The sequence below is a fragment of the Melospiza georgiana genome, chromosome 3 (genome assembly GCF_028018845.1).
Source record: "Melospiza georgiana isolate bMelGeo1 chromosome 3, bMelGeo1.pri, whole genome shotgun sequence".
Lineage (NCBI taxonomy): Eukaryota > Metazoa > Chordata > Aves > Passeriformes > Passerellidae > Melospiza > Melospiza georgiana.
This window is the reverse complement of record NC_080432.1, coordinates 92,880,687-93,024,865: the sequence shown is the minus strand read 5'-3', so window position 1 is coordinate 93,024,865 and position 144,179 is coordinate 92,880,687.

Below are 144,179 nucleotides of genomic sequence, written 5' to 3'. Positions count from 1 at the left end.
TGACATTTCTGGACAGGCTGCTGAACCCTCAGCAGGTGACATCTGTGGAGCAGCCTTTCATCTTCCTGTCTCTCAGTGGCTGGGTACCTGCATGGGGCAGGGATCCCAGAGAGGCCCTATGAATGCAGCCTGTCTCTCTCTCCCAGCTGGGCTTCCATAGCCACAGGCTGAGGATCCCTGAATTTGAGCTTCCAGTGTCAACATCTGCTCTCAGAGCCTCTTTTGTCCATTTCTCTCTTTATGTGCTGACAGCTAAAGCCCAGTCCAGCCAATATAAACTGTCTGTAATCGTCAGAATACAATCTACTGACTGTTTACAGCTTACAAGCAATAGGTATATCTTTTCACTTCTGTGGTGTATTTAACTGAGTAGGAGAGTGATTAACCAACAGAAAGGATTGAGCAGTTTAGAAATTTTTCAATTGCTGTAAAAAAAGGAAAGCTTAAAAGCATTATGTGAGTGAAAAACTACTTAGAGATCATATTAGCAGCACTTAAAATTCTAAAGCATTGGTACACAGCTTGTGGTTTTCTTGAAAGTCTTGCAAAAAAATCCCAATTTTCTGAGATGAGAAAAATAAAACAAAATGAAACAAATAAAGAAGTGGTTTCTTTTTTCCTTTTCACAAAGTCCCCAAAAGGCAAACGTTCTTTTCACAAAATTCCAAGTGTTGCTAAATGTAATTTATTCATAACAATTAATGTTATCGCAATGAATACCAAATGAATTGCTAATCATTGGCCACCCTGATTTAAAGTGTTACCTATCCATCTGTCTGTTTTGCTAAAGGTACTTCTCACAACATATGTTTCTTTTGGCTCTTTGAGCGCCACTAGCAAAGGCATAGTCACCCATCAGAAGGACATTCAAATACATAATAAACAGAAAGTTGTTCAGAACATCTCCATGTCTTGCACAGATATTTCTGGTTTACTTTTCTCTATGAAGGAAGAAAGGTTTTACCTCAGTGCTGGATAAATGTAGGTGAGAAGTTTATTTCTTGTGGCCAAAGGATAAGGATGTAATGATAGGACATGGTGGAATGGTGTTAAGCTGAAGGAGAGTGAGTTTAGGTATTGGCTAAATTCTTTGCTGTGAGGGTGCTGAGGCATGGGAACAGTTTGCCCAGAGAGGTTGTGGAATCTTCCTCCATGGAGGTGTTTATGACCAAACTGGATGCAGCTCTAAGTAACCTAGTCTGGTGGGATGCTCCCTACCCGTGGCAGGGGGTTGGAACTAGATAGTCTATAAGGTCCCTTCCAACCCAAACCCTTCTATGGTTCTATGGATTGGAATCATAAGGTCTAGATATTTCTCTTACTTCTGTCACAGGCAACGTGGCCCTCATGATCTTGAACCTTTCAGAATAGAACAAGGACCAAAGTGGATTTTTATGAGTTGAAATGTCATTCAATTGAAAATTTAATTTGGGTCCTTAATCATCTGTAAGTAAATCAACCACTAGTTTTGATTATTTCTTGTTTGGTGTTTGTAAAATGACCATCCCAGCAAGCCTGTAATTGTGATAACTGATTTATAGATATTCGTAATGAATATTGGGAGCCTTACACTAAAGGAGAGCAGTAAGTGTGTGAAATTACCTCCTTTATGAAGTTCTTCTTCTGACACTGGTGAAAGAGTACAATCACAATTTTTGCTACCACTTATTTTCAGTTGACCAGTGCCAAAATTTGCTAAAACATGTATAATAGTTGATATAGACATGATAGTGCTCGATAGGGAGCATTGCCCTATGCACCAAATGTGAGATGTGCATGGCTGAACACCTGCCCTGGCCTGGCCTGGGTCCTCAGCAGGGGCACTACACTTAAACCTTTGCAGCTACAGCCTGTCTCAACAGCCACTGAGAGCAATAAAGATCTGACTTGCAGCCTGAGGGAAGATAGAAGCCTGAAATGTACACCTTAGAAGCCAGCTGTGAGCAGGCAAGGTACCAAGAGATGTTTTCACTACAGGAAAATAGCAAGTTTCTACCTCAATATAGTTTAGAAAACAAGACTAAACCACTGGATGATGTATTCAATATGAATAGGTGTGACATGTGACAAAGCTTGTAAACCTAACAAATAATTTAAATTTATGACCTTGCTGGAACATTCAGAAAGCTTTTTAAAATAACAAAAAAATTATTTAAAAAATATATGTCTGTGTGTGCGTGTGTGTGTGTGTGTGTGTGTGTGTGTATTTAAAAATTAATTAAGATTTGAAGGAACTCTGAGTACCTAGTCGTGGACGTAGATCATGAGCACTTCTGAGTCTGTACCCACCAAGACTTTCTCTGTGGGCACGAGGCACAGGTGGACATGGTGTTGGATAGTGTGTAGCGAATATTACAGCATACAAACACAAATAATAATGAACAGCTCTACACTAAGCTACTTATTTGCAACTCCAGACCATTATAATTATGAAGTAATCTGCCAACTAGAATTTTAATGGAATGTCAATGTTACTGGATCCTGAGAATATTTCCAAAGAACTATCAACAAAGAGCCAAAATAGACCTGATTTTCTTTACTCTAAAAATGTAATTATTGCTCACTATAAAGCAAGACCTCATAACTCAGAAGGAAACACAAGCACTCTCTGGGATATCATCCTGCACTTTGCCAGGAGTGTTTGCAAAAAGACCAAAACAAAAAACCACAAAAAAGCTGTGATGTCTCTTACTCCAGTACTGTGGAGAATATAAGCATTAAAGAATAAAGGTATAATGTCTTCTTTCACAATTATTTCATGTAGGTAGCCAAGAAAAGTATCATAAACCTTTCTAAATTATACTGGGGAATCAGTTATTCAATACTAATAAATAAATGTCATCCTCCAAAAATGTACACAACTCAGTCCTCTTTTGTATCTTTATTTACATTCAACCACATATATTTAATCTCAGATCCCTCTTAAATTTCCAGTTCACAAAATCAATATCCTGGTTCAGCACCTTCTCTGTGAACAGATTCTCTGGAGAGCGCTGACAGTCTTTTGCATCATGTTCACCAGCAGGAAGGCAGGGGAACCACCTGCTTGTGTTTGAAACTCTGCTTTTCAAAAACTGTCATTTTAAAATTATATCATCTCAAATTCTTAGAGATTCTTGGAATGAAAATACTCTAATTTGCTGCAGATTTATTTTCCTAGTGCCAGGTATGCAATTATTTTGTCATTTCAAAGTGCAGAAAATCAATGCAGTACTTAAAAAGATAACAAAAAAAAAAAAAAAAGAAAAGAAAATGAAAACAAAACACCAAAAAAAACCACCAAAAAACCCTCCAAGCACTTAACCAACCTAGAAAGGAGGAAAAATACCTGAAGAACAAAAATATCAGTTGTGGAGAATAATAAATAAACCGCATGCGAAAAGTGCTGGTCAGTGGAGAACATCCTCTGGCTGAGGACAGGAATATAAATTGAGACACATGAGCCCTGAACAAAATTTCCCTAAGAATTTATTGGCCAAAATTTTAAAAAGGTTTGGGTTTAGGTTGTTTGGGGTTTTTCTAAGTTATTGTAAAGAATTTTTTTTCATAATCTTTGTGGAAATAAAGATACCTTCCATCTGATTCTAATTTACTGTCAGAAAAATGTCAAGGAAGGAAGGGCAGAATCTTTTAATGTTTGTTTCTGCTGTTTGAAAACACTCTGAAAAAGGCACTGTGACTCTGGTGGGGGCTCTTTGATGGAAGTTTTTATGAAGTTAATGTTGCAGAGAGATGGTCGGAAGCCCCCAACAAGCGGACTGTGGCGTGTCGAATGGTCAAACGATTCCATCTGTAGTTAAATCTGCTACTGGAAGCATTTATCAACCTCCCAGTTGTTTAATTTGGGATCCTGCTGCTCCCACACTCTATCTGGATTTTGTCATTTACTAGAGCTGCACTCTTGTTAGGTTTGGAAAGAAAAGCAAAACCATACAAATGTTTCAGCTGCTTCAGATACTCTGTTCAGAAATATTGAAAAACCCAGCACTCTTAAAACTTTCTTCATATAATCTATTTTGTAGATAAGTTAGCAGGTTTTGAGTTAGGGATTCTTTGAAAAATTTACTTGCAGTGTTAACTAAACACTAAATTCAATATAAGCCCAACTTTTTTTATTAAAGAGATTCAAAGCTGAACTGCAAATGGGAGCCCTCCTCTCTTGAACTTATAAAAATTTAAATGTTGATTTTATAGCTTCATCCTCTTTCTCCAAACAGCTCAATCTAGCATAACATGCCTTTCCTATCTAGCACTGTTCTTCCCTCCCTCACCTTCATATTCACCATTCTTTCAGTTCTACTGCTGGCCTGTGATATTCTTAATACAAGGGCAACTTGGAGCTTTTGCTCTCTGACCATTTCCTCTGCCTGTCAGATTATTAAAAGACTACAGCCAAGATGCAAAACTTGTTGGCCTGAACAATTAGAATATTCTTATGCATGAGGGAGCGTGGTGCTCCAAAGAACATTCTAGGATCTACTCTGCATTGCAACATTCCCTCTTTTTTAAGATACTGTGAACCTTAAATAGCTCAGCTGGAAATTATCTCTTTGTTATGTTCTACCAGTGCACTGCAGCCATGCTGCAGGATCCCTCCCAAGGGGAGAAAGAGTTTCATTAAAATTTGCATTTCATTCTTTTTCAGGCAGAAAGGGGGCATCACACAGAACTCTTAAGTGAGAAGGGTCAGCACACATCAGGGGGATTTAGAGGTGCAAGAACCCAAATCTTGCTAGCAGTCATGTTAGCCAAGAACTCTAGTTAAACATTACTGCTGAAATCATACTTCTTCTAGTGATGTTGGATTGGCAATGTTTTAGCAGAACTGCAGAGACCAGAAAGAAAAGAACGATAAATCAATGGACACTTAATAAAAGTGAATGTCACCCCAAAAACAGCAGATGAATAAGAAAGAGGGAAACACAAAAAAGCAGTGGGAAAAGGTATAAAATACAAACCCATGTACATGACTTCTGGGTGGCAACCATACCAACTGCAGTTTAGAACAATTACATTTTTTGTTCTAGGGCTGGAAGTGTAGTTAGAATATCCCTTTAAACAATGCATGCCAATATCAAACTGTTGGAAACATCTACAATAGGAGCGGTTCCATACTATTTTTATTAATTGGGATACTGATAGTAGTAAGAATTAAATGCAAGAACATTTAATAACGTCTTACTGTCAACTATGTTTGATACACTTCTCCCATTTAAACTGTTATAAAGGGAAAGAAAATAAGACCAAAGAGTAAAAGCTGAAAAGGAAAAAAAAAAAAATAAAGTGAAGCAAGGAAGGAAGGAGAGAGAAAAATTACTATAGAATGCTCACCTCAACTACCATCCAAGAACCAACCAGGAACTTGCTCACTCCCCCCTTTCTCTCCCCTAGAGCTGGATGTGGGAGAAGAGAGAAGAGCAAGATTGAGAGATTCCATGGCTCAAGGTATATGACACAAACACCCAGTGTGTGAGCCTCACACAGAACAGGAGAGGCGGAGAGATTTGGCTACAGAGAACTGCTGCCAGTGAAGAGAGTGTAAGCAGGCAGCTGTTGGCCAGTGGCTGGGGGTAACAAAGTCGTAGCCAGTCAGGTTTGAGTGCAGAGTCTTCTGGATAGCCTCTGTAAGAGCTGTGCACACCATTAAAGCTCTCTCTGCTGCAGTAATTCCAATCTTGTGTTGTGTCTCCATCTCCACCAACACCACAAACGTGAAGGTGAGAAAAGCAGTTAAGTACTTTCATGGGCAAAACAAACTCAACTTGAGGTATTTAATTTATTGCAAATTGCATAACTGTTTAAATACTGATTAGAGCATTGCAAAATAAAATGAGAGGAGCATTCTTAGGGGAAAATCATCTTTTCTTCCACTTTCCTGGGAAAGGAGGACTCCTGTCCTTCCTCCTTCCTTACTTCCACTTATTCGCTACAGACCGCTCCCCACACTCATTACTGACACAGGTTACGCTCAGTCCCTGCAACAAGGTACCAAGCAGCACCAAAGATGGAGGTCAATTACACAGCAGTTTCTCTGTTTATCACCCTTTGCCTACACTCCACTGTGGGTTTTCCTCAGGCCACAGCTCCCTCAGTCATATACCTGCTCCCCCTTCTCTGACTTTGCTGTTCCCTCTTGTTTCTCATTCTTCTTTTGCCTTTGGTGTTTTCTGCTCTTTCTTATACATGGGTTCTCAAAGGTGCCAACAATTCAGCTGATAGGATCAGCTGCACCCTGTGGTAGGTCCGCTTTGGAGCTACTGGTTGTATCTGGCAAAAGTCAGTCAGTCTCATTTTTCTTCCCCCAAAGAGCAGCCCCACAGCCCTCTCCACTGCCAAAACTTTGCCATTCATACCAAATGTGTTTATGAGACATTTAGATCCATACTTTCACTGATACTTTTGATGGGAGTGTCAATCAGTGAGTGTCACAAGTGAGAGAACACTCAAGCCAGTCTATATGTATGTGTGGAAGGATGCAAAAAAGGTGCAGGACCTTCCAGAAATCTCAATGGACAATTCCCTTTGTTCCAAATCAGAGTCTCTATCCCCAAAGATGCAAGGATTACTACAGATTAATTTAGGACATGATGGCAACTTGTGCTATTTGCAGTTCATAAAATCATAGAATATGGGAAGTTGGAAAGCGCCCACAAGGATCACCAAAGTTCAACTCCTGCCTCTGCACAGGACAGCCCCAAGAGGCACACCATGTGCCCAAGAGTATTGTCCAAATACTTCTTGAGCTCTGTCAGGCTTAGAGCTGTAACCACTTCCCTGGGGAGCCTGTCCTAGTGTCCAAACACCTTCTGGGTGAAAAGCCTTTTTTTAATATCCAACCTAAATCTCCCATGGCTCAACTTTAGGCCATTCCCTCGGGTCTTGTCACTGGTCACCATGCAGAGGAGATCAGCGTCTGCCCCCCACTTCCCCTCGTAAGGATGCTTTAACTGCAGTGAGGTCTCCTCTCAGTCTCCTCCAGGCTGAACAGACCAAGTGACCTCAGCTACCCCTCATACAACTTCCTCTCAAGGCCCCTCACCATCTTTGTTGCCCTCTTTTGGTTGCTTTATAATAGTTTTATATCCTTCTTGTCCCAAAACTGTCCCCACCACTCAAGGTGAGGCTGCTCCAGTGCAAAGCAGAGCAGGACTATCCTCTCCCTTGTCCAGCTGCCTGATGTTATATTCTGCCTGATGTTATATGACCCCAGGACAGTGATGGCCCTCCTGGCTACCAGGGTGCTGACATCAGCCAGGACCCCCAGCTCCCTTTCCTAAGCACTTCTCTCATTGCAGCATCTCATTGCACAGTCTGTATGTACATCCAGGATTGCCCCATCAAGGGAGCAGAATCCAGCTCAGAGCTGACCATGTGTAAAAAAGAACTGCCTGCCTTACAGAGCCTGATATTTCAGTCTCATAAGTACAGTGAAGTTACACTCAAAATTAAATTGACACAAGTCATCAGTGCTAGAAAAATGTTTGCATTTTCTTCAGCTGCCAGATCGTGTTATTTTCCCAAATCAACTTCCATGAAGCAACCACTATATTAGAAAAGTGTCCCTCCTTCACTTTTTTCTTCCATATCTCTACTTTATCCTCTTTCAGCTGCTAGTCCAGGGATTTCATGTGTGTTCTATTGGAACTGATTTGACTCCCTATGAATCCAGCATGTCTGCCAATCTCAGTCTATTTTGGAGTAGGCTGTGAATTTGCTTGCTTAATTTTCAAAAATAAAAATGGCTAGAGGGTCAGTTACCAATGAAAACTGAAACAATTTGAATTTTCTAACATTATATTCATAATACCCTTTTTAACTAATGCATAGCCTAATACTATGAGCCTGGTTTACAGTGCAGTATCATCCTTAGCTCAAACTCTGGTTAAGTAAAGGAGTGAAAATGAAGACCCATTCCCAGCTCCTTTTCAAAATTAAAGCATTAACACTGTTGCAAGCAGAGCTTATAGCTGCTTTGTAGCTGTGGAAACAGCAATATAGAGTAAAAGCCAGAGAGCCCATATATTAGGTGCCCCAAGACAGAACCAATAAGTGGTATAAATGCATTCTCTATGGCCTTTTGTAATTAGTAATGAAATGCCTGAAATAAATCCAAAGCCTTGCAGAAGTCAGCTTTCCTTAGAAAACCTGTTTTCAAATGGCATCATACTTCAGCATTCTTCAACTTTGTGAGTTCACAGCATCTGCTGCTTAAATATAACAGCACATATGGCAGCATCATTTTAGAAAGCAAAGTAAAAAAAGACTGAAGAAACTATTATGAGGACTGCTGTCATGCTCTTGGGGCACAATTGCAATCTTGTGTTCCCATACGGCACCACTGGAGAAAGAATGTGAAATTTTAATAGGGTAGATAGGGTCAAATACCATATAATAAACTGACTCAAATGTTCCCTTTTTGTACGTACATTTTATTAACTCCGAATTAAATACACAAAATAATTTAGGTCCTGAGTTCTTTTTCTTGGACTAAAGGATGTGCTTTAAGCTTAGCCTGAGCCTAAGTGCTGTTTTCAAGCCTAGATCAGCATTCATGCAAATCCTAGCAAATGTTGACACTCTCTCTGGCAATCAAAGTGTGTAATTAATTTGCAGATCATCAGAAACTACTTTTGTGAACTGGTATCACCATCTAACTATTCTTCCACTGGGCAAACATGTGACTTTTATAAAAGATATTTTTTATGTCTGACTCATAACAGAGAGGACTTGTGTCTCACAGGGACTAACACATGCATCTGGAATTCTACTGATGTTTCATTACTGACAGACTTTTATAACATGAAAACAATGAGGGTGCAATTATGCCCATTAGGGCACAGCCTCAACCCAAAAGAAGAAGCTTGCCCAAAAGGTTTATGAAGATATAATTCTTTAATGAATTCCTGGAAATACTATTTCCATTTAATGATAATAAAGAATGGCATTATCCCCATTGAGAAGCTGTATATCTTTAGGACAATGTGAAGGAAGCTTATCCATCTCTTCTGTAAATAAAAATACATAAATGGTCACTATGCAGGGATGATCCTTCCTTTCTGTTACTAACCACACATAATAATTTTCAAGGTTGTGGGGAAATTTTAAAAGAGAACAATTGGAAGTTCAAGGTCCTAAATGAGCTTAGCACTGGGAATTTTTACCAGAACCAAGCAGAAATAAGTCATCCCTCCTCTTGGCCCATGGAATCCCACCTGATTTGTGCTGTGATGGCTGATATCACTTGTGTTCTCCCACAGCAAATGAGTGCATAAAAAACATAATTACTGGCAAGCAAACAGCACAAGGAAAGTCACTAGGAGACATAGTCATGTACCTTCTCTTATGTTACTCACTTCTTGGATGTAAATTCAGTAGTGGGCAGTGGAATTTCTTGTCAAAAAACATTAGTGAACTGAGCAAGAATTTCAAAAAGAAAAATGAAATTTAGTGGCAACTACTTCTCTTTGTTTCTTTTTTCTCTCATAAGCAACTTAAAACTGTACTTTTTCACTCAGTATTAGGTTATTTTTAGGTTATTCTCAAGTAATTTTATAGTAGAAAATAAAATCCCAGAGCAGAAGAACAGCACTTCATGCAATTACTGGCATGTTCCTCTTCAAACAAGACTTGCATTTCCTTCTCTTTCTGTGATAGAATTGCATTATAAAAATTGATCTCCCTGCAGCTGTCTAAAAAAAACTTCAATGTTTACTACTACAAATGCCACACTAGAAGTATGATTTCTTTAAGAACTATTTCTCATTTACTGGCTCTCCTCAGAAGTGTCAAACTGACATTTTTAGCTCAATCAATCACGTGTAGGTTCACTTAGAAAACAAGGGTTTATCCCATAGTCTGCTAAGTTCAAAAAGCATTTGGACAATGTTTTCAGAAACGTGGTGTGATTCCTGGGCTATCCTGGGCCAGAAGTTGGACTTGATGATTCCTGTGACTCCCTTCCAACTCAGCAAACTCCACGATTCTTCAGTGTGACGTTGAACCTGGTAGTCATCATTAACTTGTAAACTAAATTCATTCCATCAGTCCACTCTGGAGATTCAGCTTGCAATGTAATTGGTCCACAATTTGGTCTGTAGTGCAGGAGACATACATATTACCTGTTTGTTTAAAAGGGGGGTGTACCTCTGATTTCTTTCCTCAGGCATGTACATGAGACACTGTACACCTCAAGGGTTTATTCTCAGGGTAATGTTATGATTCCAAAAAGGATTTGTTTGCATACCATCATCTCTGCAACTCTTGACCAAATATTGGTAGAGAAGGAGATATTCGGTGCCTGTGTACTGTTTTTCTATATAAATTGGTACCCACCTGAGCATTTTTCAAGACCACAGAGCCTAGGACCATATTTTGATAGCAAAATGCACTAGAAACTGAAAATATTTCATTAATTCTCTGGAAGAAAAATTTAGAGCAGTTATTAGCAAAAGAAAGTAACATTTTTCATCTCAATAATGGTCTGAGGAAATCATATAACATCTTAAAAGAACTCAGTATGTTTTTGAGAAATATCGAGAGCTGAGAATATTTTAGACTGCTTTTCTCCTTTTCTTTTTTACTACTTCACACCTCCTTCCTTTGATATATAGAGTTTGTTTTTTATGAATACAAAAACAGGAATTTCATGCTGTGACCCAGATTTCTATCCCTTCACATACGTTCCCCTGTGCATCAAGTTTAAAAGCTAAAAAGACCCAGAGTTTTGCATTAAATTTACAACTTGGATTTTTTTTTCTTTTCAACTTCCAGATTTTTTTGAAAATGAGTCATTTTGTAGCAAAGGGAAAAATCACATTTTACAAATAAGGCCTCTATGGGAAAACGTTAGGAGAAATTCTGTGTTATAGACATGGAAAATCAGTTACCTACATATTTTATGTGAGAAAGATCTTTATTTTAGTGTCAAGATCCTTAGTTTCTCTAGGTTTTATTATGATGAAATTAAAAGCCCATTACACTCCTGCTGCACTGTTCCAGAATAGACAGAGATTTTGAGACTGGGTTCAGCAAAGTAAAAAAGATTTAAAGAAAATTCAAGCTACAGTAGCAGATGAGGCAATAAGTTAGCACAAAAAACCAATATTTATAAAGTGATTGTACAGAAAGCCTTTTTAAACTGTCCTTCACCTATGATTTTCCAACAGCAATCTTTCCTCTAGGTGTTTGTTTTGATTTCTTTCCTTCTGCTTTACATGGGACTGTACTTGTCATCTATCTTCTGAAACAGAAGATGCCAACCCACCTTGTTGGCAATCAGTTGTTGATGACAGTTAAATAACTTTCCCCCTAAAGGATGAGCTCTGATTCTTAACAGATTTTTTAGAAATAGGTAAACTAAAAAGCAATCTTAACCCCATAGATGAAGTTCCATGTGGTCTTTTTAAAAGGCACCAAATGCCTAAACACAGAATCAAAGTTTACTTGAGGGGTCTCACAGCAGCAGTCTTGTGTCTATCTCTATGTTTGTCTCAGAATGGGAACAGTGATGATTGAATTAAAAATCCCAAGCATTCCTTCAAGAACTAGGGGTTGTATCTCCCACCAAGAAACAGAACAAATGAGATTCTGTTTCCATCAAATCATAATGACACACTATCTCCTTATTTTTAAGAACGGGGATTCTTCCATGCTTAAACAAAAAATAGTTTCCTTCTCTCAACACTTCCCTTTGGTATTCTTTTGGAAAACAAACACCTTGTAGCTTTCTTTACAAAGTACATTTATAGAGAATAAATGACTGTCATTATATGTCAGTTCTCTAAATTTCACTTGGACTATTTATTATTTTTTGAATTTACAGAAAAGAAATCAGGGTTTGAATCTGAGTCAAATGAGTCACATTGCCTCCAAGACAACTAATAAAGATGCTCTGCTGTTTATGAAGAACATTAGAATTGGTATAAAAACTGCTCCTGATCTATAACTTTATTTTAGTGATTTTAGGTTGCTATACAAATCAGATTCTCACTGTTCAGGCTTAATCTCTGTTTCCCACAAATGTCCAATGTCAATAACCTTGTTTTTTGTACTACACCCACATACTAAAGTGATAAGCACATTGTAAGAATTTATACAAATAAATTTGTTTCTAAACTAGTTAGACTGGATTTTTCCCTTGGACAAAAGAATAAGTATAAAATAATTGTTTGTCAGAACTGGAAACCATACATTGCCAGGTTCTGAATGCTGCAGAGCCATTAGTGAGAGAATGCCATAGCAGTATTCTGCTAGGAAAGAAATCTACATCCTGCTTGTTTGGGTAATAGTTCTTCCATTAGAGGCAATATTAGAATTTCAGCTTTTGATATCTCCTTGTGGACCTCTTAAAATCCAAGCTGTGAAACAGCAGCTGATGCTTTACATACTATCACAACAGCCAGCAATATATGAAACCTGGAAACGGCATGCAAGGGAAATTAATGATGGGCTGTTAAGGGATATACAGTAACTCACGTTTGCATTACACAACATACAGCAAATTAAAGCTGCCTTTCCTTTGTTGTGCTGGTGACAGAACAAATAAACAAGCAGCAATGCAGAATGGCAACATCTGAGATCAGCTTTAATTTCTAGAGAGCCCAGGAAAAGGAATATTTTTTATCCGTAGTGCAGAACAAGCTCAGAAAGTTACACTGATTAGTAGACAGAAAATGAGCTTCATGTCACCATCACTAGCCTGAATAAGAGCATATGGTATAGCAGATCCATAGCAGCAAAAGCCAGAGATAGATCCTGAAACAATTATTTGTCAAATTAACAATTGCTAAGACCACATCAATAAGTGCATTTGTTTCTTTTCTGTGTGTGTGATTTTTTTATATTTTTGCATTTGATTACAAATAAGAAGCAACAAATTACTTTTTGTTTTTGCTTTCACAAGGACTGTCTTGCCTTTATTTTGTCTCAATACAAATAAATCCATGTTGCTAAAGAGCCAGAACATTGTAAGTACAATGCAAAATAGGTAGATTTGAGGGCTGGCTGAGTATTTCTTTTCTTAATATACCATAGGTTATAGTGTTTGTGATAAGGGTGGTATTTCAAGTTATCTTTGAGAGTAAACATCTAATGACTTCTGCTTCATATTTTTGTTCTTAGGTGCTTTCAGACTAAAAAAGTTAGGAAATTTTCTAGGGATTCTTTAAAAAATGTGAGCACATTTAAATGATTTTGTCTTAGTGTACTGTCAATTTGTATTGCATGATCATGTCTTTAATTAAATCAAGTTTGACTTAATCATAAGTTTAATTAACAAGAAATCAGATGCATCTCCACCTATATCCCAAATACAATTTGTAGCCCTTCTTCAAAGTGAATTAGTGTTTCCTGTTGGAGCCTTTCAAAGTCTTCCACGCTGACTTCCATTAGCATGCATTCCCCTCAATGGATGCATAGCTAGAGACAGGTGAATGCTCTCACAAAGCAATCTCAGCCTCACTGAGGGATATAAATCAAGGAGCCTCAAACAGAAGGACTTGTTATTAGAGTTTTCTTAATACTATTATTATTACTATTTTTGCAAGTGTTCAGTAAAAAGTGATGACAAGGTAAAACTCTTTATAAAGATTGCGCTGCAGCAGCCATGAGACAGAAAATGCTACAATTCTTTTTCTGAACAATGACACAGCATGACCATGAATGAAAAGTGTTCAAAGTCTGCCAAATGAGGTTTAGAAAATGTTACTATGCCTCATCAGGATTTCTGTAAACAATTTTGAAGCCTAAATTAATAGTAGGAGGAAGAGGATGGTGTGAGAGACTGATGTTCATGATTAATGGCTCAGACAGTCAGCCATGTGCAAAAGCAGCAGTGTTTGCTGACGATGTGAATGGCATCAGCACAGGTGCAGGGCGTGTGAGCACCAGAGGGTGACTACAAAAAATCAACATTTACTTAGCAAGAAACTGGGTTTTGAGCCAGCTATGGGAAGAGGCCAATAAGAAGCAGATCCTGCGTGCTGGGATAGTGCATTTTATCATGCCAATGCCCTCTTTTGTGTGACTGGCTCAGGTGTGACAACCACTCCAGGGAAGGTATGGGGACATTCAAACATGGGCCCAAACATGTTCATCCCTTCTGATGGGGCAAGACTGGCTCAGCCATGTTGACATGAGAAGCAGCTGTCATGTCTTAGAAGGGGTCATAAACCATCACAGACCCCTGAAGAGCCCTCAGACTCACTTCTGAAGCTTTCCACTAAAGGACTGCACCTGATCCACAGTGTTACATCCTATAATGTAAAATTCTCCTCACCAGGGGAGGTAGATGGGTGTTCCTACATAAACCTAAGCATGTATTAAACCACTGAACTTTATGTTTTATGAGCTTCTCCTCATCCCCAACAGATCAAGACTATGACCATCACTTTGATCAGTGGACATTAAAATTGCAGCAATCAAGTGTTGTTTCTGGATCAGCGGGTGGCAACAACACAGAATGAGAGAATATGCTGAATTGGAAGGGACCCACAAGGATCATCATGTCCAGCTCCTGGCCCTGCACTGGACCATCCCCAAGTGTCACACCATGTACCCAAGAGTATTGTCCAAATGCTCCTTGAGCTCTGTCAGGCTGGTGCTGTGACCACTCCCCTGAGGAGCCTGTTCCAGGGCCCAAACACCCCCTGGGTAAAGAACCTTGTTTTAATATTCAACCTAAACGTCCCCCAACAAAAATAACTTTCTACTCTTATCCTTGCTTTCTCTTCCTTACTCTCTTTCTTCTCCCAACTTCTCAACATATATTGTAACCCAGACTAAAGAATTCCAGTCAATGCCTTACAAAGTGCCTTGCTGTGTCTGGATAAGTTAAAGTTGGCCAAGTTCAAGTTCATTAAGTGCCTTACTTTGCCTGGATGTTGTTTCAAAATTTGCCAAGTACTTTATTCTACCTTAATGTTCTAAAGTTTTCAAGTAAATGTTTGTTATAGAACCTCCTGAGAAGGTTGTTGTTTTTCCCATGCACCACCCAAAGTGAATCAAAGAAACTTCCCCCAAAACTGCCAAGTGGACGGGGGCATAACAGATGGGACACAGTCTTGTATCCATGTACATACACAAAATTCATCTGTCTGTCTGAATTCCTGTCTCATCACTTCACCTTGCTGCACAACACTGTTGATGGTAACACCTCACCCTCCAGCCATGTAAGCAGGACATTTAGGTTTGTAGCACCATGGAAGAGTGCTCACACCAGTCAGCCCATAACTGGCGCTCTAAGGTGCAGAGCATTATGGAGGAGCCTGACTTGCCATGGGCTGTCCCCTGCACTCATCCCCTAATTCCTCTATTTGGTCTCTCACCTGGTTGTTGGACACTGAGAGTTCCATATACCTCTTCCTGGTGGAGCTCCTGACAGAGCTACCCAAGGCAGCTGTAACCTAGCCAACTCTCAGAAAAGAAACAGTAAGGTCAGTTGGTGAGGTTCCCTGTTTAAAGTTGATGGCCCTGTTTAAGAGGCAGCTCTTATTACCTCAGATTGTCTCATTAATAAAATTACCCTACTTTCAGGTACAAGGAAGTACTGTCACTTCGCTATCTCCCATATGTCCACTGTCTATGCCCCATTTGTCCACAGACACATGTTCAAGTTAAGGTTATTTAAAGCCATAAGAACTGTCAATATTTTATTCTCTCTGCAGCAGAAATGAATGCATCAAAGAAATTTTACTGACTTAAACACTATGTCTCAAAAGATGGGCAATAGCTGCAACAGAGGAAAGATGAAAGTCAGGGTCTGAGAACATGAGGTTTGACTTCTGTGACAAAACTGGCAAATGAATACCATCTTTCTGCTGATCTATGCCTTCATGTGTGATCTCCCCCATCCTTGTTCTTAACCCCAGTCATAGTTGTGCTGGATAAAATACCCTGAGAAAGTTTTGTTGTCATTTACTTTATATTACATTTATAATCTACATATCATACGGTATTTTCATAACTTAAATTTCATAGAAAGATTGAACATGTATTTAAACTGTGTCTAAAGCTGTATGTTTAACGTGCAAGCATCAATTCAATAAATCTGTCAGAATCCACATTTGACACTACTGCTGCATCAAAAAAATAAAGCTATCCTACTCTAAATGATATTCAAACAGACTAAATGATCCTTTTCCTGTTTCAGAGGAGGAATTCAAACCTTATTTGTTCAGGATGTCAAATTGCTGGCAACGAGTACTTGGCTTGGCACAGTGTAAATCCTGTACTTAAATTGAATGTGATACCTTTTGACTGAAAACATTCTGACAATTTTTAAGGCACACACAACTGGGATTAAGCGGCACTAATGGTGCATTACTTAAAGGTGTCACAAAAGAAAAGCAAGAAGACAAAAGAAAAGCAAAACTAGACGCACTATTTTAAAGCACTACAGACTGGTGCAAGACATTAGGACATTGCGACTGGTTTGTAGTTGAGGATCCCAGAGTATGACCGCTGTGCCTTATCTAGACATTTATCATGTAATATAAATGTCTCCAAGCCACACCTTCATCTCCCTCTTCATATAGTTTGGTCTGGTTAAATGCAGTTTTCTCCAGGAGCAGAACTAAACTCCCTACTCTTACTAACTCCCCATTTAGACAGTAACATAAGAAAAAATACCCAAACATCCTGAGCATGCACACATCCACATACATATTGTTACCCCAAGAGTATTTACACCTGTATCCCAAATTGCTCAAAAATGTGAGCTAAGATTACTCTTAAGCAAAACACAGACAAAAATGCTTAACTTTGACTTCTATACTGCCAATAGTCTATATAAAAACTAATCCTCTTAAAATCCATCCATTTGAGTTTCCTACATAGCCAATGGAAATAAGAAGGCATTTTTATGGAATTTTACAGTTTATCCAATCTCTTCTAGATATCTGTGTGAGGATGAGACGAACTGCACTCTAGAAGTATCTAATAATGTTCATTGCTTACCAAAGAGCTAGCATATGTGCAGATGATGGATAAGGTAAATGAATCCACCTTTGATATCTTAGTCCTACCTGCAAAGCTTACAGGTGATACTCCTACCTGCATCTCTAGAAATGTCTTCTATTGCACAAATACTTGCCCAAAGATCAGATTCCTATATTGAATTATACCAAATGTTATAAAGCTCATGTACTTCCATCCCAGCTCCCTCCCTGCTTCAAGGGCCTCCTCCATCCTCTTTCACAAGGGCTTTTAGTTCTGTACCCCAGTGTGTTGAACTTTCTAAATCCTTGATAATAGGCAGTTTTATAAAGAATTTTTTTCCTTGTGAACATTAAACTATCTCAGCTACAATAACTTCTGCAGCTTCTTTTAATGTAGCATGAAGTAAATTTAAGCAAAGAGAGACACAGCCAGGTCTATGCATCACTTCAGATGCTGAATAGGCCTTATGCTAGGTCTGAGAAGTGAAGTTTCACCCTTTGGGAGGAATTTCTCTCAAGTCAGAAGAGAACAGAAGGAAACTCTGTTCTCTCTCTCCGTATAACTATATTCCCCTTATAAACAAACTTTGAATGTGAGACGCTCTGTAATGCCAAGACTTCCAATTTTATCACAAGCCCAAACACAGTGGATTTCCCCCCCACACCCCCATTAAATCCCAGCTCTTGGAGTCATGTGAATACCCAAGGAATTTCAGTTGTCTTATAAAAAGGTTGCATTTCTGGCCCACACAGAGGCAGAGGAAACCCTGCAAATGTGACCCCATTGCACCCTAAACACTCAAAACCAGAAGGCAAATAAAAGAAGCCAAGTACATTCAGTTGTATGATTTTCAGGCCAATCTCATGATTATTTCAAGCCTGATTCAAGATTTTTGGATGGTTTGGGTTGGCAGCACCGAAGACTTCATTATAGTTTCAAAGACTATAAAAAGAAAAAAGTTTCCAAGCTGTATAATTATCAAAATGATGGAGAGTCTGAAATACAGCAGGAATGACAAGCGCACTTGGGCCAGCACTTTCAAATGGGGCCTGATAGAGCATGCTTCAGCTATTTCATTGCCACATCCCGACACAGTGAACCTGATTAACCTAAATATAGCTCTCACTGGAAATCAATTGGCTTAGGCAGGAGTTCAGCGACACAGGTCGTTTTCTTGACAACTGCCAAGGGTGAATTTCACCCTGAGAAAGTCACACAGGAGGAGGGAAGGATTGCTGACCTTACTCAGACTGTGTCTTGAGAAAGCAATTTGTACAATGCAGGACAGAGGTTTATTCAAAAACATGTGGAAGTGATTTATGGATTCTATTGAAGCTTTCTGGTATTAAAGCATTGAAATAAGTGCTACTCCCATATTTTGGTTGTAATAAGGGATATATTATAATGTTTCATCTTTAAACAGGATAGGCTTTAAACTAGCTTCCTAAATTCCATCGTCCTTTTATTCTCATTTTCTGTTCTGCATTTCCTTGATTTTTCTTCTTTTTTTCCTTGGCTACAAGGAAGGCTTCAGAGAATAAGGAAGTACATGCTTTATATATTCTTATTTGGCAAAAATTTTCTGTCCCTCTCCATGTTGAGTTTATTGCTCCCCAAGCAGTCCCGCTGACATTAACAGGCATCTCCTAATGCCAGTGTGACTGTAATGTAGAAGAAGAAAAGGAGGGTGAAACAGGGGAAGAGAGCCAGGAGGTAATTTAAAGGATGTAATGAGACAAACAAAAGCTTGTAATCTTTCCATGGGTTTTTCCATGGTGACTTATTCCTTCTTTCATTTAAGTCAGTGGGAAAATTCCGAGTGATTTCAACAGCAATAGACAATAACCATTATTATGATATTGCATTGCCGTATTGAAATTCCTATCTATAACAGAATTGTTTCCCTTTTAAATTTAACTCTTAATTCAGTACAAACAATTCCCCACTAATGACAAATTTCACTGTGGTGTTCATGCACTTCTTCAACTTTAGTCACACAAGTAGGTCTACTGTTTCATTTTAAGGAAACTCACCCTGTTTCATTTTAAGGAAACTCACCCTCAAATTAGAACCCTTTCTGTTGTTTATTTTAAATAAATATATGTGCACAAACTACTCCCTCATCCCCATCAGCCCTGCTGCCATGCAATACCAGAAAGCACAACCCAGAGCAAAATTGTTTTTGATGGCAACACCAAGTAAGCAGTTTGCACATCACCAGTGAGAGAGAAAAAATGGAAAGATGCAGGAGTTCATGACTTTTCAGGGCCAGAGATCCAACATCAGTTACTTAATACCATGTACAGAGGAAAGTCTCTTCACTTATTTATTTACTTTGGGGGAAGGAGGAGGGGGCGAGGGGCTCCTTCAGAAAACCTGCAGGCAGGAGGCCCCAGATGGTGGGGAGAGAGGGGGTGATTTCACTTACAGGCGTCCTGGTAGCTATTCTACCTTCTTGAAACATTTTCCTGACAATCTTCAAAAGCAAAGTCCCAATTTGCATTTTTAATACTGTAATGTAATACGCTGTTACCGGGAGACACCCCTGAGTGTTATTACTTATCACTGGGCCATTATAAACAATCATGAAAGATTACAGTTGATCTGCCTGGCCAGATGCATTCTTGAAAACCCAGAAAGAGGGTTAAATGAGAAACAACATATGTAAAAGATTCACAATGCTATATTTCAAATAAGAAACATGTCGGGAGTGGAAAAAAAAAAAAAGCCAAAGAGCATAGTGGTTAAAGAAAAACTGAAAGAAAAACACATAATTGCTTTTAGTCTGTCATTTCCCCCCACAGAGTAGTAAATAAGCGCTTTGATACATAAAAGCCGTTATCAAACAGTAACAAATTAGTTCTTCACCATCTGTGATCCACGCGAGGGGGGTGACAGTTATAGGCAAGATTTTAAAATATGAAATCAACTATTTATGAACTGGTTTCAGAGTCTTGCTGTCTACTTTGCCTCTTAAAACTTGGCCACAAGAAAGAGATGGGTTTTCGAAGCTAACAAAAAACAGCCGTTGTGGTTCCACTCTTTAAATGATGCTAATTGCTGGCTGACATTTGTAAACAAGATGTTTCCTTTCCTACCATTGCCTACTATAGCTCAGCCTCACATTCAAGAACAATATCTCACATGAAAAAAAAATAAATCATTACTCTGACCTTACCAAACCCTATTACTTTGAACTTTTTTATGTTACAGTTGGTTGGCCCGTTATTTCATGCTAGACCCACTGCTTCAGAAATATTGCAACTTAGATCTTATTTCTTTCTTGGTTCTTTGCCTTCCTGCTTTCCTTCTTGCCCTCCTTCTCACTTTCTCTCACGCAGGCACAGTTTCTCACTTTCTTGCTTTCTGCCTGGCTTCTTTTCCATCTTTTTCTTTCTCTCCCTCTCTCCTCTCTTCTCTCTCCCTTTCTCTTTTTTCTGTTTCTTTTTCTATATTTTCTCTTTTTTTTTTTTTTTTTTCCCTGCAGATGCACCTTCCTTTGGAGCTGAATAGATTAACAGATATTTCAGCTACTAATTTTAATAAGGGAAGTGCCAAATTTTTCACAATGTGTGCCTATATATTAATGGACAAGTAATCCTAACTTAATTTAGGAGAAGGATAAAACAACTAAAACCTACTCATTCTTTACTTGTGCATCTAGCATTTCTCTTTTTCTTCATTCCTCTGTGCAGAAAGGGTGTTTTACTGGAGCGAAAGCAATTAAATTTCAGAGAGATGGTGGTAATTTGTTTCTGCTTGGGAAGTGAGTGCTTTTGAAAAATTAGTTTGAATTGATCTAGGGTTTTTTCCATCTCCTCAATGGAAGAAACAAAACAGAATTAAAAGCCTGAAATGTAAGGAGAGCCCATTACTTAGAAACTGCTGAGAATGGTTAGTATTATTTTTTTGAAAACAATGTTTTTTCTTCCAGTTTGGGGCAATATGAAAAGGAAAAAAAAAAGCATTAACATGTTGTGGATTGCTGCATTTCATGGGACAATCCACTGCCTTTACAGTGTACATTTTTACTTTCCATGAAATACAATGGACATTTCAGCAAGAATACAAAAGTGAAAAAGGATTGACCCTATTCCCACAATCCCACATCCACTGACTACAGTGCCAAGAGCTCTTTCATTTAGACTAAGAGGCTTTGACTGACAACAATGTATTTCTCTGCTGTCATCATTTTCTTCCAATACAATAAATTATGTACATGTGGTAAATAAAAAAGAATATACAAAGAGAAAAATTTAGATGCATCTGCTTAGGTCCTTGAACAGAGGAAGAAATACACACTGACTTGGGTGCCCTAGGGTAACTGATAATTGAATTATGTGAATTATATTAAATAAGCTGAATTTTTCACTAATATTTCGGCATCTGTAGTGGCATCTATCCAACCAAATGTAAGCATCTATAATGTACAATAAGCATAAGAGCCACCTGTCTAAACCCAGTGGATGCAGATTTATCACATGATAACACATCAATATCACTGAATCTGTGACTGAGATAGGCAAGCAAACAGAAAATTAGTAGAAAAAGAAAAATGTTTCTACAAGTATTCAACCCAAATAAAAACAGGTACTAAACACAATATACAAACTGGTTTTCCTTCATTAGAAGAGGAGTGTGTATCAAATGCAACTGTGGATGCCCAGCATTCAGTGAAATTAATTCTCTCTCTCCCTACAGTCTTCAAGTGGTGTTAGGTAGAGTCTAACTGACCTCAATCTATAGCAGTAGTGGCCAACGATTTTTAATTCCAGCATTTTTAAAAGTAAAATGGAAAGATTTCCTTTCATTAAATGCACAATCACTTTGCTGGGTTATGAAGAATGTTCAGTCTACATTCCTATGATCAAAGTCTTGGTAGCATCAGTAGTATGGCAACATCAGCCTTTAAATGTAACCCTTTCAATTCCATTCAGATAAATTATTTTAGATACCAATATTTTGCTTTTATGAAAAAATTCATCTAAAGGATTAATATATTTCTGAGATGGCAACATATTGTCATCAAGGTGCAATTTAAATTCACTGCGTACCTTGTTAGAATAGTCACGACTCAGAAATGAAAGGGCTGGTAGGCTGCAATCTCAGCTGGAAGCAATTTGTACTGGCAATTTCAGTGCTCCTGGTACTTATAATGATGCTTCTGAACAGGATATAGCATTCTTTATACTTGCATCATTAAAAAAAATAATATTTTCAACTTTTTCTCCATTTTCAAGAGTTATCTGAGATTTCTCCAGTACTTCAAGTATATCTCACTGATTCCTCCAGTAGTGTTCATTCTGCATTTCTGCAATACATGAGTGGGACTCTACTGAGGCAGTAATGATTTTTGCTGGCTTCCAGCTGTTCCTGTTTGGTCTCAGGTGGCCTGGCTACCAGCCTGGACAGCAGTTTTCTATGTCTGTCATAACATTTCTGTTTCTTTTGCCTTTCAGCTGGATTTGGAAATTTGGTATTTGCTCAAGTTTAACTCTTGTGAAAAGAACAGCCAATTAACATCTGTTAAGGGGCAGGCACTCTTAGTTCTTTTCTTATATTAAACAAAGTAAAGGACATTTTTTCATCTCTGCTTTCAGTTTCTTTGAATATATAACTGAATAATAGTGTTCAATAGGATAAAGCCAGTAAAACACTTACATAAATGCCTAATTTCAGTATGAGAATAGCTGCAGCAGCTTCAACAATTTCAGTTATTTTGCTGCTTTAAAAACTCTTTGCTTTTTAAAAAACCTAATATCTGTGGTTTCCCATGCAGAGCAGATTTCATTGTTTCATTTTACTAAGAACTAAAGCTTCCTTAGAAAAAGGTGTATAGCCCAGTTAGGCACTTTGCACAATATTACTGTTCTTAATGTCTCAATAGAGACATTTGAAAGAATTTGAGGAATAAAACCAGAACAGAGTTACTATATCAGGCAACATAGCCCATTTTCTATACATTGATCTTAAGTCTGTTTCTTTGGGCAGATAATGTATAGTGCACATCTAGTACATATATGTATAATGTATAGATATATACAAGCAGTTCTAGAAGCCCCTTCACTTACACAGGCTGTTCTATACAGAGGAAAAGAACAGAAAACCACTTTTCAGAAGCACAAATGGATGCTTCATCAAGTGCTTTAAGATTTAATCAGGGTGCCAGGCTGAAGCAGGATCATCACTGATGAGAACATATTGAAACTCCTTAATTAATCTGTTTTCTGAACCACATGCAGATTGTTATCTGTGAATACGTGATCTGATACAATAATTAAATATATCTTCAGAGAAGCAAGTAATGTCCTAAAAGTTTTGAAGTTAGCAATCACAATAAGTAATAAATAATGACAATATATTTATGTCAGTGCTAGTGATGGATTATCAAATTATTGCTGATACATACCAGACTAGATTTAGTTTTTGTCATTGCAAGATTATAGCACTGAACTGGTTTAATCTGGACCCACAAGGATTCTCAGGTACTGTTTTTGTAGTGCTGATGAACAGTCAGTCTCCAGCTTGTACTGGTGCACAGTATAGGCATTTTCCCAAGTGCAGGCTTAATGTTTGCTTCTGTTGAACTTCATGAAGTTCTGTTGAACTTCATGAGGCTCCTGTTCTTGGAGCCTGCTGAGGTTTTTCTGCACAGGCAGTTTCAGTCTTGTTTTCCAGTCATCAGTCTCACTGTCCCTGCCTGGCGTTGCCCTCACACATGCTATCTGTACAAAGACTTTACCAGCCCTTCTATCAAACACAAAGTGACACTGGACTTTAAGCTCTCTCAATACTCTCATATGTATCCTGTCAGGTCCTGTGAGCTGGTGCATGTGTGTGATCAGCTCACCTAAGTATCCCTAAGGTGACCCTCTCCAAAGCTTCAATGTGTTTCTATCTTACACAAATTTTACTTGGCATGCATATTCAAGAAACCTGAGGAAAGACCTTTTCTGTGAAGGCTCTGAGCATCTCATTCATTTCCCTGCCCTCAGAAGCAGCTCTACACCTGCCCCAGTGTTTTCTTCACTGATAACAAGTCCTGTAGAGGCCATTCATGTTGATCTTTGTCACATCCTTCACCAATTTCCACTTAGCCAAGGTCTGGCTTTCCTAACTCTCCCAAAGTGTTAGAGTATATTCCTTCTTGGTTACACCTCTCCAGTTTTCGCCTCTTCAGGTCTGCTTTTGAATTCAGTTTTGGTTCCCCATTCAATCAAGCTGGTTTATTTTACAGCACGGTGGATTGTTGTTGTGTTTCAAGGAAATTATATATAGATCATCAAGCTTTTAATGGTTCCTTTGCTCTTCAAGGCATCCTCATAGGATCCCACTCATCTTCAAATATCAGTTATTTCATTTTATAAATTAATCTCTTCAAAATGTGAGGCTTAGCAGCTCAGTAGCCAAAATTTCTTCAGCTAGTTAACTTACAGCCTGTTCTGAGATATCTGGCATGTTTTCAGGGTAAATAAATGAGCTGCATAGACATATCAGTGGGGAACTCTCTTTTTCCTCAGTCTTCTCCATCATGTAGAGTAACTTCTCAGTGCCTCATAATTGCTTTAAAATTCTGACAATTTTGAAGCTCTGCTATGTGAATTTTGTATTTAACATTCTTGCACCAAAAAAAAGCAGGGAATTGTTTTCTATACTGCTAACAGAATCTGGATGTGTTTATTAATTCCTTTCCATTTAGCATGTAATGTGGCACTTGCAGATTTTCTGCTTCAGCATTAGAAGTTGAATTCCACATGAAGATAAAGGCAAAATACTATAAACAAACTTCAGCTGCCTTATGATCTGTTTGGGCACAAGAGTTTTACTCCTTCCATACATACAGATAGAAATTAACCACTTGAAAGCATCAAGACATTCTTTCCAGCCTTTCTTAATCATCTTTCCAGGTAGTTAAGTGCTGGCCTTATCTAAATGTCTCTAAAATCTCTTCCAAAGCTTTGACCCAGTCAGCTGGTGAATTCTGGCTTCAAGCCACATTACACAATCACCAATTAGTCCCTTTCTCCTCCAGATACAATTTTTTCTGTCTAGGGAACTATCTTGGTTCTAAAAACAATATTATTTTATGTGTTTTCCAAAACACCTGTTTAGCCAGATACACCTTATTTCAGCGACTACCTGAAACACAAACTCTAACCATTTAAAATCAAAATACTAAAACTGCAGTAAGAGTTAGACTGATTTGAGTGGCACCTAAAGCTGCATAAAAAATAACAAGCCATGCAAGTCATATTCAGATAAGTATTTAAACAAGGTGCTTATGTTTATTTCATTGTACTTCTTGCAATGCTTGCCATTCTTTGCTTAGGAAATGATGCAAATGCCATAAGGAAAACAAATACCACGGTGTGATAAACAGCCAATGTTTATGATAATTTTCTTTCTTTGAAAAAGTTACTTTTTTTCTTAGAAAAAAAATGTGCAGTAATGATCCAAAACAGTGTAATCTTGTTCTACCACAAATGTTGAATGATGAGTGTGTTTTAAGGGTCCAATCTAATCATAGATGTTTGAGTATACATCTGACAAGTCTTTTTCCAATATTCTCAGAAATATATTTCTTAAATGGCTTCAGTATGCAGTCTGTATTTTCTGTAAGTAAATACAAAGTGTGTTACACACAAGCAACGCTTAGAAATTATGCAATCCAGCAGTTCATTACATGATACCAGTATAGAATTGTCCCATAAATAGATCTTATCGGCTTTAAGGAGGTAAATTTTAAAGTTTGAGTATTTGTGCTCAGTTCAGATGAGCACCAGTCAACTTGGTTGCTTATCTGAATACTCTTGTATTTGAAAATTTAACTGGAAACCTTAAAAGAATCTAAATACTCCCTGCTCTAAATCAAGCCTGAAATATCTTGAGCACTGTCTTTGTTGTGGTATTTGGGTACTTGCTTTTCTAGCTCAGACAGGAACCAGAAGAGCAAAAAGCTTGTAAAAACTAGAAGAATGGAAAATTTGTTAACAATACACTCAAAAATGTATGACTCTTTGGAGGTCTGAGGCACATAGTTTAGGACATTTGCCATTTATCTATAAAAGAAATGTTCAGTATTCTATTTCTAAGATTTATGATCCTCTGTGAAGTGCACTACATAATATACTTTAAAACAAAGATATTTGTATATAATTATAAGCTATTTGTAAGAGCAGAGGTCCATTACATCTGCATTATATTTATTTTTATTATATTTTCAATTGTGAAATTATGTGAGTCAACAGAAGATTCATTCACTGATAACAATGACAATTACTCTTTAGAAAGGGGGAAGACAGAAGAAGCATTGTGAGAGAATAATCTGCTTCTAGAAAGGTTTTTAGCTGCCCAGATTTTAACAATTAAAAACAGTGACAAGCTGCTGTAGACCTTGAAGTCTGATCCTTGTCTATATTTGGTGGACAAGTCAGAGTGCCTGGTTCTACCAGATTATCCAAGCAGCACTTGATATGAATGGGAGAAGTTGTTGACCTAATAGGTGAAGAAAAAAGCAAGTCTAAGACATACTGAAGCACGGTTGTTTGTTCATAATGAGTTTAAAGAAAAGCTTACCCAGAAGCACACATATTGAAGAATGCCAGGGCTCCAGACAAAATATTTCCCTGGTTTCCCAGTACCATATACCCATATGTAGATGAACAAATGCATTCACCTTTCTAGTATTAGAGGGTAAAAAAAGGCCAAATCAAAATTTTCAAAGCAAAAAGTTATACTTATGAAATGCTTTTACTAAAGAATATAGGGGAAAAGAAAATAACCGTAGTTAAAATATATATTAACCAACTCAGCAAGCTCAGTGTTTGTGTCCTCTGATGTTCCATAAAGATTAAGACTGCTCTTTCTACACAGTTATGTTGTCATTTGCCACTTTATCATTGGGAAACAGGACTTTTGACATACTAGTGTACAAAAGAATTTCTTTTAAAACTACTGGCTTAATTAACAGAAATATTCATAATATTTATATTGTAATGGTATAAATCATGAAAAATTATTACTCCTTCATACTGCCAAATGAACCTGGGTAGAAGTCCAATGATAAAAGCTTTAAAGTATCAATTTTTAGAACTACTCAATTCTCATTAAAAATGTTTATATGTCTAACATTCATCAGTAAATTCAATACTTAGGTCATTGCAAAGACTTTTGGAGTTTTTGCCACATTAAGGCCCCCTTGAGTCAAATTCAATTTTTTTGAATATTTCACTTATTAGTTTGTCTTTCAAATCTAAATGCTCAATTCTTCACCTATGCTGTGTGTATTGCAGTCTATCACAGGTCCACTGCTACCCTCTACTTCTGAGAAAATCCCATCCCTTGACACCAACTGGAGAAGTATTATGGAAGCTTAGTAGGAGCCCTCTGTGGAGGAGACATCAAGAAGATCAATGATGTACTTTAACATCTCAAAACTAAATTTTGGAAGCAAAGGAAGGAATGTGGTCCTATAGATAGCACAGAGGAATGAGGAATAGGAAAAGAAAGAGAGAAAGCAAGAAAAGGAAGGAAGGAGAAGGGGAAGGGGAAGGGGAAGGGGAAGGGGAAGGGGAAGGGGAAGGAAAAGGCAAAGGAAAAGGCAAAGGAAAAGGAAAAGGAAAAGGAAAAGGAAAAGGAAAAGGAAAAGGAAAAGGAAAAGGAAAAGGAAAAGTTTTTCCAAGGAAATTCTTTTTCTGAAAAGCTACTGACCAGTCAAGGCCACGTTGGCCCTTCCCAGTCTATTGCTCAGCTGAGAAAGCACATGAGCATATGAAAGCAATGCATTGCCAGTACACTGACAGCACTGCTGTCCTCTGTGCCTTCACAGAGTCTCTGTCTGTGCAATAATAAAACAGTTCAGGATCCATTGCTATAGATTAGGATGACCAAGTGTTCCATCACAAGCAGGGATATGGCTCCCCATGCTTGGTGGCCATGCTCACCAAGGCTTGATTTGCAGCCCTACCTGCCAGTTCTTCATGTGGGTTCTCTGGTCAGAAACCTCTTCCCTGGTTTTCAGCCACACTCCAGTCCCAGTGATAAGAGGAAACAGGCATAAACTGAAACACAGGTGCACTGTCTGAGCACAAAGAAACATCTTTTTATTGGGAAGGTGACTGAGCACTGGAACAGGTTGTCCAGAGACGTCATGGAATGTCCATCCCTGGAGATATTCAGAAGCTGCATGGACATGTTTATGGGAAGCAGGCTGTACCAGGTCACCAGAGGGCATCCAGAAGTTTCTTCCGACCTCAGCCATTCAGAGGTTCTATGCTTCTGTGTGCAACATGATCCTTCCTTGTGCCTCCTTCCAGCACAGAGTGATAATATGTGCTTGACGTACACCTGATACAAGAGTCCTGTGAAGTCATTTTCAGCTGAAGCCCATTTCTGTCACTAACTAAACTCTACTGACTAGGCTTTTACCCTCCACCTTCTTTTAAGCAAGGTCAGGTTTTAGGGTGTTTGGTGTTATGAGAATCAAACAACTATGAAGGTATTCTTTAGCCTTGAGGTTAATATTGCATTCAACCTAATGAGCGTTGCACTTAAGATTTGACATATCCTTTTTAACCTAACAGGAATAAGAACACTCTTGAAAAACACAACTTCATTGTCCCTCAGCTGGCCAAATTTTTATCATCAAAAGAGTTCTTACATACACAAAAGATAGAAGCTACATAATATTGATTCTCACATGCTGTTGCATGAATACTTTCCAAACTAGGAAATTTTCTCAGTATTCAGCCTTTCCACCTCTTTCCCTTCTATACTTTAATGGCCTTCTGTGAGGTATGACATTTCCCTGTTTTTAAAGATGAAACTAAAGATTTCATCCCTTGCCCATTTTAAGTTCCTCTAATTCCCGTAAATCTGCTGTATTTCAAGTGTCAGTATTATCTTTCTCTGTAAGAGTCGAACAGACATTAATAGTTAATTCATTTCTGGACAAATTCTAGAAACCATGAAGAGCTCACTGTGTCCCATAAGTAAAAAATTAAGAGATATGGTAAAAATTCATATGTATAATTCCATTAAAGGTTCAGTGTCAATATTGCTGTAACATGTCCTCTATTACTTGCTTTTGTTTTACATCTATTTCAGGGTTTAGATCTTTTTTTGTTACAATTTTGTATAAATGAAGCAAACCCTGTGGATTGCGTAAATTGAGATGTTTGTATTTAGTTAGTGAGGAAAGTTAAAATTGAACTAGGTAATTATGTCCAGATATTTCTTTCTTTATTTTCACTATCCTTCTTCATGCAGCATATTTACTACCTTTTTCAACTCAGAGACTTGAGTGAACATATGTTCAACAGTAATTCATTTCTAAAGCATTTATAACTTTGTAATAATTGACATGCTATTTCAACAAAGAATTTCTACCACATGTATTTTTCTTCTACCAGAATATACAGTTAAAGGAGTCACATATTGGTAAAGAAATGCAATGTAAATGTCTCTCTTATCAGTTAAACTAAAAATGCTGTGGGTTCATTTTGGCCTTCAAATTACAAAAGTACATTGTCAGTTCCTACAGCAGCATCAACATGCATGTAAATACTAAAATAAAGCCTCTCTGAATATTTGAATCATCATTGAATTTCATTGATTTTTTTTAACAATTTTGTGGTAGAAACACTTTATCACCTTTTAATTCGTAATAAACAAATATTTTTCTAGTCTGAATTAAATTAAAATTGGTGACTTTTTAGTTAGAGAGTAAGAGCTCTGAACCAGGACCCTTTACCATGTAAAGGAAAGAAAATCCTAAGGGAAATCCTTTACTGTGCACAGTAAAGCATTGGGCTGGATGGAAAATACTGAATTTCAAATGGTTTTAATGGAAATTAAGACTTTTCAGTTGATATGCTGGCCAAAAAAAAATCCTTTTTACACAGAACTATCAGCTGGTCTGCAGGCTAGAGCAAATCCAGCAGTATGTGCATCATACTGCAGATACTAAATCTTGGCGACAGAAATCTTTGTGATAGGATTTATTGTTCTTGAGCAATACATCCCACGATACTCTTTGACACTGGAGTTTATTTAATAGGATCAGTCCCAGATTCTTTCTTCCAGACTCTCCTATTTCATTGCTCACAGTGGGTTCTTAGAAGTTCATTTTCTTACATGTGACTTCTTCATAAATATGAGACAGAAAGGTCTTATTTTATTTGCCATCTGTTTATACTCCTTCAACGTTCCTTTTCTACATTAACTTCCACATCTGGTTCCACACTTTCCATAGCAGGCCAAAATTATGGCCACATCCACTACCTTCACGACCCTCTCTCAAATTCATGAATTTATCCACAGTAAAAATTGCCACAGTAACAGTGTAATTTGAAGTCTTTGGGGAAGTTCATTCCTTTTGGGTGCTTTGACTTCAAGTGTCTTTCCATTTTTGCCAGACTGAGGAAAAATTTGGAATATATGATTACTTCTAGAAGTTACCATACCAGTACTGTCCTTGTATCCCACTTTAAGTGTGGGGTGTGTGCCAAGTGCCATGTGCTGCCCACTGTGAGGGTATGTTTAAATGCAGAGGGGTTTTCCCACAGAAATGCAACTGAGATCTATGACTCACTTCATGTAATTTCTGAGAATAAAGGGTTTTTACATGGCTATGATTTCCCACCCTTGTTAGCTGAGCCAGATTTTCAAGGGTGGCCTAGAAATAAGCATGCCTACTATGCTGAGACCATCAAGTTAGAAAGTCCCTGTTCCCTTCTCCCACCATTCATTATAATTGTTTTGGATTCTTTTGACTTTGATTAAATGAGACCACTAAAAGTTTTGAAATCTGACTGCTCACGGCTATTCTTTTCAAAGCCCTCAGTTTCGTCAAACTTTTTATTCTAATCCTCTTTTCCTGAAAGCTAAATAATGACAGGTCCCTCCCACTGACCTCGGCCTTGTGGGCCTCACCCCAGTGCTGTTCACACATGCTGCTCATATGAAAAAAATACACAGAGATTTGAAGCAGAGGTTAGCATGTCAGGAAAAATGTTTAACAGAATAACTTGACTGAAGGTGGTCAGATGCATCAGGAAAACACCTGAAACTCTGAGCATATTCTTTGCCTACTCCTTTTGTGTCCCCTAAATGCCTTTCAAGCATTTGAGAGCTGCAGTCATATTACCTGAGCTCACTTTTCAGAGACACACTACAGAGGTTCCAATGCTGTAACTGAGCAGCTCCTCCACCACCAAGGGGTTATCCTGATGAAATGTTGCTATTTCCTGGTTTAGGCTTATAGTTTTAGTAGTTTCATGCCACCTCTATTTCTATAGGATAATTTTAACTCCATAGCCAGCCTTTTTCTGGAAAGTATCAAGGCAATCAAGGTAACTTCTCATTGCTACTCAAAATAAACAGTCTATACTTTCTAGCAGTTTCTCAGTGTTTCTTTCATTCCTTAGTGATTTCTAAACTTCTCAGTTTTCTTTATAATGCCAAAACAGATTGCTAGACTCTGGGGCATTAATTGCACCCTAGGTACTAATCATTTTAAAAAAACCTGCCCACAGATGTTGCAATGAGCATTGCAAAGTTCCATGAGTACTTTAGAAATGTTGGCCTTTTTTCAGAATCAAGCAAAAAAAATCTGACCATGGGATCTGTCGAAATATTTACCTTCACACATTGCAAAGTATATTTTCACCTCCCTGGGAAGATTTTGAGACATGCTGCATATATATGTGTATGGATATATATATATATATATGATCTTCTAACGCCTCCATTCAATGTGTGTTGAAAAAGTACAGCCTGTTTCTTACTTCTCTGAGTTTATCATAGGAAAAGGGGGAGAAAAATAAAGACTCAAAATGTTTTGCTTTCAAGAGAAAAGAACATTTGTGACATTGTTGAAACAGGAAGGAAGGAAGTTCTCCTTCATTCATTCAGAGGTAAAAGAGCTGGTTTTGATCCTGAGAGCTTCTAATATTTAGAATTATAGAATCATAATTTCTATGCTAGATGAGGAGTTAATTCGGTGATTCCTCAATAAAATTATTTTGATTGAGAAAGATCCTTAAGGTGACCATGTCCAATTGTTTACCACAATGTACCCAAAAGCCATATCCACATGTTTTTCAAAAAACTTCCAAGGATTCTACCACTTCCCTGGGTACCTTGTTCCAACAACTAACCACCTCTTCAGCAAAGAAATTTTCCTAATACCCAATCTAAACCTCCTCTGTGGAACTTAAGGACATTTCCTTTTGTCCTGTCACTTATTAGGAGATCTGGCTAAACCCTCCTTTCAGGAAGTTGTAGACAGTGATAAGGTCCTCCCTGAGCCTCCTTTTCTCCAGGCTAGACAATTCCAGCTCCTTCAGCTTCTTCTCACAGGGCTTGCACCTCATTGCCACCACTAGCAAAAGCAATAGACAGAAAAAGACAATGAGAATGAGCAGATTGATAGCTCTACATCCATAGAGCCCTGGTAGCCAAGCCCCAGTTAATCACGTTACCTGTGAGGTTATTAACACCATCTGCAGTGACCAGATGAATACAGATGACTGAGTGAAAAGATCAATTTCAAATACATCCTGCTTTGTTTTCTGTTGGCAGCCAATTATTTTCTACCCTAGTCTGGCAGTGTTTTCAGCAATAATAAAACTATCTTAGGGAATGAGTGTTTCTCAGCATTTCACAATAATGGGAGATCTTTATCACAATTAAGCTTTGTGAACTGAATCATATTCCTTCAGCTAGCTCTACATGATATTATGTCAATTACAGTAATACAGGTATAATTTTTTTAAAATACTTTGTAACTATTTTTCTTTTACTTTCTGTAATTTTTTGAGTGCTTTCTTAACACACACTAGTGGAAATATTGTAGAAATCCATGGAAATATTGTGATGATATGATGTATGCTAAAAACATGCTCAAGTAATTTCTGGGTATTATATTTTCATAAACTAATCTCTTGTATTGTAAAGGGAGCAATCTTTACCATTTTATACAGGAAATATTACATCCAAGATTTGTGGTATAAGATCTGAATTAAGTTTTCTTTTATGGAGGATCCAACTAGCTTTGTTTTGTCAGTTTGTCCAAACCAATGAGTTCGAAAGGGAAATTCAAACCTAATATACCATTCTTTTGTAGACTTGACAACATTTGGCCCTCAGCTTTGAAAACAACACTGTTTTGTTGAAAAAAAAATGTTTTCAGAAGTGATACTTTTAAAGTGATGTTGAGACATCTCAAAAATACTTGGCATTAGCTAAGCTCTGCTCCAATTAAAGTCAAAAAATGTGTTAACACCGCCTCCAGCATGCACTGAATAGAGTCAGAAAGTCTCACTTTACAAAATTTTATTCAGAGTTTATGAGATAAAAAAGTACTTTTAAAAAAAGAGAAACAAATATTGCCTGGTCTGCCAGCCGCTCTGCAGGCTGAGTCAAGGTGGATTATTTCTGACTTTTGCCACATCACCAATACCAAAATACTTTGCAAGCACTTTTTCAACTCATTAACTTTATGCAGGCCCGTAACACGGAAGAAGACTGTACAACTCTCAGTGATGATGACAGAATCTATCCCAGCAACTAAAGCAAATCTTTAGCATCATTATGCTGATGCAAAAAACAGTAGAGTATCTCACACATCTCTTTAACAAAACTCTGTGTGTTCCCATTCAAGCAGAATGGCTTAGCTCTAAGTATTCAGAGAAGAGATAATGTTTACTGATAGAACTGTGATTGTAGAAATTTGTCTGTTCATACTCTCTGTGAACAGAATACCTCTTAACAATAGGAGGACCTGCTTACACATCATGACTGAAACAGAGGCACACGTGTCTTATAAATGTTTGCTCACTGTTTTCAGAGCAACAGTAGTGTACTCAAGAGGGGCCATACTGTGCCAATCCACATGAGATTTAAAGTGTTACCTTTCTCTCACCAGTCTGAGGATTGAGCTCAAGCTATGCATACCTCCTGGTGACAAAGCCCCAAAGGTGTGTTGTGCAACTTCCCTACCAGACTCTAGAACTGGGCATGACATTAATATGTGATTGTCTTTGTATGGGTTATGTCTTTTTCATAAACAATTCTCTGAACAGAGGCAATACCCACCAGCTCTGATGTGGATCCACCAAGGCCAAGCTCATCAGTGATGGTGGTGGCACCTCTGGGATGATGCAGTTAATTCCAGCCAGAGAGAGGATGAGAAGACACGAGATGAACAGCTCTGCTAACATCAGGGTTGGTGAAGGAGGAGGAGGAGGAGCAGTTGCTCCAGGCACCAGAGCAGAGATTCTTATACACCTCTTGGTGAGGCAGCTGTGCCCTTGGTGTCCCCATAGAGGTTCATGGAGGAGCTGACATCCACTTGCAGCCTGTGGAGGGCCCCACACCAGAGCAGGGGATCCCCAAAAGAGGCTGTGACTGTGTGGGAAGCCCACACTAGAGCAGGGTCTGGCAGGAGCTGTGTCTCTTTGGAGAGAGAAGCCCACACTGCAGCAAGTTTGCAATCAGGAACCCATGGGGGATTCACACTGGAGCAGTCTGTTCCTAAATGACTGCACTCCATGAAAGGAACTCACACTGGAGCAGTTAATGAAGAACTGTAGCCCCTGGGAAGCACTCATGTTGGAGAAGTTTGTAGAGAACTGTTTCCTGTGGGAGGGACTCCATGCTGGAGCAGGAGAGGAGTGTGAGTACTCCTCACCCTGAGGAGGAAGGAGTGTCAGAGACAAAGTGTGACCAAGTGACCACTGTCCCCATTCCCCTTCCTCCTGTGGGATGGAGGAGGTAGAGAAAAATCATGAGTTAAGCCTGGGAAGAAAGGAGGGCATGAAGTATTCACATTTGTCTTCCAAAGGAAGAAACCCTACTTCTCAGGAAGTAAAAGTGAACACAGGAGTACAGAACAAATCTTTACTTTTCCTCAGCTTCCATGCTTGCCCTTTGCTTTTGGTTTATTAAACAGCCTTTATCTTGACCCACAAGTTTTGTTTGTCTTATTTTCTCACCCCCACCCTCATGCTGCTGAGGAGGGAAGTGATAAAGCAGCTTGGTGTACACCTGACATCCAGCCAAGGTCAATCAACCACAACATTCTAATATTTTGATGAGATAGTTCCTACTCTTTGGGACTGACTCATTTTTCAATGAGTGATGAAAAGAAAATTCTATCATCTAGTTTTAAAGAAGCATTAATGAAGTATTGCATAACTCTTATCCTCAAACACACACAAGCTACCTCACACATTACATAAATTTAAGTGTCTCGGTGTTATGAGACATAATTCTTGTCGCAGCAATCTCTTTTGACTATATTTTTTGCCATGACACATTTTCTAAGCTTATTTTAGACCCTTTCTTCAGGTAAAGAGTAGTACTCAGTAAATATTACAACACTTTCTAGTTTTGAAGTCCAAGCAGTTGAAGAACACACTTTCAATTAGGAGAAGAAAAAAAATCAAACCAAAAGAGCTTTTAAAGACTTTAGAGCATACTCCCTCATCTACCAAGAGATTATTCTGTCCCTTGCATATTTGATGCAGCCTCCTGCCATATCAGACAAAGGTACTGCTCTCAACGGAATCCCGTGGAGCTGAACTGTATCTTAGGTACACAGACAATGCTGGATTTTATAAGATCCAGGGATTTTCTTTCCCCTCTTCTCCCGTTGTGTGTGCCAGTGGTCCCCTGCTTCCTGTCTCCAGCTGATAGTGGTGGGATGGTGGAGGGTCAGGGAGAAGGGGAGGGGGTGGCTGGGGGCTGGCAGTGTCTGACAAGTGAAACAGATGATGCTGCACACCACCTATGTAAACAGAAATAGGCGCTGGGGCTGATGGAGCGCAGAGATATGACCCTGCCCATAGAGCCGCTGAGTCTAGACTCCAGATGTGCTCTCACTGTTACCAGGCCAATTCAGATCCAACTGGTAAATATTTCTACCAGATGACAGTGGGCTCAGTTACAGAAATGAGGACAAAGGACAAAAATAGGCAGAAAAGTACTGGGCATTATTGCTGCTTAGAAAAATATTCTGCATAGTTTTGGAGATGTTAAGGGGCAATTATTTAAACAGATCATATACATTCTTTTATTTTCTTACCATGTTCAGCTGAAAAAGTTCCAAGTCAAACTGAAGGCTATTTAGGCAAATTAGTCACTTAAAATGAACTGAAACAGAGGTCTGTAAAGGATAAAATAAAATTTATACTAGGATTTTACCATATGGTCATAAAGAAATGAGAAAAAAAACATAGTGTTGATAACCTTGGGCTGGTAAATACTTTATTGGGGAGTGAGCATTGTGTGATTTATTTACAGAAATGAGTGATTATGGAACAAGGACATTCTACAGTAACAAAATTCAGGACAGAAGCCCCTGTCTGCTGTTGTTTCATAACCCCATACGTAAGATTGTGACTCCTGCTCCATGTGGTGTTCAGAATGTCGTAAAGTGTGTTAATTAAGCAGCAACCAAGCACCACTGATGAAATCAAGACTCTGACAGGATTTAATATGTTACTGCTTTACATCTGCTTCAGAAAACTAGAGCAAAAAACAGAGTTCTGCAGTGATCTGTGCTCTTTTCTCTGCCTTCTTCTTCATATATGGTATTGTGCCACATAACCACAGGCTAAAGATGTGTCTTTGCAGAGAGCTGCAGTTCTACACAGGGGACTGGAAGCACAGGAGAACTTGCAAAAATATTAAAAGTCCTCTGTTTGCATCCCATGTTTGCAAGATGACTGCCAGTAAGTGATTTCAGCAGGAGATGTGGACAGAAGAAGACACATGGCTTTAAATGCTCTCTTTCACTAACTGACAAAAGTAGGAGTCCTGCTTTTCACACTTTGGTTGAGCCTTCCTGAGATTGTCTGGCAGATGAGTAAGACAAAAATCACTGTACATCAATGGAGGTAAGATACAGAGTTTCAAATAGAAATGGAAATTAATAAACAAAGTTGATTTTCAAATTTTCTTTCATATAATCAGAAGTTTTTATGAATGCTGCTATATTGTTTTGTAAGCCATTTACTAATGGTTGCATCTTTATTACATTAAAGATGTCTCTTGGCAAGTCTCATACTGAATATGTTGGTGAGAAATATATAACCTCAGCCTTGCAAGAGTATTTCAGGGGTGTTTTCTCCTCACCCCAGTAATTGGTAGTAAAATACTTTTATGACACATATATATGGGCCTGCAAAAAAGCAGCCATATCAGCAGAGATTGGAGCCATGATATCTAGAAAAGCAAAGTTAGAAATGGGTGAGCTATTAAAATGATCACATTAAACAAGGAGTAGCTTGGTTCCTTACTTTGGACTCATAAAACAGCAGCAGGAGCTTTGAACTGAAGAAGAAAGGCTCCTTAATCTAAATGTTCTTTGAGAAGACCTTTTAAATAGTTAACCTTCTAGTTATGTTATAACTGCAACTTCTTCTGTGCACACCTGTGAAGTGATTACTTTGTGTTCAAGAGACAGAGTGGATTTACTTACTAATTGGCTCTCCTTGCACTATGTTCCTTTGCTTTTTCTCTTCCCTCTCATCTTCCCTTTGTGTTTGAGGAGCTCTAGCCAAATGTTAAATATTCCTGAGGAGAAGTTTGCAAGCAGTGATACAAAATGGTTTGGCTGAATACTCAGAGAATATCGGTATATACTCTCTGGTGAGCAGTAGTGTACTGTGAAATTGCTACATTTAATTGGGTTACAGCTGCTGATCATTTTGTGCTGCTATACTGAGGATTTACTAAAAGATTATCTCACTTAACACAGTTTCTTTTCTCACACCTTTTCACCCATATACAAAGGAAAAGTAGGTACAAGACTGAGAATATGTGAATCTAGACAGGTGAGACACTGAAACTCTATCTTTGTACAAAAAACACAGCGCTCCATCCTTCCAGAGGGAACACACTCTTAGCATTTGTAGGCCTAATGGATTGACACCAAGCTTCACAGTACCAAAAATAAACAATTAAAAAATGAAATAAATTCGACATGTAAGGCCTGAGGGCAAAGAAGACACAATATAAACTTTCTATTTTGGCAGAGAATGAAGAACATTGAGCAGACCCTACAAGAAAAAAAAAAAAAAAAAAGCCTTTTGGTTTCTTTCACCAGAGGATGCCTTCTCTTCCATCACTGTCTGTTCTCAACAGGAGTGACATCTAAGAATTGACCCCATTTTCCACTCCCTTCTCTCCTGAGAAGAGCTTTTTAAACAATAGAGAGCTCTTTGATCTCCTGGCATCCCGTAGTTATTCACACCATGGTCATCCAGCAGCTCCACCTCTCTGACCAGGTCAATGAACATACTTGAAGAAATACCACATAGTACTGCCTACAGAATATTAAAATACAGTGAATATTCACCTTCCACCTGTCTCAGAAAATCTGCTGACTACTCAGCCTTCCTCCCCATGAATGATTCATCTATTTTTGGCTAACTGGGATGAGGTGAGGACCTAGAGTATCAAACTCTAAGAATGGAATGACACATCCCATGTATGATTTATTAAGGGAAAGAAATGTTAAATGTTTTCAGCATCAAGATTAATTATCCCAAAGTTGTACACAAACATTTTTAATCTAGAACAAAATGCCTGCAAATTAAAGGATGAGAGAAAAAGAGATAGAAACCTTTGAGATAATACAAAGCTGAGAATAGGAAACAGATGACATCTTCATGTACCATTAATACCTTGCCAAAATATCCAAATTGTCACAAAGGTTTCTAATATAATTATATCAAAAAGTAGCTATAATGTAAGAAGATAAACATTTATTTCAAGACAATTCAAATCTAGTATCTGAAGGAAGTTGCTTTTGTTGGAAGATACTCTTGATAACAGTGATGAAACAGATTTTTGAAAAACTGCCTGAAATAAAAGAATCCATTTTTTCAGTTTTGCACATAAATATTTGTTTGCCAATACAAATGCATTTTTTATATACACACATACTGTCTAAAGATACTGTCTACACTGTATGAAAGAACTATTATGTATTATGATCTCTCCCATCTCTCCCCTTTCCCCTCCCCTTTCTCTGTTTTATTTATTTTAATCGGTCTCATAGGTCTTTATTTGTACTTTTAGACTCAAAAATCTCTTTGGACATTCAGTTGTGTACTCGTGTACAACATTTAGCTCAATGTTCCTAGCATGTGTATTTCTTCTTTTTTATTTAAAAGTTTTCTCCCAGTGGTTGATCCCTATTGCCATAGAGTATTAGAAGGCAATTCACAAAGTAATAGTGTGTTTAAGTCTGGGGAGGGGAGAAATATATGCATATATGATTTTATCCAGACAAAAAAATAAAGTTGAATAGACATTTATTTGCAAATAAAACCTGTCACAGCAGTACTGCACTTTTTCTAGTTTTTTAAATTTTTTTAAATGGCTAAGGCACCTTTTGATTCTTTTCAGAATAGATGAGTTTGTCATGGATTACAAAAGGTTGAGAATTGCTGCTCCAGAAAATCCCCACCAGAATGATGGGTTGGTACAATATAAGGTAATTAATGGCTATATTCATTAGATGGTTAGTATGCAAGGGAGAAAGCCTAAATCAGAAAGTCAGTTAATTTGCAAGGGAAAAAAAGACCTCAGAAAGTGCAGAATTTCCAGAGGCAAAACAAAGAAGCCAAAGCACCAGCAGGAATATTTAGAATGGGCCCATACAGGAAGTTTCTGAACAGAAGACAGGAAGAGATGGGAATTCAGTCATTCCTAGTGAGAGTCAGGAGAGAGTGTGGGTTCACTGAGGAACCAGCCAAATTCACAATGACTTATCCTGGTTCAGAGATAAATCTCCTTAATTCTGGAGAAAATTCATGCAGGAAAAGGATCCTGATCTTCAAAAAGCCTCCAGGAAGACTTGAGCACAAACCTGAGGGATGATCCGGACCATGAAACTGTTATCTTATAGCACGGAAATGAGGATAGGGACTGCAATTTTTTGCTTCTATTTTCTGAGCTCATTTTACAGTTTTATCTTTTATTTTTTAATTAATACAACAATGTTTAAAAAACAGAACATAGATCTGAATGAATGGCTCTACGCTTACAAATTATGCAAAGCTTTCCAAAGGCTGGCAACGGGTAACTTGCACTGCTAAATAGCTGAAATGATCCCAGTACATTACTAGTCCCATCCAAGAGAATGCCTGGGTATGGTGCAAGAGCAGGAATGGGCCAAGCACTCCAGTGGGCAGCTGGGATGGGGCCATCCTGTTTGGAAGGTAGGACAGCTGAACGGTGTGAATACCAATCAATTCATTCCAGTTTGCCTCAGTGCCAGTCAATCACACAACTGATTTGCTCACACAGATATAGACTCTGTGTATTCATGTGCTGTGTTTAGCATGGAGTCCCAAAAACGCAAATCATACACTGGCAATATCAGCCCATTTAGTGGGATAATTGAAACTATATGAGATTTTTGTTTCAGGGCAAAAGTATCAGTATCACAACACAAAAGAGATCCTTGACTGTTGGAATTCTCATTCAAATCAATTTTACAGAATCAGAGAGTAGATAAGGTCAGAAGACCTCTTTGGATATTGACTACTCTAATACAGGAGAATCAAGGGGAGTGGGCTGCCCAGGACCATGTCCAGTCAATTTTTAATAACTCCAAGGAGAAAGACTGTGCAAATTCTTTGGCTCACCTGTTTTACTGCTCAGAAACAATAATAGTAAAAGAGTTTTTCTTAATGTTTAAATTGAATTTCCTTTACTTTGGTTTTTGCCTACAGCTTCTCATCCTTTTACTGGATATCACTGAGAAGTGCATGGCCCCAGCTACCTTGGTCTCTCTTCATATATCAGATGCTCCAGCTACTTCATTCTGTTCATGCCCTTTACTCAACTCACACCAGTATTCCCATATCTTTGCTGGAGAGTCCAGAAATGGACCCAGCACTTCAGCTGTGTTTCATCAGGGCTGAGGAGAGGGAAAGGACCACCTCCCTCAAACTTCTGGCAAAACATCAAAGGAGGGAAAAAATCTTTCAGAATAATTATCTAGTGATTTCTAGATTCTCCACAAAATTATATCAAAGTGGAAAAAGGTATTAACTAAGTTTAAAATGTGCTTCTAAATCGACTTTATGGCCTCTTGTGATTTTTTTAAGTGTTTTTTATTCTGCTTTTGCACCTGAGACTCCTCATTAGATATCCTACATTCTCATTATGAGAAAATAATATATAGATATAAAATTATGCATATTAAGGAATAATTAATAAATTTGTAGTATAGATAAAATTATGCTAGTAAAGAAGGAGGATGGATACTGATTAAGAGCTTCTCCAAGGGAGAACTATTGTAACTTGAAATCACATTCCCACTTTTCTACCACAATAGTCTATGCAAATCATGGAAACAAATTATTAATATTTACTACGACACTGCCTATAACAGTCTTAAGCTTGATTAGGACTTTCAAGCTTAAAGCATAGTTTAGATTGAATTAAGCAGTGTTTTGGCATGATTTTGGTTCATCTTTTCTTTTACTGTTGACAGAGACACAGCAGGATGATCAGTATTTTTGAAGTGTAAATATTTTTAAGCAAGTGCATGGATTGCCTCTAGCAGTGTCTGGAGTCATTTAGAAAAAAATCTGAGGACTAAAAATTTGGTGCACTGATAACACCCATTTCCTCTCAACATTTAATTTGCCACATTTTGCTAATAATATCAGACCAATGCATTACCACTAGCACAGGGTAAGTGGAAGATAATTACCCTTGGATGCCATGCTTGTAAGTCTCTGCTGTTACTACAGGGATCCCATGGTGTTTCCTGCAGCCCTCATAACCACACAGACCAGATTATAACATCTGCGTAGAGGCCACCATGATGTTTTCCATCAGATTTCATCGTTCCTAGACTCCAGGTGTGGATAGCACGGGAATACAGTGTGCTCACAGGTCTCACCTGGTAGGAAGTCACAATACAAAGGGAACATGACTCCAGCCCTCGGTGCTGAGAACTGCAAAGGTAACTCAACATGTGCAACACAAACAACGGCAGACCAATAAACCCTCGTGCTCATTCTTATTTGGCTGTGCTGGAATACCCAGGGTTTCACTGGCAGAGATATAATTCCTTCCTGAATCTACCACCAGTACTTTTCCATCACAAGCAGGTTTCCTGAAAGGAGGACAGGGAAGAAGATAAGGTGCATAGGACTGCAAACACCACAGTGTCTCTCCCACATAGCACTGGAGTGCACTCAGACCAGGGCAATGCTTCAGATACTTTGCTACATCTCCAGCAGTAAATGAAACAGGGCCAAAGACATCATGCATCATTTTAAGTGCTGGCACATCCCTGGAATGAGCTTGATCCATGCCTAGCTGGCAACTCCTTTAGGAAATCCCCAGCCATGGCTTAGTGCCAGAGATCATTGTCAGGAGACAGTCCAGCCAAGACTAGAGAGTTCAGCGCTGGTCATGCTTTGTGCCCTAGTACAGACACAGAAATTGTAGCAACATCCAGTCTTGTTCCAGAATATCTGACATTTACATAAAATAAAGTTTATATAAAATAGCCCCTTCCACAAGCCACTGCTGATAAAATAGAAAATGGTGGGAAAGGATTGCCAGATACTTGTACTTGATACTTTTTTTTTCCCCTTAGTCCACTGTTTCTGTGGCTCTGTGCAGTATTTAGCCCAAGCTGAACATGGTGCTAATTTGGGGATGTTGGAGGCTCTGGTAAAAATCATGCACATAGATTAAGCCACAGTCTTTATTTTGTCCTCTAATTTAATTGCAGTGTACTCCAGGCGGCTAAGAGTTTGCAGCTTTGAAGATTTTTTCCTTCTGGAAGCCAAACTGATATAAGGGTGACTAAAGGCACTATAGTAGATTATTGATTTTTCTGAAGCAACTCTCCCTACTTGTCATGCAAATTAAGACAAAAATTGAGCAGCCTGGTCTACTAGAAGGTGTCCTTGCCAGTGGCTGAGGGGTTGGAACTTGATGATTTTTAAGGTCCCTTTGAATCCAAAGTATTTTATGATTCTATGAAAAATGAAGCTTTATTGTGTGTTACATTGTGATTAACTGACATCTCAGAGTAAAATAAGAAACCTCTGCAATTTCCATCTCTAAAGTCTCGCATAACATAACAGGTATAGTCTTTAGTAACTCAGTTTTAAGTCATACTGATGGATTTGTCTCTTTCAAGAGAGCATTTTTTCACAGGACTGTTCTACAAAATAGCTGAAATTCTTCCAGGTAATGCCCTTCTCTCTCTCACTTCCCCATCAAATTTCCTTTTGTTTTGCTTCAAAGTGTTCATGTCACCTGTCCTCAGGAACAACTTCATTACATAGCAATTGAAACTCTATGTTCTAACTCATCTTTATCAAAAGAAAAATATAATTCATTTGCACAAGGAATGTCATGGAATCTTGCTTAAAGATTAGCAGAGAAAATGACAAGGAAATTGCAAGCCCAGCCATTTAGCAACTGACTAACCTGACCAGGCTTGACACCCAAAAGTGATCTGGGGGTAATCTGTGAATATGTTATGCACAATGCTCCTTCTGCCTTTGGTAATAATTTCTGAATTGTGATCAAGAAACTTTGATTGAAGCTGGACACCCTTGTGCTAGGCCTGTGCGCAAATCATCCAGACTCCTAAACTGCTACAGAGATGCAGAAAAGAGAATAAAATATTAGACCAACGTAAGTTTTGGTTCCAAAGGGATGTATTCCAAAGTGTGATCATTTGTCAAGCTGAGGAGTGGTCTCTAGCTTGCCTTTTTCTGCAGCAGTGCTACATCCAGCATAGAGACTGCCTTCTAAATGCAATTTGAAAGTGCTTTAAACAGATTTCAATGAGGCGAGGACGACTCTAGCTCACTGAATTGTCACTTCCATTGCAGTAGTATCTGGAGAATTTGTTCATATACATAAACACAGTAAAAACACCTATCACTTCCTGTTCCACGAGTTTATGGTTAGCAGTGAATAACTGATATGAATTACTAAGCATTCAAAATCATGGTTAGAAGAAGTGGAACTTCCTATTTGGAAGTTCCTATTTGGGGAAAAAAGAAAAATCTACCACGTGTTCAAGGCTGTTTCACAAAAAATAGACTAATTTCCAGTCAAGCATGATTAAAAGCCCTAAAATGTTACATCCATTTTGTAAAGGCAAGTTTCTTCAGTCACATAAAGCTTCTGGTAGTAAATGTAACTTCAGACTAATATAAAATTGAATCTGCAAAATAATTCTCAAACCAAAGAGAACTTCCCTGTCAGTCTTTTTCCATTAAACCATTTATAATAGAGATCAGATAAAGTGTAGTCTGATGGAGGACAACTCTTTATTCTTTTTTATTGAAAATAACACTGAAGCACTAAAGTACTATCTTCCACATGATGTGCATTCATTGGAATAATTTGATACAGATTCATTGATCAAAAACACATGTAAACTCATTTCACATCCAGTATGCTGCTGCATACAACCCACCAACAGACCTAACATCTGTTTTTGCAACCTGCATTTTGATCTAGTTTTGTGCATGTGCATCATTAACAAATCTACGATATCAGTTTCCTGATCTGTGTACTGTTAAACACTTAAGAAGAGCTTTTGCTTTGAAATTTGCAATTGCAAAACCTATTATTTCCAGAAGCCCATAGGCAAAAACTCTGTTCCTCTATGGCTTTACAGACTGAACATTTCCTGTTACATTCAAGAAACACCAAGTCCAGTAGGGTGTGGTACACAGGAACAGTGTTTTGTAAAAATAATTGTCTGGTGTCTATCAAATAAAGCATAAAACTAAAATCATGCCTTGGGACATAATGTAACCAGTGGCTTTTATAATAATAAATACACTTACCAAAAAAAAAATCACATCCAAAACTGATTTTCAGAGGTTTTTTTTTTACTTTGTTGATTTTTTTGTTTTTCTTTGGTGGAGTTTTGGGGTTGGGAGGGTTTTGTTTCTGTTGTTGGTTTGGTTTGAAGTTTCTTTTGACAATCCTTCCTTTCCCAATCTATTGCAGAGAATGGAAGCACTGATTACTACATAAAAGTATCTGCTAAAAATCAGAGCTCTCAAAAAACAGGCAATCTCTAAATCTTTAAGGTCTGTCTCACTTTCTTCAATAATTTCCTGCTTTGTTTTCATTTAACAGACTTGGAACAACTTCTTTGGAGTGGAGAACAAGTCAATTCATGTAAACCTGTGCAGGACCTCCTACTTTTCTGTGCAGAGTACTAGCTTAGAGTAAAATCCATGTGCATTACTTTTTCCTCTGTAAACAGAGTTTTCACAGTAATGCAGTCACAGTACATCAACTCAAATTTCTACATAGACATCAAGAAAAACTGGAGTTACACCACTCAGGGAACCTGTATAACCCACACACTCACTTTTCCCATTATGCAAATTTCCAAATTATTCAATGAGGTATAAATTTTGAAGTCACAGTGATCAAAGAAAGACAAAATATCAAAGGCATCTAGAAGACAAAAACTTAGCATCATGGTCTTCAGCTCTGTCTCCAAAAAGGTCGGTGAGATATCAGTTTCCTCAAGGTGCCTAAGAGGTGGGCATGAAGGTGGGTAAAATCTATTTCTACTTTTATTGACTAATGGGAACACATAGACAATATCTAAGGGGACACTGTCAATGTTTTAGGTGCAGATTAGGTGCATTGGTCCAGCCTGGAGCTATCTCCTCCTTATTATTATTCCATTAACCCTTGTATTTCCAACATTAATTTAATGGCATTTCATTAATCTACTTTCCTCAACATTCACTGTAATTTCCTGGAATAATAATATTTTATAATAGTATGAAAAGAAAGGGAGCCAAGATTTAATGCCAGTGCAAACCAACAATATTCCACTGCACTGTCAAAGGATCTGATGTCTCCTTGTTCTAAGGCATGCTTTCAGTGGAATGGGAAGATTGCAAATGAAAAATAAATGGATTAAGGTAGATCATCACAGGAAAAGGAAATAAATAGAAGTAACTAAAAAAAGGAAGATGTAAGTCACCCTCCACACAAAGCTGATGGAGAAAAACAGGGGAGAGAAAAATCCCAAGAGGGATAAATTTTTATCCAGACAAATTTTTAATTCTCTGTGTACAACTATATAAGTGTCTATATACTATATAGATCTAAATACTCTTGTTCCCTTTGCTTAATATTCATTATTAAAATTAAAATTTTTAGGACCCTTTAAAACAAAAATCATCATACTAAGTACTAACCTTTTCCTCCTGAGCATCTTCACTTGGGGATCAATTTAAAATTATTCTCTGTATAGATTATGTCCCTGCAAGGCACCTCTGGATTTCTCCATGCAGTGAAGATGCAATTCTTCAGCAGTTTTTCAGCACTTTGCACCTCCCAAATGTGCCTGGAGCAGAGGAGAGAGAAACAGTATTTAACTGAACACTACCCAAAAAAAGAAGGCTAAAAGTCAAAGTGGAAAGACAGGATAGTTTTCTTGCGGACACACCTTTTTTTCCTTTGAGGAAGTCTTTCCCACATTAGTATTATTTGCAATGCTGACCATGCTGCTACAGATACTGCTAAGACAGATCATTATGAAAGGTCTCCAGCCCTAACATATCTTATATTTTAACATTAGCTGTGACAGTCACTCTGCGACTAGTTGTTATCACAGGTGCACTTCTGTCTGTAGCAAGAAAACTGCAATTCAGCTTGCAATAAATATAACCCTATAATAGGTTAATTTTGAAATTTTCACTTTAGATGTAATTTATAAGGATTAGAGGCTATACATCATGGTTCACAGAAACAATATAGAAAAGGCAATTATTAGACCTAATTAAAAATTCACACATCTGGGACTATGGAAAAACACTTCAAAATAACTATTTATCTACCCAAATTGATATCAGACACAGTGAGAAAGCAAGAAAGACAGATGGATGTTACGTTTCTGGGAACATATACACTGCTAGTGGGTAAAATTATTTTGCTCATATCTCTGTTTATAGTTGCAAAAAAGCAGCCCTCAGGTTCCAATAGAGAATGACACAAAATGCAACTTGTGCAAATGTAACATGTTGGTGCAATTGAGAAGACCTCACATATGTTGAATTGACTACAACATGCCATAAGCCACTGGGGGCATTTGGTTAACGCACTTAATTTAGCACAGTAATTGCTGTATGAGAGCAAACAAATTGCCAAGCTATTTCTTACACTGTGCTTAAGACTAGTTATTTTCCTTTCTTTTACCATGTCTTATTTACTTTTTTTTTTCTCTCTTTATTTTAAGGAAGTTTTCTGTAGGGTCTGTGCTACACTCAGACATAGGAAAATGTTCTTTTCTGACTGTAGTTTCTCAGGTTGATGAAATTGACTGTATTGTAGTTTGAGAAATCCAGCAGCTTACCTGAGCAATTTTTTTCTGACATAACTTGTTTATTTGTTAGAATTAAATCAGCGGCTACAATCTCCTACCACATTAGTCAAGCCAAAAGACATGCTCTGAAGTAACAACAATTTGTTTCATTAATATTTATCCCATGAAAACATTTGTTTAACAGCTGAAAGTACTAAGTAGTTCTGCAAGTGCTTCATAAGAAGGATGAATGTGTCAAGTCACCTATTTGAGCTCTCTGGCTGCTTTGTATATTATCACTGAGAAAACTATGAAAATAAGCCATGAGATATTATGGGTTTAAGCATGATGGGAAAATAGAAAGTTCCTACTCTAGAGTTGACAACCAAGGAAGAATAATACTAATACCTGAACTGAAATAACAGAAAATAGGAGGATAAATAGAATTAGCATAGTAAATTAATCCTATGTATACTTAATGGGTTTTGTATATCTGTGATGTCTGCACAGGAACCATCTGCTTACTTCTCTTTACCATCAGGGTAGAGAGATGCATGTGAACTTTAGGATGAGATAAATCCATGATTCCCATCTGACTTGACTACTAAGTGTGCTGGGACTAGCTCAGACATAGCTTCTATGTGAGAAACACTTACATTTGAGCAGGTGTAGCCCACTCAGGCTGCCAAATTATTCTTAAGGTTTTTGTAGGTTTCTCGGCAGAGGAAGGTGGTTTCTTTTTAGAGAGAAGTTTTGGAGGAGGACAAGGAAATTGTACTGATGAAGATTATGGTTTTTTCTTCCGTGTACAACACCTTTAGGAAAAAAAGCACACAAAAAAATTAAACAAGGACAGGACAAAGACGGACATCAACTGCTAAGGCCAGAAATCAACTTCTCTCCAGCAAATATTAATCAAGCAAGGAAAGCCTGGGAAGGGCTTTAAAGCTCAAGAAAGTGATTTAAAAGAAAAAGGGAAACCACTGAATTGATATAATTTCCTTGGCACAGTTAAATTGAAACCAAGAATCTGTGTACCTTTACAACAGAAGAGAGAGGGTAGAAACAAAAGGGCAAAACTGTAACTCTGAAGTAAAAGATATTAATTGAGATTAAACATGCTGGTATTAATTAGGAATGAAGATGTAAGGGAAAGTGCTTGTAAAAGGTTTTCACAGTGAGGAACAAGGAGAGAGAATATAGCTTACACACCTTCCAGATGTTCCAGGAAAGTATCCTGGTGATACTCAAGATCGTAGAACATGGAGAGAGGGGCAAGCGAAGAAACACTGAATTACATCAGAGACAAGCAGTATGATGTTACATTGATGAAGAAAAGAAATATTGTGGACAGTTAAGGAATTAGAACTCATTTTTTCACTCAGATTGGCCTTTAAAAAATATAGCATAATAATTGAGTATTTTCTTCTGTCTATAGAACAGGAGAGATCTGAAGGAGAGCTCAGTCTGTGAGTCATCTGAAAAGAAACAGTAGTTGATTTTGCAGATGTTCTTCAGAGATACAACATACGAGGAAAGTAGAATAAGAAAAAAATCTTATTAATAGATAATCAGTAACAAGAAACTATCAAAGAAAATACTTGAGGAATTATCAGAAATGGAAGAGGGAAAACCAACATTTGTTGATACCTCAAAAGCCAGTGGAGGATAAAATTTTAAGATGAGCCTACTTGATATATCCATGACATCTGATGAAAATTGACGGCATAGAGTATTGAGAATGAGATTTGGCTAACAAGAAGGCATTTGAAATTTTGCAAGAGTAATTTCAGCTGAATGAGACTGGTCTGTGCTGCGCTTGCATGCAGCAGCATGGGGGTTTAGATGGTGGTTGCTGCTACCTATTTCCAAATAAGCATATCCTGTGGAAAAGCCACTTGGGTAAACATTCAGGCAAGGCAGTCATCACACCACACCTAGCTCAGTGAAGAGAGGCAGAAGGGCCTTTTGTATGTGGTCAGTTCCAGTGAGGTTTATTTCAACACACCACAGGGGAACCAGAGACAAAAGACAAACCATGCACTCTGCGTGAGGTTTAATATGGGGGCAGTACCAAGGGGCAGGGCAAAGGGCATTGGCTTTTGGGGAAAGGGCCAGCCACCAGGGCTACCACAAACAATGAGGAGACAGGGGAAGGAAAAACCAGGGAAAGTTGGGGTATATGGGGAAAGGAACTCGGATGGATCAGTGTTGTGCAGGGCTCCATGGGGAAGTCTTTTCTGTACGCCCAGGTAGGGGGAACTCTATGGTAAGTCTCTCCAAGGGAGGGCTCCGGGGAATTCCCTGAGTGGGAAAGATCCTAAGGATTCCACAACTGGGGAACAAAAATGGAGTGACAGGTCCCAGCATACACAGGAGTGAAGTATAAAACAGTGCAGTAACTGGAAAAGGAAATGGGGACACTACTTTGTTTTTTTTTAATTAGGAAATATTAGCACAAGGTTCACAAGAAGAATAGGAGAGGAACCATCCCTACCTTTGTTTCTTCAAGAGAAGGGAGAAATTTCTGTTCCTCTATTCCTGCTGGTCACTTGGTACCAGATTTTTTTTAGTAAAATCCTATTTTTTTAGCCAAGCTACTTTATTACACTAACAGCAAAGGGACATCCCAGTACTTTGCTGTTGATTTGTAGCCCCTTCCTCCCAGAGGAAGTTCAGGGCAGTAATGTGCTTTTGCACACAGATTGCTCACTAGCACTTGCTGATAGTTCAATGTGCCCCTCTTTTGGTGGTTCTGCGAATATAACCTGTCCCTGTCCTCCTTTGAGCCAGCAGTGTCTGTCCTGGTCAGCAAGCTTCTGGCTCTAGCCACAGATGGTCTCTCTGGTAGCATAGCTACTGACTCTGATTTTTATTGATCAGCAGCAAACAAACCTCGCTGTGCACACAAGCTCAACAGCTGCTATTTCTTGAGCAGTTCATAATTCATGCTTCCTAACTTACTTTACCTATAGCAAGCTAACAGATCTGCACTTAGATTTTGTTGAAAGCAGAAGGGAGGGCAGCAATACTGATGGCACTGGAAATGATGACAGGCACGGTTACATTATCCAAGTGGAAAGCTGGCAAAGTCATGCTGAGGTAAGACCAGGAGAGGGTCAAAGTCAATGAATGTTGAAATAGCCCCTTGTACATGACCAGAAGCCAAAAAGGGAACATCACTTGAAGACTGAGTTATGCAAACAGCCCTTTGACATGCGGGAGAGTTGTACCAAAGCTGGGGGTGGAACAAAGAGCTGAAAGAAGCAGCAAATATTTGAGGCCTTAGGTTTGTCACAGTATGAAAGTTAATGTCAGTGATGGTGCAGAGAAAAAGACTACAAAGGAAGAAAGAACAAAATTAAGTTGGCATGTAGATTAATAGAATGAGGTAGAGAAGGCATCAGCCTGTTACAGGAGTGTACAGAAAAGAGTACAAGGGAGGGAACTTGGTGATATAAACCATTTATAATGCATATCCTTCAGTGCTGTGCTTGAGCTCTGGGGTTTGTATCATACTATTAAAACATAGCACTTTGTATGATGGTAGTTTATGCTATCTGCATGATCTCAGTCCCCCTTCCAGGATATCAGGAAATAACATAACTTCTTGTTCTCTGCCCTTCCAACATGACTGCAAGTTCACTCCCCCTTTTTTGTTAGGCTCTTTGTGGGTCAAGCTTCTCTTTTTCTTTTCTCTTTCTCTTTCTTTATTTTAAATAAAGATTATAGATTTGTTGTTTTTCTGTCCCTGTATTTGTTTCCATGTTACCTCTCTGATGTCATTCTCTGCCCAGTGTTAACCCTCACTACTCTTTAGAGTGTCTGTTCTGTTAAATTAAGTCTGAATCTGTCCCAGTTCAGGAATGGTTGAAAATTATTAACATTCTGAAGACTGCTCAGTGTCCTTTTTGAAATGAACTGTGATCATGGTCCAACTCCTGGTGGATGGTCCACATCTCCCATGCACTGTTACAGCTGGCACTAATTGGCACCTTCGTTCTCTGTCTTAGTAGGCAGGTTAAGCACCAGATTGTGCAATGAATTATTTTTCACTCCTGTGTGTGATCTACCTGTGTCCAAGTTGAAGCAGAATACAGAAGCAGCAAAGGAAAGCCCAAGTAATTAGTGCTTTTGTTGTGCCATCTCTGTGACTCAGATCAACGGGGCTTTTCTCATTTTTCAATCTTGGAATCAAATGTGAAACAAAGTCACTTATGAGATGCCCTTGAAAACCTATTTCTATTTTTATAATTCTTCAGTGAAGGATAGAAATCTGAATGCCAACACAATAACAGGTTGGCAGAAATATTTTATTACCTTGATTGTGGATGAGAAGTAATTCTCCAAAAAAGAAAGCGGGAACTTATCATCCCACGCTTCAGTGGGATTCTCAGACATATTCCGTTAGAAGCCGAGTGCTATAATGTCAGATGGTGGGTCCCCCAGGCTCCCTGGCAACCTGCATGCGACTAAGAAAGAGGCAACAGCTTGCTTCAAGTATCCTTCCTAGAGATGACATAGTTAGATAAACCCAACAGGGAGTATAGCACGTGGAGGGAGCAGTCTGGTAAGAGGAAACCATTCCCTGTGGGACTGGCTCCATATTGCCACATGAAATGTTCAAAACACTGCTAGCCAGGAAAGTTGAATTTATTGCTTAATGAGCAGAGGACCCGGAAAAGATCATTGACAACTGCAGTGTAAACACAGCCACTTAATAGGGTGTTACTGAATGCCAAGAGGAAATTAAAAAAATCTGTCCTACAAGCAGCACTTTCTACCATATAGAATACGATTGGAATAAATAGAGAACACAGAAAGCAGCTGTAGAGAACAGATGAGATATTGGATATGGTGGAAAGAAGAGAAGAACATATATCCAGAGGGCATTTTTTAGACTGCATTGAGTGTAAGAGTTGTGTAAAAGAAAAGATGAAGGAAGACAAGTTAGCATAACAGCAGCAGAGTGACAGAAGTAACGCAAAATGACACTGTGACATTATTAAGAAGCTCAGCAACACACTCAACCTCCATCACAATGTCATCAGGACAGATGGCAACAATTGGCAAAGACAAGGCACAGCATGTCTGGAAAGCAGTAAGAGCCTATAGAAGAAAAGAAATCATATGAGCAGCTATGGAAAACACAAGAGAATACTACGGATTTTTGTAGAGGTAAAACAACAATTTACCATCCACCCTATGCGTTTTTATCTCAACTGCCTAGTACATATGACATAATTTCCCAATTTGTCAAAGATTTACAAAGAATCAGGGCTTTCAAAGACCTTATTATTATAATTTATTATTCTTTTTAGTACCTGCTAGACCGACTGTGAAGGACTGCATCATGCTAGGTACTTATCTAAATATGAATTAAAAAACAATCTCTGCAAAATGAGCTTACAATCAAAATGCAGCATGAAACAAAATATTTGGGTGCAGGTGCAAGGAGGTGCAGATGCACGGAGATAATGAAAAAGGCTGGTCTTCTAGGAGTGTCAGCAAAGGTCAGAGAGAAATGATAAAAAGAGGAAAGGAAACCTATGAAGAATGTGGCAGAATTGTGACGTAAAGATCTCACTTTTAATATTAATTAAAACAAAACAAAACAAAACAAAATAGGACAGCAACAACATACATGAAGGACAGAAATAATAAACTTCAGATAGGAAGTAGAAACTTTAGGATAAAAAATGTCAAATGTACAATTATACATGTATTATCTAATAGTGCAACATCTGAGACCAGGAAAGCACTAAATAAACAAATTTTTGAGAAACAGACCATTTCAGCCAGAGTGGTGTATGCCAAGCAAGACACATGAAGCTTGTTCTTCCTGGACCAGGGTCATCTGTCATGAAGTTCCCTCAGTATAGCTGGGCAGTATCACAAAAAATTGAGCCTCCATATGTTGAGCTCCAACTGGAGGAGAAAGTTAAACTCCTCTGGCTAATTGAGCTCCTGGAAGAAAATGTTTAAAAAAATCTTCACATGTAGGGCTGTGGATGCAAGAGGGTTAAGGAAAAAATATTTTACTAGCCAATAATTAGAATTACAGGGGCTTTGGCTGGACACCTTTTGTCTGAGAAGGGCCATCCACATTTTTTTCCTTAGTAGGATTTCATAATATTTATTTTTTCCTCTTTGTTTTTCCTCAAAGATACATTTTGAACATGAATTAAGAGAAATTTACAGAAAGGTAGAGAGCGGCAATACATAAAAAAGGAATGTGAGAAGCTGTATGTGGCACCAGGCCCTGCTGTTCAATTCCATGTGTGTTGGGTATTTGTTTGACCCTTCCCAGCTGTTGTGTACTTCCTGATCCTCTGGATAATATGAGCCCCTTGCCTGATCAGCTTCCAGATGCTATACAGTTCCCAGTTCCTCCTGATCGTAAGTCTCCACACCAGCTCAGTTCCAGCTGCCACAACTCTCATCCTTCCTCAGCGAAGAGCTCCCTACCCAACAGTTCCCCCAAATGTCATAACCTGCCTGACCCTCCCCAGCTGTTGCAATCCTCCTGATCCCACTCTGTAAAACCTCTTTGATTTGTCCCTTTCCAGCTGCTCTGCCCATTACCACTGAAGGCTGTGGTCCAGATCCTATCTCCTTGAAGTGTCCTACAAGTGCAGAAATTTACTATTATAGCTCACAGATTCTTTACAGGATATAACTTTTTGGGCAGATTTCAGAAAAAAATTCCTGCTGCAGTAGATTTACAGTGGTAAAAAATCCTGACTTAATGTAGATTTATCAGCATCTGGAATACTATAAAATTACATGCTATAATACATACGATTTTGAATACACAATATCAATATTATATTAATTGTATGCTATATAGCCAATATAAAATGTTGTTATTAGAAGATTATGTAGACTACACACATAAATAAATGAAATCTAATAATGAGCATAGTATAATACAATCAATATCCTTAAAATTTACTTTTAATTAAAATTTACTTTTAATAAATATCTTTAAAATTTTACTTTATGGTAACTGAAATGAAACTGCACAGAAAACTGAAGCTCTCTTTATTTCACTTAAGAGTTCACCACCAAACCTAGGCCTCAGACATCTTTATCCCATTCTAACAGCAGAGTCAAAATCTTAACTTGTTTCAACTTCACATTGTAAAACTGATCCAAAGAAATGCCAGCATAAAGGGAATTCAGACATCCTCACAACTTAATATTGGGGTACAGAATTTTATTTGTATACAGATTGTTATAAGTCAAGAAAAATATCATTGATTTTTCAAACAAAACTTTTAAACACATTAGGGGAATGAGCTCATTGTTTACATGATCTGGTATCTCTTGAATATACATTAAAGGTATCACAAGTCACAGTTTGATACTATTTCACTTGAATAGTTTTCTCCAGAATTGCTAAAGAATTCTCTATATACCAATTTTTATGGTCTTCCTCTAAAAGATTCAATTATTTATTTAGAAGGAGAGGAAAAAAACAAAACAAGACAAAATGTGTAACTCTGATCATCACTCCTCTAACTCAAATAATCTATATTGAGTATATGGAGAAAGCATCTATTGTGCTTCAATATCTGTCAAAGTCAGCCATACCAAGGTAAACAGCAGTCAATATAATAATATCTTCAGCTTTTCTGTAGTGGGCTATTCCACCTCTACCCACAATTTCCCTGTTGCCCCACATACACCGTTAAAGGTGCTTTGGTAGTTCTATTGGCTCTCCTACCACGTTTCCTCTTATTTCACATCCATTTCATGACCCTAACCACATGTTGGTTCAATAAACACCAGTACGAGCTGTGATATTCCCAGCTGGGGGTGTGATGATTCCTTGCAATGGATGAGCCACAACAGCAGGTACAGGTATCGGGAACACCAGTTTAGATGAAGGAATAATGGATCAATGCATAGTCTTACAAGCATGTCTGTGCTATCCTCTAGACTTTATCGAGATCATAGATTTGGCTACATGGAGTCAACTGAGAAACTGATGCCTGAAATAATCATCACTTTAAGTAGTTCTAGACATGAGGAACTTATAGATCTGAAAAAGTGATTTTCTGTCATACAGAGGATATACAATGTAACCTTTCAGCATTTTGAAGAGATTCTGTTTTTATTCTTTTTTATTTTTTATTTATTTTTTATTTTCAAAAATATATTTTTTTAATTTATTCTTAAAAGCACGGATTTGCTAATGACACTGCACAGCTGTCCCTATAAGTGGCAAAAGACCATTTATGTCTTCTTTTAAGTAAGAATGTAATCTAGAATCCATGTCTTCATGCCCCTCTGTACCTACTGGAAAGAAATAAGAATACATTTATCTCTAAGAATCACTAAGAGTAATTGTATCTTGTGATTCCACACATTTGCAAAACTGTGCTGTTAATCTCATGACAGATATTTCTGAAATGCTTCCATTTCTGTACAGTCATCAGTATGACAAAGGCAAAAAAACAAAGCAGGAAACTGGAAAACAAAAAATGACAGCAAGATATTTTAAGTCAGACACACTTATGTTTTCTTCAAAATTGACAAATTAATTTGTTGCCCTATAATTCTGAATTTATAGCAAAGTACAAAATAACTTTAACAAGGTTTTTTGTATTTGCATTTTTTTTAAACTAACAAGATATTCTAAAAAAAATTATATTAATGATATAGCAAAGTGAACAAGCTAATAAAGATAGAATGCCTCAGCCTCAATTTAGAGAGGCAACTATGGGGAAATGTGAAAAACAGGTAACGTTTCTTTTTCAGGGAAGGATACTTACAGATAATTTTCCTCTATGCCAAATTCAAATGGAATGCTTTCTGTTTTATTCCCTAATAAGAACAAGGGTTAGTCATTAAATGGTTTCTTTCAGTTAGTAGTCAGAGTAGCATTTTAACATCTTCATTGTATAAGGACAATTTCCAGTAGAAGTTCTCAGAAGAAAATGTCTGACAAGGACAATGAAGAGAATGCAAAAGGTGAGGGTGGAGATGCAAAGGAGATGCACACTCACAGCTTGTAGGTTAAATGTCTGCCTCAGACTTGAAAGTTTCTATTAGCAGCAGTTCCATGGATGGCAGTTTTTTATATATAGGAGTCTGAAGACAAGAGCAGTTCACAAATTTGGAACAAATACAGAAAAATTAATATTTGCACAAGACTCAAAAAACCCCACTCATTTTCCTTTGTGTGTGAAAGAGAGAAAAAGAGAGATCTCTAGTAAATCATCTCTATGCCTCAGTTTCCCATTCATAAAAGAAACAATTGAGTCATTTTCTTCCTATCACAGCATGTATAACTCCTGCTGCACAAATATTCATCATCGCCTTTCTTAATGCATTTGTTCTGCATAAAATTGAAAATAATTGTTCATTTCATTAATAGAATGTGGTTTGTAGCATCAGGTACTCCATTAATTTTAATCTCAATTCCTGCATTTGAGTTACTGCTGAATACTTCTTTTCTAGACAAATGCAACACCTTTCATTTCTGTCTTTTTCTATCCCATATGTGTAACTAGTTACACAGAATCCCTTGGGGTCAGAAGAGACCAGAAAGCCAGCCTGTTTTGTTGGGCCCCAAGGCCTGGCCTCAGGCATAAGTATGTACAGTCTGAGAGGTTCATTCTCATCCTGAGCACATACATAATGTTTTTTACTGTTAATGGAAGTGATGCACTTACACTGATATCGCACTTACCTGATATTTTGTTTCTCCATTAAGAATATCAGAGACAGAGAGCAGAATTATCCAAGCAGGCAAGGAAATCTCTCCCCAGGGTTTGCTCCTCCTTTGCAGAGGAGTGACCTGGGGTCCAACTTTTGAAATGACAACTGTGATGTGTTCTTAAACTGAAATATGCTTGATATATATTATTAGTGAAAGCTTCTCCCAAAATCTGGAGCGGTGCCAATGGGCCATTGAAAGAGAACCACACCAGCCAGGTTCTGGCATGGTAGGTGTAGTTGACATTGACACAGTAAAGTTGTTCACAAATGAGACCAGGAAGTATAGATATTTCATTTCAAAAGGAGTTGCTCTGCAATGGATTCTGCTCTATTATGCTTAAGGATATATTTCCTGCGAAGGAGATATATTCTCCAATTCTGTTCGTCCGGGTGAGGCTGCCTTAGTTTGCCACCCAAGTGAGGGAGTAAAAGGAATTACTGCAGGCTACCCAAAATTACAATCAAAATTTGATACACAACCCTTTAAAATCACCCTGTTCCTTTTAAATCAAATCCCTGATGTCTCATGGTACAAACACTCATGTTCTACTCTGTAAACTTTAGTCAGAGGCCCATATCTATGTTTGAAAAATATCCACAACAGAGATATCAGGATGCTACTGGCTCAGTTCAAATCATCCTTAAATGTTTTCTGTTTCACACTCGTGTGTCTTATTTTAAGAGGCAGCCCAGTTCCATACTTCATTGTTCAGTCGTGCAGTTTGAGATGAGGAAGAGGAAGATGAGCAGAGCAGCAGCGCTAACCAGTGACTCCCATGTGCATACATGCTGTGAGCACAGCACGCCTGTCCTGGGCTGGAAGGTGCTATTCCACAGCATAGCTGGGTTTGTAGCAGTTCATCATGGGCTAAACTGGCTGTTCCCAACCCACAAGCCTGCCAGATGGCTGTAGCTGCCTGGGCACCCTGATCATAAGATGACTGGGACAGTGACTGGCCCTGCTGGTGAGTCACTGAAGATGGGACAAACGGGAGCTGCTCAGGATGGCAGCTCCACTGAAGTGAGGACTGCAGGCTTGGATCAACAGCTCTCAGCCAGCTGTCATAGCACAAGCATTTACTGTTAGTGAAGGAAGGGAGGGAGGGAGGGAGGGGGAAGGAAGATTGTGGTTTGACTGAAAGGTGACATTTTTTAAAGATCTGGAAATAGAATTTCCATGGGAAATAAGATTCAGTAGTTTTATAAGTCCTTGGATGTCAAAATAATAATTTTTAAAAATTGTCTCATTATTTCATTGACAGGATTTAAACAATTCAAGAGCACATGCAGAGACAGCAAGGCAGACAGAAGTGCTATATTTGTATACAAATGACCCTAAACTTTGTAGCTCCATGAGAGTTTCATCAATCTAACAAAGTATTGTAGTATAGAAGTCCAGCATTTTCTGGCAACTAGTCCACAGAGAATAAATTGCATAAGTTATTTCTTTGCCCCTTCAGGATTCAGGAAAAAAGATGTTTACCAAGGGACAGGGCAGCTGTATATAGGTTTGGAAATATTATTAATATTGTTGTTAGCAGTGTTGGTGTTACTGCTGTTGTCATTATTATTCAGATTTTTCCCTCAAAATGAACATCTCCTCACATTTGGATGATTAAACCACATTTGGCCAACACTCCACCAGATAGAAGAGCCTTCCTCCTTTGTATATTCAGAACAAGTTTCATGAGAAGTATCTCAGAAACATCTGCCTTCATTATAATTATATTTCTATTTCAGCTGCACCAAGCTATTTACAGATGAGCCTGTTCATAAAGAGCTTTATAATTAAGCAAACAGAAATATCTTTTTATAGGATGCAGATCTAGGGGTGATAATCACACACAAAATACACAGCAACAGTTGCAAATAGAGTGTTTAATGCTAGTTATATAGTTAGTGATGTGCTCAATAAAGCCTGACATGTCTTTGTTCCTAAATGTAAGAAAATATGGTCTTTACTACATAACTGTGTAAACTGCCTTTTTCATATACAAAAGGCCATACATTTCAAGGGGTATGGCTTGAAAAACCTCCATGAAAACAAGCCCTCATGTCTCCAATGCAATATGATTCTCAAGCTCTTGGTCGAAAAGGGAGCTGACAGCGCTCATATGAATTCCAGATATGTGACATCTTCCTTATGCATGAACTGTGACCTGTAATTTCCACTGATGGACACCAAAAGACAGAAACGTGAAATGAGAAAGTATTAGCAGAAGGAAAATACATAATCTATTATTTACCAAAACTACTGTCTAAGATATTTTCACAGTGCATGTGCTCCAGAAATTCAACTTTATCTCTTCTGAAGAACATATTTGTCACTTACTTCTCTCAAGATTGCAAACTTGCTCTTTTGCAGCATTTTCTTGGAATTTTTATAACCATTTGTAGAGCAACAAGTGGGTTTGTAAACTGAACTGCTGTGATACACCATATGAATCCCAAGTGTGAGCAACATGCCAAAGAAAACCACACAAAGATTAAATTAAACTATACATGACACCTCATTTTTCAAAAAAAGACTTTATTTGTAGGAATTTTTATAGTGGGTTTTTTTTTTCCATCCTCACATTTAAATCAGCCAAAATAGATGTCTGAAAGTAGACAGCAGAAAGCAGGCCCCTAGATACGACCTAAAAAATAGCTATGAACAGAAGTGATGAATAGAATAACATACTTGCTAAGATGTTTGCTAAATCATGTGCTAAATCACTTCAATATATATATATTCCAGGTAAACTAAATAGTCTTATTTGGTTTAGAAATGGCTTTATTTTCAAATCCTTGAACATATTATATATTCTAGTGGGATATTCCTAGAAGGATTTGAAAGTGAAATGTGTGGAAAATTTCAGTATTATATTAATAATAATCAATATATAATATTGATATTATATCAATATCAATATCCTTTAGCATGAGTTTTTAAAAGGGTTATTCATGCTTTCTACTTCAAGTTGGTTTTACACATTCAACATGGGTACTGTGCCTCCCTGGAGCACTCTTCCTTTGTTGACTACACAGAGTGAGGTGCACAGCTACAGGTGTGCAGTGAAAATACTCTCTTGCATTCAGCTGCACCACCTCTAAACTGGTTTCTTCATTGCTATACTATGGATTTCAGAAAGCATTAAGGGGTTCTTATAATCATGTTAGACAAACAATCTGAATCTCAGTGATGGAATTACAAAAGTGTTCTGATGCCTGATATGTACTTCAGTTTAACTTCTGTTTAAAGGATCTCCCAGTAATCACCCAAAAATTACTTCATTAAATTCCTTGAAACCAAAATCTAAACAGTAGTTAAGCTCTGGGTAAGTTGCAACATTCCCTTGTTTCTCCAATGAGCATTTTATTCTGATTTCTCCAGGCTCAACCAAGCTCTTAGAGAAGGAGATGTTGCCATTCTCTCCATGCAATGAAGCATAAAGGAGTCAAGAGAAACCACTCTTAGGTGCCACAACAATACAAATAAAAAAAGAGTACAATATTTCTTCAGAACTGTACAGAGCAAGGGACTCAAATGCAAAAAGGTATTGTGTAAACAAGAATACTATTTCTCTATTATGTTTTCATGCACTAGAAGCAAGCTTGTTTGTTCATTATCAAAGGGTTTCTGGTTTAAATTACAGAGGGGCGAAAGAAATGTGTCTAAGTGAGGTTACAATATGTTTCTCGCATACAATGTGGACAGCAAAATCTCAGAGAAAATAGTGTCCCAAGGGATTGATGCTATTAAAAATATGACAGAAACCATATCTCAAATAAAATTGGGCAAGAACCAGGCAATCTCCTGATGATCAACATGATCAATCCCTGAAGCCTGGCTCAATGTGTGACTGTTAAAGCTGTGGGAATGCGTGAAATTTGGCAGCCCTGAAATCTCAAGTCACACACACAGAAAACTGAAAGCATCATTGCTGTCTGTTTCAGGTTTGTTCCAGTTGTAGCTGCCTAGCATCATTGTCCCTGTCAAACAGATTCCAAATGAACTGATATTTCTAAAATTAGAGCTACATTTCATTAACTTCTTAGTCTGCAGCTTGTAAGGCTAATAACACAGTCCTAGATTTTAGTTTAAATTCCCAACTGGATAAAGTGTGGAAAGAGAAATGTTAAAGAAGAAATTAAAATTGATCTTATTGATGGTTTCCATCATCTCTCTCCATACTCCAATATGAAGTTGGAAGGAATGCAAATGCAAAACATCTGATTCTTGAAGTCTTTGCTCCCAGAGGTGCTGGTTCTGGGTTAAGCATTCACTTTCTGGCTCACTCCCAGCTTGCTATCAACTCACATTACTGCACTGTTCCAGACCAAAATCCAACTCCACATAAGAATGTTTGATGGAAATGGAGGAATTATAATGAAGCAGCTTTCTATCAATTGCTTTTGATTGTGTCTGACAGCTGAATTTAAATGACTGCTGGCAAGCACCAATTACTGGTGACTACTGGATAGCCTTTCTAGCTGAACAAGTAATGCAGATAACTGTGTGCACATCAGGTGGGCTAAAGATTTCCTGATAACCTCAAAGCTTCAAATGAAGACCTGTCACTATTAAGCCTGAAATGTTGGTGGAGTCTGTGTGAAATTCAAGTGTCAGTCTAAGTACTCTAAGTGCTGTCTTGGGGCCAGCAACATGGCAGGAGGTTTTAGGTGTTGTCATATTCTCACGAGTCAAATAATCTCCTCCATGTTGCCCTTGTGATATGGTCAGAACCTTATAATAGAACTCTTTGATGCAATTCAGTGCGGGCTGGATGAAAGAATAACTTGTAGTAGACAAATACAAAGCCTCTTAACAAGGGCTGTGATGTGTTCTGTGTGGGTTATGTTTCATCAGCATATTCATAGCATGCGCCTCTGACAGATCTGACTTTGAGTCTTAAGGTGTGAAAGTGTCAAGCTATCATCAAGTCCCATTTTCCCATGCATCAAATTTCTCATGTTTATCAGGAGAGGAGAGCCATAAAGCTGGGTATCTTCTACTGTGACTGTAAAAAGGAAGAATAAGGATGAGCCTTTATCCATCTTCTCAGCCAAACAACAGGTTTTCACTTAGTTCCTCTGCAAGAACCTGGTAATGGAGCTCGCAACTTCTTGTCAGTATCAGAAGGAAAGGGATCCCATGTCCTTTAAAATAACAGAAAATTCTTATGACAGGAAAAAAGGCATAGAAGGAATTATCTTGGACAATATATGTTGTTAACCGTCCATAATCCAATTGTTAATGTGATGCATGTGGTCTCCAATATCTGAACTGTGGAAATAAAAGCACTATAGCAAAAATAAAAACTTTTATAATATCTAATTCTTGGATTTCATTTAGATAGTTTTTTAAACTATCCTCACAAGAAAAAAAAAATAGTTAATTAAGGCTTCAGCTGAAGACTTGGAGAAGGTGAATAAGGATAGTCAGAATCTGAGACTGAAAGAAAGCCAAGTCAAAATAACTCTTAAAATCAAGCTTGGCTTATAAGCTGTCAAAATTATTATGCCATTGGCTAAGGGGAAAAAAAAAGGTGAATTACCAAAGTACATTGTTCTCTGTCTAAGGAAGTTTAATTTTAAAAGCAAGAGAGAAGGAGTAAGAAAAGGACAGATAGACTATCATCTTGAAAGCGAAGGATGAACTCAAAAGGGAAGCCCATCAGTCTTCTGTAGTACCTTTAAACCTAGATCCTGAAAAAGCCCAGCATTCAAATCACAAGGCGAACAGTGGTCTGTTGAGACATAGCTCAAGATGAGGGAGATTTAACAAATAAAAACGTCTTATTGTTCTACAATAGAAAATGGTGTTTTATTTACCTTTTCTAAATATCTCTACAATTTTTTTTCTGGAGAGCTTAATCCATTGCTAGGCTAATTGTGCTTGTTTCTAGGAAAGTCCACGTTAAACTGAAAAATGGGACACAGAATAATAAATGATCACTGCAGGCAATAAATATTCAGTTAAACTGAGATGCCCATAGAATAGTTGAGTACAGTGTGAGGCACAGGAGCGATGCCTTGTTGTCTGAAATGTCACTTTTCCTCTGACATTTGGAGCTCCAGGTTTTTGGGAGCCACAGATCCAAGTGCAGGAAGGCAATACATCTGCTCCTGCTCCTTCGCTCCACCGCCCCAGCTCCCTGCTCTGGCACTACCATGGCGTGACAGCAGTCAGTCCCCCACAACACTTCTCTACACCATGGTCAGAAACTGGGAGAGACAGATCCTTTTCCTCATGGTCAGACAGACTCAGCCCCTGGTGAACCCTGAACATGAGCAACTCATGAGTCAGGGCCAGAGGGACACCCAATGAGTTCATTAGGGCAGGGGAAGATATAAGCTTAGCGAACAAGAAAGAAGTTGTGGCAAGATGGTCAAAAGAACTTTTCTGGGCTGCATTAGCCAAAATCCTTTGTGAATGAAATTATTTATAACAGATGCATCTGTACAGCAGAAAATAAAATCCTATTTTATCTATATATATTTGTTTTAAAAGAGCAGAAGGCTATTCAAAGCTGAATCAATAGTGGTACTACTGGAACTCATTTGGAATGGACAATGTTTGGCCTATTGTGTTAAATTCCTGAGGGTTTGCCTATTTTTGTATCAGATTACAGCTTTATTAGGTACAACTGTTTTTACATTGCATTTTTGTGATTAATGATGCTAAAAGGATTTTGGCATTTCAAATGTTGTACACAAACCTAATGGGCAAAATCTTCTGTAAACTTCTTCTAAGCTCTTGGCAAACTTTCCTCAGGAGCAAATATTAACTCCAGATAGTGTTTATTAGCTTTTATAAAATAATCACTGTAATAGTGGCATGTAATTGCTAGAGGTAAGGGAACATCCAGGCCAAGAATTAATCAAGTTTGAGCTCCTTAATAGAAAAAGGTCAGGAACAATTTATTTCTTGCTCAGTTTGTATTTAAAATAATGTAATTTTCCTCTGATTTTTGTTTCATATACCAAGACTGATTTCATGCATAACATTCCCTGAATAAATTGTGTTCTTAACTAGAGATATGTCTGAACAGCAGGGTTCAGGACCCACTTCTTACTCTGACAAAGTATAGAGGCATTTGAACTTTAGATTTTAATTTGCATATTATATGGGGTAGAACCAACAAAACATTCAGATCTGACTCTAGCTCCATTGCCTTTTTTACCCTCTGCCCGAATTTTGCATGTTTCTGTAGGCAGATTTTTATTCAAGGGTGTCCTAACAGTATCAGGCAAATGAGAACTTGCTCTTCAAAGAGATCAGAGTAAATTTCCAGACTCATTAAGGTTTTACTTGCAATAAATTATAGGATACAGTTGATTTTTAAAAAGTCACATCAGGAGGAATAATACCATGGCTTCTTGTATGTGGTGCTATTCATGTAAAAGGCATAAAAGTCTTGCAATTGCACTCTAGAAAGTAAGAGATGCCTTCCTATTGAACAAGTGTGTACCAGTAACTCCTTGATCAGAAACAGTCTTTTGACAAGAGACAAAAGGGAGGGTTAAAACATGAATATAGACATATTTAAGATGATACCAGGTAGAAAAAACCCTGGGATTGCCCCCAAAATTGGACTTCTGAGTTCAGTCCAGTATAAACACCACAATATAACCTCACGGTTTGGGATTCTAAGTAAGGTAGATTTATCATTTAGGGTTGATGTTACTTCAGACACCTCTAGTTCCCACTCTGTGTGCAGTGAAGCTGTTAGTCATGCTTTTCTTTGAAGTTAAAGCCATAGTATAAGTTGCAAATCAGGAAATGTGATCTCTCAGGCGTATCAAGCTGCATTAAGACATCCAAGTTCAGCTTCAACACAGACAAGTTCTTCTTGTTATCTCAGCTGACATCTCTGCAAAATCAAACATGCTTGGAACCTTTGAGCACTGAGGATGACAAACTTGGAATGGTCTGTGTCCATATCTGGCTCTCTTACCCTCCAAAGCAAGGTGGTTGCATCTAAAATGCTTTCTGGGTCAAGTCAACTCTGCATGCCTATCTGGAAGTTATCTGGGAGAATGCCAGTTTGCTCAGGCAAAGTCCATGCCTGTGATCAGCCTAAGGATTTAACAGCATATATGGATAACTGAGTCCTGGTAACTAGTTTTGTACGCTGAAGCTGCTAATTCACTAGGAAACTGAAGCTTTGTATATAATTATTCATAGGGGATTTTTTTGTCAGTTTGTTCTGGAAACAAAGACATCCTTAGTCACAGGCCAGACCTGGAATCTGCCATTTTTCTGTTTGAAAAAACAGTGAGAGACGTGCCATGGAAGTTTTAAGGCGAGGGTCTTACCAACAGGATGAAGTGCTCTGCAGGAATAAGCAGGAATCAAAAGCATGACACCTGCAGTGTGGAAATCCATCCATTCTCTAGTGCTAAATTTCATATTTTTATTTAAAAGAGCTCACAGAAACTAGTCCGTTCTCCTTTTATAATCTGTTGAACATCAGCCATCAATCATATTTAATGTATATAAACACCTCTGCACAAAATCATAGGGGATTCTAATTCAAATAAAGCTATTAACTATAAGCTTTGAAACTCCTTTTTTATAATCATAAGATTTGCCTTTAGATTTGTTCTGACCAAATCAAAGTTATTTCAATGTTATTATTTTCCTAACCCTAGCTTTCTAGCATATACTGTGAAATCACAGTACTGTACAGAGAAACATTGTAAATGGATAATGACTTGCAGTTGTTATGCATTACATCATGGAAAGCAGCATTTCCCACTTCTTGATTCTGGAGCTTCACTTAGAAAACCTGCTATTTCAGTGCCCCACGGGGCTCCCCAGCTCCACAGGTGTCAGAGCCTTCTATTTATCTAAATCACTTCTGCTATCAGCTGTGGAAAAGGTAGTATTAAATCCAAATATATAAGCCTTTCCAGACCTGGACTTCATCCAGCTCCATGCAGACCCACACAGGTGTCTCTGAACGCTGATCTCCAGGGCTCCAAGGGAATACAGATCAGAAAACCCCACGCTGACCCTCTCCAAAACCAGCACAGGCTAAAGATCAGTTGATTTACACAGGCTGTATATCTAATGATTGCCCTGCAAGGTACACTTGACTGGATAAAATACAGTGATAATTTTCATAAGCTTTCATGTTGGATGGTCTTTTTGGAGAACAAAATGTGAGCATGTAACTTCTTTGCAAAAATACAATCACTTAGGTACCACAACGTACCACTTACATAGAAAGAGGGAGAGAGTGGAGCACTTCACAGGAGTACTATTAAGTACCATTTACAAAAGTCCAGAGTAACACAATTGTTTTCAGGGTTCCTCAGAAAAATCTTTAACAGGCCTTGAAGAAACAAAAGGAGTTTTCTTGCTTCTCTTCATAAATTGACTAACCACCATAGCAGCCTAAGTAAAGGACTTTCCTACAGGTACGAATCTCTGCAAGAGAAATTAAAAATGTAAGAGAGAAAAAGACCCTCCCCTCCCACTGCAGCTGGCCAATAAGCCAGCATTTTCAACATCAGGACCACAGCAAATTGCAGCATGCAACAGACAGCCTGAGTTCTCACTCAACCATATATAGCAGTATTCAAAAAAGTTCATATTCGTACCAAATTATGGCCCTAGTGAGAACAAATGCCATAGAATTGTTATCATAATGCAATTTTATATTGCGTATATAAGAATACAGTGCTTGCTGTACAGTTGAGTAAAGCTAAACTTCATCTCTAGAAAATCTGTGTAATCTTGTGTTTAACAGTACAGCACAAATGTAATTTATGAATAGAAAAAGACAGAAGAAATGCAGAGAAAGGGCAAAAGAGAAAATTGTAACATGACATATTCACCTGAAAAGGCATTAATGAAAAACTATACGTTTCCTCCATTTCTGGTCACTTAATATAGCTGCATGAAAAAAATACCTTTTAAAATGAAAATACATATCTCGGAAGTAAACACAGTTTTCTGACAGGAACACACAACCCAGAAGAAGCACAGAGACAGAACCAGGAACACATGTAGGACAAGACAAAGTTTGCTTCAGTGTAGACATGATCTGTGGGGAAGGACAAGGCCTCTTTTCTCTAACCATCCTGGAGACCATTTTTGTGGGATCCTAGAAAAGACGATGGCATTTGTACCTCTGCATCTTCACCACTGGCAGTAAATTACGAGAAGGAAAAAAAACTAACTTGATTTCCAGTCCCTAAGGAATCTGCTCTGATTCAGTAGGTCTAAAGTGTGATGTCCAAAGTATCATGGGGAGCAGGCTTGCACAGTGAGGCACAGACACACAGCAAAGCCACACTTCTGGGCTTGTGCCTGTTCACTTTCACCAGTCAGGCAGCGCTTTCATGCATTGCCTTTGCAGTGATGGTGTTAGATATGTGTGTTTCAGACATAAAGTGAACCATAGGATGAAAGTCTAGCTGTAATTTTATCATCACTCATCCTGAAGCCTGTTGTTATGTCAGTGTGACCCTTACTCCAGTAAGCAAATACTGCTTACAAAATCTTCTTCTAAATGGTAATATCTACAGGGCAGTGAACAATTTGCTAATGATTAAAAACCAAAGTCTTTGTTTTAAAGGTTCATAATCTAAATGAAAAGCACTGGCTTAAGTGAGATTGTGTGATGCAAGAAGAAAGCTAGTAGACAAACAATTCTAGACAGAGCTCTCTGGATTTGGCACTTTTTAGAGAAAAATAAAAATCAAGATTTCCTAGAAAAAGTAGAGAACAATCCCACCTATTAAAGCCATAACAAGAAAGCATTTTGGAATGTTCCACATTTCTCAGTTATGTTCTTTTGGCGTCTATTTTCATCCACTTTTTTGCAGAGCTTTCAGCCTATGACTGAATTGAAACCAGCCAATCTTCCTTTCTGGTTCATGTATATTAGCTCGGTGCTGTTAGGTTTGTTTCTCCAAAACAGCAGGGTGCTGGGATTTTTTAAGGTCTCCACAGAAATTAAGAGGAGAGGCATATAATACCTTCAACTCAAATTTATTTCTTTTAATTCATTTTATATGCACTTGGGGCCTGAATAACTCAAGAGTAATTACTGAAAAGTAGCCTATTGTGTGACTTGCACCCCTTTGTGAGCAGCTATTGCCTTAACTCCAGATGCAGAGTGTTTTGTAACATGACTACGCTCCACATTCCCTTTGTGGAGCATACAGACAAGCAGTGGATCCATTTTTCACTTACATGCCAGAATAGCTAAGCACGTGTGTACAGTTACCAATTTATATAAAGGCCAGCAATCAATTATTGCTACTAGAAGGAGCACAGATACAACTCCTCACAACTGTCTCTCCAAATAGTAGTACCTCCCAAGCCTACCCCAATAACAGATTAAAGTTGCTCCTGATAAGACAATGAGTCCTTAATATTTTGACTAATAAATGCCAACCTCTGGAAATGTGGTCTTGCATAACAATAGCAATAACAGGCAAGAAATTTTAAGCATTCATTCAAGTTGCTGGTCTCTGTCCAAATCTTTCCACTAACAGTGTGGCTTGAAAACTTTAAAACATACATTTGTTTAAACAGAGTCCACTTTGTGCAAGATGAAAAAGGCATCTCACACAAAAAAAATCAGGCAGCTGCACAATGTACATATCATTATTACAGGTCTACAAGGGCTGTGTGAAATACAAATCAATGTGCAAGGGTTATCAGAGTAAAAGGGCAGAAATGAGAAAAATCTGGAACCAGCTAGCCACATTTCTCTGAGCTAGATAACTACATCTTTCCTCTCTTCATTTTTCCTCTCCAATACAAGCATCTGGAAAAAAAATTAATAAGGTGTGTTGGGAGGGGAGTCATGTCTGAAACCTTTTTCTTTTGCTTCAATAAGCTGGAAATGTCAGGATCTCTAACAGCTGAGATTTTTTTCCTTCTCCATTCAAAGAAAGGGGGATGGATTTTTCCTTCTTTAGAACAATTATTTTCATTTTTTTTAATACAGAAACTGACACCTTTTTCTCTTTGATCAGACAAAATTTGTTAGGAAATTAGATTTTAGATAAAAGAATTAAACCAGTACTCTTCTTGGGATGTTTTTTGTTTAGATTTTCCATGTAATTCTGAATCCACATTGCATTATATAACATAGATGGACACACATCTGGCTGAACACACACATCCACTGTAACATAGTCTTAGAACTAAATTTCTTTAATGTATATATTCAAATACATAAAAAAGATACAAAGACACAACCTACAATTCAAAAAATGGCAAATGGCAGAATTAGCATTGTTCATGAGAGCTTAACTCATCCACCTTTTGGGAATACAAGATTTTATAACTGCGCCACCTTCTATTTTTGCATGGGACCTTGACTCATTCTCCTTGCCTTCCTCACTCAGTATGTGGCAGCATGGACTCTTTTAATACATGACTATTAAAAAAAAAAGAAAAAATAACAATATTAATACTACTATATAACTTAGGAACTAATGAGATATTAAAGCTAAAATTTTCTATTTAGAAAAGTTTGTAAGCTTAAGAGTCTAGTTTAAGACATATAGAACCAGAGGTCTCAGAATAACAAAAGTTTTACAGATCTTCATGTATTCAAATGCAGCAACAATCACTTGTGTCTTTAGGCAGTCAACATTCCTGCAAACCTATAACAGCATCCTATGTTAAGCTCCCTATACATAAGGAGGGCCAAGAATGGTCTGTACAAGATGGACAAGACTAAAACTGTAGTTTTAAGCAATGCTTGCTAAGGCACAAAAGAACTCAGTGGAGAACTGTAATCACAGAGCAAAATTGCATTACTTGGCACCTCTTGGGTCAGTTCATCTTTGCTGCAACTCCTTGGGTCTTTGTCCACACCCATGGAAAGATTAGGTTGTTTAGAGAATGCTCTTTAACAAATATGTTTCAAGCAAGTGCGTAACCTTTCTGATGTATGAATTAAAAGTGATTCTGAAGAAAATTTTTTTTAAAGTTATATACTTGTTCAAATAAACAGCAATATTTTTAAAATAGAAGATACAAATACCCTGTAATTAAACATGGTTATAGAATCATAGAACCATATAAATGCTTGGGTTGGAAAAATCTTCTAATTCCATCCCCCCTTCGATAGGCAGGGGCACCTTTCACTAGACCAACTTGCTCAGGGCCAAATCCAACCTGACCCTGAACACTTGCAGAGAGGGGCAGCCACAACTCTGGCCAGCTTCTTCCAGTGTGGACTCATGTCTAGGATGGCCCCAAACCAGGTGCAGTACCTTACACTTGGTCTTGTTAAAGTTCATTATGTTCTCAAGCTTTTCTATGGTACTGTTATACCATATCAGTTTGGAAAAACAATTTCCTGATAAAGACGCATGTTTCAATGATAAACATATTTTCTGCAGTATTCTGTAATTGGGGCATCTTTGAACACCAGATTCAAAACTTATGTTTGAAAATATGCAGCTTTATAAGATATAGGTAATTAGTTTCAAGTCAACTGTCTTAATTAACATACAGAAAACAAGTGAATTAAAATCATGTAAATACATTTGAAATAGTATTTTATTACTTTTCAGACCTTCTACTCACGAAATTAAAATTCTTCCACATCCCACAGATAGGATTACAACCAATAATACTATCATATGGAACTAAATTTCTCCAATATGGTCTTTGATAAGTCCACAATACGAGCTTTGCTCATTTGGGCCAAACAGGTAACCAAGCATTACAGTAAATAATCTATTTTTATGTAAATGTGATATATGTTTTACATATATATGTGATATATGTTTTACAAGGCCATTGCAGAGCAAACAAACATGCAGTTTCAGGAAGACTGAACTACGATGAAATTTTCACAGAATCATAGAATCATTTATGTCGGAAAAAAAAAAAACTTTAAGTTCATCAAGTTCCCATAAACCTAACACTGACAAGTCCTCCACTAACCATGTTCCTAAGCACCACTACCCTCAATCAGTCCAACCATTCAGCCCTGAATGCCTGCCATGTCCTATATGCTGAATTTGATGTCCTTTTAGAGAAAAGACATATATGCCTTGTAAATGTGTATTGTCCACGTTCACTTGGAGTGTGTGTGTTTACAATAGAGCAGCCAATTTAAGAAAGGCCTCCAGTGTCTCAATGAGATACAGATGTTTCCCATTTCTAAGCCATAGTGTCTTAGGGCTTTATAGGTCAGCTTCCTACTGAAGAAGAAGTAAGAAATCAGGGACAACCTGGAAATACGAGAGTTTACACATTTACTTCCATACATGCACAAACACCAAATGAGTAGTGGCTGAATTGGATATTGGTACTGTACATCTCTACTTCAGAGTTCTTTGTATGATGGCAAAGCATGGTTGGCTGAAAGCAACTTTGTCTGAAAACTTTAGGATATTGCAGCAGCATAAAGCAAACAGCTCTTTCATCCCTGTCATTCCCTCCCATGAGGTATAGTGGGTTTTGCATTTCTTCCCAAGACTGAACATTTGCTCAAACACAGAAAAATAACTTGGCAGACGTGTACAACAGCACCACCTGGTGATTCCCTGCAAGAGCCACCTGCTACCCCAGCACTGGTGTTAAAAAACTAAAATTATCTGAGAAGCACTTCAAATACTTAAACACTGATGCTAATCTATATAAACTATGCTACATCTTAAATTGTTTACATACTGTTTTGAAATGAATTATTCTTAGAGAAATGTTTTCTTTCAATGATTCATGAGTAGGCTCAAGGGAGAAACAAATTTTTGAAACAGAATAGAACGTATTGAAAAAAAGGGTTTTGCACTATTAAGAGATTCACTGACATTTTTAAAATAAAGACGATATTTTTAAATGACTTAACTGAAAAGGTATCATTGTTGTTTAAATTACTCTCTTGCAGCAAAAATATTCTGATTTCATTGAAAAAAAAATGTTTTAAGATAAATTTGGCCTGAGTCAAAGAAGCCTGTGCAATGACATGTATTACATGAATGTAAAAAAATGGTAGGATTGTAATTAGCACAAAGTTCCCAGGTTGGCAAAAATTGCCAGGAATGAACTTCCCACGAGAATAAAAAACACACATTTTTTAAATATGTCACACCCCAAGTAGTGAAATATTTTAGCTATTCCTTGAGCATTGTTTTTGTTCTTTTTTTTTTTTTTGTCTGTACCAGAATATTTTACACAATACATGTCTAAATTTGAATGTGGCCTTAGGGACATAAATGCTTCAGATGCCAAAACTTGGGCTTACATAGAACACACAGAATTTCACTTTTAAAAGGAAAGTTAACATCAATGAACACAAAGATTAGATAGGTTCTAAGTCCTTGACCTCCCTTGCTGAAGATAATGGAAACCTCCATTAATCAAACTAAGGCCAAAAAATGCACATATGCAAGCAGACACATATGTCTGTGTGGGTCTACATCTCCCTACATATTCATATGTACATTTACTTCCATGGGTATATGGAAGTGAGTGACCTTAGAAGAAATCAGGCTTTCTGAAAATAAGATGAGGATGCATGATGGTTGTACAATGTGCTCCTTTGCTTCTCCAAAATTTGTGTGTCACAATGTACTAAAAAACATGAAAAATAATTAAGATTAACCTTTTAAAAAATGAAAATGTCTAAGCCCTACTTCTTGACAGCAGCCCTAACCCTCACCAGAGAGACAGATCAATCTGCAGCAGCAGCAGGCAGCTATTTAGTGCCAGCGGATGGGGCCAGAGCCATGGGAAGTGCAGGGCTGTAGCTCTCACAACCACAGCTGCTGCAATCCTGTGCTCAGGACTGAGCCACACACACTACCTCTTGTGAGCAAGGCTACCATCAGTTGGCCTTTTGTCTCTTTGTCTTTGTTTGGCATCTTAATTTACATAGATCCCAATTATCCCCTCTGCATTTGTGCATTATTTTAAATGTCTGGGGTTTGTTTTGTTTTAACGAAAATTTTTGATACCAAAGATTCACTGGAAATGCCTTGAGTAAGGGGTAAGAACCAGAACCTGAGCAAGACAAATGGTGTTCTAAAGTGTGCGTGATGGTTTTTCTTTCCTGAGTGGATAACCCCTCCTTAGTATGACCTAAGACATGGTTACTTCATGACATCCAGCCAGGACAAAGGGGCCTGAAATAATATTGCTCTAAGATGAAGATTCCTTCAGTGCAGCACAACACTATGAAGGGATCCATGCTTCATCTGGGAGAAGCAAAACAGAATCAGCACCACAACAGCTGGCACACCACTAATCCCAGACCCACACTACACTGACTGCTGCACTACATGAGATTGTGAAGCTATCCTGAATCCTGCAGCGCTTCAAACTGACCTGCACCATGCTGGTGAGCTTAAAGTACTATATCATGAAATCATCTCCACTCAGATATACCCCAGCTGCTTTATTTTCTTTGAGAAAAGAAGTATCCTCATGTCTACTGCAATTCCCAGCTCTTTCTGTGACATTTACAGGATCAGATTCAAGCTGGCTGCCAGATAGAGGGGCCTGTATGAAATCAGTGTTGCTCTTCACCCTACAGCTGAGCTCCACAAGGACAGCAGGTGCTCCCAGGGCAGTGACTGCTCATGCTGGGCTACCCACAGTGGGCTACAAGAGCTGTGTGGCAATAAGAAAACTAAAAATGTAAAAGATTTCATTTTCCTCTGTGGCCATGGGACTTAGACACTGGAGACAAAATGAGAGCTCTATGGAAAAGGTGGGGCCTCCTGACCTGTGTGGACAGACAGATTTTTGACTGTTCTCCTTAGGTAACTCATCTCCCCTTGTTAATTTAGAAACATTAAAATAGCTGAATCAAGAATATAGGCTGTACCAGCTTCATTTTAGTAGTCTAGAGTATACAGGAATCTTAAATGTGGATCTGCATTTTTCTAATATTTTTTTGTGTCACCTCTCTCACTCACATTCTGTTGTCATCTACGTTTTCTATGCTCTGTTTTCACAACTCATTTTCACCTTCCCACATGCAGGATATCTCTAGCAAGGGACATTTATATTGTAAGCAACCTGAAAGTTTGAGTTTGCACTTAGTGCACTAAAATTGTCAGAAGTCTTATAGCAATAGGGAAATGCATGACCCTCGATGGCCTTGAAAACACAATGTATTGTACATGGGACCTACAGTCTGTTAAACCCCCCAAGTACAAAATTCTGCTATTCTCTACATTCATGTTTGGCTATAAAACTTAAATTTTTATTTTGCTCTACAAAACAAATTTGAAACGCAAGTGAAGGCCTAGAATAGAGCAGAGGTCTGTTTGCACGTGATTCAATGGTGACTTCAAGGAAGTGAACTGCCTTATTTTAAGATAGGAAAGAAAAAGTGTCACTGAGAGTCACCCCCTAATTTGATCAGGGAACCAGCTTTAATACTAATGTGGCACTACTTTGCATGTTTCACTTTAAAAAAATAAAATTTAAAATACAAGTAGGTAAACACAAAAGAGGCTTGGGTTTGGCAATAAGACCTTCTGGGGAAATCCAAAAGTTTAGAGTGTATGCTTCATAAAAATGTTTCTTCTTAAGAAAAAGAGGAGTTGCTGTACTCTGGTTGGGCACTTCCCCTGAAGATCTTCAAAGAAACCCTGGCAGATGAAATGCTATCTCTCAAAGGAGCCTCAGTAGATGGCACTCCTCCCCCTGGGTCAACACAGGTGCTCAGATATGGATTAGAAACTGTTATTCTAAGGGAAAGGGGTCAAATTGTCTTCTATAAGATTTGGGATTGAATGTACACATATACACAAAACCACTTATATTGAAGCTCTAATAATGCATAATACTTAAACAGTCTTGGACCCAACTTGCCTGGAGATACCTTTCTCCATATGTCTCAGTGTGACCCATTTCCTTCTAACTCCAGCTGTGGTGGTTGGAGTAACAGATGCTGTGGGGCCTGGAAGGGACCAGAGGAGCAGACCACAGGCTACTGCAGTACAAAATTGCTTTTGAATATGAGGGGAATCTGTTCAATCTTGTTCAAAACTGTTTGCACAGGACATGACAAATGCAGCTCTTCAGTTGCCCTATTTGGATAACTTCTCTACGAAAACATAAAATCACCCTCCTTTTCTACACAAGAGATGATTGCAAGGTTTAGATAGGTAATTGTGCATAGGTAATAGGTGGTTGTGCAGATTTTTAAATTATTTTTTTATGTTTAGAACAAAAAGTCCACAACAAGGAGTTACTATTAATATATACAGGAGAAATTAATATATTTACATCTAGCAAATTCAGTTCTCATGACAGAAATACTAATTTACACTGCAGTTCCTTCAGGATGAATTTTCCATATATTTTACTCAGCTGAACAACATTTTCTTAATTCTTGCTGAAGGACTTACCAATCCATAAATGTAGTTCACACACCTCTATGTTATCTTCCAAATCAGAGTTTGGAAGAAAATTGTAAAGTCTAATGACAAATAATCTCAAGAGGGAAAAGTAAGAAGATCTAGAAAATAAAGAATTGTTGGAAGAGATATTAGAATTTTCCATTGCAAATTATCGCCACGAACCGGCTGTCTGGGAAGCACTCCAACCTGATGTTGGGTTCTCTTTGATAACGTGGTGTTTCTAAGCAACATTTCTAGTCAGTCCGTATGTATGAGTGGTCAGCCACCACTTGGAAACTTCAAAACATGAATTTCTTTTGTTAGATGCAGATCCAATTTGCTGTTTGGTTTTCATATGAAAAATACAGCCGGCTTTTTAAGATACAGTTTTTAAAAAGAGAAAAAAAGGAAGCAGTGCTAAATATTGTAACACGTTTCAACACATATAGCAGCACGTTTAATTTATTCAATACTACATTAATGAACCCCTTTTTAGTTCTTAATCTAAGCAGATGGGTATTCAGGTAGCATGTGTTAAAGTTGTCAAGAATTTATGTTCTAATTCCTTTCACATAGCAGCCGAAGGCACTTCTTACATAAGAATGACAGTGATAACAATTAGCTGGTCTCTTCAGTCAATATGTTTCCACTACAATCCTAGATTAAATATTTTTCAGAATTTGGACCTCCTGAACCAGAATATCTGAAGTTCATTCCTTTCAAACCTTGTATACAAAAAAATATGTGAATTCCAATCTACAGAGTCCACAGACTGTCTGTCCAGCTTGCATCTATGCTTTGCACACATTCAAGTGTAAGGCATATATAATGATTAGGTAATACATAATTTAATTTGGAAACTGTTCTATCTCACCCAAAAATAATTATAGTTTGATATGTAGGGTTCATCTCGCCGTTAAATAAAGAACAGGCACGTTCCTGTGAAGCAAGCAATAATCAATTCTGCAACAGACAGGCTCTCTCACTGTGGCAGTAGAAGGGACCCAGACCGGTTCCTGGCTCATGGACCTAGACAGAGACCTGCTGGCAAGGATGGAAATACAGTAGAGCCACAGGAGATCACAGTGTTTTGTGAAGTTAGGCACCATTTCCTGTGGCTGTGCTTGCACCTCAAAGACTGACTGCAGATCTCTGGCAAGGACAGTTGCATTCCACACTCATTGCACTCCACATTCAGGCAGAAAATATTTTAGATTTCTATAAAATCATCCTATCAAAATGAATATATTTTATCAACTCAGATCTGGAATACATGCATCCTACTAGCGCTAATTATAACAAGACATATGGTGAAACAGCATTTCAGATTGAGAGAGTTTGGGGAATTTCTCTACTATGATTTCTTCTTGACACTGGAATCTTATGGACATCTGTCAGGATATAAGTTCCAGCAGGAATGTGGCACGCTCCGCTCCTTCTGATCCTTTTCTTCCATATTGACATAAAACCCACAGTAGGTGACAGAAAAGTTGCTTGCACCTGGTTCATGGCTAAAAATACTGAGCCATTAAAGTTTGATGATCCTCCATTTAAATGGAGCACACTTGGATAAGAGATGGCAGCTATCCAGAGCAAATGGTTATTTCAAATCTGATTCCCAGGAAAGATAGTAATTGAACTACAGATTAGTTACCAAGAAGCAGATCATCTGATACACCTTATCTAAAGATACCTGAGGTATAGCAAGGGACTTAAAGAAGTTGTTTCCTCTGAGATTACTTCAGAAGAAAGACAGAGGAAGCAGACAGGACAGAGAAAAACTAAGTGGTTCAGACCTGGAACTGGAGAAATGCCATGGACAAGCCAGAAAATCCTGACCAAAGGACAGAACCATCCAAGGTAAAAAGGAAACTTAAGCAGAAGGCTGGATGTGGAAATGTTTTGTCCACATATGTATGCTTCTAATGCTAGCTGATGGAAAATGACACAATCTTTATCACACATTTGTTCACCTCAGCTATTTCATATCTTTGAGAAAATAAACTGTGAGTTTATGTCAACCATAATGGGGAGTTCTGGGAAATTATATTCATGGAGAAGTAGGGGAGGAGGCAATGGGCTCTAGGAGTCTTCCTTTTCTGAAACAATAATAGATAAAGAACATATCAAAGAAGTCTGCCAGAAAGAGAGGCTAAATCATACTGAGGCTAAATCATAAGAAAGCTTAAAACATTTAGATATCTTGTAATATTACCCAAACACAGCAGCTTGGAATGTACAAAGAGAACTGAGCTTTATCAAGGCTATGACACACACAGTCCTAGCAAAATTAATTCATCTAGCCTGCAGCTATGTGTTCCTTTCTTAGCACACTGGCTCCCCTTGTTATAAGTCACAAGAGTATTTCTGTCACAGGCTCTCCCTTTCACAACAGCCAGTCTTCACAGAGGCCTGAATTTTGACTGCTCTTGGGAAGCATCCCAAGGTGCAATAGATGGAGAGAGGGGCCTTTTTGACCTTCTCTAAAGCATCCATCAGAGATCCAAGCAGTCCATGGACTCCCTGAGTGCAGGAGGAATCCCACTTAATGCAACTTTCGCATTTCATGGCCATGTGAAAACATGACCAGATGGATCACAGGTGCAGGCAGATTCCCTCCCTTGGTCTGGCTGCAGGCACTGGGAACACCCATTGCTACAGCACCAGTGGAACAGCATTTAATGCCTCCTCCACTGGTGCTGGGTGTTTTTCTCAATGTGCCTGGAGTGCCCTGTATCTTCATGGAGAAAGACACAGTTCTCCTCTGGAAACTTACATGAAATTACGGAAGATCTGTATCATGCAATCAACTTGTCATCTTTTAACATTCAGCATGAGCAGAACTTAGGTGGCATAGAATTTAAAATCCTGAAGTAAAAAAAATAAATAAACCAAAAAAACAAAAGGATGTTGATTGAAGACTACAAACATTTAAGATCACAACCACTGGAAAATACAGGTGGAGCTTCAACAGAAAAAGTCATAGAAGAAATTAATCTGTAGAAAATTCATCATGAAGACACTGAATGAATTCTCAAAATAAGGAAGCATTCCCAGCTATTAATTAATCTATGTAAATTATTCTTCCAGATTTTTTTAAGATGGTGCTGAGTTTCATGAGCTGTGGGCAATTGCCCACAAATATGTTTGTCACCAAATGCTGTGAAAAGATCTGTGTGACAGGGACTCCCAGGACAGACCTCGAGAACAGCACAGAAATCAAACGCAAGGTCCATCTAGGAGTTTCCTTAAAGAGCAGTGAAAAGTAGATGGTTAAAGAAAGTACAAGTGCTAGGAAAACAATATGATATTTTGTCTATTACATCATTCCACCTTCCAGTGCCGTGTAGATAAGTGACTTCATAAGCCAGATGTTCTAACTTTGTGGTTAACACTGCTTGATTGATTTTCTGCTCAGGATTTTAACTGGTCACTACATCTGTGGTTCAGACCATGGGCTCATTTCATTTCCTTCTCTCATGAGCGTTTCCATACTTTCTACCATGCAGGCCACTACACTTGAAGTAAATTTTGCCTATTACTTCATTTGATTCTTCCCATCTTAAAACTCAAGATTGCTGCAGAAAGCCTCTGGGAAAGTAGCAATGAAAAGATTTATGAATGTAACTTTCAAATTATGTGTATGCTCAAAAGCCTGATCCAAAATCCCTTTGCTGTCTAAGCAAAAACCAACATAGATTTGAGTCAGATATACACTACCTCCAATGTGATTTTGTTGTGAGAGATGCCAAAAAATCTCATGGCACTTGAAAACTCAAAAGTGATATAAATTAGGCTTGAACTTGAGATCCTGTATTACCAGGGTTTGTTCCCTGATTTAATTAAAGCAATAGTGTTTTCATTGCAAATACAAACAGTTGTTAACTTGACAATGACATTTGGAATTATATTTACACAATGTGCATCAAATATTTTTGCCAGTTAACATGCTTGGTGCATTTTCACAAAAATCCAGTATATAGCCAGATCAGAGTTTAATATTATAGTACCAATAAACATTACAGTCCCTTTCGATAATCTTCATCCATCTCACCAGTCCATGATTATACCATTCAAGCTGTAAAAAGAATAGCAGAATCATCAATTGCTCACAAAGTCATTTAAACATCTTTGGATGTTTGATAGGTTTGTCTCTTGCTGTTGAATCTGTAAATACGAAATCAAGAGATCAGCTTTCTATACCATAAACGACACCCAAACTTTAGGTTCACAAGATGGATCAGAGTCTTAAAAGACTCTTTTACATCTTTGAAAATGGGGTCAAAATTATCTGTGTTACAACTGATCAATCCGACAGGACTGCCATTTGTCATTCCCGATCTTCATTTCCTCCAAAATGTCTTGATCAGATAGCATAGGATGAAGCCATCCTTACTGGGAGCTTTTCATTTCCTTTACCTGACAACTGTTGCAGTTTCAGAACAAAGCCATTTTCTTGGTCTGCACCCCTGGATGCCCCAGGATGTGCATCAACACACTATCCCAAGTATCAGCTCTTCCTGCTTGGTTCCTCCAGCTCCTTTTAAGCTCCTATTTTAAGACAGCCTGAAGACCTTGATTATCTTTCCTTGCTCACCTTAGTATTCACCATGACATTTTCCTTCCTCTCTCCAGGACCCTGAAACCCTTCAGTGACTCTTCATAACTTGCAATGGGAAGCTTCTTGAGGATGCCAACATGGCAGCTGGCCTATCTTCTTGTTTATCCAATTATTCTTCCAGAGAGAAGCCTGTATACACACTGTGCTCTTGCTTTCCCACTTCAAGCCTTTTCCTGCACTCAACTGTCCTGATCTGTTATTCTCCCTTGTCAGATTCATTACTCCTCCTATCTTTCTTATCCTACTCTCCCACCTCTCCGATTCTGACAAAATATCTTCTGATGTCTCCAGAGAGACTAGTCAACTGAGAGTTGATGGAGTTGCTGAGACTGGCAACTGAGTTTTCAAAAAAAAATTTTACAGGCCTGTGTCCAGCCTGCCCCTCTTTTTCTAGTTATTGAATTCAACATTCTTAATCAGTTCCAGTTGAGGTGCAAATGTTCAACCACAGGAAATTACACTTTGGTTTATTTGCCATCTCTCTGACAAACACTTCTCTACTTCACAGGATTGTGTAGGGTGAGTCCTTCTATGATCAGAACACTTTCCAAAGTCTTGGTTTGATTACCCAAAGTATTTAAGGGTGCAGAATCAAATTTTATTCTTAAAATGTTCCTAATCTTTTGAAAGTCAGGACATACTTTCCTTGAACCTTCCACCTCAGTGATCAAGAGTTGTGTCCTACACATGTTGTGAGAGATCCTTGGAGCTCCTTTCTTGCATGGAGTCAATTGTAGCATGGGAAAGTGGGGCCCAGCACCTTCAGGTTCCCTTTGCTGTGGTGAGGTGGTACAAGTCCTGACAGTAGCTTTGCAAACTGCATTGCTTTTGTTGCATGGCTTTCATTTAAATTAATCCCATTGCAGGCTTGGCCCTTCAATGTGCTTAAGGTTAGGCATGTAAATATTTTAAGTGATGTGAAAGAAATGGCCTACATGCCTGCACATGTGATTAAATGCTTTGGTGGCTCAGGCCAGAATGCTGAACACATTGTTGAATCAAGCAATGAGTATGTATATAAACAAGATCTTGGAAACTGACACAAACCTAGCACTTGCATTTCTTTAAGAATCTCATAATTGAGTTCAGCCCTGGCCTAAATGTACTGGTTTTAGTAGAAAAAGGCTAGCAATTAATTTAGCCTTACTTCTTTTCTGATGTGAAGACAAATTCCTGAAGTGAAAGTTTGTGGTGTTAACTTTATTTGTTACAGACATATTTTCATTAGTTGTTATACAACATTATATGATGATTTACAGTATTGACAATATGCAAAAACTTTAAAAATATTTGGATTTCTATCTTTACCAAGCTTCAGTTGCTTTTATGAAGGATGGTGTTTGTGTTTTTGGTTACTGGAGCCCAGCTAAGAACATCAGAACATTATCCTGCCCTGCCCCTCTAAATAATGAACTCTTTTCCAGTCTGTAAAATATTGGTGTTTTGTGGTTTCCTGAAAGGGAGATAGCAGCTAGCTGCTCCTGCTCCCACTGAACATGGTGCCAGGGTTGTCCGCTTGTATCAGAAATTTCAGGCCTCTGCAAGCATCACAGCAGAATTAGAGAAGGAGCATCCCTTTATTTTATTTTTCTATCATGACTACACCACTACAAGTAATCTCCAGCCTGATAGCTGCATTAATAGTTAGCCTGTTTGCCACAACTTCATGCTGCAGGACAAGTAGCAGTGATGCTTTTATAATATCAAAAGTAAACAGGGATTTACACATACTATTTTTATCTTGAATTTGTTTCTTCCAGTAGTGAAATTACTTTTAGTAGTTGCTATGAATTTCCTTAAAACTTATAACACTTCCTTTTTTGCTCCCACTTCTATACTAAAACATATCACACACCATTTTAAAAGGCATTAAACTTGTCCCTCCAGAAGCCTCCCAACAGAATTCCTACTTTATTCTGTCATTTATTCTGCACTTTGAGAAGACAGAGCTTCCATTGATTGCTACACATTCATATAACTGGGATTATTTGTGTGGGGTAAGAAAACTGATAAAAAATTAGAAGCGACTATTTTTGTAAATGGATGTGGAAATATTCCAGCCTCTCCAGTGCTGATCTCCTGTCTAGAAGTGGGGGTTCCATGCACCTCAAACATGCTAGCAGCAATGGGAATGATCCCTGCAAATGTGCTGCATGCAGCTGGAAAAGGAAAGGACTCCAATGCTCTTGCTTATTAACATTCTTCTTTGTTTCTGCCCTCTCCAACTCAAATGTTTTCTAGATATTTTTCTGGCAGCTTTAGCACTATTAATGCATTCCAAACTAGAAAAGTTTCTACTTCAATATCTTACAACTAACTCAATATGTACTGACCTCAAACCCAGGATAGTAGTAATTTGATATTGCAGCTCATTATTGTTACTCCCAGCAAGTTTCCCCTTGGAAGTGCCTGATGCTTCCCCCTCCCTCTCACACACCCTCCCACCCTCCATTCAGAATTTGTTTTTAATTGTTCGGGAGAAAAAATTCAGACTACAAGCCAACGATGTGTTTCCAGGGGGTACAAGATATTAATAGAGCTACATTGTGGCCCCATATATTGTAATAAACTGTGCTGTAATTTGTTTACCCACCGTAGACAGTAACTAACATTCAGATAAATGGAGTTGGCGCCTGCGAGATTTATGATATACTTCTGTGCTTAGCAATGTTTAATCAGGGAGTTAAAATATTACAGTGTAAAATCCTTTACAAGCATGCACAAACAGAGAACTACCATTAGAGGCTTGGCAGACATACTCAGTGTCAAATAGTACCTCCAGACACTCTCAAAACACAAAGAGGAATATTCAAAGCAGCTACTAACTGACTAGCATTATTTGAGAACCACGTCAGAGCTCATTTTTTTAGGGGGGCTTGCTTTTGAAGTGACAGAATGATAGGCAGGGACAAGTGGGCTTGTCTGCAGAGCCCATCAAGCTGAAAGAAGTTGGGGTGGGTGGAAAGCATTGAGGTTGAGGGGGGGAAGGGAGGTGAATTTTGGTCAAAAAGGTGGTAGATGCCTGTCACAGAGCTTAGACTGTTTGGATAAGACAGGCTAGCATGTGGGGGGATCAGCATGAAGCATCACACCTGGAGGAAAAGACAACTAGCTCCAGCCTCAGTGCCATAAGCCTGGCTCCACAAAGTCTAGCCAACATCTGGAATGGATATCAAGAGACACAGTGCAGCCCTGACTGGCGCTCTACTCTACCTTTGTACTTTTCACTGCAAATTGAAAAGCAAAACAGACATCAAGGATATATTTATATAACTGTCTTCAAGCTGCATTTTCTACTCCCATCTGCTGCACATGATAAGTTTCAAGTGTTTTCTAATAAAAAAAAGGGATTTTTTTTAACTCCTTGTTCAGTATACAAACTGACCTTTTTTATTCACAGTTTTAAAGGAACAGTAAATATTTTACAGCCAGAGGAAGTGTCAGCACTGTAAGGCTTTCTGCTATTGACATTATTTAACCACGCTGGCTATTGAGCCAAATGTGACAGGGTGTGAGTCTGTGCGTGAGCAGACGCCTGCATTTGCCCCAGTGTGCAAACGAGCTCGTTTGTGTGCATTTGTATGAGCACGTTTTCTTTGAAGAGGAATGTTCCTGAGAGTTTTTCACTTTATTTTCACATCATGCTGCTGTTATGTCACTCAAAGGGGGAGGTGAGCCCTGTGTGTTCAAACAAGAGACCCTGTGTAAACTGCTCTTCACGAGGGACATGCTGAAGGAATGCAGCCTCCATATCAAAAAGGCTCTGGTTTTGCTCTCTGCTTCCCAGCTATGTAGCAGATGAGACCAGATCAGCCTTCTAGTCAGGTTGATTAATTATGAGGGAAATAACCAGGATGAGAAATGGTTACATTTGACTGTGAAAATTTGCCTTCTGACCATAAGACACCAAGCTAGGCCCGGCCATACATGGGTTTTGGCAGAGACATAGACACCATGGATTTATGCCCTCCTCAATAGAACCAGAAAGACCAAAATATTACAAAATATATTCTGGATCCCATGGGCAGTAGTATGTATGAGTAGCCATGACAAAGTACAGTTATCTGAAGCAGTGAAGTTCAACCTATGAGAGACAGTAGGAACCAGAGATACACATGCAGCCCAAAGAAATATCTCCTCTTTAGTACAGAGCCTGATGCCTATCTACCTCATCCATTGGTATAAATTAGAGACAGCTGCATTAGTTGGAGTTATACTCCATGTAAAGTATTCAGAAAAAAAAGCTTTTTAAGTTCAAAGGTGAGACGTTTCAGCAATACCAGTAACAGAAATAATAATCCTAGAGAAATTGGCTGGAACATCAAAACTATTATTTGCTATTACTTGTTGCTCTCATTAGAAAGGAGAATCATACTGGGAAAAGCTCCAGTTTCTCTCCATATTGAAAAACTCCAATTTTCAGCTGCTTTAGTACTGTGAACAGGAGATAGGGATGTAAAACATGCTGTTCTGTTTTGACTGCACAATTCACCTTATAAGCCTGGAGAACCAGTAATATCTCTATCCACTCCTTTGTAAAATGCATATTACAGGGAGAAGATGAGGCTTAAACAGTGTTCCTAATTAAAATAATCCTGAATTTTGTGTTGGAAATTTACTGCTGTGTTAGGTGCATCTACTGAAGGAAAACTATTTTTTCTTTTCCTCAGTGGGAAACAGTACCATATTTTCCATAAAATAGCATTCAAGGAAAAATATGTTGTCTTTAAAAGAAATTTTATTTTTTGTAAGATATTTTTTAAAGTGAAAAATATTGTTTTCATCAACATTTCTTATATGAAAAAGTCATCATTTCTAATCCACTTTTCTTGTAATATGCTTCAGAATTTTAAGTTAAAAAGTGCTGCATAAAATAATATATTAATAGCATGGTAAGAAGATATACATTGTGAGACCCCATGAATTTCAAAAGAGATAGGGGATGTTTTTAGCTGAACTCTTCTAAAGTAATATTTCAATCAGTGCAATCTGAAAAGTGGATCATTCCATAATATCTATTGATAATCATTCTGTATTAGCTAATGAAACATTTGCTCTCTTCTATATTATGGAAGAAAATACCAATATCTGCTTTTTGTTTGCTACTCTGTGATCACCAGCAATTATTTTGTTACACAGCTTACATATTTTTGGTTTTGGGGGATTTTTTTTTACCATTTAAAAGCCTATAACTTCCCACCATTTGGAAAATGGGGTAACATAGGATCTGTGAAGTGAAACTCACAACAAAAAGTCAAGCTGGTGAGAAATCACAAAAAGGAGAAGCCTATTCTTTAACTGAAACCAGTCACTCTGAATGAATCAGGCAAATTTCACAGACAAAAAAAAATTAATAATGCTTGCTCTCTTAATTTTGAAAATATGTTTTTCCTTTGAAATCTCACTGGCAAAATTCAGGCATCTTCCCAATATAATTTTAGAATTTACTACTTCTGAAGCTATGGTCACAAGAGAATTAATCACAACAAAAGTAGCATATGACAAAAGAATTGCATGTGCTTTTAGTATAGAAACTCTGTGGAAAGAAACTCCAGGCCAGTGTTTGGACATGAAGAAGGAAGCATTATTTCACAGCAGTATTTGAGATCTGTTTTTCTGTGCATATCCATTCAAAACCAAAGCTCCATGAGTTTGCTTTCTGGATAGTAGGACATTCATTTCTCTTTTAACAGAAGGGATCACAGATCAAAGGAAAGCAGCCAGGTGGGTCAGAGGGAAACACCAGCATTCCCTGACCCCATTACTTGTTTACAGATAAACACCAGACAGCTGTAAAAGTGGCAATATGTTTTCACAAGAGCAAGAAGGAAATAGAATTGAATAAATTGAAAGAAACAAAAGTATATGTCTAAATTTGAAAGTCTTGAGTTTCTTCAATAATGTTGCTATAGTGATTTAGAATACGTTCAATATTACATCTCTATCATTTATTTGTATTGTCTCATTTATTAAATTCTGATTAAAGAAGTTTTACTCTACAGAAGGTCTAAAGAAACCAGAAAGTCATCTCTATGTAGTTTGTAGTGACTTTTCAGTGAGGGTCTGCAGCAGGTCAACTCATACAACATGGAGAGTAATAACGTTTGCACACTGTGGAGTTAGATATCCCACACTGAAAGGCCCTGGCTGCAAATTCCACATCAAAATTACATTAAACTCCTAAAATATGCTGAGTGAGGTTCAGTTTCTTAATTTGTTCCTCCTTCATGTTTCATGTGGTATATTTCTCAAACAGGGAACCTGCTCATTCTTTCTGTTTACCAGTATCTGCCTGATAAAGTAGAACTGAAAATACTGTGTTGTGCTGGAACATGAAGAAGTTCAGAGTTCAAAACAATTGCTTGCTACAAAAATAAAGGAAGGCCTCTCCTATGAAATCTATGAACTCAAAGCAGGGATACAGAACTAGTCGTTGCCAATAACTTTAACTTCATTTATCTATATTTGGCAAAAATTGTGCTGCAGCTGGAGATGAAATGCTGAGCTAAATAACTGCAGCGATGTGAGTTCCAAAACAGCAATTACTAAGCTGTGCTGCCTTGTGTAAGATTTTACTTTTATTTATTGTATTTAAAGAAACTCTGTATCTATGTACAGTACAACAAGAACTGCCTGATCAAATAATGCCTGATTGCAAGGCATCTCAGCTCCACTGTCAATATAACTCAGTGTTTAGCAAGACCATGTTTTACATGAAGCCAGACTACAATGCTGTGCATGGCAGTTTTATAGTTCTACATACCTTTATATTGTCTCTAATTACAAGGAGTAACTCATATTAAACCTAAATTTGGCTTATCACAAATGATGAATGCATTTTTTTTCTTAGTGTTAGAAAAGCTAGTAGTTTTAAAAGGCTGAAAGAAAGGTGCACACAATCTCTTTCTTCATGGAAAAAAGAACAAACCCACATTAATAATGTAGTTGGAGGAACTGCTCGCCAACACTATTTCTATCATCTTTTTTTAAAAGAGAAAAAGAAAGCTGGGGGCATATTCTAGGCAGATGTTTTTGTTCTCAAAAGAGAAGCCCAAGTAGCTGTAATAATGGGTGTTCTGTGGTACTAACTCCACATATGTGTCTACTATCACAGCGCAGCCTCACAGTGGCCTCCCTCTAAAGCACTTCATCTAGGGACATGTTGACATTTCAGAGAAAGAAAAGGAGAAAATGAAGTGACATATGAGTATTCTTCTAGTTGTCCAAGAAAATGGATGCTGACACCATAAATCTAGCTCCTTCCCAAAAAGTAATGTGACTGAAATAATATCACAATGCCAGAAAAGCTGACTAATTGTCTGGATTCCAAAACTGACATAATTTTTCCAAGATGACATAGTATTATTAGTAGTATCCAGTCCCTCAAACAGTGAGTTTTGTCCTCGTTGACCACATTTTTAACTCCCTTTCTCTTTACACCCACAGACAGAAATTCTGATACAGAGTCCTCCCTGCTTTCAATTTCTTGGTCATTCATGAGATTTTTAACCCTAAACAATACAAACTCTTTCACTATCAGTCATATTCTAGATTCAGTCAGCAGCATTTCTTTGGGACAAACTGCCTTTCAGCAGATGGTTCCCAAACATTTAGGGCCAATGGATAATTGCTGCCCTTCAAATTAATCAAAATTACCCTGCACTCTTATAATTTACTTGAAGGTAATAGAAAAATTCTTAATATATTTGCAGATTTCATTTGCAGATTATCTCCCATGTTTCCGTTGACTGACCATAAGTCACCGGTGAATACAAATCAACTGATCTCTTAGAACTGGTGACATTTTTTCCTCATCATCTGCATCCTAGAAGCATCTAAGCCAGAGAAGGTAGCCACATGGGTTATAGTAGGTCATATTGCTTAATTTGTTGCTAACTTCATCAATGTTAGATTTTTCTGTGTTTAGGGAGAACCAAGCTGGATGTTTATATGTCCTGAAATTCTTCTATATTTATTTCAACATACTGGTAAAGGCAAGAGACAGAGATTAGCCTCTTGCCACCTCCTCTGAAATTTCGGGCCCGCCTTGTTTCATTGAATAAATGAAACCTTAGTCCAGCACTATACAGAGAGATACATCTTTTGCTCTGATTTTGTTAACTCCAGTAGATCTTGGAGTAGATCTCTGTTAAATTGCTTCATTTCTGAATAGAAAGGAAATCAAAGCAAGTTGAAACAAGCCAAGGAAAGGGGTGGGAGTCCAGTATGGATCTTCAGAATTTTTAATGGAATTCATTTACCTTTCATTAGTGGGTATAGTTTGTCAAAGCTTAACTTCTCTCTTTGTTTATCCATACAACATGTTACTCTAGCAGTTCCATGGACGTAATGTAAAAATATTTCAGTGTTAACCTACAACTGCATGACCACCAAAGTCATCTATAGCTGTTTTCAAAGTACTTGTCAGTATAGGAGACTTTTCAGAATGGAAATGAGGCATTGCTGAGCACATGCATCTAGCAGCCATTTGCATCTCTAGATCAGCTCTGCTGAACTGACTGAGAAACTAATTCCAAATCTCTCTAACCTGATATTCCAGCTTGAGCAGGTCAGTGATTAGCTGCTCTTCACAGCCAGGTCCTTGTACCTTGAAGGACATGAAAACCACATTGTAGTTTACTTTTCCTTTGCAGAGTCACTAAGAGATGGCAGAGTTAAACATTTCAACAGCTATTTTAAATTCAGTAAACCAAATGAGCCAAAGCATTCCAACATCAGTGCTAATGCTTTTAAAATGCAGTTTGTTTTTTGTTTTTACATCAGAAAGCTCATACTTACATGGACATCCTGCTAAAAGAGAGAGACTGCACACATATTTCCAGGGTAATCTAACTTGTACCAGAGGCTGCTAGGGATTAAGTGACTGGATTTTAAGGATGTTGACACTCTGATATATGGCTCTCTGCTCCTACTTTAACATCTTACAGCCATCACACATGTTCAGTGTTGTTTGGGCTGTGGTGTTTCAACATAACACGAAGCAGGAACTACAGCAACATATAATTTACAATGGAGAGTCTACATTTTACTTTCACATATAAAACACATAGAGAATTCTTCCTTTTAAAGTAAAGTTTCCTTGCTCATTCATCACACACCACTAATCACCACCACTTAGGCATCTTAAAGAAAATGATGTACCATGTATCAGAAAAACTGACAGGGCAAACGACTGAAATTGAACACATCTGTACAAATTGTGAAGAAACTGCAGGACTCTTAAACAAACAATAATAATGGCAGTCACATTTCTTTTCTAAAAATGGAATCATTCCCCTGCCATATACAACAGTTTATGCACGTCCACAATTCTTCAAACTATGCTTCTTGAGTTGTTCAAGACCTAGATTGTGGTTCAAGACCTAGATTCTTGTGATCTGTCTCTTTGGAAAGATCAACAACTAGACAAAAACATAACAAAATAATGTCCTGGCTAACTCTTTGTCTTCAGCAGGATAATAGCACTAAGGAATCTACTCTTTGTGAACAAGGTTACATCATACTGCAGAAAGGTCTCCATGCACATGGATGTCTGATTGCACTTACTCTTTGCACTGAGCTTACCCTCCATTATCTAATTCACTGCCCTGAAGCAAATTAGATAATTATCTTCTGTTCTATTTTTAGCTATTAAATAGGAAAGACTATAGTGCTGAAACTTGTGTTAATGTATATATCACCTTGATAATGGGATCATTTGGTATCTTCTTCAAGCTGATGATATGCATAGGCTGTTCTGTGTCCTCTACAGAGTTTTCCTCCTCTGGGCTACAGTGTCCTGAGTTCTCTGCAGCAGACCAGACATAAAGTTTATGTCACCTCCACAACAACTCAGATAGAGACACAAGAAAATAATGTCTTCTAAAACAAGGAGCTTCTTCTGGAACAGAAAGCCTTTCAGCTGAAATTCACATGGTAAGATATAGGCTGCTCACAGATTTTCCCACTCCTGCCTCAAGTAGACATTGTGGTTTGCCCTTCTAGAGACATGCATTCTCATTCACATGAGGTGCTGACATTTTCATAAGATAGCTGCAGTGCAGGTAAATTACTGTCAAAGCCGTAAGGCAATTCCCATTTCCACACTCTTCTAATCTTCCTCTGCCTCACTTCAGCTCCTTATGCTGATTTGAGACAGTAATTCTTTCATTTTTAATGCCAGCTGAGGGCCAGGCTCTCCAGCCTCTTAGCTTATGGTGTATCACCTATGTGAAGCTCATGGGGTTTTTGTTTATACCACAGAACTCACTTTTACCTGTTAAAAGAATAACTTAGCTCCATCCGTGGGAACATCCTGCATATTTCAACCAAGCACAGCATTGCTGTCATTCTAGCCTGACTGTTGCCAGTGAGCATTCAGATACCAAGCAGTGATAAACCTCATATTGAAGCTAAAGTATCTTTTACAAGGAAGTGCACCATTGTTAGCTTGTAACCTGCAATCATCTAAAAGGACCAGCAAAATCATATTGCACATCGTGGCTTGTGGTTTCAGCAAGGAAATACCTGAGTAGTTCATATTACTTGATAGCAAACATTTTCTGAAGAGAAACTATTATCCTAAATTTTCTAAATAAGAAAAATTAAAATACATGAAAAACAATTTATGAGGGTCACTAGACTCAAGACTCTCCAGTTCTTTTGTTGGTTCGCCTGTTGGGATTTTTTGCTTGTTATGGAGATATTTTCTTTCATTATAGAGAGTGCAATATTGTTAATAACAAAGGATATACTGTTGATCATAGATCTGTCCTGAATATCATTCAACTAACTTTCGCTATAAGGTCAGAAATAACAGTTACGCTGTTATTAAATCCATATTCTAGCACAAATACTTTGCTAGCACTTTTCTTCATATGGCAGGCAGGAGTTGAGGGGCGGCAGTAGTGAGGGACAATAACAGTGGAGTCTCATTCATCCTAAAACATTGCATAAAACTTAGTTTGTAATTTTCATCTGCCATGCTGAACTGTTTCCTCCTAAATTCCCAAGAGCAGCCAGGTGAATCAGGAATGTATAAGAGTGAAGATTAAACAGATTTCCTTTCCAATGCTTGCACTCAGATGAGGGGGAAGGGCTCCAAAAAACAGTTATTTTAACTGCATTTTTTTTTTTGAGAAAAAAATTTAAAAATTGAGGTGGTGCCTTTTAATTTGCTAATTAACAACTTTTACTGTGGAGAATACTGCCAAAATGGCTGAGATTATTTGATAAAGATTCATTAGAGAAGAAGAAAAACAGAAATTAAAGGAAAGAAGATCTTAGATAATTCAGAATGTTCCAATGAAGCCAACAGAGCCAAGGATGCAATTTAGGGTACATAGTTTCCAAATTTTTGTTTCCTGTATTTTCACATATTGCCTACTAAAGCAGCCATTACGAGCAATTCGATAGGTGCTATGGGCTGATTATGTGACAAATCAAGATCAGGTGAAATAACACACAGCATTTGCCAAGAAGTATAATTTCAGGAATCCTGAAATTATTTCTGGATTTACACTGAACAAGTGCAATTAGGGTTTGAGAGCTAGATGCTGATAATGTTGTTAACTATCACTCTCTTTACTTACTCTATTCCAATTATTACAGCCCGACCCAGACACATGAGACTGGTTCCGTTCTGTCCTTCATTAAACACAATTTTAACTCAAACCACTTTTCTCCAAAAAGAGTGCCCAAAGACATTGAACTAGGCATTTAGATTATTCAGACTATCTCTACTGTTATTTCAATATTCCTTGAGTTGACAAGAAAATAGCCCAGTAGCCTAGTGGCTACTGAGCCTGTAGACTACCTTAGCCTCAGGCACTGTTCTGAACAACTCATAACATGATCTGAATATTATGTTAAAATCTTCCCTTTTTCAAGTGAGTGCCTTAACAAGAGAATGCAAATCAATCTAAACATTAACCTCCTTAATCTGTTTCTGTTGATGTCTCACATTTATTGGTTATTTACGAATCCAGTGAGTAAATCACAGTTTAGCTCAGTGGTCAGGGCATTCTCTAAGAAACATGAAAGTGGCTTTTCATCCTCTTCCATTGATAGTCATTAATGCAATTAAAACAGTAATGACTTAAGAACATTTTTACCAGGACATCTTAACCAGATGGCTCACATTTTCTCCTATTAGTAAGACACCAGGGTTCAATCTTCACTAGGAGAAAAGAGGGAATGTCTTCCACTCTGAATAAATAAATGATCAGTACTTAAACAGACTAAGCATGGAGGAAGAAGAGGGGTAAAAAGGAGATAATAATGGAAAATGACCCTGTCTCAAATAGACAGTAAGTTAAAAGTGGAATTAAAATTCAACCTCCTGTCAGCCGAAGACAGGCTCAGTTACTACAAAGCCTTGCCTGCCCTCACTTCTTTTGCTGCTAGTTTTTCTATTTTGTCAGATCCATTCATCAAACCACTTCATATCACCTGGCTTTAGAGCCCAAACATGCATTGACAAATTGTCCCTAAGCTCTATTTCTGGAGACATTTCTTTCTCTTTATCTGGAATAAGTTCTAAGATAGCTGAGGTGAGACATCCCTCCAGATTGCAGTGCTTGACTAAAAGAGTGGCCTATAGTGGTGAAACTAAATGAGGATGACTTCTTTTCAGATGCCTGAACTACACAAGAGAAACCTCTATAATCCAGCTGCCCTGTCCAAGTACAACACCGGTTTAGCCTACAGAGATACCATGATAGTTACTGTATGTTTCAAAATCTTCAGAAAAGGCATCAAGTATGCACTATTTTCACCACTTTGCATTCAGATTCAAATTTATTTATAGGTTGCTATTACTCTTCAGTTCTTAAGAAACCCATCCTAAATTTTTACACAAGTGTCAGTTAGCAAACACTAAGTTTCAACAACACAGTAACCATCCTTAATAGCTGGCTTTTTAATGGCATCCAAGACAAAGAATAGAAAATGTTTCAGGGATGCTGACCAGAGAGATGTGCCATCTCTTCATGAATAAAAGAAAGTGAAAAGCACTCCACAACTGAGCATACTCACCAGCTGGAAGAGATGAAGAGGCAGCAGGCAGATGCAAAAAAAGCCATTTTGGGGCTTTAGCTGGTTTTCTCTGTATTCCAAAGGACAAAGAGCAGAAGAGCTTTCTGTGAAAATAAATTAATTCAGATTTAGTCCAGAACTGACTAGTCAATTTAAAGGGACCAGAGTCCAAACTCACTCATTTTTAAGGATTAGGCCCATCACACACACACTGTTTTTCAATATTGTTCTCTGCAATAAAAATTGAGATTGTTTTCTGAACAGGATGCCAGCTGCTTCCTGTTCATGCTACTAATACATAACACTGCCATTGTATCACATCAAGGGATCCTCACTGATCACCAGCCAGCAGAACAAATGCACTATATTGAGTAAATCCTCATAAAAGGCTACATAATCAATTGGTGTAATTCAGCCTAGTCACACTGACTTCAGCAACATTTTACTCCTGCTTAGGACCTAATCTGATATGTAATTTATCTTTCATGTGATTAACTAATTGCTGTACACTTATAAATAGGAAATCCAATTCTATAGGTTATGCAGGGATCACATAGTTAGTCACACTTACATATTATGAACTCAGGTGCACTTGCAATGAAAAGGTACAAAAACAGAAGAAACCTTCCTATGGCATCAGTTGTCTTGCTCTCCCTTGCCATAAAGAAGCAATCTCTGAACTTCTGCAGCTCTTACTGTGAACCTTCCCTTCCCTCCCAAGAGGCGATCTTCCCCAAGAAGCCACGGCCTCATTCCATGTAACTCAAAACTGCTGTTACCATGGTTAATATTTCTGACTTGATTGGCACCACTAGTAATTGAACTGCAGTCTCTTGAGCACAGCAAGCTCTATTCATTAGCCCCTATTGTGTTAGGACACTGCATCAACCCACATTATTTTTCTGTGTAAAGGGGAAAAATCAGCCATGAATACAAAGTTGTGTTGCCATACAAAATTTTGCAGTTTTGCTGTTGGATTAATTTTATGAGATTAAATAAAATATTTAAATTTTATTTATGGCTATAATGGTACAATATGGGAAAAGGCACCTTCATTTTGACTGCATAATATTATGTACATCTAAAACCCAAAATAGTTTAGTATCAGCTTTATGAGAAGACTTTTGGTTTCATCACAAATTAACAAAATCTTTGCAGTCTTCTGTCTCTTTTTTTCTCCCACTTAATATAGAGTTACACTTTATATGAATTTTCTGATTTGAGTCAATATGTGATGGAATGCTATATAAGTAATGAAAAGAACAGCATACCTTCCGGTAAGAAAACAAGACAGATAAGCTTTAAAGTGCAACTTTCAACTGCCTATTCAGACAAAGACATTGTGTATTTTATATATTTTAGTAGTTTTTATAGATGACACTATTGTATATGTATAGGAATCAGACCAATTAGAAATTACTTAATAAACCCTGTCAAATTGGAGCTCACATTTTAATAGAAGCAGACAAAATATGAGAAATATTTCATATTCTGATCCCATAAACACTTCAGTAAATTAATAGCCTCCAACATCAAGGAGATAGCCATACTAGCAAGTTGTTCCAGAGTTATCCTTCTGTTCATACTGCTGCATTTTTAGTGTAATAACTATCCTTTGGTTTCATCTTTGCAAAAGTTTTCATATTTTTTCTGTTTTATCTCTTCTTCCTTTTTCCCTTAGACAGGACCATGAGAGTTGTCTGAGAAATATTCATAACATAGATTTTTTTTCCCATGGGGAAAAGGGAAAAAAAGAACACAGTAAGAGAAATAGAGGTGCTAAAGGAAAAATTTTGCTTTACTCCATCAGCCTGTTTTGGCATTGTGAGATGGATCTTGGAAGACTAAACAGCTTGCAGGGCTTCAGAAATGTGAGCTAGGGAGAGGTGGATGCAAGAGAGAGCAAGAAACAATGTCAGATATTGACAGTGGGAAAACTGCTTCTCATCATAGCTTGTCGTAAGTGGAGTAAGATATTCTTCACACTCTCAATGCCAAGGTTCTCACCTTTCTAAAATTTACACTCTGTGTTGAAATACCAGTAATTTATTCCCAATTCCTTCAGTTTCCAGCCTCACCTGAGTCCACTGTATTATGTAGAGGCAAAAAAGTTTACAAGAACAAGTCACACAAAATCACACATGTTCTAGCAGAGACTCACTCACACAACAAAATAGTGCAAAAGGTCAGCACTGAGAGTTGCCTCCCCAGGGATAGATGTTCCTGTCAGTGGCTCTGACTTGTTTCAGCTCTCTCTGAGAGTGTTCAGTGCTTGGAACACCAGAAAAATCTAGTTGTGTCCCATTTTACACAAATGACTATACAAGCACACAAAATTGGTGGCACTGTATATTTAGATCCTTTTCCATAGCGAAGAGATAATAACACTTATCTCTCCCTTCATCATTGTGAAGCTTACTTTATATTTGCAAGGTACTTGGTTGATAAGACCAGCAGTTGCCAAAAGAAAATTCATGGCACTGTGAAAATTCCTTATCTGGTGCATGCCTGCTGCTGGGACTGCATATGAGGAGCACTAAGAGTGACAAATAGACTGTGAAATGCAGTATTAACTGAACCTGCTTCATTCTGAGTGAGTGATTCTCTGATACCTAATATGCTGGTTGAGCCAACCTAGCAAGGTTCTGAGGACACACACTATTTCCCCCTTTCCCACAACAAGTGTAGATTAGATGGTCCAACAGATTTAAAGTCATTAGAGAGAGTACTGGCCAACAGAAAATAACAAAATACTCATTTCTCAAGGAAAAGGGGTTAAAACTAATTATTGATCATCTGTCTCATTTATCAGTCTCTTCCATACCATTCAATAACCAATGTAGGCACCCTTTGGAAAACCATTATGTGATCAAGTAATAGTTTTCACATCACACATGCCAATGGATATGTCTGCAGGAACAGTATTGTATTTATTGTATTATAAATTAGTGTTGTGCGATCCACAGATGAAGGCCTGTGGATCTCACAATACTTATGCATTCACACTTCTGATTACCTCATTTCCCAACTGTAAGTTGTTTTAAATGCAATCTTCCATTAATTTATCTTTGGGTGTGCATAATCTATACAGCTACATGTCTTCTTATATTTATTCTGCATTTTGAGGTTAAACTGGTGGCTTGATGCACCAGCCCATGCTCAGTACCAACAGCCATGTGCTCCCAGAGCATGGGCATACATGCTCCTGTAGCTTTCTGAGTTCTTTCTTTATTTCTCCAGGGCTCTATTAGGAAGAGCATTGCCAGCAGATAGAAGGGGGTGATCCTCCCCTCTGCTCAGCCCGGGTGAGGCCACACCTGGAGTGCTGTGTCCAGTTCTGGGCCTCTCAGTACAGGTGAGACACGGAGCTCTGAAGCAGATCCAGCAGAGGCTACAAAGATGATTACTAGACTGGAGCATCTCTCTTATGAGGAAGGGCTGAGGGATCTGGGCCTGTGGACTCGAGAAGAGGTCCACAGTGGACCAGTGGACCTCTTCTTCACAGTGAAGAAGAGGCAAATATCTTCTTCTCATCAATATCTATATACCTTAGATATTGATGAGATGCACTTCTTCACAGTGGATCTCATCAATATCTATAGGTATATGAAGAGAGGGTGACAAAAGGATGAAGTCAGGCTTTGCTCAGTGGTGCTGGGCTATAGGACAAGATGCAATGGGCAGAAACAGATGCACAGGAGGTTCCATTTCAACATGAGGAAGAACTCTGTTGTCTAAGTGACTATGCATTAGAACAGGTTTCCTGGAGGGGTTGTGGAGTCTTCCTCACTGGACATATTCAAGAACTATCCAGACACAATCCTATGCAATGTGGTCCAGGATGACCCTGCTAAGCAGGGAGGTTGGACCAGATGCCCCACTGTGGTCCCTTCCAACATTACCCAGTCTGTGATTTCTGCTCTTCTTTTCACAGCCTCATCACCATGTGAGATTTGTAGTGCTAAGTAGCCCCACAAATGGTCATTTCTAGCATGGATTAACTATACATCCTTGTGTTTCACAATTTACACAGTCCTTTTCAAGCTCCTGCTGGGACCACTGCAAGCAAATCTCATGTATGAGCAGACTGGTTATTTTCATGCCAGTCAGCTTTCTTTTTTTTGTTGGCCAACACGCCTGCTACATAAATAATCATGGTTAAGAATAGAGCTAAATTCTATTTCTCTGTTTGACATGCTGAACTAACTGTGAATATTCTCAGCTCAGCTTTTTAGAGCAGTTTGTAAACAGCACAAAAACCAGATGTGACTCAAAGGACACTCATGTAAATATAAAAAGTCATAATTCAAAGTACAATGTTAAGTCTCAGTAATTCACACCAATTTGAGCTTTCCACTTTAATGACAGCAACCCTGATCTGAAAAATACTACTGTGTAAATTTGTATAAAATTGAGTGCATTACAGGGTCTCAAAATCATTGTCACATTATAATAATAGCACTGGACTTTTCCCTGAAGCCCAGTACACACACACAGATTTTCTAGAGCTCCTGAGGAATGTAGGTGCATAGGTACTACTGAAGATCAGTGAGATTTCCATGGCTAAATCCCTAAGATATGTTGGATTCAATCCCTTGCAATTAATAATTCAAGTACCATATTAAGCTATTCACTTCTATATTTTCATATAGATAAAACAATAGGCTTCATTTGGACTGATCCTGAATTACACCTGCTTACATACCTTTACAGAGAGGTAATACATGTTGGTAAAGTCACCTCAAATGGCAGAGAGAAAATCTGAGTCTGGCTATGGCTGTTTGTTATCTTTGCTTCTATTCTCTTGGGTTTTTTCTCTTTATCTTCAACATTTCCCATTCTCGAGATAATTTTTTCATGTGTGTTTTGTTGTACACAGTTGTTTTCTTCTTGGCCACACACTTTTCTTTCTGGATCACCAGATGGGATTCAGAAGGTTTTAGTGACTGCTAAGTTTCCTTCTCCTGTTTCCTTCTCCAAGTTGTATTTACGATCATGACAATAGCATTTGGGTTAACTCCTTCTTGTTTTCTGATAGAACTGAAGCAAAATTAAATGTGCTTGTTAGTCAGACACTAGGGAAGTTTTTGAAGTTAGAGGTATGTCTGTGTTACCAGAACAATCTCAGGGACAAAGGAGACAGTCACACTACCCCTGTATACCTTCACCCATACCCCTCCAGATTTACTCTCCGTCACTTTCACATACATGTAAGTGGAATTCTATCCCAGACAGTCTTGCAGAGCCCACTGATCAGCAGCATTCATTACATTAGAACAGTTCTATCCATTACAGCACAAAATCCATCAGTGAAGAAGCAAATCATTGATGTAACACATGAAGAAATATTGTGCCTGCATTAGGAAAGGGAGTGCTCCTTGAGCAAACATCAGGTGCTGGGGAGAAACCCCCAGCAGGAGACTGCACATGAGGTCTTCTCCCTGTGAGCCCCTGAGAGATGACAGACATGGATACAGAACAGTGCTGCAGAAGGGCTCCACAAAGAGATGTGCATTGGAGAGCAGCTGCTTGAACCCACTGCTCACTGCTACATATTGGATTCCAGTGAATAAAATGGTCACTGTTTCACTCCACAAATGTGAGGAACAAGTGCAGCAGAGTCCAGGTGTACGAATGCTGTTCACTGCACTGATATTGAATCAAAACACTTGAAATTGTTTTGTTTGCATATTCAAACTAACAACAAAAATAAAAGTCATTTTAGTAAAATATTATCCTAATGTTTGACCCAGAGTCCCAAAGATACAGGACTGAATCCTCAGTGTTCAGCTCCTCCACAACTGGAAAGCAGTAAGATTTAATTATTTTATGGCTAGAAGATAAATAACAATCCCTGTAGGAAACTGCAAGTAGTATTGCAAAAGATTTGCCTTATTTGGGTTTGTTTTCTTTTACACAGGGTGATATAGTTGCTGAATCATTATTAATAATTGTTTATGTCACAGTAATGCCTTAAGCAACCCTCCAGGACAAATACTAAAAAGGATAAACCCTAAGCAATAACTCCAGCAGAGAAAGGGAGATGTTGTTTTCCCTGAAGCTAGAGCCTCTTGCACCTGCAGTTGAGCTGCTCCCCAAACTGCCAATGCCACCCATGTGTGAGCAGGTGGTACTACTTTCCCTTCTTCTGCTGTGGAAATTCAATCACCTCTCAGATCCTCAACTTCCCAAGAGATCTGTCAAGGAAAATAAAACAAGCCTGGCATGCACTCAGCTATGATAGTCAATCTGAATAATTCCCTAGCTTTGGTATCAGGCACCATGCAGCTCCCACTCACCTCAGTAGGAGGGAACTGGCCCTGTGCATTGCCCAATTTATCAACATGATACATGAAGTCTGTCTGGAAGATAAACAAGGGGACATATTGCAGTGACATACAAACTCTTCTCAAGTTGTGCATCCTAGGAGATAGATTACATGATGAACATGTGCAGTATGCCTTTTCCAGCTTGTGCTTCTGAGCTGAACTGTGATGTCCTTCCTGAAGAGAAGCTGCATTTTATCTCACAGATAAAGCTGGCTATCCTTTCAGGAGAAGCTCTCAAAATTCACTTCTCAGGTGCCTAATGAGAAGAGATTCATAACCCCTTGCCTGATGACATTTTATGTTGTCTTTCTCTTTGAGGAGAGGTGAAGCTGTAGATTTCCATTCAGATGAAGACAAAGGAAAAGGAGCAAGCCTTATGATGTAAAACCATCACAGACCCTGCCTTCCTCCTACGAAAGCTGTTTGCAAAGGCAAAGCTACCTCAGTTCCATGCTTCCCCTCTAATTCACCATCACTTGAGAGAGAAGACAACACACAGTAATTTTTAAAAGGCATTAGGAGTAATATTGTGACAAACAAGTCAGCAGCATTTCAACACCTCCAAACACAGAATGGCAGAAATGCGCCTGTCAAAGCACAGCTACAGAACAATTTCTGGACCTGCCATCCCCAGTGTAAACTACGAAGGTGGGAAATCTCCAGGAACCTGAAAGACACATAAAGACAGCTTCCCATCTCCCAGCAAAATTGATCTGGGCATCTTTTCATTTCTTATGCCTTTGAAAACTTACCCTCCAAATGCAGTGGATGTTAGAGCTATTTTGAAATCTGCTACACCTGGACTGCACTATTGCTGAAAACAGATTATCTGTAGATAGTAATCTTTTAATAACATATTTTCAAATTATCTGTTCTCCTTTTGTCATTGATATGTTCTCATATGCTCCAAATTCATTATAAGTATTGATGCTAATCTTGTGTTATCTGGCTGAAGAAAACAGGTTAGCATGGGAGTTTTTAAGAAATCAGTCACAAAAATAACCCTCTTAAAAATAAATATATTCATATATGAGGAATATACATTCCAGATAGCTAGACAAACAAAAAGGTTGGCACTGGATATACATTTAGACTGTGTTGAAGTACTATTTAAAATGCTAGGTGCCTTAATCCAGCTTTTTACATTCACACCAATTACCCCAAGGCTACATGAATTTGTATCTTATCTGTTCAGTCCCAGGAACAAGTAAAAGTCAGTGTCCTGAGACCTTCAACTCACATCAATTCTTTCATCAGGTTGCCTACTGCTCTTTTGCAAACTTGCTCTCCTAACACTGGAGTCTCTCTCGGTAGCACATTTCGCCTGGTGGCTCAGAGTTGCTCAGACACTGGGCCAGCTGGATGCTATCAGACCTGTCTGTGTGGAGTATCCTTTTGCCCTAAAGCACACAATTCAGCCCTAGAGATCTTAGGTCCTCAGTGGTAGCCACTGGGTTACTCCAGGGCTACAAGGCTGGTACCTAAGTTTAGCTCTACAGGGCTCCAAGGAAAAAGTAAAATGTACTGGTAATGACCCATCTCTGCTCCAGCTACATCTGTGTTTTGTTACAGCTATGCAAATATGAGCAAACTAGAGATCTTTTTCTCACTAGAGGTCTTTCCTTAAGCATGGCCCAGCCCTTATTCAAACACAGTCAAGACTGGGACAGGATGGCCATACCCTAACTGCTTTTTAGGGATAGTTCTTGTTATGTGTTCTGTCACCATCCATCTCCAGATATGTACTGGTTAAATCCACTACAGGGGCCTTGCTTGGCAGTTTATGTATGGACAATCCAGTGATTGAGCATACACTGCTAACACAGGTTGGATGTAGCTTCTGTGTCCTCAACTGCCAAGGGAGAGATGAACCCAAGGGAGAGATGAATCCACTCTTGTCCTGGGCTGCCAGCACAAAGTGTCACTGGGGCCCACTCCACTCAACATTCCAAAAAATTTGGGTGCATTTTTTGCCCAAACACACTCACACATGGTGGTCAGAAAAGCCTGTGTGGCATTTAACACTGTGGTTGGTAAAATGAGACTTGGAAAGTGGTTAGAACTAGGACCAGCTAAGGTGGTGTACTTTAAAGTGTGTATCAAGACACTCCAAAAGAAACAAAAGTAATGGGGTCTCCACATAATATCAGTACATGTCAGAGCAGCCCAAAGGATTAATGCAACAGAAGGCACAGTTTTGTCACTTTGATACTCAGCTTCTATGCAGCCTTTTAAATTAACCTCCTCAAAATCAAACACACTCTCCTCTGCACAGAACCACAACACACACAAACAGGAATATGCAATGCAATTTGGAGAGACAATATTGGGCTGTAAAATTTTGGACTCTTTCTCTCACAGACACAATCAGTGCCAGTGTTGTGTATCTGTCTACCTGCACAAACGAAATAATTACCAGACTACAGCATTCTGCAGTAATGATCATTAACTGCAGTAGCAATATTGCAGACTCTAGGGCCTTATTGTAATCCTCCTCATTTCAGTGTTAAACTACTCTAACTTCATTAGCTTCACTGGAGATACTCCACTTTACACCTACATAATTGAGAGCAGAATCAAGCCTCCACTGCTGTGGAAAATACCGGGTAGTGCAGCACTTTTCAAATAAAATGTAATTAACATGAAATTCTAGATCCATATTGCAATTTGCAGAATGATCACTGTGGGTGCAACATGACTTCCAACTCCCTCTCTCATCTTAATTTAGTTAGAAATAGGGCTGCTTGTGTAATATTTTCTCCATAGCAGGAAACAGAGGCATATTTCTTTTTCTTTTCCTATTGTTATTTTTTTCTCTTTATAAATCTTTGTCAGCAAAGGATTACTAGCTCACCTGAGAGAGGCAGTTAAAGTCAGATACTTGCCCATAATTAGGGAAACTTGGAATCCTTGACAGTGAACACCTGGCTTCTCATTACTACCTGAATTTTATACTTCCAAGTGTTAATCTCTCCTCAGGGTTTGCCTTGGAGTTTCATTCTGGTATTCAATGAAACCATCAGGTTTTCCAGGCACTGACACCTTTGAAATGTTTTCCACATGGGAACCAATATGAAACATGTGTGATTATTACTGATTTTGCTGTGTTGATTTCTATTATGGTAGCACCCTGGAAAAATAGTACAGACAGCAGTAATAAAATCTTTCATTGAATAACTTCATACAGCAGGAAGAGTTGTGTTTAAAGGGGCTGGTTTAATGTGAGGAAGGGCTGGGCATTGCTATGATGAATGGTGTTATCATGATTATAACTTGGTTTAAAGGACTCTAAGAACTTGCACGTTTTTTAGCCTTGAGAGTAAGTTCTTTCCTCTTCCAGCACTTCTTTCCTCTTAAAAGCCATCACTGCTGCCATTCCTCATAGCTCTAGATGAAATACATGGGCTAGCTGGGAGCATGCTGATTGTGAAATCCCAGCTAACAGGGCTACAGTTCAGGCAGATTACTGCAATTTCCTTTACTTTCCTGAGTGCAGAGTTTTCTTCCCAACCTTTACCAGCCTTATGGGAAGGAAAATTTTCTCATTCCCACAAGACCAAATGCGCTGGTAACTTCGTACTTTTTACTCCAGACATTGGAAAACCCGAGCGTCTGAATTAGTAGTATTTAACTGATAAAAGAACAGTTGTCATGGAATCCCAGAAGAAAAACATTGAAAAAACTGAGAAACCCCAAGTTAACCTATGGTGAGTTTTATATGTGAAATTAAGTAAGAATGCAAAATGTAATCAAAACATCAAAAACTCAAAGGTCCTGATCAAAGTAGTCTTTGTCTTGAAGTTCAGTAACAAAAAATGGAAAACACCTTTGAACTACAAGGCTCAACTCAGATTCCAATGTCTAATGTGTCAAAGATGCTAAAGATGAGCATCAAATATAGTCCAGCAGAACAAGAGAGCTTGTTCTTCACAGGAGATACAGGAAATTTCTGGTCCCTATTTCCCAGAACTCAGTTTCATTTAAAAGCAGCTTGAGTCCAGTTCTTACTACTGACAAAGGACATCTGAAATTTTTTCCCTGGGAAATAACATTTTCTTTCTTTAGTTGCTCAATTATTATTGGAGATCTGAGTACAGGCCTGGGACACACTTCTGCATATACTTTGAAGGAGACTACATAAGCTTGTTGTCAGAACTGGAATGCAAACATGTTTCCCCAGACCTTTTGTGAGGTCCAAGATGTATGGCATTTCCCAAATTCCTTGGGGATTTCAAATAATCTTCCCAGTCTCCTGGTTGGAGTAGCTACTGACTCCTATTCAGCTGAGCTCAGGTTAAAAATATAAAGATCTTCATAACTATATGCTTCAGATTATTCAGAAAATAAAAATAAAATAAACAAAAAACAAACAAAAAAGGCACATATACTATAGGAAAAGTGTGCATTATCTCCTTTATTTGTATGTCATGCAAGGTAAAGTTTAACTTAGATGCTTCTTTCCTCAACACTTTTTCAATCTCCATTGACTGTTTCATTCCCTGCATTAACCCCCTTCTCCTCAACTCCCTACAGTCTCTTTCCCCTCTCTGTTGTAATACCCTGCCTGTCTCTGCCTTTGATTTTATGCAAATTTGGGTTGTCTGAGGTGATGATTAGAGAACTGAAAATAGAGTAATACAATGGCCCTGTGCTAGAGATTTAGACTCAAACAAACCACAGAGGATCACTACCTGCTCTGCTGGGAGCATTTCTGAGCACTCAGTGCCCCTTGTGCAATTCTTCAGATCTTACTACTTGTCTTACAGTTCTGTGTGTCAGGAATTAATTGCCTCACAAGGCTACAGGGCAGATTTGTGCCACAGTCCAGGTCTCTGGGACTGCTGTCATGCATCACAGACATGTGCCCTGTCACAGGAATGACACGATGCCGGCTTTCCCACACTCAACCATCATTGATCTAATTGTATCTGCATATAGATGGTGGTATGTGTCACTTGATATTTCTGCAAGTCTCACTTCCTTTGACATCAGCTTCTCTCATTATAGAGACTATAGTTCTCAGGTTTTTTGTTAAGGTCATAATTTCATGACGTCATGAAATATGTTGTGGTGATGCCTCCTGTGAAGAGTTGGTGGCTCTGCCCCAGTAAAGCTGACAAACTCAATTCACTCATGAAGTTACAAGGCAAATTGTTGGGCTCTGAAATGTTTCTATTAATTCAACTCGTGGGTTCTCACAAGATGAGGAACTTTGAGGAAATGCTAATCTTAACAGCCATGATTTTATCAATTTTGGCTGAAGAGACTGATGAACCACCTTTTACTGCCTGTCAAGAGAAATGAGGAATAAAAAAAATCTCAGAAGATTTTAAAGACATGCACAAAAGCAATGAAGGAGAAGGGTCAAAAAACTCATAGGACAAAGAAACGTATACATTCATGTGATGGGGAGCATCTGACTTAGCTGAGGGATCAGCTCAAGAGGTGGAAATGCTGTCTTGTACAGAAAACAAGAGAAATATCTAAACAGAAGCAAGAGTACCAGCTTCCAAACAAATGCTGTACCAGGTGAATAAGGAAAGGGCAAAAAATGCATATAGGATTTATCATATTTATCTTATGCTAGTAAATAAGGAGTAAAAGAAAATCTCAACACAGACCTCTGAGACATTATTAATAAATATACCCATACCACCCTGTATACTTGAAATATAAAATAGTGTGCTCACATACTTGTCACTGGTGATTTCTAGGAAAACATGTTTAAATTTGTGAAGTCGAAAGAGTTGGTGTCTTGTTTCGTGGAGGGAACAAAAAATGTTGTTTTGGATGAGAACAAATGTTTCATTTTGTGTTTTCCAATTCAGGCAACAACAAAATATACTTCATTACTAACATCACTTGCGTGTCAGGCATATATAGAAGAAAACAAAAAACATAGATTTATGTTGTCTGTTGCACTGGAGAAACCCAAGAGGAAATTCTGTTTGACAGGCAAAAAAAAGAAAACAGGGAAGAATTCTTATTTCAAAACCTCTAACTGGATTAAAGTGACAGGGGACAAATGACTACAAGCCTCAGAAGCTGAGGACTTCCATCTCTAGGTGTGCTGGTGTTTCTATTATGAGCCTCCACTTCAAATATAACTACAGAGACGAAATTGATTTTCTGGTTTTATGACCTTTTTAAAGGCACATTAATGTTCTACATAACTGAGTATTTGCACAGTACTTTATTATGTGAAATACCATTAATTTCAATGGGAGTTTGTGTAGTATGGTAACGATGTCATTAAACAGTGCTGTTAAACTCATTGGGCTATTTACCATCCTGAATTACACCTGGACACCCCCTGCCCAGAGCAGCATGGCCTCTCCCACACCTCTGTACCTGACTCATACAGTGTGCCCCTGCCTCCCCTGGCTAGCAGGGGCCAAAGACCAAAGCTCAGCAGCTGCAGGTAATGACTAACAGGAGGTTTTGAGACATAGCCCATGCTAAATCCATCTGCACAAGAGCAAGATTTGTCCAAAAGACACTTACAGACCTTTATTGCATGGCTATGCCACGAGTTGGAATGGTTTCATTTATCACTCTATCCTAAAACGTCCCAGGTTTATTCTCACAAGACTTTTGTGAAGAAGAAAAAGAGCAACGTAATTCCGTGGGGTTAAATTAATGCACACACAGAAGATATGATTGCACACAACAAATTCTTCCAGCAGCCTGAGCCCTGAGCAGCATCCTGGCCAGAAACTGCTTTACAGACACATTACTCCTGCAACCAGGGAGAACATAAGTATATGACATGTTTTATAGGTGATTATTTCCATTTTAATCCATGGATAATAACTTGCATATTCAAAAATTTCCAAGACTTTGTCCCTTTAATGTTGAGGCATTAGCCTGCATCTTCAGGTAATGCTTGGAATAGAGGGGTTGAGTAAACTACACCATCTTTGAAGTAGCTTAAGGAAGTATTGTGCTCAGCATCACTGCTCTAAGATATTGTCAAACCTTTTTTCTGCGTGTGCCAAGCTGAGAGAAGATCTGTTTTCCTTACTATTCTATCCATGCTGCTTGCCTTGAAGAGAGGAGAGAAACTGATGCACAGATGGATTAGAGAATGAGAGGCCAGAGTGCAGTTCTGCAGGAGGAGATCTGAGGCTTTTGATTGCTGATAAATTCAATTTGAGACAACAAGGTTCAGTCAAAAGGACCAACTATATACTTGGAGTGCATTGAGCACCATGTAGCTAACTGCTCTAAAGTGATTGTCCCACTATGCTCAGCACTGGTGAGGCCTCACCTCAAGCACTGTGTGTGGTTTTGGGCTTCACAATATCAGAGGGATATAAAAGCTTTAGAGAGTGCCCGAAGGAGGGCAACAGAGATGGAGAAAGGACAGTTGAACATGACTTAGGAGGATTGGCTGAGTGTCCCAGGTTTGTTCAGCTCAGAAAAGAGGAGACTGAGCAGTGACCACATTCCTGTCTACAATCCTTCAAGCACAGAGCACAGAGCGAGACACTGATCTCTTCTGCCTAATGTCTGGTGATAGAACACAAGGGAATGGCCTTAAGCTGCATCAGATGAAGCTTGGACTGAATATAAGGAAAAGGTTCTTCCCTGAGACGGAGACCAAGCACTGAGAGAAACTCTCCAGGGAGTAGGACATTGCCCCAGGTCTGTTGAGTATTCAAGGACCATTTGAACAATGCATTTAAACACCTGATTTAAGTTTCAGGCTTCCCTGAGTGGAACAAAGAGTTGGACTCAATGATCATTGTGAGCCCCTTCCAACTCAGGATCTTTCATAAATTTGTGAAAATACGGACAGCCCCATCCTCAGCTTTCCGCTTGATCTAGAGTCAGCATGCCAGAACAGGCCTGAAACCAACAAGGGCCTCATATGAAGGAAGCTCTCATTTTCCATCTTCACATCACAGCTTGTAGCCCAAATCATCTCTGACTTTAACCTCTGTCATTTTCTCTCTTTCTCAGAAATGGGGTTTTTTTCTTTACAATGGTTTCTTCCTGCCCCACTGAAGTCAATGAGAAATAAGATCAAGCTCTTTTCTTTTTGGATTTTTTGTGGTTTTGGTATCTAATTTGGATTGCAGCTGTACTGATTGACAACTCTACTACAACTGCATTGAATTGCTGCCCAACTCAGTAATCTACTTTGGTGTCTTAATTAACTAGAATCAAATTTGAATTGAATTGCTTTTCTTGGAGATCTTTTAGGGTGGTTGTCAATCCAAAGGTAAAGACTTTTATAAAATAGCTGCTGCTTTTTTTTTGTACAATTTTTTTAGATAAAGATATTTTTCTTCATCTCTTACCTCTCAGTACTTGCATTTTATTATTTCATATTTCCTTTTTCCATTTTTAATGTATTCTTTTCTCTCTCTTATTTTTTAATTAGCTTTCTATTTGAATTTAATTATTTTTTCCCTTTCAGTTAACTCCTGTCTTATGCAGAGCACTATCTCACCCCCTTCAATAAAGCTCTGTCTCTCAGCTTCACCTGCCTCTTTGAATTCTCAACTCTCTAATTTATTTTCTCCTTTTCTAATTCCCTTCCCCCCAATAATTCTTTTTTAACCCATGAGTTTCCATTCCAGACACAGAGCCTAGGTTTCTCCCCTTTCACTTCCCTTACATCAATGCAATTCTGTGGGTCCCAAATGAGCAACACCAGATCTGTACCCTTCTGTTGTAGAGAAGAGCCAATCCCATAAAGCAAACCCAGTTAATATAACTGAGTTGTTTCCTTTTGAACACAATGGGAAGCAGCTGTTCAAAGTACAACAGATAATAGGAAAAATTTTCAAATTTCTGATCCTGTGAAGGGAAAAAAGCATTGCAGTAAGCAGATAATAAATATTCCTTGTCTTTATCCATTCCCTACCAACATTTCTCTTCCCACTCATCTTCTTTCTACAAAGTTTACACACGATGTCTCTTATGGGCAGAGATTCTGATCTTGTTTTTACTGCTTTTCCACTGCCTCCACTGTTAATTTCTGTTCATTTCTCTTGAGTTATTTAAGCATTAGCAAGAACAGACTCAGGCTCTCTGTTGGGCTGGGATTTTCTCTTTTTTTTTTTTTTTTTTTTTTACTTTTTAAATTTGATGTCCCAGCTGATCTTAAACAGATGGCTTTTTTCATTTCAGGAGTAGCTTAAGTCTGCACTCTCCAACATAAAGCAGTTATCAGTTAATGAGATGACTTGTACCCTTGTCCACACTTGCAGCACTACGGCTGCTTAAATGAGCTGATGTGCTGCAACTGAGGATTAAACCACCTCTTTCAATCCTGCATGCACTGCAGCACAAGCTACTCACTCCAGCAACCACAGAAGCAATTGCAGTCCTGGGAAACCAAGATGAGCAGAAGCTCTTGTGCATTAAAGGTAAAGCAACTTCAGCAGTAGAAAAATGAAAAGAGGAACATATCCTCTCCCGGCTGTTCAGATGCTGCTGAAATCCCCTACCATTTTCTTTTCAATTATATACTGTTTTATGTATTTTCACATCCTTTTTTAATCCACCCACCCATGCTTCATCTTTGTAAGGTGGACTGTGAACCTGCCAGAGCTAGAAAGGCTACCCAAAATTCATGTATGTAGACTACACCATTCTAAAGCCATCCACATAGAGTATAGGAAACACGTTCTAGTAAAAGAAGAAAATTCTTTATGTTGGAATACAATCTTTGGGACTTCACGCTTCCAGGGTGAGGTAACCACTCTGGTACCATGAAGCTCAAAGCAGGGCTACTTTTATAATAACACTTCATTTGTTAATACCACAAGGAATCCAGAAATTTTGGCAAAATGGTTACAGAGGTTTTAATCCAAGTTGCACCCACCCTAATATTCAGCCATAAATGACTACCTGGCCATTTAAATTGGGGAGCTGAAGATAATTACATACATTTTTTGCTTGTTATTGATTACAGAAACACCACAACCTAACTATTTTCACCCTCGGGCTAACTAGGTTCAGATGTACCCTCTCCTTTCTATGCAGACCATAGAAAACAAAGATGCTTTAAGGAAGGCTTGGAAACTGGTGTCCATTTATCTGTGTGTAAGTATAATTTGTTCAGAGAGCCTAAATTAATTGTTTCATTTCCTTAGTACAGAGATAAAATTAATAATGCTTCTTAATATGTGAAGGCAACATTGCACTGACATGGTTATATTTGCCAAAACAAGAAAAAATCCTCAGCAGACAAATATTTTTTTTCTGTAATATGTTATTACTCCCTTCCCTGAAAAAATTCTGGATTGTATTTCTTTGACTTATTGAAGTAGAGAGTTGAGGCACAATTCTTATAAGCAGCTTTATGTAGTACAAAGATTCAGCAAGATCCCAACACAGCTCTAAGTACTATGCAGATACCTACAGAAAGACAAGTCCATATACCTATTCAACCCTGAAAGATATTTATACCAGTGCAAAATGAATGTATAACACTGTCATTCTGGTTTGATAGTAACTGAGGTTCATCAGCTAATTAATTGTGTGCAGCACCAAAATAGTGCTGAAGAGACACAACAGTCCCTGTCCTGGCAGCTTCACAACTACTTTCCCATCCTTTTCTTGTTACACTTGTGTGACCTCTACACACAGGCACCAAGTCTTCAGACTTAGAAAGGATTCAAAATAAAACACACCAAAACAAAAACCCCATTGTGTACTTTCTGATTAATTTTTGAGTGCACCTGAAGCAATTACAAGAGTAGTACTGGTACTCTTCATAGAGTCTGTCCCTTAATGTGCACCATAATTAGAGGAAACTTGGATCCCAACAGTCATGGTCTCTAAAGACTTGAGAGATTGGTGAGGGAGGGGGGAGCAGGGGGACAAGGAAGATCATTAAACATAGGCAAGGCACCTCTGCTTGCCCTTCTCAGCACAGACCAGTGCAAATATGTGATCTGAAAATTAACACAGTTAGGAAGGAAACATCCCAAAGGGAGAATCAATACCCAGCAAAGGATAATGGGAACCCTGTGCAAGCAGCTGAGGTCTGCCCTCTGAACATTAGCACCTGTCCAAGACAGCAATCCATGCTGGTCAATGGGCAGCTCTCCTTGCAGCTCAATTCACAGCGATCGTTAGCTGGAACCAAGGTGGCAGCACCCCATGCTGCCAAATGGTGTCCCTTTCTTGCTAAATGCAGACCAACAATGACTTCCCCAAACAATTGGCACTGATCTTTTTAATCTTCTGATTTGGCTTTTTGCAGTATGCAAGGAGGATCCGTAGAATCCACTACTAGAAATGAAGTTATTCAGCCTAATTTCAGAGTGTGTCAAGGCATAACAGGCACTTCACTTCAGCCACAGCAAGGAATTTGGGTTTAAACAGTTCCATCAGCCATGTTTTTCTTGTACTTTATTATCATTATTATTGAACCTTATTTATTACCTTTTCAAGAACAGTGGAAAAGCTGGAGGTGCCCCAAGCAGGTTGGTATTTTAATTATTCTCCACAGAACAAAAAAATTTTGCAGGCAGTGACCTTTACATCTCAGTTGCATCACTGAAGACTGTCTTGTCACAGCCTTTGTGCACAACTCCGTACAATCACACTGTGAACATAGTAAAAAGGGGGGAAATGGATGTAAGCAAAGAATCATCTCTCACATGGGGTCCATTAGGCAGGATGAGGAATTAGCCTGATGTAGTCAGCAACAGGTCCTGAGAATTTCTTTGATTCAGAAGGACCTTCTTGTCTCTGGTTCAAGAAATAACAAATAATTTCAAAGTCTGCAGATTTTTTAGAATATTTAAGCATGTCATTTTGACCCATGGCTGTATGAATCCTCCTAATAATCTCCAAATATTGTTGTACTTCAGTATCCCGAGATAGTGTGAAATACATGCAATAAACTGAACTCCAAGGAAATCAAAGCCTCATTCCTCCAACTGCTTTGTGACTACTCACGTGCTCAAAACTGCAAGTGTGCTTCATTACGAGTCTGTGAATCTTCTTTAAATACTAAGACAGAAGAATGTCTCCAGAAGTTTGCAAGAAAACATAATAGCCACCAAAAATTACTCCAGATCTCGTGGTTCCCAGTCCCTTGCTCTCAAAATAATAATATTCCGTTTCCCACTAGAGAACCCAGTAGCATTAACAAACACAGAAATGCAGAAATGTAGATTGAGCTTACTGAGATGCCAGCAAGGGCACTGAAAGGTAGACAGCTGAGCAGTGTACTGGAAAATGACCAGATATATTTAAACTGGCACGATCCAGTTAGCTACATTCTGAACTGATGCCAAAAGTTCAGGGGCATTGTGAGCACATCTTACATAAGGGACACACGTTTCTGCCATCTACTCCTGCTACTGAGCACAGCTGAGTGGAAAGCAGGGAGCAGAGGGCAGAGGATATCCCAGATTGTTCTTTCAAACTTGACACAGATTTCCATTTTGTCACGTTCTTAGCATGTGTGTTTATTTTCCCTGAATATTCAAGCATTTGGTGCTTTACAGTTGCCAGAGCTTATGAAAAGTGCATATTTAGCTCAAAGAGTTCCCAGATGTGAATTTCAAAATGACACTGTGTTGATTAGCTATAGAAGGCGGCCAGTCAAAGAGCAGGAGCAACAACATGTGACTTGGCATTCCCCAGTCAGCCAGAAAATAGTCACCCATTTAATTTTTCATGAATTTTCCAAAATCTGGGAATACAGCAAAAGTTAAAGGCAGGAACAAATGAACCAATGTTTCTGCTTTCTAATCTGCACTTAATGTCTTACCTTATCATCACTACTATTTTTCCTCCTCCTTATGGGAAGGGGTCATGAGAAGACCCATGGGGTCACTGGAAAACAGTTTCCAGGATTTATTAAAGGTTCCTCCTTAACGAAAGTTATCTCACTATGAAGACACCTGGGGCTCTGCCCCACCTCTGGGGAAAAAATGAAATTACAGTGAAATGCCTTTATTTTCTCTAAATGTTATGCATTGTTTGCAGCTGATCATTCATCATCACAGCTCCCCCCATGAATGATTCATGAGGGGACAGCTGTTCCCAGGGCCTCTGCTCCTGAGCTGCACATACCACAGGAGGCTTCCCCAGCCTGGCTGTGCCAGAAGCCGAGCACCTGAGAAGTGCTAATGTTTCTTCAGCTCAAAGACCTTCATTTTTTCAAATGAAGGCCAGGCCATAATGCACCCGAACAGTTCAATTAAGGGGTATGGAATGGGTAAGTGGCTTATATAGAGAAATCAAAAATGTTCCAAAGCGTACAATGAGCCAGACCACTGGAAATACTGGGATTAAATATCCATTAGAGGATTATTCTAGTTTCTGCAAAATGCATGCATAAAACACACAAAACTGCATTAAAATGTTGACATGTTCTGCAGATACTATTTGGTGTGTCTTATTTTTCAAGAAAAGGACAGAATTCAAGCAGTATGCACTACAAAGGACAGAGTAAAGGCAGTTTTCATATCCATTTCTGATTTTCTTCTGAGTCTTGTCTTTGTATAACAGGCTGTATGTCCCACACATTCATGAATGGTGTATATAGCGCTTTCTATGGCAGGCAGAACTAAACTTCTTATAATGAGGCTTTCCTGCTTTCAATTAATGGTAATTCGAAAACAATATCTTCCTTCTCTCTTTACCATTACCTCAACTGAAGAAGAAAGGCTTAAGAAATATAGAATTTTTTTAAATCTACTCAAAAATCACAGTTGGCAATATCACAGTAATTGTTATTGCAAATCAGCTATTTTTTAAACAAAATTACAATTTTGCCCTGAGAAAATAGGAAAATGGCAGTAGAACTGAAATAACAAACAATTTCTGTACTATGTCTAATGATGCACAAATCAGGAACATATCTGATACCTTCTTCTTCTCCTTTTTGTCCTTGCCCTTTTCAAAAAAAAGCAAGGATAAATTACTTCCAGAATTATACTCTACTGGCAATTTTAGGAAGTCCCTAGATCCTAACAACTGCACTGAAAAAAAAGTGGTGCTACTCTTTCAAGCTCTACCAAAAAAAAAAAAAAGAAAGAAAGAAAAGAAAAAAGATTGTATTGCCAAAATCTGCTGCCATTTCTAATAAATAGCACAGATGTTTAAAATACAGAGAAAATGCTACTTAGAATTTGGGGTTTGAACTCTTTGAAACTGCTTTGATTGGAAAAAGCATCATGCACTGATATTTCGAAATAATAGTTCCTAACTGGAAAACTTCAAAATCTACAGTCCAAGTCTGGAATTCACATGTCACTTCCTTCTTTAAGGAAGAGTAGTTGAGAGCAACATAGAATGGGATTAACTATTCATTTTAACCGTACAGCTTTTGTCTAGGTATTCTTTACCCTTTTTGGCTGGTGTTTTCTCTCAGCCTTATTCTGACTTTTCACTCATACCACCACACTCAGTCTACAAAGTATTGAAGGTTATTTATATCACAATCATTTTTATACAGAAGTGGGCAAGGGAAACTCAGTTGTTTGCATTTGCAGGAGGACAATTTAAAATAGAATGAATTTCAGATGCAGTGCTGGGATTCTTTACCATGTCTTCATAAGAGATGTACAAACCACTTAGTTTGCAGCAAACAAGGTTACAAGTCACACATCATACATACACTGGAATTACATGGTTTGTGGTAGACCTCTCTGACAGAGCCAAACTCTGTTCTCAGTCTCCGGAGACAATGGGCTTGTGTTGATATAAAGTTGCAGAATTTGACTTTAAATCAGTAAGCAGAAACACCAGACAAAAAACAACAGGCCTCTGCAGACATATGTCATTGATCAGATATTACTTGCACATGGAAATTGTTTTTAGTTACAGAAGAAAACCTTTGGTTGATTCCAGAAAGACCAATACTATCTCTAGGCATCTAAATGTTAACTATCACCCTGAAAGCAGCAATGTTCACCTTTGATGTAAGGGGAAAGAACCATGGGAGGGTTTCCCTGGGGAAGAGGCAATGTGTCCAGCCACCTTTTTTCCCATTAACAACACTTAGTGCAGTTCAAATTCCTCATCACAGAGACATATGGCACCAACACCATCATACCTGCTTGCAGCTAGCCACCAGCTGGTTTTGACTCCATTCACCACCTCTCACTGAGTCCAGCTGTCCAGTCAGATTTTACCCAGTGGACAGTTCACCCATCTGAGCCCAGAGCAGCCAGTTTCTCTAGGAAAATGCTCTGGGAAATGGGGTCAAAGGCTTGACTAAAGTCCACGTAAACAACACCCACAGCCTCTTCCTCATCCACTGATCACCTTGTCATAGGAGGTCAGGCTGGTCAAGAGGAGCTGCCTTGCATAAGGCAGCCTGATCTCCTCACTGTCCTGCATGTGCCACAGGATGGCACTCAGGATGATCTGCTCCATCCACTGACATTCCTCAGTACCTAGGTCAGGCCAACAGGCCTGTAGTTCCCCATATCCTCCTTCCATCACTTCTTGTAGATAGGCATCACATTTGCTAAGCTCTAACTAACTGCAACCTCCCCAGCTGACCAGACTGCTGACAAGTAATTGAAGGTGAGCACTTCCACCAGCTCCTTCTGTACACTTGGGTGGATCCCATTGGGCCCTGTCTGTGTCTAAGTGGTGTAGCAAGTTGTTAACTATTTCCATTTTAATTTTCCACTGGATTATGCGGCTGCACTCTGCTCTCCATCAATGTCTTCCAGCTCAGGGGCCTGGGTAATCCTGAAAACAAATGGTTTTATGTTAAAAACTGAGGCAAAAAAGGCATTATTACCTCAGCCTTTTCTTTATTCTTTGCCACTATGTTTTCCCCTGCATCTAAAATCTACAGAGATTTTCCTTAGCCCTCCAACTGTTGCTCATGTATTTATAGAAACATTTTTGATTGTTTTTGATGTCATTAATCAGATTAGGTTCTAGTTGGGCTTTGGCCCTTCTAATTTTCTCCCTACATAAACTCATTACATCCTTGTACTCATCCTGACTTGCCTGCCCCTTCTTCCAACGGTCATCAACTAATTTTTTTACCTGAGTTCCTGCAAAAGCTCTCTGTTCAGGCAAGCCAATCTTCTTTCCCACTGACTCATCTTTTGGCACATGGGGATGGTCTGCTCCTGCACCTGTGGGATTTTCTTGAAGAATATATTTTCTTGAAGAAAGTTTTCCTGGACTCCTTTACCCTTCAGGACGGCTTTCCAAAGGAGTCTGTCAACCAGGCTCCTAAATAGGTCATAGTCTGCCAAGGTGGCAGTTCTGCTATCCCTCTCCTTACTTTTCTAAGAATAAAAAATTCTATGCTTTTGTGATTGCTGTGCCCCACATAGCCTGTAACCATCACATCACCCATTAGTCCTCTGTTCAGAAACATAAGGTCCATCAAGGCACCTTCCCTAGCTGGTTCACCCATCAGCTCTCAGGAAATTAAAGCAACCAGGCCTGTTGTAGTCTTCTATACCCATAATTGAACTGTTCTTGGGTGATCTAAGAGAGATCCTACAGGTGTTTCCTCAATTGAAAATTGATGAAGAAAAAAAGAAAAAAATCTGTGTATTTATTGAGCAAGAGTGGAAATTCTTTGAACCAGTTATCACAGCAGCATGTTCACAGTGACTTATGAAATATCCGTGAACTTTAGGCATTGTTGTGTGATGCCTAATAAACCTTATATAATCTATATGTATAAACCTCATATATATGACAAAATAAAAAATTGGAACGTTAGTTTTTCTTACAGCAACATTCTCTACACTTTTTTCCTTGCAAAGCTTAGATTTCAGTTCCCACAATGAGTAATTTCACATCCTTACTTGAATACAGTAAATATTTGAGAAAACTCTGGCATAATTCATTCAGACAGATGCATATGTTAGAAAAAAATCCAGCTGCATTAAGGTCAGTTAGGAAGGGAATGATTTTGCAGGTGCTGTTGTTCACCACCTAAAACATCACTTATGTTTCTGAAGAACTTGTCCTAGAATAATGCCAGACACTTTTTCCATAATACCAGTGGGCTTCTATGCATATATTTATATCCAGATTGTCAACTCTATGTTCAGTCATTTGCAGAGATGTTTGTGTGCTGTGGCCCTTTTAAAGGCTACTAATTCCTGCAGAACAACTAACACACTGCCCACTAACCTATTGCCAAGCATCACTGTGGGAGACAAAACCTCACCACTCAGCTAAAACTACTTCAGATCCACTCTGCCTTTGTAAATGTACTTTCTGTATAGTAAGAGGCAAAGAAAACTGTAAAGCAGAGATTGGACTAAAGTACTTCCAAATATCATTCCTCTAAATCTATCACAGAATCACAGAATGGGTTGGGTTGGAAGGGATCACAATGGCCAGCTGGTCCAACAGCCCTGCTTTAACAGAGTCATCCCAGAGCAGACTGCACAGAATTGTGTCCAGACAGCTCTTTAATGTCTCCAGTGAGGAAGACTCCACAGCCTCTCTGGGCAGTGCTTGGTCACATGCACAGTAAAGTTCTTCCTCAAAATGAAGTGGAATCTCCTGTGTATCCCTTTGCCTCTTGTTCCATTGCTTGGCACCACCAGGAGGACTCTGGCTCCACCTTATTGAGGACTTGCCTTCAGACACTTAAATGCATTAATGAGATACACTCTCAGTCACTTCTGGAGCCTGAATAGGCTCAGCTCCTTCACCCATTCCTCATGAGATATGCTCCAGTCCTTTAATTGTGTTTGTAGCCTCTGCTGGACTCAGTCCAGAAGTTCCATGTTTCTCTTGTACTGAGGAGCCCTCCCTCAACCTGCTGGAAATGCTGCTGCTAATGCACCTTTCTAAGCCAAAAGGACACACTGCCAGCCCATGGACAGCTTGCTGTCCCCCAGGTGCTTCTCCACAGAGCTGCTTCCCAGCGGGCCAGCCCCAGCCTGTGCTGGTACCAGGGTTATTCCTGCCCAGGTGCAGGGCCCTGCATTTGCCTTTGTTACATTTGAAACTGTTCCTCTCTGCCCCTCTCAAACCCACTGAGTTCCTTCTGAAGGGCTGCACAGCCCTCTGGGGTACTGGCTGCTCCTCCCAGCTTTGTGTCATCAGGGAACTTGCTGAGGAGGCTTCTGCCTCCAAGTCATTAATAAGTTAAACAATACTGAACCTTGGGGGACACCACTAGTGATAGGCCTGCAACTAGACCCCAACTAGACTATCCTCACTATCCTCTGGGGTCTGCTGTTCAGTCAATTCTCAATCCACCTCACTGTCCACACTTCCTGAGCTTGCCTACGGGGCATTGTGAGAGACATAGTGGTGATGCAGTAGATGAGACAGGAGCCTGTCTTCCTGCAGAAACTTGAGGATTTATTTACTGTCTGTTATTACTAGGCTGTTGTTACAGTCCTCCCATCTGAGGTGAGGTAATGCCTGGACTCACCTCTTGATCATGTGAATTGTCTTCCATTAATACACTTTTCCACATAAAATACTAATATATTTCTCTTTATAATTAATATACTTGTAAATTATAAAATAATACAATTCATCATATAGCCCACACAACAAAATCAATTGAAGACAGCTAAAATAAACCCCAAGCAACTCTTTGACAACTTAGCAATATCTGTGCACTGTACTACATCTCTTAAGCAGAAGCCCACACATGAAAATAGAACATGAAGCACCTTTCCTGGGGCTGTACAGCAACAAGCGTTTTACTGCCAGGAACAGCACAGTTCTCAGCCATGTTCAACAGTTGTGCAACACGGATTTGGAGCAATATCAGAATGGGATCCCCGCTTTGTGACAAAAATAGGGCTGACAAAGTTCTGGAAGGTGACAAAACTTAACAACAGATACAGCATGTGGTGAAAGGGAATGCTACTTGGAGGATAACGTAACGCTCACAGCATTGCTGCTTGCAGGAATAGAGATGTTATTCCTGCCCACCCCCCCTCCCCCCCAACACAGACACACTCACACATTGTAATGAATCCCAGATTAACCACTATGTTATTCCAGCAGATTCAAAGGGCTGTTGGAGAGTAGAAGGCTGTGGGGGTGGTTGTCCTGCTGCTAACAGTGCCAAAGAGTTGCCTCATTTCACTGGAGAGAAGGGATTCCAACATTACACTAATAGAAAGGCTTTAAAAGCCTCTTTTCCCATGTATACTGTGCTTGCTATCAAGAATGCAGGTCTCAGATACCAACCATTTCAGGTTATTTCAATTAACAGTCCACTACCTGGTGTGCATGGACAGGCACTCAAAACCCACAGAATGATTCAAACTATGCACACTTCAATGGAGAGACATGCCCTGACTTCCATCCTGGCTCACATGGGCTGAGGGTCAGGCTCTAAGAGTCTGCACATGACTGGTAATTTTTAAATTATTACAATGAAAGGAAAGACTGCCTTTTTAATGTCCAAGCACAACAGCTGCAATGTCACTGAGGTTGCGTTCTGAGATGCTCCTAGACTGCAGCCCAAATAAGCATCTTAATGATACTTTGAAAATATGTAAAGCACTTCTTTCATATGCAATGACAATTCTGTCTGGGCATATTGTCTGTTTGTCCAGCCAGAACAGAATTAGAATTCATTAAATGGATTCTACTCTGATTCACACAATGTGCAGTTACAGTAAAAAAAGAAGGTTACACTGTGTGTAAATAAGGGGAGACTTGGACTACTTTATTTGTGACAATGAGCTTACAATTAGATTACACCTTTCAGCCCCATGGAATCTCCAGGTTCTCTGAAAAGTGATGTGTTACACAAGGCTCTGCTTTATTTGCAGGCATCTACTGTTTAACAGTTCTCAACCAGTCGCTTCAGAAATTTCATACAATAGTAAAACTTTTTATTAAAGCAACAGAAATTTTAGGGAAGCAGACTACAACTACCTGTACAGAAATTTGGGCAGTATGCAAGCACTCCACATCTACTCCTGTAAGAAATACCTTTGGGGCCTTTAATGATCACACATAATTATGATCTTGTCTAGTTGCCATATAGACAAGACAGCTTATCTGCAGAGTGTCCCAAAGGTGAGGACACAGAGGTGAAAGCAAATAGTGGTCCTAAAAGTGTGCTGCTGACTCAAAGAGCTATCATTCCTTAGTTGCAGTAATTCTTATGTATAATTGTACGTATTGTAATAACTAATTTTGTTATAAATTGAAATTTCAATATATTAGCAATTATATAGTATGAAAAAGATATGTGGTGCTAAGCCAGTAACAAAATGTAGGCTAGCTTCTTGTCTTTAAAAAAAGATAAATAAAATAAGTTCACTAGGGTGCACAGCATTGTCTACTGAAGCCACTTGTCTCCACAGCCAAGGTCATGCAAGTTAGCACTATTGACATTTCAAAGGAAGCAAGTGATGACCTAAATGCAACACAGAAGAAAGTAATAGTTGACAAAGCAGTAATAGCTGACTATATTAGTGGGAGGTGAATTAGGAACAGAAAAATGAAGCAATATTACTTCCAGCAAATTTCTCATATGCCACCAACCCAGACCAGTGTAAATACAGCAGCATCTCAGAAAATATCTGATGTATCCCAAGGTTATAATTGCTATCACTGGTAGACATTTGGCTTTTGTGGGTTCTTCTGGAGCATGTGAAGTGTTATGCAGGAAGATATGAGCTTGTCAAAAGTTCTTCCAGTCTGAAAGACAATCCACCACTAATTTATAAACTGATAAAGGGAAAAAAAAAAGGAACAGCTTAATTCCAAAATTCTTGGCTTTTTGTAAGTAATATCTTGCTATATCAAGTAAGACAACCTAATGAATGATGTCTGCTTGTCAGCATTCTGCATTCTGCACATTTCCTCATACTAATAGATTCATTAAAATGTGGAGATCAGAGAAGTCTTTAGCTCTTCCCCATCCTGGCCTTTCACTTGGTTTTACCTAGAAAAGGCAATTGTTCATTTTCTTCCTTCTTTCAGTGACAGTCCCTGTACTTAAAATAAGACCTGGGGAACAGGGTTCAGGGGAGAGGGGAGGGATGATAATATAAAGTACTGAGAAATTTTAAGAGACCTCAGCTGCTCATTAGGTGACATCTACACAGCCACCAGTGTGCAGGTGAATAAGGCAGGTATATCTTAGGGACAAGCAACAAATCAAGTGTGGGACTCCAGCGATCAGATGGAGAAGAGGCCCCCGGGAACTGGCAGCATGGTCCTTGATAGTAAAGTGACTTCAGTGAAAACGTATGGATGCCAGCATATGGGTATGCCATCTGACTCCTTATTATATTTTAAAGGACAGGTCTGGTAATATCATGAGGTTATAACACTACAGCAGTCCACAGCATATGTGCTTCTCCCCCAGTAATACTTTTGTCTTCTTCACACACCTATCAGGCTGTGTCTGTCTGATTGACTAGAGCAAGTGACTTTGGCAGGGCAACACGCAGCCCTGAGGAGGAAGGCTACACCATATTAATATCAGAATGTAGCTGATTACAATATGAGCCACTGAAAGTGAGCTGACTATAGCACAAGGCCTGAAGAATGTGGCTGTCTGCAGGGTCCTGCCGGGAGAATGCATCTATCTATACGTAGTGTGTGGCTGACCCCAGGCAGCTGTCATGCAATTGGAGTGCTCTGATGGAGCTGTCACCTATCAAACCATTGCATTGCCATTATTGTGGGTTTAAATACACCTCCTGTTAGCAGCTAACTAGGCTTTCTCTCCTGCGAGGGAGGAGGATGAAGGAGTCTCACAGGGTTTGTTAAGTTTGTGAATCTCCACCTTGACAGAAAGTTTCATCCTTCAACGGGCAAATGCCATTCAGCTCTTTTACTCAAGGGAGTGATTCCATTATTAAGAATCTGATTTATTTTTAATAACCCTTCTGCTGTTTATATAGGAACACCCTGAACATTATAATCTAAAAAAATCCCTAAGGGTAATTTGTTTTGGAACAAATATACTGTCTGGGATTTTTTGAATAGTGAACTGTAATCAAATGAGGTGTATTTTCTATATCTGGTGTCCTACAAAACAGCACTGAAGTGTATGGAGTTTTTGTTTTCTGCTTCTGAAATACACAAGCAGCATTTAAATAATAAAGCATTACAAAAAATAGATCTAAATAAATTCTTAGTAAAGAATAACCAGTCCTGCAACTAGACCTATCAGGCCCATCCTTTCTGAAAGCCAAAGAGTCCACCTGCTGTGAGCTAACTGCTATATTTATATATGTATCAGACTGGGATTTGCCAGTTACTCTCTGCCAGTTGACGGAGCTCAGCCCTGCACGGTCTCAGAGGGGATGCTTAGGATAACTCTGCATGGGGCTGTGGCCATGGTCCAGCTGGTGCAGCATGCCTTCCCTTCCCCTGCTCCCCTTTGAAGCAACGGGCCCTTTACAGGCACTCATCTTCTCCTTAGAGGAGCAGCCCACTGACTTTCAGCTCTCACCTTCCCTGTCCAGATCTCCTGCCCCAAAGGTTTCACAGGGAAGCATTAGCTAGCCTCACATCACTTTATTCAGCACTGGTACATGGGGGTCCATTTAAACATCCCCAGTTGGAGCTTTGGATATCACCCTCCATACCTCCAGATCAAGAAGTCTGAGTCTTTTCTTCTTCAGCTGTATGAGCTATTAGTATGTGAATGTTTTGTCCCTTTCTTCCCCTAAAAAAGAAAGCTTTAAATGTTATTTGCTTTGGATTCTGAGAAGCACAAACTCTACCACATGGCAGACACATGTGAATCCATATGCTAGCATGTCTGTAAAGCCGAGAGAGATTAAAGCCTGAAGTTTCTATTAAATGCTCTACTTTTTCTCTTGCATGCAACATTTTTAGATCAAGCTCTAAATGTTCACCGACTCATGAATATTTTCAAGCCAGCTCTGTTCACTGTGATAAATCATACTGCTTCTATGTTGGTTTAGTGACAGATAGTTACCTGAAAGCTTCTAATGTAAAATGGTTTATGGCCATCTGAGGGGGAAAAAAAAATGTGATCTTTGCCTGACTGCTGGAACAGTATGACAGAGGAAACATACTGTATTCAAGCTCCACAGCGTGCCAACTTTCTTTCTTTCTTCTAGAAATGGACAGAACTGAAAGGAAAATGACTGCTGGCATATTGTGAAAGTACTTCCAAGCTTCAGTGATAGATGCAAACACAGACAAAACCCTTCACAGGCAATGAAAAGTTTTGCAAAGAAAGATGAAAAACATCCTATGAAAGAAACAGAACTATCATGGTTAGTCCTTCCAACAAAAAGAAACAAACGGTCTCTAGGCCTATGTTCCAGAGTCAGATTTATTGCAGTTTCTAAGCCAAATATAGATATTAAAGCATGTTATTCACAGTGTAAAAGCTGCATATCGTATTTGAAGCAGTGTAAAAAAAACTAAATAAACCAAAACCAAATTTTCTTCTTTTAGAGACCTTTTACAAGGATGGCATTTTCTCCCAGAAAGCTGGTTACCTTAAATCACCTCACACGACCATGGTGCACACAAACCAGCACTTTTCTGACAAGGTATACCCTGCATGAACTGCCCTGTGATACCAGCTTGGATGTAGATGTCACACATCTGTAAATGTAGGATAGTCTCATTTAGCTGATCCCTATTAGCCATCAAATTCAACCCTCAAGTTAGAGGTCCCTCTGGGATAAGGAAACAGTTGTCTTCTGTTCAGGGGAAGAATGAGAAGAAAACTACCCAGAGACACCAGAGAGTTGATATTATTCCTCATGGTGTTGATTGAGCAGCAGCAACTTTTACTGGAGTCTTTATCAGATGTCTCACATGCCCCACACCTGTGATAATGAAAACAGAGCTTTTTGCATTTTTTCCTCTGCCAATTCTTTTTTTCCTAAATCAGTTTGAAATGCCAAATTCTTTGTCGAATAAGGCATCCCCCAGTTCTGGAGAAATATGAAATTTCATTCCTTTGGGATAGTATAGTAATTTAAGAAGTAATGGAAGAAAACTTCTCCCACTGCTGGGTGGAACTTCATTAGCATAATACACGATTTTGCACTTAGCCTAAAAAAATGTGTTTCTTTTCTTGATTAGGAGTAAATCACATTACACCCCCATAGCAGGGGGTTGGAACTAGAAGATCTATAAGGTCCCTTCCAACCCAAATCATCCTGTGATTCTAAGATAGTTATAGTATCATCTTTAATACAGCATCAGTCAGAATATTTCAGCTCTGAGTTCTGAGTAAGACCTGATAAAGATTTCTAGCAGGGTGAAAAGAAATTTCACTATCTATTTTAATGATGAAAGTCCACAAACACAGACTCTTTTATCCAAAAGAATCGAAGGGAATGAACTATCAATATGATTGTCAGTGAGATCTGCGCATTAACTCCCAGTAGATGCCTTTGAAAATATTAGTCTGAAGAGCTCAGTCAAGAGTGAAATTCTGCTCAGTAAATCCAGAAAACACCACTGACATCAGTTGCAGTTGCACTGAGTGGGAAGGATGAAGGGTAATTACAGTCCCAGCTGCCAATTCACCTCAGTTGCAAGTAATCATGATTTGCACTGGAATTAGGAGATGGGGAGACACAAACACTCTGAAAATCAAACCACTTGTATTAAATGCTAAAACATGGACATAAGCACTTCATCTGTGTTTGAAAGTCTTCACCTCAGTGACTGGGGAAGGACACTAAGACTGCACAGGGATGTGAATCTGGACTATTGGGATGCACTAAATCTGCAAAGGGATAACACTAAGATTACTGTGATGCCCAACAAGCTGATTATGCCTCCTCTTTTATTAAAAATATCATAAAGCACTTTGGTCCCTACCCAGATTACTGCTTTTGCATCTTTTATAATTAGATAATGCTAGCAATGAATTCGCATAGCTACCTTTTTTTTTTTACATAAAGTTATATGTATTTGTAGTAAAATTACTGTTTATGACACGATTATTACCACTGTTCTTTACTAAACTACCCAGTTGTTGTTCTTTTATATGTATCTGATAAACTAGAGTATTATTAAAACAGCCCTTCTCATAGAAAATGTTGTTTACAGAACAAGAGCAGATTAGACCAGAAATCTACCACAATGTGTAGCTCTTAGGGAACCTCTGCAGGGATAAAAGAAGGCACATGTGCACCATTTCATTCCTGCCTCCCAGTCCTCTGTGGTGTCCAGTGTTTTCCACAGAGGTGCCCTCCCAAAGCCCTGGTGCTCGGCACCCCAAGCAGGTTCCCAAGCCAGCCCTACAACAGCCGCCGCGTACAATTGCTGTTCTAATTTAGAGGAAACTCCATCCTGGAGTATTCATTGTAGTAAATAAGGAGACAAGACACTTAAGGCAAAAAATAGAGCTCTACCATGTCACCTACCATTCTTAGCATCAAAAGTCATTTTCATACTGTACCACTGAACATGACCATCAAAACAGAAATAGCAAGTGGAATCAAAGAAATTTCTTAGGGAGAAAAATCAGTTTGAATGTTTTGCAAAGCTTTTGGCTCAGTGTCTTATTGATAACATGCAACATTTCTCTCACACCATTCTGCACATTTATCAGAATATTTTCAATAGAAAACACTCTATTGCTTTCAGTGGCCTGAGGCCAGCTTTGAAGCAGGCATGTTGGCCTTACTAAGCAACCAATATCTTACAGATAATCACTCAGAAAACTTCAGTCCAGAGCAACTTATTGTTCTCATAATTGTCATATCTGATCACCCTTAAGAGCAGATTATTTGGAAGCAGTAGGTAAAGATTAATAAATTAATGCCTTAAGTAAACACACCTGCATTTTTTCCACAGCAAACACTGCTGATCACTGATCTGTATCTAATCTCTTCCTTTCAGTGAAGCATAAATTCAGCAGTGATTTGGACCTCAATCCAAATTTGAAAGTTAGATATTTAATAGGCCAAACTAAGTCCATGATATGCAGACATTTGGAATTAAAGAAAATTATATGACTGACAACAATGCTATCTCTTTTTTAACCTTAGCCCCCCTCTTTGGAATTTTTTCAGCTTGACAATTTCAACCTGCCTCAAAACCAGTCACCATAGAAAGCAACACGTTTATCTATTACTGTCAGTCTTTGCTTTTTTTTCTTGAGATTTAAAACAAAAAGGATAGAGAAAGGAAAAGGGAAAGAAAGTAGTTTTCCCCAGAATCATCTTATTAAATTTTCACCCTACAGTAGCTGAGCTAATTGCTTTTAACCTATGATTCTGTATTGTCATTTCACCTTTGCTGACTGTTTTCTAAGAAAAAACAGTTTCCCAGAAAAAACACTCCACCACTTAGAGTGATGTAGTCCTTCCTTAAAGGAGAGGTCAAGTACCCTTGTCCTTTTCCAGAATGAGTTTTAAGGATCTGAAGTTTAAGATCAAAGTTTAAGAGCACATCTCTTATTGTCAGTTTCCACTGTCTTACAGTGGAAACTATCAGATGAATAATTATGAAGAGTATCTAGAAAACCCCTTGTTTGGACTCTATGGGAAACATCTCATTACAGCCACCTCTCAGGCTTCTCTGGACACAGGCATTTATCTAATATTGCAATGTAGCCATAAGTCCCAAATTTGAAGCAGTAACTAATTCAGGTAAATTTAGGAGCAAGGTGAGGAAAAAGGAGAAAAACATGCCAAAAGTCAAATTGGGTTGTCATGATGATTGATCGTAGGCTTAAAATACACAAATGTAGACCTGTTGTCCTGCAGAATTTTTTATATAATGCTGTCACTCACTTCCTAGCCACAGAGATCACCACTCAAGTACTCCAACATTGTTATGTTACAGAAAAAAAGTACCTTTTTATTAGCCCATCTGCAAAATTCTCCTCAACTAACTCAAGAGAGAGTGACCTTAAGCTGAAGGAGAGTAAGTTTAAACTAGATATTGTGTAAAATTTATTTACTGGGAAGGTGATGAGGCATTGAAACAGATTGCCCAGAAAGGTTGTGAACTTCACATCCTTGGAAGTTTTCAAGATGAGGATGGATGGAGCTCTGAGCAGCCTGGTCTAGTGAAAGGTTCCCAACTCATGGCAGGAGCGTGGAACAAGATGATGTTTAAAGACACTTCCAACCCAAACCATTCTATGATTCTATGTGCAATATCAAGCATGCTGAGACATGAAACGTCCTTCAGACAGGTTTACACAATTCCACGCACACTCATAGTGAATCAATACATGGAACATAGGGATACATGTAGACCTTACTGTTCCCCTTTCAGGTACATATTAGAGGCTTGGTCTCTATGCAATCAGCACATCAGCATAAATTTGTCTATACTTACACTGCACATTTTCCTGGCTTTCTGTATACAGAGAAAATACTTGTCTAGTTTAGGTCTAAAGTCTTCAGATTATTATTTTCAGACTAAATGTTGTTGTCTGGATTATGTGCAAAATGGGGATGACAATCCATGTTATTTCCATATTATAACTGCATACGGATGAGTCAGATGATTACTGTTTTCTAATAACTACATGCCTTTTGTCTTTCCAGTTTTATATAGCACCATGTTGATTTGGGGATCATAGTGATTTGCCAAGGACCATTTTTATTATCAGAATTTAAAGACAAGACCCAGCAACTGGATCTCAAGAGCAGTCTTGAGCACACAGACAAATTTAGTGAATAACAGATTAATAGATATAGAAATCTAAGGAAAAGATGGATATTGCATTCAATCATTCCAGTAAAAAAAAAAACATTGCCATGCTTATTTGGAAACAAACATCTAATAAAATCTACTACAATCCTCAAAGAAAGTAAAGGTTATACTTTTCAGTTTGCACCTCCCCCTATTATGAATATCCCAGGATGCTGTCAAAAAAACACCAATACAAAATTCCCATTTTTCAGCTGGGGTAAATTTTGAGTACCATCTTGCAGGACAGGAAAATTTTGGAATGTTACTGCAGTTGCATAAGCCTTTAGTAGCCTGCATGGATGAAATAAATTGGTTTAACTCAGACATGTCTAGCTAATAAGTGTTCAGAGTAGTTTTCTTTTTACTAGTGTAGTGTGCAGATGTGTCACATCCTGTTCTGATGTGACCAGCTGAGCACAAATGCCTCCCATAAAATTCATCCATGGCTGTAGCGACTGTAAATCCAATTACCCCAAAATGCCTGTTGTACTTCTGAAGTTCAAGCAAACAATGCCAGGGAAATGCTTCATGAAATTTTTTCCCCCATATCAGGAGTCTTTGATGAAGTACAAAGAACAGGTGTGCATGTGAGCCAAGTTGTCTCTATTGTTTTATAACAAGGCCTCTCATTTTTTTGTACTTCAGCCCTGTGTCCATTAAATGTAATTCAGTGGGATCATCAGGGCTTGAAAGGGCAGATCAAACAGCACGGAGAATCCCAGCTGTGCAGGGCCCAGTTCAGAGTGAACATTAACCTAGGCATTCAGCACTAATTTATTCTACTTGATACAGGAAGATGATCTATTTCTGTGTTATATGTTGTCCCCATTAGTTTTTTTTTTACTTCTGAAAAACAGTCATAGAGATAGGTAGAGACAGAGAGAGAGATATTTATGTGCGACAAACTAAGGCAATTTTTATATCAGTATATGGATGCACAAATATATGTGGCAAAGAGAAATATATATCTATCTCCCAGCTAATTTTGGATATGCACAGGACTGGACTAGTACCTCAGAAGCCCCTTCAGAGGAGCAGGCTATTTTGGTTATCATTATTACTGTTGTTTTTGCTATTATTATCGGTAAACACAATGACTCTACAAGCTTGTATTCATGTCTCTGTGGTACCATGGCTGAAACCTGATGGCTGAGGACTGTGGTGAAAGCACATTTTTTGGGCAGAAGATGCTGATCAGTAATTGTACTTTAAAGGTAAACAGTGCAACAGTGTCGAGTTGGGTTTTTTCTTTCCTTTTTAGTCCACTGTTAGTTAAAGTTCCAAGCAGGGATTCTACTAGCACCCGAAGACAAGAGATGTGCACAGAGTAATTTTTCAGATCGGCTGCACCTCATGTGATATAACTGTATGCATATCTCTCCATTTTGCAGTGTATTTTTTAAACAATGAGAGATACACAATGGTACAAACCTCTTACAAGCTAGTCAAGAACCAAAACCTGCAATTATCCCTCAGGTAAAGGAAAGGAACAGTATGGGGATTTGTGTCCATGATGATCATTGCACAAATTGTTAAATTATGGCCTTTCCCTCTTCCTGTTCTTTGCTCTGTACCAGATTGTGGTACATTAAACATTTTGCCTGCTTTGATTTTTCCTAAGTACTGAAGTTTATTTTGGATCAGTGAGGTGAAAAACCTCTGAAAGGCTCATGAGACTCCCTAAGCCCAAGAGTCCAGCACTTGCACCTGCCAGGATCACTGTTTCCTTCAACAGATTGCTAACTTGGAAATTTAGCAGACACATTTCTGCATTTATTTCCTTCCCTGCCTTAACATGAAAAGAAGCAGTATTGTGTAGGTAACATGTAATCAAAGGTTTCACTTGTCAGATTCTAAGTGGATTGTGATTTTTTTCAGAAGTGAAAGAAAACTGCAGAAAACTCTGTCTGCACTGCACAATCCCTCAGGTACACACAGACAGTAGTTAGCTTGTCTTAGAGAATGTTAGAAGGATTAAAAGACTAAATAAAATAGGGCGGAAAAGGAGCTGCTCTGATTTAGGAAAGCAGTGGTTGCCTGTGTGTTTGTTTAAATCTTTACAATCACATTAAAAGCCTAATTACTTTTTAGTTAAGGATTCAGGTTCTACCGAGGACAAGAACTATGAAGAGACAAAACTAATTAATGCAAAATATTCAAAGTCATGGAGCACAAAAAACTCTTCAATATCCATTTCCCTTAGACACATTTACATTAGTGAAAGGTACATCCAATAATATCGTACAGATTTCTTCCACTGAAGTATTGCAACACAACTTCTTTTCTCCATTCTTCCTGAACTTCAGAAATAGATCTAGTATTTAATTTTTATCTAATACATTTAGCTACAAAACACAAAGTGAACAGATCCTGGGATCTGGACATTTACAGACAGCATGTATCACAGCTACAGAAAGATACAAATATTTTTCAGTTTGGAGGTCAACAGTTTCAGAACCTCCTAAGCTCATTAGCAGACCAAGTTCTACAGACAAACCCTGCTTTGAAAAGCAAGAAAATAAGAGCCTAAGCTTCACCAAAAAGAGGTGGGATCAAACTCCTAGGTCACTTCCAGAAATCAAGTATAACTTTATTTTTATTTTTCAGAAATGTGTGTCTGCAGTCATGAACCCTACTGGAAAGCAATACTGGGTATTACTGGAAAGTAATATGAGCCTTCAGAAACCTACCTGCTTTTTAAAATATGGAACTATGGCCTCAAAGCGTCTTAACCTCACCTACAGGCTGGCTACATCTGAGTGTTGCCTAACTTGGTGCTGCAGTGTAAAAGGGCCATTTGCTTTCCATTCTATCAGAAATGCTCAAAAGCTGCTCCAGTTACTGCTTGGCCATAACACACTGTAAACCAAAATCACTACCAATAGTCAACATGAACGAGTGTGAATGAAACACTACATTGCCTCCCCTTTGCCTTGTCCCTTTGGACAACCACCCCTTTGGTGTTATCCCCACAACACTAAGGAAGAGAATTGTAGGTGCCCCACAGCAGCTCCTCATCTCAGAATTACATTTGTGCTGAGCCAGATCCTCCAGCTTTCGTGTGAGTTTATGCTGACAGTGCAGAGGAAAGCAGCTGCACATAATGGACACTCCTGCCCTACATTTCTATTTCTATCTAACCCACAGGAACCATAAGAGGATGACCAGATCAATCATAAACAATCCAAATGTATTTTGATGCATACTATGAAGTTGGATGAATGTTGCATTAAAAAAGGTTGTGCCTATTTGTTAAAATGGAAACCATGGATGCAATTACTTTCTACTTCCTGAATATTCAGTACTTATGTTGTGCTGTTAATATGTTCAAAGGATGCACATGTGCATTGAAACATTTACAAGCACATTTGTGCTAATATTGATGGAGGTTACAATCTCACTGCCCTCTTGACATCTCTTCATCAAAATTCATTTCCCCAAATCAGGGGACAGAGACAATGGTATGTGTGTTTCTTAATCTCTCTAATACAACATACAAAGCCTGAGGTAAAATGATCATGAAAGCTAAAGAGATTACATAGATTGTTAAAAAAAGGAAAACAAGAAGGGAATTACCGAATATGCAATAAAATATAAAGGAAATTCATAGGTAAAGCATGAAAAAATATTCCCTAGAGTTACTTAACACTTTACCATTCCAAATTCATCACAGTCATAACACAAAACCTTGGAAAATTATCTTCACTTTTTATATTTACAATGGGTATCTAAAGCAGCAAAGTACAGGGAGGGACAGTCTCAGTCTCAAGCCATTTTTTTTGTCCAGAATGAGCGAGTGAGGTGAGTAATAGGATGAAGCCAATGTAGATGCATTCTGTAGATGCTCACACTGAATTATGTCTCAGAGGTGCATCCCCAGCACTGTGGAGATGCCTGTTACAGGATGGCTCTCCCCAGCTTTGCTCAGCATGGACAATGGTGGCAGGCTGGGATTCAGACCAAGCAGTAGAAAAGTGCTCACACCTGCCAGAGTATGCTATGGGTAATTGTCAATGGGGCAATTGAAGGAGAGAAAGCCCCTCCAACCTCTTTTCCCCTGGTAAATAGATGCCTAGGTAAGACACAGAGAAGTGAAGTTCTGGAAATCCTGCTACAAAGTTGGGAAACCCCAGGCTTTCCAGTTCCCAATACACTGTGCTTTCTATTAAAGCATATTTTTCCCAAGTGCTCTTTTAAATTAATGCCATGGTGAAAGCCTAATTCAGTGTGTCATCTATTAACAAGACACACATCCATCCCATCCATCTTTCTACTCCAAAAGCATCTTTTTTTTGAAAACTCTGTTCCTTTGAATGCATATTTTATAAGAACTGTGATGGGAAGTTCAGATTGAAGGCTGCAGCTCTCAGCAATAGGCTTGCATCAAGTGTGAGCCCTGCATTCATCATTGCTGGCCACTGTTTCATCACTGATTTATGCAGAGGTGTACACAAGCTACACTGACTCCTGAGAAAGTTGCTCAATTGTCATTGGAATCAGCAAGAAGCCTCGATAGATTAGGCATGGGCAAGTCTTCTGAGAAAGGTTTTTTCTTGCTTAAGAAAGACAATTAACATGGCAAATTGGCATCCAACTAAAATATGAACCATGTAGCATTTTATTTCCTAAGTTGCACATTTCATGCTGCCTACCAGCTTTTAAAGGTCAAACATGTAAACTTAAGAAGGTGTGTGAGTGTATACTAGTTGCAAAGCTCTTTTTTTGTCAGCTCTATGAAGCAATAACCCATGAAATATAGTTGATATCTCATGGGCACATTTCTCCATGCCTGCAAACATTTAAAATTGCACTTGTGGTACATAAAAGATTTATAATGATCTCACCCACAAATATAAATTTTATCCCACATAGGACTAAAAGACCTAGAAGCAAAAGCAGTGAACAGCTGAACATGAGCACAGTGTCATAAATTCATAACACTTACAGCTTTTTAACAACCAGTCATAAATGTGACTGATTTCAATTTAATTTATGAGACTTTGAGATAGAACCAGGAATACCTCCTCAAAACTGAGTTTTAAAACAGAGTGAGTATAATTATGGCCTTACTAGGATATTAGTAGAGGCAAAAAGGATTGGGGTAGCCATCTGGCAGGTTCCTGAGCCATGCTGCATGTACAGGGTCAGACAACTGGAGCTGAGTGGGCTCCACCAAACTGCAGTGGAGATCCTACTATCGCTGCAAGTCGGCAGCACATCCCTTCCCAGCACAAACTACCAGAAAGGGACACATATACACAATTTACTGTCACCAAAACTAGGGTTACTCCTATGGGTACAGCTGGGCAATAGATGGCCAAGTCATCCATCATGGTAGTGCAGGTGACAATCAGACCCACCTCATCTCCATTGCTCTGTCATATCCCCCAGATATTCATACAAATCACATATTTAGGCAGTTTTGTTTGGACTGGAATTTTTTCTGGCTGTTATTTGGAAAAGGTTATTTGGGAAGGGGCTGGAAGATAGGAAACAGCACCAACCAAGACAACAGGGGATAAAAGAAGAAGTGAAACATTCTTGCTCAAGTTTGCTTCCTCAGGCATCACTAGAACAGCTCATGTAAATCAGATGTCATACATTAAAAATGTGATGTTACCTTTCTCCCACAATTGTACTGTTTCAATACAGAATCTATGGTAAAAATAAAAAAAAACTCCTGAATTTCATCTACATGAATCTCATAAAACCTCCGAGACAAGCCCTGATATCTAGCAAGTCAAAAGAACTATTTATTTTCTTGGACATAGAGACTGAATTTTATTTTGAGTCTGGCAAGAGAAAAATTTTTTAAATACCCTGGGGAGTCAAAGTTTGCCTCAGAGTCTCTCTTTCTGCACCTGTCAGAAATTTGATTTATTTATTTTTTTCTCTACTGTACATATTGGCAGCTTGGAAACCTAACAAACAAACAACTTGTATATTTTTTCTGTAACTTCATCAGGATAAGAACAGAAGGGAGAAAACATGTTTTACTACCTAAACCTTTTGCTTCCAGCTTTATCTTATGCTGCACTTGTTCTTACACATGGAAGATAACAAACAGTCCCTTGTGTTGCTTGTGTGTATGAAATCGAAAGCCAAATATTATGCCACAGTGTGAAGTTTTAATATTGCGCCTATTAAAACATCAAAAATAACTCAATATAGAAAAAGACATGGTGAGGTCAAGCTGCAGATGTGTCCCTAAAGGTATGAACTAAGGAGGACATTTCAGTCCCAATTATTTTTAAATGTGTGTTGATAACTAAACCATAGTTCTTCCAGTTTTGAAGAATATATTTGCTAATAGGTGATGGCTACATAATCTGAAAAGGTTAAAAGTTTTTATTTTGTTCATTTTTTTTAAAATGTAAAGCATTTAGATTTTTGTCAAGAAACTAATTGACCAGTTATGGAGACAAAACTTCAAAGGACTGACAGGTTAGTGATATTTATTAGTTATGGGTAGGTACCTTAGACAAACTAAATGTGAATCATTGAAGAGACACATGGTGGTCAATGTGAAATGTAATAGTGATCCGAGCTTCATGTATAAAATTGCACAGAAATAACAGTCATCAGTCCTGGATCAAAAATTAATGCTAAATTCTCACAATGCTTACAGTAATTCTTAAAGCAGCTTGGAAAACAACAGAGATAATGGTTACATGTTCTGTAATAAAGTACAAAAAAGTGGCCATGTATACCACCAAAATTCAGTGGTGTCAGCACTGGGGTCTGGGGACATGATCTGTGTTTCAGGAAAGGTATAGGAAAAGAAAAAGGCAATGCCAATTGGCAGGAAAGCCTGAAGAGCTTGCAGAGCTCTCTGCTTTAAAATAAAGTGGTTAATATGAAGAGCTGAAATCAGGGCAGCACCCAAAGAATCCAGATACATCCTGAACTGTGCACAGCTGCAACAGCCAGAAATTCCAGTTATGGCCTAAAAAAAACACTGATCTAACAAAAGATACATACCTGTCTTTAAATACTCACTTCAGTTTGTATTCCTGAAACCATCACAATTACTAAACAATTGTTTCAGGTTCAGGGAACAAAAACACCTCAGTCCCTGAGAGAAGAAAGAGAATCAATCTGTGTTCAAGAGTTTCGCTAAGCAAAGATTTGAAAGTGTAGAACAGGATTTTTTTTCTTTAAATAGGAAATAGCATTATCACCCAAAATATCTCACCTTCGAAGGAAGGCAAAGTAGCCTCAAAATGCTGAAGATATACCACTGGAAGCCTCACCTGTGACCATTAGTGGGATCTTTCACACAAATTTGGGTTAAGTGATACTCCATTTATGTGACCAAGAATTAATTTGGAAGCTCTTCTAATTTTCTGCATGTATTCTATGATTGCTTTTTTGCCTCCAGCTAAAAAAGAAGAGGGTAAACCAAGAAGAAATAGAGTTGTTTGTGTCGCTAGCACATGTCAGTGATCTGTGTCTTGCTCTGAGCATGGCTTCTATTCCAATGGTAGACATGCAATTCTTTCCTTTTCAGCTTCATCACAAAAAAATATCAGAAAATTTAACTTTAGGAAAGCAGAACTGGAAGACTTTTCTTCATCTGTGTTTAGTCTTCCACTCATGACAGCTTGGATGTTAAATTTACCATTGCCTCCTCTAAAATAGAGTGACGCCTAGGAGACAGAAAGGACAGGTATTTATATCCTAATAGATGCAGGGACACAACTCACATTTGCACTGGTGCTTCGGCTATTAACTAAAAAATAATATTAATTCCTTAGTGGCTGAGAAGAGTGAGGGATAATCTTTTCTCCTTGAATCAGTGGCTTGGACAAATGATAGGAGAAAACTGAACAAGAGGTTTCTACGGTTTTAGTTCTTCATGTCAAAATATAGTTAGTCATATTTTTAGGGTATTTTCAATAAATTCTTTCAAATATGACAGTTCCAGAACCACAGTTATGATTTATGCTCATTTCCATTTGTATCAAGGAAAGAAATGTGAGCATATTCAGGTAGCCTGTACCAGAATTTCAGGTGCCAGAGCATCTAGAGTATTTATCTTTAAGGGGTTTGGTGAGGCATCATTGCTTACTGCTGTCACACCCTGAGTCTCCATTCACTCATGGGGAAACAGCAGCCACAGACACCAAACTGGTCACCACTGTAGACAGTCTGAAGAGCATTTCATGCCTGCAGTCAAGTTTTGTATGTGCCAGTGTAAAAATAAGAGGTTCCAGAAAGGCTTTGAAACTGTAAATATTAGGGTTATCAGAGCTAAACAACTAGCAACTGAATCACAGCAAAAGAGCAGTTACTCATATGCACAGTACAATTTCATTAGCAGATCCTAAATCTGACCTACTATAGTAACTAAAACGTTCTCTCTGCTCTTTCAGAATATTATACAGTTGCCAACAATGTTTACCCACCTCGATTAAAACAAGTATTCATCTTGGCACTCCAATTACAGGTAGTAGAACAGCTGTGGAGTTGTAAAAAAGAAATAGCCAAGCAGTTTTTCAGTGCTGAAGTAAGTGTTACTGTTTTCTCATTTTGTGGATGCATAACTTTACTGATCCTGTGATGCAAAGCTTAAGCTGAACTAGTTCCCACTTTGCCATCAAAAGGATAACGCATGATTTTAAATGATTGTTTGACAGCCAAGACACAAAACTTCCCAGATAAGAACCAGGGAAACATTTTAACATTCATTTAACTGTTCCATAGCACCTTTCAGCTGAAAATCCTCTGCACATTACAGCTGAAAATCATACAAGCCTTTTCTCATCCAATGCAGAATGTACATTCAGTTTCCTCATAGTCCCCAAATTCTGCCAGATCTTGTCCATTTACCAGAGAAGGTAAAATAGATTGGGAAGATGTAAAAAAAATAGAATAAATTAATTAGTTAATTAGAAAATTAATTAATTTTCTTTTTTTTCTCTACTATCCTAGTACCTATATGCCTTTCATGTGCATATTTATTGTGGGATCTTTTTATCTAAGATTCAAAGATGTAAGCCCAAACACTAAGCATATCACATCTATTGGTGATCATTAATCTATATTTTAAATTTACTTGATCTTCTTGGGCTTTTTACAGCCTTTTTTATTTTATTTGGAGACAAAATGGTTGGTTACACAATGGTATGCCAAACTATCTTTTTTCCACGACACATGAGGCACCAGGTAACTAAGAACTGAAGACTCCAGGATCCAGACAGTTTTTGCTCTAAAAAATTACTTGTTCCATACAAGGAAACATGGAGCAGCACCTCAGCCAACAACTGGGATGCAATAAGAGACACTGAAGGTGGTGGTGATTAAATTCATGAGATGTTGGTTCTCGTCCTGGCTCTGCTACTGGCTTACCTTACAATGAAACTGGAAAAAGAAGTTAAAATGTTGCACTCTCTGCAAAGAACAAAGAGGTCTTTGGGCAAGACTAAGTAAAAAGAGCCAGATATAACCACTATTCTGGCACAATAGCCACGGAGCCACTGGAACATATTGAATCACATGGTCATCATGTGTCATTTGAAGAGCTATCAAATCAGAAAGCAGTTACACCCTGAAGAAATAGTTTTAGTCATCACATTGCTTCAGGACACCATGGGGGTTTCTAAAAGGCAGCCAGTACTAGGGAGGTCACCAGCCCCCTCACGGTTTGACAAAGAGCAGGGGCACAGGTGGCTCTGAACTGACACCAGAGTGTCTATACAAGAGGTTGCTCTTGACCACACTGTCATTTTTCTCCTTATCCTGATCCTTTTTCTCCATTGTCCAGAAATTCCTTCCTTCCTTCCTTCCTTCCTTCCTTCCTTCCTTCCTTCCTTCCTTCCTTCCTTCCTTCCTTCCTTCCTTCCTTCCTTCCTTCCTTCCTTCCTTCCTTCCTTCCTTCCTTCCTTCCTTCCTTCCTTCCTTCCTTCCTTCCTTCCTTCCTTCCTTCCGCCACTTCCTTCCTTCCGCCACTTCCTTCCTTCCGCCACTTCCTTCCTTCCGCCACTTCCTTCCTTCCGCCACTTCCTTCCTTCCTTCCTTCCTTCCTTCCTTCCTTCCTTCCTTCCTTCCTTCCTTCCTTCCTTCCTTCCTTCCTTCCTTCCTTCCTTCCTTCCTTCCTTCCTTCCTTCCTTCCGCCACTTCCTTCCGCCACTTCCTTCCGCCACTTCCTTCCGCCACTTCCTTCCGCCACTTCCTTCCGCCACTTCCTTCCTTCCTTCCGCCACTTCCTTCCTTCCTTCCGCCACTTCCTTCCTTCCTTCCGCCACTTCCTTCCTTCCGCCACTTCCTTCCTTCCTTCCTTCCTTCCTTCCTTCCTTCCTTCCTTCCTTCCTTCCTTCCTTCCTTCCTTCCTTCCTTCCTTCCTTCCTTCCTTCCTTCCTTCCTTCCTTCCTTCCTTCCTTCCTTCCTTCCTTCCTTCCTTCCGCCACTTCCTTCCTTCCGCCACTTCCTTCCTTCCGCCACTTCCTTCCTTCCTTCCGCCACTTCCTTCCTTCCTTCCTTCCTTCCTTCCTTCCTTCCTTCCTTCCTTCCTTCCTTCCCTCCTTCCCTCCTTCCCTCCTTCCCTCCTTCCCCCTCTAAACCTGTCACAGTATGAGGATGTTTCCAAATTGCACAGAGAGCACTGTCAGGGTACGAAAAAGCCACATCTCAAAAGTTACGCATTTCTATTTTTCTTGTTTAACCATGTAATCACAAACAGGAGAAAAAGCACTTGAGATTTTGCTGTTTCACAAATGCTTTTTTTCACCTTCCTACATGCACAGGAGACATCCAACTATATTCTAGTCATCTACTCCTCAGCTTGTGAGGAACAGTAGACCAGCTTTACTGTTCTGAAAATGAATGGTAGACCCACTAACATTAGACAGACCCTGGCTAATGTAGACCAGAAACAATAAAAGTCTATGCAATTTACTGCTGGTTTAATGAAACATATTCACACTGAAGAAATGCTACTTCTTTTCTTTTACCGGCTCCACTCATTTTATTATACAATCTTCGGTGCCTGTGTCATTAAATCCACCAACTTTCTGGACCATAGCCTCTACAGACATCTTCCCTTGGTTAATGAATATCTTCCAGACAACATTCATTTTATTGACATCCATAAAAGTCCAGGGTTATTTGCCTTGCAAAAGTTAGATTTTATTGGCGGTGTATGCTTCAGTTAGTTAATTAAGAAGTAATCAGCAACAGCCTTGGCTTATCTTGATTTTGAGAACTTTGTCTGGGTCAATTTCCAGTGCTTTAACACGTCAGTTTAGCATGAATTTTTTTCCTGCACATTTTCCCACAGCGTAAAACAATGGCTAAAAATCATTTACTATTATTTCTTTTCATTCTAGTCAGGCCTGAAGGTTCATACTCAACTGTGCATCTCATATGTCTTCCAACACCATGACAAAAAAATACCATGCTTTCCAGAAGCTCTCAATACAAAAAAGTAGCAGCAAAAATAATATTAATAATGAAACATTGACTGATAAATAAAATTTAGAGCCTGTAGAAGAATCACAGAAATCAGAAAAAGTTTGAGGGCTTTTCTTCTGATTTCTATGTAAATAGGCATCAAATGTTAAATGGATTTTAAATCCTGTTAAGAAAGTTCATAATGTTGTATCTAAAAACCAGCAAGCATGTTTTAGGCATTAAATATAATTTGTTTGGTGAGGTTTTTTCCTCCCATATTGGGTTTATTCACACCTCTCAGTATTCACATATTGATGATCAAACAAGCCTAGTAACAAAGCTCAGCCTTATTGAGTCTTCATGGTGTTCATTCAGTGATGAAGAGACTGAACTAAACAGTCATTTTTGATCGTCACTCTTGATTGTGATGTGATGTCCTTGCAGGATCAGGCCTCCAGGAAGCTCACTCCTCTCCTTCAGGTGCAGTGCAGGTGATTAGCAGGACTGGGATTTGTGCATCAGACAGGGGTCAGGGCCAGCATCTGAAGACAAAAACCCTGATTGTGACAGGGACATTTGCTAGCAAATCTACAGTGAGACACAGCAAACAGCCATGGAGGATGAGGGTTGATCTATTCATCAAGTGTTTCCAAAGGGCACAGGTCAACAGGAAAATATTTGTGATTCAAAAACCAATATTTCACTGTTTTCTGACAATGCAGAAGAAAATACTCTTGACACATCTGACTGCACATTTTAAGCACCTTTTCCACTTGTTACTCCCACCCATATGTGAAATGAAGGGCCATTTTCTATCCCTATAAAGTATATAATAGAATATTTGTCTGTTAGGTAGGTGACCCTTTTGCAGAAACTTCTTGAACAAGGGTATTATATATTTCATCAAATCCTTCATACTTTCCACAGAGTGATTTTTTTACAATACAGATTTTATTCAAGGCTCATGGAGTAAAAGCAGAGGACATGGGACACATCCAAGGCCCTCCTCTAAAACACATGGTCCACGGCTGTCCCTATAGCACCATCTTCCCCAACCCATTTTTATCTGACGATCTTTGTAATGTAGAAAGAATCCAAAGGTTTCCATTATATCAATCTTTTTCTTATTATTACCTCTTTATAATAAAAAAGTGCATTCGCTGACCACAGTCAAAGATCTCTATGCCTCCTCCTTGACTTACTTTTGGAAAGAAGGAACAAAATCAAGCAATGGATTTTCTTGCCTATTTTATGTTACTCTAATTTAGAACATTTTGTTGAAATACTGTACTGAACAGGAAGCCTCTCCCTGTCCCCTGAGGGCATTTGTGATGCATTGATACACATGCTAAAGAAAGATTTGCGTTCCACATGGACCACGGCTTCAAAAATAGCAGCATCTCTGCAGTACAAAAGGTGCATTGCTCAGAGGGAATGTTCTGCAGTCAATCTGATGACTTCTGTGACCTTTTTCAACGAGATGAGGAAGATCATAAGACCTATGCATTGCCCTCTTGGTCCCCAGCCTCAGAGCTGTCAATGCCTTGGTGAAAGCTGTAGCTGCACATACTTCCCTTGTAGCAGTTGCTATCTGACACAAAAGATGACTTTGAAGACAGAGCCAGGCCAGCCACAGTGCCAAATCAGCACAGGGCTGAATAAAATTTTAGACTGATAGCTGTGTTCTGATAATTACAACTATTAAAATATTTCCTGAATTTATCATTAGAAAAAGTAAGTCTAAAAGGATCTATTCCTGCATGTGGTGGCCCAGAATTTTAAAAGGTAATATAAAAATCACAGCAATCATTGATTGCACATTGAGAGAGTGAAGGCTTTTTAATGTCTAGGAAGAACATCTAAGACATCTGGGTTGTTTTCTAAGCTCTGCCACAGATTTTTTTGCATCTCCTGGGGCTGGCTACTTCAATTGTGGAAAACTGCTCAGCAGCTGCAGCCTGCAGTATTCTTTGGAGCCCTGGACCTTCACTCACTAAGAATGGGGATCCAGCTGAGACACACTGGGGCTCTCCTATGGCCTTCAGGGGAAGAGGAGATTTCATTGTCCCACACAGCTTGGAGTGAAAGCAAAGAAATCATCCAGAACCTGGGCAAAGTGTGCCTAAGCTTCTCCAATACTGACCTCATCTAAGAATACAAGGATAGAGGAGAGGAAAGATGAGAAAGGCAATATGAGAAAAAAAAAGATAGAAAGAAGGAAAGATGGGAGAATCTCCAGCTCCAGTGGGTCCAAAAGCACTTGAAGTTTTCACATTAAAATGACTGTAAAATGCAAAGAATTCTTGTCTCCATATACTCAAGGTGTTACTGTGTCTTTGTGGGTTATTCTAAGGGAAGAATGTGTTGGTTGAAAGACATCAGGAACCAATGTTAAAGAGCAGCTTGCCTAATGTGGAAAGCTAAAAATATAATAAGCAATATTATACACTCTCAGAAAATTCCCTTCCTTCACTTGCTTGCTTGAACTGTGCCCTCAAAACCTGCAGAGAGGTCTGAGTAGTGTCTTAGATTCTGACATTGCCAAACTTTTAACTGACAGAGAGCAGAAATGCCACTGGAAAAAAGGGGCATCAACAGATGAGAGAGGAATATAAGCAATTAGGCCTTCACCCTGACACATTTCCCCAGAGAAGCAGGCTCAGCAAAGTCAGAAATGTTGCTTGAGCAGGGTCTAAGACCTCAGTGCAGAAAGCATTTAAACAGGTGCTTTTGATTTGAACAAAACTTGACCAGATACTTAAGCACAGTTTGATGAACTGATGCTTGATGAATGATCACAGAATCAGACCTTTACATTATTCAGTTCAAAGCTGCTTTTAAAGACCCTTCACTTCAATGTTTTCAATGGTCTCTTCTAGAAACATCGCTATTCAATATAAACTTTGCTTTTTTTTCTTTACAGTGGCATTAACTCCTGAAATTAAATTAATTAGTTGCTAATTTTCACTCTGTAAAAATGTGTTGACAGAAGGAGTATAATAAACAGTGGTTGGGTCAGATAAATAGTGAAGCATTTACCTGACCCCCAAGCCATTATTATAATTAGCTTCCTCTGACATATTACAGTGTGTCTTCAATCTACCCCTCACCAAACATCCAAAAGAACATCCACACAACACCACCAGTTCACAGTTCCTGGTGTACTGAGGAGAAATGCTCTCTGTCCCATAAACAGCATAGCAGAATGTAGTGTTAAATCTTTCCAAGGCTTTAAGCACTGCGGACATGGCTGTTCTTTCAAGCTTTACTGTTTTTCTCTTGTTTTTAAAGCATCATTTTACAGGAGAGTTGGACATTCAATTTTCTGTCAGAACAAATAAAAACTTCTACACCTCAGGAGCAACAGCAACAAATATCCAACACTCATACAGAACTGCATCCACAGTGGAATCCTACAAGCCAACTGTGTATCGTGCTTATTGCCCTTTGTCATGAATTTCCTCTTATTTGAATATCTGGCAGTATTATGGATGAAAAAAAAGATTCAATTTAAAGAAGATTATCAGCTGTTCTGAGTTTTTGAGTCAAAAGCCAGATCTTTCCAGTTTTCACTTTAAAATACAAACAGGTTATTTTTATAATCTGAAGAATTCTGGATTGTTTTTTTCTCTTTTTTTAAACAAAGGAATAAGTGATGTCATGGACAAACAAATATTGTGTTAGTTTGTTTCTAATAACGGACACATTTTTTAAAGTAAGGATAACAGGAAAAAACAAGATAAAAGGAAAAAAAGATGAAGTTAGTGTTGAATGAATTAATAGCAGGCAGGTGGCTGGGTGGGTGTCATGGCAGATAAACACTGAGATGAAGCCAAGGTAATTATAATTATAATCTGGCTAGTAATGCTGTCAGCTGAGGGTGTATAAAAACCTCGGTAAGTTAATACAGAGATGATCAGATCAACCTCCTTCCTGCCTGATCCCACAAAACACAATCTCATACATTCAAACTGACATTTTATGCATTTTTATTTTCTGAGTATTTCATGTATATTTTAAGAGAGTACATTTTAAGAGCGCTATTCTGTTGTAACCAGAGTTTAAATAACTTTCCACTCTCTTCATGAAATTCTGGAAAACATGAGTATGCAATCAGCTGTCTCTCCTGACCTCCATGTTTTGCTGGACAGAATTCACCTCTTTCTATCATTCTTCTTCACAGGCTTTCTCTCCCCACTGTGCTATTCACGAGGGTATAAAATGCTCAGGCAAACAGAAGTCAATGGCAGATGTGTCGGCAGCACTTCTTTCTGCAATTTTACTAAATGGATGTAGTCCATAAAAGCAGCCTTAATTAATGGAAACATTTTAAAGGCACTTATAATAAGCCAGGAAAACAACAGTTGCCAATAACAAACTTTATTAAAGAATATTTTAAAATTATGTTCCTGAAGATGACAAAAGATTTGTGGTGGGTTGACCTTGGCTGGGCACCAGGTGCCCACCAAAGCTGCTTTATCACTCCTCTCCTCAGCTGGGCAAAGGAGAGAAAGTGTAATGAAAGGCCCATGGGTCAAGATAAGTGCAGGGAGAGATCAATCACCAGTGACCATCACTGGCAAAACAGACTGCACTTGGGGAAATTGGTTTAATTTATTACAAATCAAACCATGGAGAAATAAACCCGTATCTTATAACACCTTTCCCCCAACCCATATCTTATAACACCTTTCCCCCAACCCTCTCTTTTTCCAAGGATCAGCTTTTCTCCTGAATTCTCTGCCTCCTCCATCCCAACAGAAGTAGGGAGAGGGGGAATGGGGCTGTGGTCTTTTCATCCCATGGTGTCCTTTCTGCCCCTTCCTCCTCAGCAGGCAGACTCCTCACACTCTTCCACTGCTCCAGCATGAGGTCCAGCCCACAGGAGAGAGTCCCCACAAACTTCACCAATGTGAGTCTTTCCCATGGACTACAGTTCTTTACAAACTGCTCCAGCCAGCATGGGTCCCTTTCACAGGGTGCATTCCTGCAGGAACAGGCTGCTCCAGACTGTACCCCACAGGGTCCCAACTCTTGCCAGCAAACCTGCTCCAACATGGACTCCTCTCTTCACAGGGACACAGATCCTGGCAGGAGTCTGCTCCAGTGCAGGTTTCCCATGGGGTCACACCCTCCTTCAGGCATTCCCTTCTTCTCCATCGGCTGCAGGTTGGATCTGTGCTCCAACCTGAACCTCCATGGGCTGCAGGGGCACAGCCCTGGAGGGGCTCACTCAGCTCTGGCACCTCCTTCTGCACTGACCTTGGGGTATGTTGTGTTGTTCCTCTCACATATTCTCACTCCTCCCTCCAGCAGCTGTTGCATCCCAGTTTGGTGGGGTTTTCTTCCGCTTCTTGTGAATGTCGTCCATGAGACTCTACCACCATCACTGATGGCTCAACCTTGGCCAGCAGTGGGTCTGTCTTGGAGACAGCCGTCATTGGCTCTGCCAGACATGGGGAAGTTTCTGGCAGCTTCTCACAGAAGCCACCTCTGTAGCCTCCCCCTCTACCAAAACCTTGGCATGCAAACCCAATACAACATTTTATGTGAGCAGTATTTTCAAAAGGTATTTCTTTATTCAAATACTTTAAAAATCTTATGGGACTCATGTTTGGGACATGACATGTTTTCTGGAGGATGAAAGTGAGACAGGACAGCTTTCCTGCTCCTGTGTGACAGGCAGGAAATGCTTTTACTGTGTCTCAAGAGTCTTTTATTATTTAGAGACCTGAACCTGAAAGGTGCTGAGTGCTCTCATCTCTCATTGACTTCAGCATCGCCCAGTCCTCAATCAGCTTCAATGGGATCTGAGGGAACATCACATCCCATAGCAGATGTTCGCCCCACAGAGCATCTCCTCTAGCACACCCCAAATACAGAGACACCAAAG